This window comes from Heteronotia binoei, chromosome 18, assembly GCF_032191835.1.
Source record: "Heteronotia binoei isolate CCM8104 ecotype False Entrance Well chromosome 18, APGP_CSIRO_Hbin_v1, whole genome shotgun sequence".
Lineage (NCBI taxonomy): Eukaryota > Metazoa > Chordata > Lepidosauria > Squamata > Gekkonidae > Heteronotia > Heteronotia binoei.
This window is the reverse complement of record NC_083240.1, coordinates 35119192-35259925: the sequence shown is the minus strand read 5'-3', so window position 1 is coordinate 35259925 and position 140734 is coordinate 35119192. Positions and strand designations below refer to the sequence as shown.

At 48.7% G+C, this 140734-nt stretch overlaps 4 protein-coding genes and 1 non-coding gene across 7 annotated transcripts in view; all 5 read left to right on the top strand.

Annotated features, from left to right (window-relative positions):
- Positions 1-2638, top strand: part of SEZ6 (seizure related 6 homolog) — a 183266-nt gene extending 180628 nt beyond the window's left edge. Inside the window, exon 17 of the mRNA XM_060258965.1 lies at positions 2419-2638. Coding sequence (XP_060114948.1) covers positions 2419-2448 — 30 coding nt within the window. The 3' untranslated portion in view covers positions 2449-2638. The remainder of the gene's footprint in view (positions 1-2418) is intronic.
- Positions 2639-19847: 17209 nt separating this feature from the next.
- Positions 19848-57920, top strand: PHF12 (PHD finger protein 12). The gene is made up of 15 exons (XM_060258829.1): positions 19848-20312; positions 20415-20743; positions 34747-34819; positions 38070-38463; positions 38779-38899; positions 40274-40406; positions 40516-40680; positions 41541-41702; positions 42753-43542; positions 48528-48638; positions 50909-51052; positions 53115-53213; positions 53711-53793; positions 54007-54145; positions 56629-57920. Exons 1-15 carry the CDS (start codon positions 20247-20249, stop codon positions 56982-56984), a joined length of 3165 nt encoding a protein of 1054 aa, XP_060114812.1. The 5' UTR covers positions 19848-20246; the 3' UTR covers positions 56985-57920.
- A 9680-nt stretch (positions 57921-67600) lies between these two features.
- Positions 67601-86344, top strand: DHRS13 (dehydrogenase/reductase 13). The gene is made up of 5 exons (XM_060259374.1): positions 67601-67784; positions 77230-77348; positions 80146-80269; positions 82289-82603; positions 84678-86344. The coding sequence occupies exons 1-5, from the start codon at positions 67646-67648 to the stop codon at positions 84938-84940; spliced, it is 960 nt and encodes a 319-aa protein (XP_060115357.1). The 5' UTR covers positions 67601-67645; the 3' UTR covers positions 84941-86344.
- TRNAM-CAU (transfer RNA methionine (anticodon CAU)) lies at positions 84297-84363 on the top strand. The gene has a single exon. It is a non-coding gene; the product is annotated as a tRNA-Met (tRNA).
- Positions 86345-107534: 21190 nt separating the features above from the next.
- FLOT2 (flotillin 2) lies at positions 107535-140280 on the top strand. Of its 3 annotated transcripts, none has more exons than XM_060258836.1 (11): positions 107535-107704; positions 121300-121381; positions 124608-124698; positions 131133-131256; positions 131773-131891; positions 134067-134180; positions 134281-134400; positions 135239-135453; positions 136709-136892; positions 136996-137145; positions 138163-140280. In XM_060258836.1, exons 1-11 carry the CDS (start codon positions 107656-107658, stop codon positions 138199-138201), a joined length of 1287 nt encoding a protein of 428 aa, XP_060114819.1. In that variant the 5' UTR covers positions 107535-107655; the 3' UTR covers positions 138202-140280. The 3 variants fall into 3 exon arrangements, with proteins under 3 accessions (XP_060114819.1, XP_060114818.1, XP_060114820.1); XM_060258835.1 differs by lacking the exon at positions 124608-124698 and adding an exon at positions 127429-127519 and having other exon boundaries at positions 107536-107704; XM_060258837.1 differs by lacking the exon at positions 124608-124698 and having other exon boundaries at positions 107661-107704.
- The last annotated feature ends 454 nt before the right edge of the window (positions 140281-140734 follow it).

Below are 140734 nucleotides of genomic sequence, written 5' to 3'. Positions count from 1 at the left end.
TTTCTCAACTTGGAGTTGGCCACTAGGGTTGCCAACTCCAGGTTGGGAAACACCTGGAGATTTTGAGGGTGGAGCCTGTGTACAGTGGGGTTTGGGGACAGGCAGGACTTCGGATATAATGCCATAGGGTCCACCTTTGAAGGCAGCCATTTTCTCCAGGGGAACTGATCTCCGTCGCCCAGTGATCAACCGTAATCGCAGGAGATCTCCAGCTATCCCCTGGAGATGAGTAACAAAAAGAGAGAATCCACAGAATGAAGTCCTCAAATACAACCACAGACTGGGGCTGAATCTCTAATAAACTTAGGAAAATTTCTTAAAGAGATATTCATACAAATGTCATACAAAAGTCATGTAAAATGTTCATACAAAATTCACATGCAGCACAACAGTTTCAGTACAGCGAGCTCTTGTGCAAATACACTCTCTTCTGACGGTTGTTACGGAAACGTCTCATCGGCTAGCGAGTACGTCAGAGGCTTTTGAGGGGAGTCCTGCACAAGTTTCCATTTCTCCACAACCAACAGAAGATGATCTCTAAATTTTCTGATCAGTAATTCAGCCACGGTCTATTGTTGTATTTGAGGACCCCCTGGAGCTTGGTAACCCTGTCTTTGGCCCATAGCTCAGTCCCTGATTGGCAATGCCTTTATCATGAGGACCACATCTGGAATGGAACAAGGACTGGGGGGTGCCAGCTGCAGAGACTCAGGCTTATATAAGTGGATGTTCCACCAAAGTGCTCCAACAGGTGCCTTGGGGAACGTTTCCTCCCCTCCAACCAGCCCTGTCTTGGCTCACATGGAAAAACCATCCGTTAGGGAGCAAAACTCTCCCAAAGACTCTATTGCAAGGGTGGCCAACGGTAGCTCTCCAGATGTTTTTTTGCCTACAGCTCCCATCAGCCTCAGCAATTGGCCATGCTGGCTGGGGCTGATGGGAGTTGTAGGCAAAAAACATCTGGAGAGCTACCATTGGCCACCCCTACAATAGAGGCAGCTTCTGGAATGGCCTTGATTTAGCCATAGCTCTCGCAGAGCTGTCCTTCAAAGGGCAGCTGCTGTGAGAGCTCTCTCAGCCCCACCCACCTCACAGGGTGTCTATTGTGGGAGAGGAAGATATAGGAGATTGTAAGCCGCTCTGAGGTTCAGAGGGGAGGGCAGGATATAATTCCAATATCTTCTTCTATAATATAAAAGGGGTTAAAACTGACAGCTTTCCCTGGGCTCACTTGAGATGAGGTTGGAGAGTTGTAGGTTTGGGGATTTCACAGGCTTCTGCATCGAAGGATGAGAGAGGGGGCAAAAAGGCACTTGGGAAGGGGCAGGGCTAGGCAACGAGCGGCTGGAAAAATGCAATTAATAGAGCAACTTAAATCAGAACATCAGTCCATCTGCCTAATGTCTAACTGGCTCTCCAGGGACTCAAGCAGACCTTTCTCTGCTTGAATCCCAGACAGGCCTTTACCAACTGAGCCATTTTATGGGAAGGGCGGGATATAAGTCATAGAATAAATAAATAAAAATAAATAAAACTCTGGTGCCCAAGGCTTGCAAAGCAATAGGCTCGCTGTTTGGTTTTTGAACTTATATAAACATATGAAGCTGCCTTATACTGAATCAGACCCTCGGTCCATCAAACTTAGTATTGTCTACTCAGACTGGCAGCGCCTCTCCAGGGTCACAAGCTGAGGTTTTTCACGCCTACTCGCCTGGACCCTTTTTAGTTGGAGATGCCAGGGATTGAACCTGGGACCTTCTGCTTACCAAGCAGATGCTCAACCACTGAGCCACCATCCCTTCACCGGCTCACGGAAAGACACGGGGCAGCTTTACAAACCCATTTTGTGTCGCTGCCAAGGTGGTCGGGGAGCAACTGGGTTGCCCAGGGGTTGAAGACTGACAGGAGATTCAGCCAGGGGAGAAAGAAACAGGTACATAAATTCCTCTGTGGACCAAGGTGGGTCAAGACAAACGACAGGCGTATGCCTATTTTAATGCACAAATATGATACAAGGAATGTAACGTTACCTGTTCTGTCCGGTATGGGAGTGGAAAGTTCACTTCAGTGATGTGGGGCTCTAACAGGGGTGGAAGGGAGAGCCGTCCAGGGTTGGCTAGAGGAAGGTGGATGCAGGGCTATTTAGCAGGAACTCCTTTGCATGTTTGGCCACACCCTTCTTATTTAGCCAATCCTCCAAAAGCTTACAGGGCTCTTTGTACAGGGCCTACTGTAAGCGCCATGAGGATTGGCTACATCAAGGGGGCGTGGCCTAATATGCAAAAGAGTCCCTGCTGCAAAAAAAAAAAAGCCCATGGTGGATGACTGGAGGCAGACTGGGAGGGGCCATGGTGCTGGGTGGGAAGGGGTGGATTCTCTGCCCAGCAGCCAACCTCCTGCAGGCTTTTTTCTCTCCAGGAGATGCGGGAGTATGAAGTTTCCATCTAGGGTGGCACCACCTCCAAGGTGGGAGCCGGAGGGGCAGGCCCCGCTCCTGATTCCGTGCTGCCCTCCACCCTCTCCACACGCCAACAACTGACTCCGAGGTCGACTGGCCACCCGCAGTGGCGAAGACCGTTGAAGACCTCCCACCCACCCCTTGACGGACCTTCTGGGGAGAGAAATCAGGACTCTAGACCAGCAGAAATCAGGACTCTAGACCCCCCTCGCGAGGCTTCCCCCCTTTCAGGCTTAGCTCTGGAATGGGCTCAGATCTGTGTCCCGTGCGGCAGATAGCCCTAGCCTGCTTCGACGCCCACGCCGCCCGTCGTTTCCTTTGGAACCATCTCCAGCATCCTGACCGTGTGCCCCCTGGTTGCTGCTTCTTCTCTGCCGAAGCATCCTCCACGGCCTCTGCACCCCTCGCCCGTAGGCTTGCCCTGAGTGCGAGACTTTCCGAACTGGCACAGGGAAGGCGTGTCGGGATCAGGCTTCGTCCCCATTCCTCCATTTGCCAACAGCCTGCAGCTGAAGAGGGTGGCCGACTCCCTTGACCTCTTCGCCTGCATTGAATGCGACGGCCCACCAAGCAAGCAAGCAAACAACCCACGGTCCATGATGTATGGAAGTTAAGCAGAATGTGAATGACTTTTTTTTCATGAGTTGGGGAGTCACATGCATTTGTTCCCATTTGACTGCCAGGAATTTTCCTCCAGGGATCTGGGGTTGGACTAGATGGCCCTGGAGGTCCCTTCCAACTCTATGATTCTATGATCTTGGAGGTTTGTTGCCTTCCTCTGGGCATAAAGCAGGGGTCACTGGGGGAATGGGGGGGGGGGTTAGCTGTGAATGCACTGTGCAGAGGACTGACCCTTAGAGCCCCTTCCAGCTCCTTGTTTCTGTGTCCCCTTCTCCTAACAATTGTGGCAGGAGGAAGACCAGGTAGGGCAAGTCCCCCTCTTGGGAAAATCAATGGGGCCGGACAAAGCCTGCTTCTTCTTGCAGGCATGTGGGGGTCCAAGGATCTGGCATGGGGTGAGGCTCAAAGATGGAGTGGGCAGAGTTGGATTGTGCCAAGCCAAGCAAATGGCAAATTAGAGTGGTGGGCACCATTGTCATGTGACCTGGTCGACTTCAGAATGTCCCATCTGCCCAGCACTAGACTCTGGTTATTCATCAAAAAGCAGGAGTGAGCAAATGGCACAGAAATGCTGTTGCCGACCTCCAAGTGGGGGTCATGAGAACTCCCAGAATCACACCCGATCTACAGAAGACATACCCTACAAGTTTCAAAAGGATTGGACCAGGGGCTCCAATTCTATGAGCTCCCAAAGAAGGTGCCCCTATCCATTATTTCCAATGGAGGGAAGGCATTTAAAAGGCAGTCCCTTTAAATGTGATGGCCAGAACTCCCTTTGGAGTTCAATCATGCTTGTCACAACCTTGATCCTGGCTCCACCCCCAAAGTCTCCTGGCTCCGCCCCCAAAGTCCCCAGATATTTCCTGAGTCGGACCTGGCAACCTTGGAGGGTTACTCTGCTGAGGTCAGTCCCCTTCCCAAATCCTGCCCTCCTCAGACTCCACCTCCCCCTCCCCCCAAATCTCCAGATATTCCCCCACACAGAGCTAACCCTAAAGACGCACATCCGAAGTCTATACTGACCCTGCACACTGGCCATCTTCACCCTCAGCAGTGCCAGGTTAAACCCTGTGGAGGCCCCTAGGCAGTCAAAATATTGGGGGGGGGGGGGAGGCCTTGCAAATAATCACAGAGTCTGAGGGCCCACCCCACTGCCCATGGCCCTCGTCGCAACCTGCAGGTTAGTAAAAGCCCCTTTTACTAACCTGCGGGGGAGAGGCAGAGAGAGGCAGGCTTGGTGACGATGCCGGCAGCAGCTGCACCAGGCAAGTCGGGCAAAGAGCGGCTCAGTTGCTGACTGCATGTGCAGGCTGAGAGGGCTGCAAGCAGTGGGGAAACGGGAGGAGAGGGAAGCCCACCTGGGGCCCCTAAAGGCATGGGGGCCCATAGGCCAGTGCCCACTTGGCCTAATTGTTAATCCAGCTCTGACCCTTGGTATCCATCAGGAGTCTCCCTTGCGTGTTTCCAATAAATTAGTTGCACAGAAGTCAAGGAAATGCCTCCCCCAAACACAAGCATATTGCACTTATATTTTAGATGGGCGAGAGCCTTTTCTCCTTCTTCTCCCACCCAGGTTCAGAGACCAACTTGGCCCTGCGCCCTCCAGTCAAGAGCACCCGGGGCCAGGTTCAGTATCCCTCTCCCTTCACTTACCAGCTCCGGCCTGTACAATGCATGACCCATCCACCAGGAGATGACAACGTTGTCCAGGTGTGCTCCCTGTTCTGGCACAATCCTTCTCCCCTCTCTGTGGCTTTCCCAGCCAATCCAGTCAGCGCACAGGCTGTCCAAGACCTTCAGCCAGGATCCCTTAGAGCCAGTTTCTATGAAGGACCTTCCAAAACCGGACCCCGAGTTTCTGGCAGACGCTTTGTCCCTTAAGCTGAAAAACTCCAGATTTCCACATTGGTTAACATGGGGCCCGATCCATCGGGAGCATCTCTGGGAGAAGATTCACTGAAATAAGCATGAACTGGGAAACTCCCTGGAGGACTATAGTCACTACTAACCCCCTCCCCCCGATCCATCCAGTTCCTATTCTAATGATGTTCCAAATCCAGGTTGCCTCCCCCTGCCTCTGGGAGTCCCGCTTTTGGGCAAGACGTCCCCCTTTAGGTGAGACCTCTCAGTGTTGCCTCTCTGATCCCAGCCTCTTGCTGCATCCATTAAGAACTTTGAAATGTTTCCCTGTTACGTTAACCAAGGGAGCCATCTTTGATTTCTGATCCCGGCTGAGTTTCCTTGTAATCACCAGCAAACCTGTGGCTGAAAATAAAATCTGGCTGCCCCTATCCCCCTACCAGGGCCCCATCCTCCCCCCCACCCCAGCAAAAATGCTGTTTTGGAAGGAGGAGTCTGGCTACGAGTGCCCTTCTCTTGAGTCCTGGTGCCCAGCCCAGCATGCAGCAGCTCCTTCTGGAGGGGAGGGGGAATGGGAGGGGGACCAGCAGTGTCGGGGTGGAGGCTTCTTGGGGGTCCCCCCTCGCAAATTATCTCAGAGTCTGAGTGCCCAGCCCACAGCCCCGCTGCGGCCACCTTCTTAAAAGCCCCTTTTGCTAAGCCACAGGGGAGAGGCAGAGAGAGGCAAACTTGGCAACAACGCCAGCAGCAGCCTCACCAGGCAAGTCGGGCAAAGAGCAGCTCAGTTGCTGGCTGTGCAGGCAGGCTGGAAGGGCTGCAAGCAGGGGGGAAACTGGGGGGAAAAGCCAGCCCGGAGCCCCTAAATGCATGGGGGCCCATAGGCCAGTGCCCACTTGGCTTAATCATTAATACGGCTCTGGGAGGCAACTGTGATGTTGCATTGTTCTGGAGTCCAGGTCTTTCTCCTTCCGTGCGGAAAGTGAGCCAGGACTCCCGTGGAAATTTCACAGCCTGGTCAGCATCTTGTTTGGAGACGGGGATGCAAACTGAAAGGCCAAGTCACTCAGAGGGGAGGACTGTTCCTGCAATAGCTATTGGCAGCAATATCTGAAACAGAACCTCTGGATACCTCTGAATGCCATTTGCTGAAGAGGAGGTTAAAGAGGGGGAGGTTTGGGCCTCTGTGCTCCTGCCGGTAGAGTTTTCCAGGTATTCTGTTGGCCACTGGACCACGAGTCTGATCCTACAAGGCTCCATCTATAGCAATCGCTATTTCCAAAGGTGTCTGCCCTCCACTCTCTTCTTTTATCCTAGAAAAGGGAGGCCATTTCTTCAGGTCAGCCCAATTGTCCTTTCAATGTAGGGTTGCCAACCCCCAGGTGAGGGCAAGAGAGCTCCCAGTTTGGAGGCCTTCTCCCCGCTTCAGGGTCATCAGAAAGCGGGGGGGGGGAGGAAAAGTCTGCTGGGCACTCTATTATTCCCTATGGAGACTGATCCCCATAGGGTATAATGGGAAATTGATCTGTGGGTATGTGGGGCTCTCAGGAGGCTGTTGTTTGAGGTAGAGGCACCAAATTTGCAGCAGAGCATCTGATGCCTCTCCTCAAAACACCGTCCAAATTTCAAAAGGATTGGTCCAGGGGGTCCAATTCTATGAGCCTCCCAAAAAGGCACCCCTATCCTTCATTATTTCCAGTGGAGGGATGGCACTTAAAATGTGTGTGGTTCCTTTAAATGTGATGGCCAGAACTCCCTTTGGAGTTCAATTATGCTTGTCCCAACCTTGCTGGTGGCTCCACCCCCAAAGTCTCCTGGCTCCACCCCCAAAGTCCCCAGATCCTTGAATTGGACTTGGCAACCCTATTTCAACGTGAAACTGTTTCACACCATCCTTGAGCCTGCAACCGGTTCTGGAGTGCTGGAATTAGGGACCGCCTCTCCCTTCCCCTACCCTCATTCACTCCCGTGGCTTTTTGGTAACCCTCCATGTGGTCCTCTGAGGCCAGGGTCGGCGGCAGGCTTAACGGAAGCAGCAACCACCATTTTCGCCCCTCCCACAGACGCTCAGCCACCAATATGGCTGGTTCCCCTTCTCTATGAGAAGGGGCCACCCTGGCTGGGCTTTTGGAGGTTCTGTCAAGGAGGCTGACCAGAGGGGGGGGGGTCACACGGGAGGATTTTTATCTGTAAATTGTAACATAACGAGTCAGATACTGAGCTGCTCCAACTGTTCCGGTGGGGAGGAACCAACCTTTTGGATTGTTTCATGAATAAACTGGTGTTTTAGAAGAAACTGGCTACGCTGTGGTGAATTGTGTTGTACTGGGAAGGGGCTGGAAGAATCCCGCAGAGATTAGATGAGGGGGAAGAAGAGAAGTGACTGGATTTATACCCCACCCTTCACTCAGAGTCTGAGAGCAGCCTTCCCTTCCTCTCCCCACAACAGACACCCTGTGAGGGAGATGGGGCTGAGAGAGCTCTGAGATAACTGCTCTTGAGGGAACACCTCTGAGAAAACTGTGACTGGCCCAAGGTAGGGTTGCCAATCCATTGGTGGGGTCAGGGGATCCCCCGGTTTGGAGGCCCTCCCCCCGCTTCAGGGTCATCAGAAAGTGGGGGGATGTCTTCTGGGCATTCCATTATTTCCTATGGAGACTGATTCCCATAGGGTATAATGGAGAATTGATTGGTGGGTATCTGGGACTCTGGGGGGGGGCTGATTTTTGAGGTAGAGTCACCAAATTTGCAGCATAGCATCCAATGCTTATCCTCAAAGTTTCCAAAGGATTGGACTAGGTGGTCCAGTTCTATGAGCCCCAAAAGAAGGTGTCCCATCCATTATTTCCAGTGGAGGGCAGGCATTTAAAAAGTGTGCTGTCCCTTTAAATGTGAGGGCCAGAACTTCCTTTGGCGTTCAAGTATGCTTATCACAACCTTGCTTCTGGCTCTACCTCCAACGTCTACTGGCTCCACCCACAAAATCCCCAGATATTTCTTGAATTGGACTTGGCAACCCTAGCTTAAGGTCACCTAGCAGTTGCATGTAGAGGAGCGGGGAATCAAACCCGGTTCTCCCAGATTAGAGTCCATGCTCTTAACCACCACACCAAACTGGCTCTCTGAGTCCTGGAGCAACCTGGACACCAGCAAAAGTTTCAGGGTTTCGAGAGTCAAAGTTCTGCTGCAGGCCAGCAGAGCTGCCCTCTGCAACAGTTCTCAAATTGTTTTGGGGGGCAGCCTGTGTCACCCTAGCAGCTTCTGCGAGGGAGCATTTTGTAGGGGTAAGAGAACTGGATCTGGAAGACGGCAGCTTCAGCTCAAAGCCCCACTCTGCCATGGGCTCTTGCTCAGTGACCTTGGGCCAGCCACTCTCAGCCTAACCTACCGTCAAGATAAAATGGAGGAGGTGGGAATGATACTGTGCGACCTGCCTTGAGTCCCTATCGGAGACAAAAGTGGGGCATAAGCATCGAATCAATAAATACCACCACGGTTTGGAAAGCAGGCTGGCGTGGTGGCCAAGAGCATGTTCTATCAGCTGCGTTCCGCTTGCCAGCTCCCTCCTTGCCTAGACTCAGCAGGAAAAGATAATAATCCAAGGAAAAGTTTAAGATCGCAGGAAAAGAGGGAGACCCGATATGAGACAGATTGACTCAATAAAGGAAGGAAGCCTGGCTTCCGTTTTGCAGGACCCGAGCAAAGCTGTTGGAACTCGTTAGTTCGTAGAGTTGCCATAAACTAGAAGCGGCTTGGCGGCACGTAATATATGCACATACAGTTGACAGGCGTTTTTAAATATAGAACAACACGAGTACCCAGCTTCTGGGGGTAAAGTGTAGGTGGCTGGGGAAGGCAATGACAAACCACTCTGTCAAAAGTCTGCCAAGAAAACGTCATGATGTGCCGTCACCCCATAGGTTGGTAATGACTCGGTGTTTGCACCTTTACCTTTTTTAACATTCCAAAAGGTGATCCTTTACCTGCAGTGCTGATGGTGTCCAGGGGAAGACGAAAAAGACTCCCATTCTGCCACCTCATTCCCTCAGGTGCGTGAACCAGGCTTTCAAGTCTGAGCTGATCTCCAAATACTGAAATATCTAGGTCGAAAAGGGGGAAGCCACTGCATGGGCAAACAAGTATGAGAAAGGAAGAACTGGGCAAATACGTAGTGATTGCTCTTTGGGGCTCTGGCTAGATGTTCCAGATTCACAGAAATCCCAAGGAAACCATACGCAAGATCCAGGTTTGCTTATACAGAGATTTTAATAAGCGATGATCAAGCTTACAGAAATAGCAGGCTACGCTCCCATCTGCTGGGTCTCAAACACCCACATGCACAATGAAACTTAACTAGACCTCGAGATGAGAGGCATAGCTAAAACTAAGCCTCTTATACCCTAAATGCAGTTAACAAATCATTAACGGAGGGGCGCTTTTTTGTAGCAGGAACTCCTTTGCCTATTAGGCCACACCCCCTTGGTGTAGCCAGTCCTCCTGGAGTTTACAGTAAGCCCTGTAAGCTCTTGGAGGATTGGCTACATCAGGGGTGTGTGGCCTAATATGCAAAGGAGTTCCTGCTACAAAAAGAAGCCCTGAATGGAGCTATCTCAAACAGTGAGATATTGGAGATATTGGCTCAAACAGTGAGATACGAGCCAAGCTATCCCACACCTGGCATCTAGTAGCGAGAGGCAACAGGCTTTGAAGATAAGGGCTTCTAGCAAGCATGACAGAGCAAAATATTCCTTTGAGAGCAGCCTGACAACTGTCTCCTCACAACGCTCAAGGCAACTAAACGGTCATTAGCACTAGCCTGTAACAAAGATGGAGTTACTGAGGCTACACAACTGGGCAGGTTCTGCTCTTCAAATATGAAATGAAGCTGCCCTGACCTGGATAGCCCAGGCAAGTCTAATCTCGTCAGATCTGGGAAGCCATGCTGGGCTGACTCCAGGGCTGGCCCTGGACCGTCTGGCACCCTAGGCGAGGCTAACTTCTGGCAACCAGCCCCCCCCCCCCCGCCATACACACTGATAATTTCACTAAGTCGCATGCGGTGCCCAATTTGGCTCTCCTCAGAAGGCTGGCGCCCTAGGCAATCGCCTATTTTGCCTAGCGGCAGGGCTGGCCTTGGCTGACTCTGGCAAGTATTTGGATGGGAGACCTCCTTGGAACACCAGCAGCTGGGAGGCGGGGCAGGGTTTATTCAGCCATCTCTCTGAATATCTTCCAGCCCTCCAGTGACCAGATGTTATCATGACTTCCAGGCGCGCACACACACGCTCACAAACGCATGTGCGCGCACACACAAAATACATAAAAATTAAATGAAACCACTATCCAAAGGCCTTTCAAGAGGCCACCCTTCACTAGTGTTACCTGAAGACAAATCTTTCCTTGATCTTCTGCAAACAACCAAGTTGCATTTGCACAAATTGTTCTGGGAGGCGGATTCTGATAACGTACTGAACTGGGCTCTAGTCCTATGTTGCTACATGCCAAGATCCTGTACCTGCAGTAGCAGTAGCGCTTTTCTTTTTTAACAAAAATGCACAGGAACGCAGTTCTGGCTGGCTCGGCATCAGAGGATGTGGCCTAATATGAAATGAGTTCTGCTGGGCTTTTTCTACAGGAAAAAAAAAAGCCCTGTGTGAAACAATGATGTTAGGGGGGTGCGGCCTAATATGCAAATGAGTTCCGGCTGGGCTTTTTCTACCAAAAAAAGCCTGAATAGCAATGGAAGAGACTTAGCAGGGTCAACAGTGCCAGGAAGTTCATGACGTCTTTTTGACATTTTCTCAGGTAGTGATGACAGCCCTACCACAGCATCTCCTGTTTTAGTGGCTTGTTTCGGATCTGCAACACATAAAAGGCACAGTTATTAGCCATCATCTGTTACAACCTTAAGACCTTAAGGAAAATTATATCCCGGGCTCTAACGGGCATCCAGCTCCTTCTTCAGGAGAGCCAGTTTGGTGTAGTGGCTAAGTGTGTGGACTCTTATCTGGGAGAACCGGGTTTGATTCCCCACTCCTCCACTTGCACCTGCTGGAATGGCCTTGGGTTAGCCATAGCTATCGCAAGAGTTGTCCTTGAAAGGGCAGCTGCTGTGAGAGCACTCTCAGCCCCATCCACCTCACAGGGTGTCTGTTATGGGGGGAGAAGACATAGGAGATTGTAAGCCGCTCTGAGTCTCTGATTCAGGGAGAAGGGCGGGGTATAAATCTGCAATTCCTCTTCTTCTTCTTCAGACCCTCCCACCACTGTGAAGAGAAACCTTCCCTGGCGCAACCCGAATGTGCTCTGAAAGTTTAAATACCTGCTTTATTTCCATGCAATATAGTTATTTATCTTTGCGCATTCTGAACCTTGAATGACTCTCCTTAATAATGGCACTAAAGCAGCCTGGCTGGGCAGGCAGCATGATCTAATTTTCATCTTTCCCTGGACAGAGTTGCCTGTGATTTCTCAAAGGGGTACTCCTTCCATTTCTAAAGCCCCCCAATTTGAACTTTCGGAAAGAAACCTTCCTTAGCGTAAATTGAATTTCCCTGCAGAGTTAGTTTAGGATCAGAATAATAACCTCTCTTGGTGGATAAGCGTGCAAACATTAGTTCCACAGCACAGACTTGGACACCCTCACACTATTTGATAACCTACATTGAACGCTGGTTGCCAGAAGTGACGTTTCTTTGTCCCTATAGCCTGTTAGCAAGGAAAGCACCGATCGTCATGCGGCAACTGCAACAACACCATGACAACCTCAAAACCGTATAGAGGCTCCTGCACAGAGCACGCACACAGACTGCCGGCAAGGTCCACACAGCCCCTCCTCCGGGAGAGCTGATGCTACAGCTCTGTGGTTAGCCACAAGCAACAGGGCTGACCCCAGACATGGATTTCAACCCCCAGCTTCACAAACGCAGATAAGCTACCAGTGAGCAAGGCTCCTTTCGCTGGCGGGGGGGGGGGGGACACCAGGGCCACGCAGCAGCAGTCTGCACGCAACATGGTCTAACGAGGTGGATTGGAGGAGAAGGCATGGAAGGAAACGGCGAAAGGTTCGAGGCCTAGCCCCCTTGAACTTTTCTGGAGAGGGGGCACACGCATTTCCTGAACAGATCAATTGTATCGTGGGAACAACGCTGCTGGTGTGCACCTTCGCTGGAACAGTAAGCAGCCTGTGGTTGAATTGTTGTCTGTTTGAGAGAAACAAGGGGAAGAAATCACATGGAAGAGATTCGCAGGGCTTTTTTTGTAGCAGGAACCCCTTTGCGTATTAGGCCACACCTCCCTGATGCAGCCAATCCTCCAAGTGCTTACAGGGCTCTTCTTACAGGGCCTACTGTAAGCTCTTGAAGGATTGGCTACATCAGGGGTGTGTGGCCTAATATGCAAAGGAGTTCCCACTACAAAAAAAAGCCCTGAGAGGAAAGCTCACAGAGGAGGCAAGCCCTGGAACCAACAGTAATGAGTGGGGAGTAGGGAAGCACTGCAATGGGACACAGGAGGCATAGAGGGGTGAATACCATTTTAGGAGCTAGAAATGTAGACAGGTGAGCCTAGGTTGGGTGGGGGGCATCTGGTAAAGATGATTTCAGATGTGAAAAGAGAGAGGCTTTTCTCATCTGAAGGGCAGAACAAAGCTCACACCAGACTCCTACAGTCTTCCAGAGGTCTGAACGGCAACCCTTTCCTCCAATCCTCCACCAGCATTGTATACATAGGGTTGCCAATTCTGGGTTAGGAAATTCCTGGAGATTTGGAATGCGGTGTCTGGGGAAGGTAGAGTTTTGGTTGAGGAGGGATCTCAGCAGTCCACTCCCCAAAGAGTTCTCCAGGGGAACTGAAATCTGTTGCCTAGAGATCAGTTCTAACCAATACTCCCTCTAAGCTGTGGAGTCTTGTGAGCAAAAATTCTACTTTGTGAGCCACTGGCATTCAAGTTCTGAGCTACTGCACCAATCAGGGTGCTCCGGGGCCATCCTTCCTGAGCGAAGACAAAAAGGGGCGAGCCAGATTTTAAAAAAAACTGTGAACTAGCTCACACCAACTCAACGTAGAGGGAACGCTGGTTCTAACTCCTGAGGATCTCCTGGCACCACCTGGAGGCTTCTATTATTAAATTATACACAGTCAACAAAGATAAACATACTCATAGACAAATTCCACCATCATAAATTACAAAACAACCATAACTTTTAGTCCTAATGGACTAAAAGTTATGGTTGTTTTGTAATTTATGATGGTGGAATTTGCCTATGAGTGTTTATCTTTGTTGACTGTGTATAATTTAATAATAGAAGCTGGTTTTCACGGTGGGTTATGTACCTAGGGTTGCCAATCCCCAGGTGGGGGCAGGGGATCCCCCGGTTTGGAGGCTCTCCCCCCGCTTCAGGGTCGTCAAAAAGCGGGGGGAGGGGAGGGAAATGTCTGCTGGGAACTCTGTTATTCCCTATGGAGATTTATTCCCATAGAAAATCATGGAGAATTGATCCACAAGTATCTGGGGCTCTGGGGGGGGCTGTTTTGGGGGGTAGAGGCACCAAATTTTCAGCATAGCAGCTAGTGCCTCTCCCCAAAATACCTCCCAAGTTTCAAAAAGATTGGACCAGGAGGTCCAATTCTATGAGCCCCAAAAAAGGTGCCCCTATCCTTCATTATTTCCTATGGAAGGAAGGCATTTAAAAGGTGTGCCGTGCCTTTCAATGTGATGGCCAGAACTCCCTTTGGAGTTCAATGATGCTTGTCACAGCCTTGATCTTGGCTCCACCCCTAATGTCCCTTGGCTCCACCCCCAAAGTCCCCTGGCTCCACCCCCAAAGTGCCCAGATATTTCTTAAATTGGACTTGGCAATCCTATGTGTACCTTTGATTTTTTTTTTTTTGTCCTTTTGCCGTGTTACTCTCTGTGTGTTGTACCACCTGGAGGCTGGTAACCCTTGCAGGCTGACTTCAGTCACAGAGCCTGATGCACGGGGGGGGGGGGGGGCTGGTATTGGGGTTGTAACTCGGAGCAAGTATAGCAGAGCTGAGTCTTCAACCAAGGCTGCCTTGGAGAAAGAGCTGGGATGAGGCGGAAAGGCCAACCAGAAAGTGGCACAGGGTCCAGTGGCACGCGGCCCAGGTCTCAGCTGACTTTCATTTTGCCAGCCCCCTAAATGCCACTGTGCCTGGCTGTTGGTTATGGCCCCCAGCAAACTCTATATTGCAAAGGGAGTGAAGGGGCAGGGAAAGAAGAGAGAGCCAGGGATCCTCCACTACACACGTACACCGCTCAGAATCGCTGCGCCTGATCTATCCTGTTTCCTCTGGGATAGCAACAAGAGTGCAGGCAGTGGCGAGACTGCTCAGCTCCCATCAGCTATACTTGGGCTGCATTATCTGCTGGGAAGGCAGGGGGAAATCGAACAGCTTTTCGCCAGGAACAGCATCCGCCTTCTGAAAGTAAGGCTTGCGGGATGTGATCGCCAGCCTTTTTGATCCACTCCAGCCTTTGTGAAAGTTGGATACAGATTCCAAAGAGACCAGCGCAAACATCCCCTACCGCCACAACAAAATCCCCACGACGGCTATAGGCGGACCTGTGCCTCTGCTATCTGCTAAGCAGTTTTCGAAAGCACAGCGGTCCAGCTTCAGACAAAAGGTTGAAGCCTGGCAATAGTGTCGTGGTTGCCAAGCAACCTCCATAATGGCCACTGAGATCTCAAAGGACATTCATAATACAGGCATAGTTAGGGCCTGCATGAGGAAGGGGGATCCCTTGCCCCTGTGCAAGTGAAACAGACCCGATTGCTTGGAGACCAGCTGAAACGGAGTCAGCACTGTAAGAGGAAGAGCTGCTCAGCAAGGCGAAGTAGTTGACAGCAGAGCCCAAGGAACGTGCACTTGAAAGTAAGCTGCTCTGTACTCATCAGGGCTTCCTTTCAGCTATGTGTGCATGAATCATAGTGTGAGGGAGCGTCACTCCTCAAGTGCTTTTTCCAGTCTTCATGCCCCAGAGCTCCCACTTTTGGTGTTGCAGCCAGTTTGGTGTAGTGGTTAAGTGCGCGGACTCTTATCTGGGAGAACCGGGTTTGATTCCCCGACTGCACTTGCAGCTGCTGGAATGGCTTTGGGTCAGCCATAGCTCTCGCAGAGCTGTCCTTGAAAGGGCAGCTGCTGTCAGAGCTCTCTCAGCCCCACCCACCTCACGGGGTGTCTGTTGTGGAGGGGAGGAGATAAAGGAGATCGTAAGCCGCTCTGAGACACTGATTCAGAGAGAAGGGCGGGGTATAAATCTACGGTCTTCTTCTTCCCACTTCCCAGTGAGTGCAGCTCAGACTACTGGTTGTAACTTCCCCCTTCTGCCTATGCGGAGGGTATTGTGGATGGTCACAGCCAATGTTCCCTCTAAGCTGCAGAATGTTGTGAACAAAAATTCTACATTGTGAGCTACTGGCATTAACGTTGTGAGCTACTGCATAAATCAGTGTTCTCTGGGGTCATCCTTCCTGAGCTAAGACAAAAATATGTGAGCTGGAGGCTAAAGATCTGTGGGCAACTCATGCTAACTCAGCTTAGAGGGAACCCTGGTCACAGCGCATTGCCAAAGCTGAAAGAAGTTGTGGTATTAGATGGCTTCTTGAGATGTCAAGACACGTGAGCAGCTATCAACCTGTGTCCGGTCTCCCCTTTCTGAGCAAGGTGACTGAGCAGGCTGGGGCAAAGCGGCTGCAGGCACTTCTGGATGAAACATCTGCCCTGACCTTCAGACCAGGATTTGGGGCTGAAACGGCCTTAGTGGCCTTGGCTGCTGATCTTCCCTTACTTTGCTATCATACTTCTCAGCGGCATCTGATATGGGTGACTACAGTATTTAGGTGGATCGACTGCTGTCAATATCTGGGGTGAAAGGGACAGCCCTCCATTCACTGTTGTTTTCTTTCCCTTTCTTTTTGCTGGCAGGAAGCAAAGAGTTTCTGTAGGAGCCAGCATCTGCTAGTTGGGACTTGCCGTGCGAGATGCCCCAAGGGTTCATTTCATCTCCAGGGTTCTGTAACCTCTACATGAAACCGTTGGCTGAAGTCAGCAGCAGCTTTGGGGTGAGCTGCCACGAAAATGTGTTTGATACCCAGCTTTATCCTGACCTGGATAGCCCAAGCCACCCTGATTTTTACAGATCTCAGAAATTAATTAAGGCCAGCCTTCGTTAGTCCTTGGATGGGAGACTATCACCAAGGAAGTCCAGGGTTGTGATCCAGAGGCCGGCAAGGGCCAACCACCTTGGAATGTCTTGGAATGAGAGGTGACATGATAGAGGTTTACAAGATTATGCATGGGATAGAGAAGGTAGAGAAAGAAGTACTTTTCTCCATTTCTCACAGGACGAGAACTCATGGACGTTCAATGAAATTGCTAAGCAGTCGGGTCAGAATGGATAAGAGTGATTAACACACGGAATTCACTGCCACAGGAAGTGGTGGCGACTACAAGCATAGACAGCTTCAATAGCGAATTGGATAAACATATGGAGCAGAGGTCCATCAGTGACTATTAGCTACAAGGTATTGATGGAACTCTCTGTCTGAGGCATGTGATGCTCTTTATTCTTGGTGCTTGGGGAGGGGCAACAGTGGGAGGGCTTCGAGTGTCCTGACCCCACTGATGGACCTCCTGACAACAACTGGGTTTTTTGGCCACTGTGTGACACAGAGTGTTGGACTGGATGGGCCACTGACCTGATCCAACATGGCTTCTCTTATGTTCTTATGGGCCTCCTGATGGCACCTGGGTTTTTTGGCCACTGTGTGACACAGAGTGTTCGACTGGATGGGCCATTGGCCTGATCCAACATGGCTTCTCTTATGTCTCTTGGCTTGAAAATCAAACAGTGTCCCCATAAGTTGGCTGTGACTTGACAGAACTTCTTGCCACCATCAGCTCTGCATTTCATCCTCTAAGCATCTGGAAGCTGCCGGGAAGGTCCTGGACCAGTGTCCTGAGGCTGTGATCAAGTGGCTCAGGATAAATAAACCAAAACTTAGTCCAGACAAGACTGAGGTGATGCTGGTGGGAATGACAGAATGCTTAGAGGGCATCAAGCCACCAACCTTAAGCTTTCTTTAGCAGATGAAGTTAAGAGCCTAGGGGTGCTCTTAGACTGGACCTTGCCTATGGATAAACAAGTTGGTTCTATTGCCAGCATTGCCTTTTTCCGTTACACCTGGCTCACACATCTGGCCCCTTCCTCCAGACTGGCTACTGTAATGTGAACTACGTGGGGCTGCCTTTGAAGACATCTCAGAAGCTTCCATTGCTACAAAATGAGGCAGCAAGATTCCTGTCTGGGGTCAGGCAACTCCAGAAGTGTGCCAACTCCACTAGTTATCCATTTGTTTCTGGGCCCAATAAAAAGTATTGGTTATCATCTCTAAAGCCCTTCCCAACCCAAACCCCTGATACTTATTGAAGAAAATCTGCCAAGATACTCCTGTGTACCAGCTGGAACTCTCTGTCTGGGGCAGTGATGCTCTGTATTCTTACAGTTTGGGAGGGGCCAGTGGGAGACAAGGGAGACAGCCTTCCCTTGGCAGTACCCTCACCTTGGAGCATCCATCTGGTCAGGGGTCATTTTGTAGAAAAATAGGTGGTGGAGCTCATCCAGGGATTGTTATGCAGCTGCACGTACTATTCAATAGACAAGGAGGTAGAACTGTCAGAAGGCAGTGGAACTGTCAGAAGGCAGTGGAACTCTCAGAAAGGTTCAGGAGCTGTGCTCCTGTGAGCTCCCACAGAATCTGAGGCCTGCATCTGGTAGTCAGATCTGGTAGTCACTCTAGGTCCATCCAGAGTGGATGCTGAGGGTGTGTTTGATTGCTGCCTGCAGGAATGCATGACAGACATGTTATTTCAGAAAGGATATGCTGGAGAGTAAACCATTTGGACAGATTTGGCTGCATGTTTGGACATACGACGTTCCCTTATAGTGAATCACACCATTCACCCATCAAGGTCAGCTTGATCTAAGACTGGCAGCAGCTTTCAGGTCACCCACCACCTGATCCTTTTTCATTGGATATCCCTGAACCCAAGACCTACTGTGTGACAAGCCAATGGTCTACCGTTGAGCCCTCCCACTTAACTTTGCATTGTATTTTTATTTCATTGCTAGCTGACTGAGGCCAAGGAAACAAGGCAGGCTATCAAAATATCTAATCTCAATGTGGCCCAAAATTCAGAGACTGCAGCCATGAACAAACAAGAGAAATCCTTCTACAGACTTAGAACAGCCCCAAGTTTGTAGAAAAATCCAAAACCTTTTTTAAAAGTCTCCCCCCCCACACACACCTGTAATAGAAGGAGTGCCTATATCATTAAAAAAATGAATGCCCTCTGAGATCTCAGTGGCCATCATAGGGGTTGTTAGGAAACAACAGCAATAATATTGCCAGCCTTGAAAACTTGGCTTCTGTCAGTAAAAGGCATGGCAGGGAGGAGCTTTCCAGAACTATTTTGGCCTCCCAGTGCATCCCTGCTCCTGTTACTCCTGCCGGAGGGGGAGGTGTCTCATCAGGGCCAGGGCTAGCAACAGCTACCAGACAACTTGCTTCTATGAAACTGGGCAATTCACCCAGCTGGAGCAGCAGTTGTGACTTATTGCCACATATCTCACTTAGACCCAATGACAGCCTCCTTGGACTCAATTTACCTGAGTGACTCGCTGGCATGCGACTACTGCAACCTGGTTAGGGCTTTTCAGAGGGAGAGGCTGCTAGGGGGAAAGGGCAGGAGGGCGAACTGAAAGCCAGTGTGGTGCAGGGGCTTCTGTCCGACTAGGATCTGGGATATTCAGATTCAAATCTCCGCTCAGCCACAGAAGCTCACTGGGGGGCCTTGGCCTGATGACTCTCCCTCCAATGCAGCCACAAGGATAAAATGGAAGCAAGGGGGTTACCAGGGGGAAATTCCTGGAGATTTGGGGGTGGAGTCTGGGGATGACGGGGTTTGGGGAGGCAAGGCACCTCGGGCTATAATGCCATACAGTTCATCGTCCAATGCAGCTATTTTCTCCAGGGGAACTGATCTTTGTAATCTGGAGATCAGGCGTAATTCCGAGAGATCTCCAGGCCCCACTTGGAGGCTGGCAACCTCAGATGACAGGAAAACAATGTAAGATTCTTTAGGTACTAAATCAAGTAAATAAATAATAAATCATGCTGTTAGGAGGAGAGAAAGTGGAAATAGTGCCAAGAAGGTATACGCGGGAAATTAAGTGGTCCCTGCAAGCCCCTGCGGGTTCCCATCTTGTGAATATATATGTATCATATATATATTTATACGCATATGTTGCAGAGCTGTCGGATGCCATTCTTGGTAGACGCCCCTCCCCCAAAGTTGCCATGGCAGGAAAGCCTCCCCGTCGACAGTCCTTTTGCTTGCACCGTTTGTTTCCTGTCGTCTAGGGCAGGGCGCATTTAAGGGATTTCATCTGCCAGTGCGTTGGCAAGATCAAGAGCTTCACTTTTTCCTTTCCCTTTCCTTCTTTCTAAAGAAAGCCGTTATCAGATTAATTAATCGCGAATCGGCCAGCATATCTAAAGAAGAGCCTCCACTCTGCGGCTTCAAAAATAACCCGGAAATCTGGTCTGCAGACAAAAGAATTCCTCCTTCCCTCCCCCTCCTTTTTTTTTTTTTACACTTTCCTTCGGTAGCGGGCTCGGAACACGCGTGCGCAACTTGACGACCCTGGCGCCAGGGGCGGAAACGGACGACGACCGTTGCAAAGGAGGCCCCCTCGAAGCCCGTCAGAGCAACACGCACGCGCCGCGCGAGACGCGCCTGCGTCGAAGCGAGCTCGGAAAGGAGGAGAGCGGCGCTTGCGCGGAGGAAGGGAAAGAGGGGGGGGCTTAGAGCGGGCGGAGGGAAATAGCGATCGATCTCAGCCGTGTTGGTGCCGCGCCGTACGCCTGCGCGCCGGGGCTCGCCGCTCTGCGCATGCTCCCCGTGCGGAGGGGAGGGCGCTCTGCGCCTGCGCGGGGAGCGCTGTGGCGGCGGGGCCCTGTGTCTGAGGCGGCGGCGCCCGACCGAGCCCGACCGTTCCTCTAGCGGAGACAGCGCGGGCCCCGCCCCCTGTCATGGCAGCCGCGGCCTCCGACTACCCCGGCCCTTGCGGCCGCTTCCTACGCAGGCCGACACCGACCAGGCCTGTGGGATAGGCCGAGAGCGAACGAGAGAGCGAGCGAGCGACCAGAGGCAGTCGGCCCCCCTCCCTCCCCCTTCAAAGGCACCGAGCTCCGCGCAGCCCCTCCGCCGGGGCCGCTTGTGGATGTGGGACAGGATGGAGGCCAAGACGGTGGTCTACGACCTGGACACCTCGGGGGGCCTGATGGAGGTGAGCGGCGGCGGCTCTTCCCTTCCCCCTCCCCCCGCTCTTCCCTTCCCTTCCCATCCCTCCCCCCTCGGCTGGCTCACCCTCTCTTTCCTTCCCCTCCAGCAAATCCAGGCGCTGCTGGCGCCTCCGCGGAGCGACGAGAGCGGCGAGAAGCGGAGCCGGCGGCCGGACCGGGGCGAGCCGCACCAGCCGGGCCCTCACGCGCAGCACCACCACCCGCACCACCCCCACCACGCTCCGCCCGGCGCCGCCGCGCACCACCACCACCACCCGCAGCAGCACCACCCGCCCCATCACCACCCGGCCGCGGCGGCGGCGCAGCATCGGCGGAGCGGCCGCGCCACCAACCACGACAGCTGCGACAGCTGCAAGGAAGGCGGCGACCTGCTCTGCTGCGACCACTGCCCCGCCGCCTTCCACCTCCAGTGCTGGTGAGTGCCCGGGGGCCCCTCCTCGCCCGCTTCTCTCCCCCTTTCGTGACAGCTCGGAGTCGCGCCGGGATCCACCCCCTCCTCGCGGCTGGCTTTTACATATAAAGCTGCCTTTACTGAATCAGACCCCCCTCGGTCCATCCAAGTCAGTCTTGTCTACTCAGACTGGCAGCGGCTCTCCAGGGTCTCAAGGGGAGGTTTTTCACGCCTCCTTGCCTGGACCCTTTTTAGTTCGAGATGCTGGGGATTGAACCTGGGACCTTCTGCTCACCCCCCGAGCCACTGGCCCTCCCACATATGAAGCTGCCTTATACTGAATCAGACCCTCTGGACTGAATCAGATCCTCGGGTCCATCCAAATCAATCTTGTCTACTCAGACTGGCAGCTGCTTTTGCAGGGTCTCAAGCTGCTTTTCACGACTCTTTGCCTGGACCCTTTTTCAGTTGGAGATGCTGGGATTTGAACCTGGGACCTTCTGCTTGCCAAGCAGATGCTCTACCCCTGAGCCACCGTCCCGCCCCTTTTCCCGCGAAAGGCCCGTTAGGCTGTCGCAGGCCGCTTGGCGGCGGCTGGAACGGAAACAGCGGCGGCGCTCCTCCTCGCCCGGCTCCTCCGTCCGCTCGCCCGGCCTCTCGTCTGCCCTTTTTCCTCCCCTTCTCCCAGCCGGGCCCCGCTTGCGCTTTGACAACATGGCGACCTGCCTGAAATTGTGATATTTTATTCCCAGCGCCATTTTGCCCGTATCGCCTCCTCGGACTGCCCCCCCTCCTCCTCCCAAATCGCCTAGCTTGGCTCGCCGACGCCTCGGCCCCGCCGCCTCCGCGTCCCTTCCGGACGTGGCAGCAGGCGATGGCCGCTGCCTTTGCGGGAGACGCCCTGGGGGCACGCTGCGAAAGACGACCCGGCGGGGAGGGGGGGGGGGCTTCGTGGTAGGAAGACGGTCGCTCCTCTCGCTGGCTGCGCTCGCCTCCTCCCGAGTAAACGTACACGGGATCGGGCCCTTCTTCCTTCCGGGTGCTTGTGTTTTGCTTCCAGGGGTTATTTCGGGTCCTCTTCCAGCCAAATCGCTGCGGTGCCTCCGTGCGAAGGTTTTTTCTTTTAGGAGCCCATTGTTCCTGCTTGTGGGCATTCCTTCTTGCAGCTCCCGGAGCTAGCGAGGGTCTTCCTTCAGAGCAAGGTTGTTCAGAGGTGTAGGCAATGGGGGGTGGGGGGAATGTGCCATGATCTAGCAGCACAGTGTTGGCTTCAAAAAGGGAAGTGGGTGGCTGTAAAAGGGAGCTGCTCTAATTGGTGAAATGCTGCCATCGCACCTGGCTCTGAAATCGTGCTTGTGGGCAAAGCCTTGAAGATCCTGAGGAGTGGGGGGAGGGATCCGAAATGCCTCTTGCTGTGCGTAAACTGATTTCACAGAGCTACATTGCGCTTAGTTTGCGTGGGGAGACTGGTTGGAGGGAGGCAGCCGCATGCAAGCTTCAGGGTTCCAGTTTGTTTGAGAGTTGTGACTGTTACTAGTTGGGAGGTTTCCGGAGGGTGTGGTTTGGCTCTCCTTTCCTGGGTCTTTGTTGCTTGGTATCAAAGCAGGTGAGGTTGTGGAGAAGTGGCGGGAAGATACCTTTCTTTATAATCTGAGGGTATATCTTTCAGTTTAGTGGCTGAAGTGTGAAATTTTTTTCTCTTGAGTCCTTGTGGGAGAAGGCTTGCTTGTTTTCCTTCAGGAAATGCAAAGCCTGTGGTATCTTTCCCTGAGGTGCAACTTGAGACTTGGTTGTACCTTTCTTTCCAATGCCTGCAAATCGGCCATTTTGCCTCCCAGCACGTACAACGCTCTGGGGTCTGTGGGCCTTGTCGCTGCTACATTATGGTTAGCTTACTGCATGTGAACAGGGTCTCTGGTATAGATGGATGTCCTGTTGCAGATTTGAAAGTGACTGCTTCACAAGCAAACAAAATTTAGAGGGCAACATACGATATAAATGTACTGAGTTTAAACCATCAAGAATTTAAACACATCATTGTGTCTTACATAGGCCTGAGGCTTCCTTATTCTAACAGGAATCAACAGGATCAGCTTTTTAGACATTTTAACTGGTTTTTCTTAATCCGTTGTATCATAGCATGACCCTTCACTGATGTCAGTTAATTACCTTCTGCCGCAGACGACTTCTTCCTCATTTAGTTGTTTATCTTCCTTAATTACATTTAGTTTATCTGGACCTCACGAGAAAAAGGTTGGATGTTCTGATCTCTCTCATCGCCCAACCTAATCCATTCCAGTCCCTTATGCAGAGAATTACACCTGACAGATTTGTGGGAGGGTTCACAGGAAGCCTTTCTGTGTCCCCGGCTTCTTGCTCCCCCCTTCTGTGGTTTTCCTCACAAAAATGTGGGAAATTGTTGCCTCTTCATATCATCTGCAAAAGTGAGCTCTGACTCAAGCTCTTTAAGGTGCACTGGATTGCCCTTTTGTTCTGCAACAATATACTAAGACAGCTGCCACTCTGGAATTATCCAGTTAAGATGGCCATGAGTTATAATTGCTGAAGGTGTATGGTACCTTCATGGAAGCTGGTTTTTGCTTTTGTTCAGCCCTCTCTTCTGTTCAGACTTCCCTGACTTCTAGACACTCTTAATTTGGTTTCTTTGTTGTTTGATTAATTGTGGTCCTGCCTTGGGTGGGTTTTGTAATTATTACATCTCTCCTACCTCAGATGCAAATGAAATTTGTTCACTGTCTTTCCGTGCCACCTTTCCTCCTTGCTTAAAGTGGTATGCCATAAGCCAAGCAAATTAATACTGTCCAGAAACCTGACATAAGAGAATATTAGCACGATCAGACGCCATTAAAAACAAGTAAGCATAAAGTCTGCCTAAACAATACAGTCTTATACTGCTGCTTCAACTGGATGAGAGAAGAGGTAGCCCTGACTTCATCTGGTAGCCCCTTCCATAAGGATGGGGCTGCCGTAGAAAACCCCTTTGCCCTGGAATCGAGGCTCTCACCCCCCCTTTAAGGAGGGAGGAGAGGGCTATCCTTTGTGCGAGGATCTTAAGGTCTGCCCATGCTCCCATGGGGGAGAGGCAATCTTTCAAGTACATGGGAGCCAGCCCGTAAAGGGCTTTAAAGGTCAAAGCCAGCACTTTGCATTGGATCTGGAGGCAACCAGGGAGGTAGTGCATACTACCATCTTGTGGGTGGTCTAGCTAATGCCTTTTAATCAGGCTGCTGCATTCTGGATCAATTTGCAACTTCCAAGTCTTCTTCAGGGACAATTTCACATAGAGCAGCTTACAGTATTCTGCTTTTGTTGAGGTTATTGTAACATGAACCGGGATTGCCGGATAAGCTGTGTTCAAAAATGGGTGAATTGGCCTGTCTAGATGTGAAAGAAGGCACTTTTAGCAACAATGCTGGCCTGCTTGTCTGTTGATAAAAGTTGTGTCAAGGAGTACCCCTAAGCTCTTTACTGAATCCATCAGCTTCAGTGACACCCCATCTAATGCAGGCAACAGAAGTTCTTACAGGACATTAAACAATATAACTGGGGGTTTTGGGGGGGGGGGGCATTTATCTTCCTCTTGTTTTGCCACTTGATTATGGCCTTAGGACAGTGGCAAAGAACCAAGGCCATGGTTATCTAGAGGGTTACACTGAAATACATACCTTAGTGTTACCAGCCCATTTTCCATAGCTCTGGCATTGGGTGTCATCAATGTCTCTTAATGATCTTACATAAATATTAAACAGCTCAGGAGAGCGAACATATCCCTGGATCTCCCCACACGACAGTCCCCAGGTAATGGACTCGGTATCTCATTTCACCAACTTTGCATCCTATAATTTTGTTGCTTTCTTCATTTGTTTTGTTTCAAGCAAGACCTTTTACCTGACCAGTCTTTGGAGAAAGGTGGAGTAAAAGTGCCATAAAATAAATTACAGCACTAGGCATAATTTAATTGTAGTGGTTAAGGCCTGCTGTTTCTTTAGGCACTCACATGTGGGAGCTGGGTACAGAGTACAGCGGGATTTAAGATCCTAACCCATAGTTCTGGGGAGAGATTCAAGAGTGCAGGTGGGAAAGCAAACCTCCTTGAGGCCTAAGAGCCTTGAGGCTTCTAATGGTAAAACATGCATAAATTTGGGCTTCTCCTGAGCATGGAAGTGGAGAGCGTGGAATTGTCCCATAGCTGTGTTATGATTCCAGGGTGTTCCAAGCGTAGATGTAGCATCACTGTAGCCAGAGAAGGGAAGATTATCCACAATTTACCCCTGTGGAGGTGTGGGGAGATGTTCACAAGGAAATGGGTCATCTTTTTTCTTTTTTTGGCAGGGTGGGGGGGCTACAACATCTAACCTGCCATATCTGTTTGTGCTATCTTTGAAAATGAGTGTTGACTCTGAGCTCTAATTGGTTGGTATCAGCCTACCAAAGAGAGAGACTTTGTCATTTCTTTTTTCAGCCATCCCTTCCCTTGCAATTTATAGAGCTGGGATGGGCTGCCTGGTCCTTCTGGGGTGAGTCAGTTTGTACCAGAAAGGTAACAGTTGTGAGGGAACTCCACTGAAAGCTGTGTCTCTTGCTTTGTTTCCACTGCTGCTTGTTTAAGGTGTCATTACAACATATCAAATTGCAAAGAATTGTTTCTGTAATATAATTCCTAATATTTTAGCTTGTCTTTCATCTTGGGAACAAGCCTGTAATGTAGGTTAGGCTTAAAAAGTCCTATTTGTTTTGTGACTCTCAGGAATTTGAATCAGCTGAGGTTGCCTGATGCTCAAGTTCGTGTACTTTGAACACCTTGGCCCTGTTTAAATTTGGTATGCGCATCTATGCCAGAATGCTTACTGTAGCTGTGATTTCATAAAGAATGCAACATGAACAGATAAAAGGAATTTAGCTTGCAGCTGCATCTGGGAATGATAAATCATATTTTAAAAAAAAATAAACTTTTTTACAAACTAGAAGGTGTTTCGTACTTCGTTGCTTCCTTTTGCACCTCTACCTGCAGGAACTGGCTGGAGCAGCAGCTTTTATCCTCCTTTAAAAGCAACAATATGTGCATACGCGCACCCCACCCCCAAATAAAATCTCTCTCTTTTGTGTTCCCCAAACGCATTTATGATCCTGCCAGCGAACCCAGTCCACTAAAGGCCGAGTTGCTTTGCACATTGGGTTTCACAGAGGAATTAAAAGAATGTTGGGGGAAGACACCCACTGTGTAAAACAGGTATCTTAACAAGAAGAAAAGTCAGTTGCAGAATGCAGAGCAGGTGAACTGGCTTTTCTCCAGAGTTAAAAAAAAAAAAAATCCTCCTTTGAACTCAGAACTAAGGTATTCATCTGGTCAGATCCCATTTACAACTTCCTGTTTGGCTCTCAAGTTGAGGTCACTAGCAGCAAAACCACTTAACTTTCTGTGGAAGAAAATACAAGCCCTTGTAAGAGAGTTTGCCTTTTTGCACCCAGCGTCTACTTGTGTATGTGCCCACGTGAATGTACGCGCACACACGTCCCTGGAAGTCAAGGGGGCCTCTGGTGATTGACCCCTGCTGGGTGCGTGGAGAATGTTCAGAGAGGTGACTGAATAAAGCCTGCCTGTCCTCCTGACTTCTGGTGTTTCAAGGAGGTCTCCCATCCAACTACTTGCCAGAGTCGACCCTGCTTAGCTTCCGAGATCTGGTGAGATCAGGCTTGCCTGGGCTCTCCAGGTCATGGCTGCACCCAACCTCTGACGCATTGCTCAGTTGCCTAAAAAGTGCCCTTAAGTTATGTCTTGCCATTCCAGGTTGTTCCCACGTCTGTATCTTTTCTGTGGACTGCTTGGTTGCTTCTCAGGTTACTTGTCTGAGCCTCCTCTGTCTGGTGATTTGGCACACCCTTCTCCATACAGTTCTGTTGTTCAGAGTTGCAGCGAGTGCAGAAAGTGAACTGGCAAAAGCCTGTGGAGTGAAGTGGGTTTTTATTTTTCTATGAGTCCATCAGTTAACTTCTGCCTCTCGCACAAAGTGGAAATGTGTTTTTCCTGTTAAAGTTAGCACTGGACTTTATTACCTGTATTTTGCTGCTCTTCAGTCCATCTTTCCTCCCCTCCCATCTCCTGTCCATTCGTTTCTGAACCCAAAATTTGAAAGTTGTATACTTCCCTTACTCCTTTTGCATGTAAACTAGTCTAAAAAAAAGTTGATAGGCTTATTAATTACACTTGCCTGGGCTAACAGAGACTTTAGCAATTCTCCTGTGGTATACAAATTAATGCATGATTCCACTGTGAAGGGTTTTGGATGTTGCGAGTGCTAAACTAATGTAAAAATTGCCCTGGCGCTGGAGTACTATGTGGGCTGAACCTAGAACCTCTGTGGTCAAGCTCTGTGATTTTAACTTGTTTGAATATTTTATTGTTAATCGTTTATTGGTTGCAGATTGTGGGGAAGACCTTACATGCAGAGAGATTCCAGGTTCCGTCTCTTGTTAAAACATCTCGGGGTTTCTGGCTGAGGCCTTGGAGAGTCGCTGCTAGTCATAACAGCCTTGGGCTGGGTGAACTTATGCTCTGACCGGGAACAAGGTGGCTTAATTTCTTCAGTGTTGCATTTGCCACAACACTGACTTACTAGAATGAATGCATTCTAGGATTTCGTGGAGATTGGCTGAGCTACCAAATGCCCCCAGAGACCATGGCAGGCAGAGGAATCTCTGGATGCCTATCGGCTGAGATGGTTACATTCCAGTTCCCTGGCTGCCATTGACAGAGGAGCAGGAAGGAAGAAGCAGGGGTCTAGGAGAAGACAGGGCAGTAGGCCAAAGGAAACAGGAAGGCCTATGAAAGGAGACTTGTGATTGGCCTATTCCTCTTGTTACTCCGAACCAGTGGAGTGTTTCATGTCGTTGCCAGAAATCTCATATTGGTTGCAGTCAGAGTTCTGCTTGCAGCTTCTCTAGCTTATCTTTATCATTGCTAGGTTTGCATTCTACCCCCCTCCCCCCAGCAGCAGCTTAGCCTGAATTTGGAATGATTACCATGAAGAGCTGGTGTCAGTTAAATACTGTGTTGAAGAGTGTGTTCAGTTCTGAGTAGAGGATAACTGCTTCCCCACATAGAAATATTTGGTTCAAGATATCTTTTTTCAACTACGGCATCTTCTATATTACTTAAGGCTATTTCATACACGTGTATTTCTCATGACAATGGTCCTTGCGGAGACTTAAACATGGAGAAGTTAGTGCGTGGTGGTAACAGCATGAAACCTCTGAAGAGGTCAAAGGATCAGTCATCACACAGAAACTAGCATTGTCCTTTCCTGTGATGCTTTTCAGTGAAGCAAGTTCACACATTCAGTCATGTGTAAACTGTGCTTCATTGTAAGGGAGGTGTAGGATAAGCTTGGCCAGTTGGCATGGAATGATTTGGGAGAAGATGAGACGCTTAACGGAACCATGAGTGTGAATCTTTTGACAGTGAAAACACTAATGTTGCGGGAGAGAAGGAAAAGCATGTGTGATCTGGTATAGGTTTTATGCTTCCCCACAAAAAAAAAAAAACCATAGGGCTGGAACAGATGCTGTTTCCTTTCTTGTTAAAAGTCCTTGAAGATTTTGTCTGAAGCAAATACACAAATTTTATAGGGTTATAGTTATGCACTAAGGAGGGGTTTTCTCTCCAGGAAATTGGTTATCAGGAAACAAAAAAATCAGTCCTTAAGTTGCATCCTTTATATGTGACTAACAAAACCCAACTGGTAACTTCAGAAACCTTTTACAGAAGCTAACATTTTCACAAATAGCCCCGTCTCAAGCTGGGCAATCGGATAAGCACCCAGGTCGGTCTTGTGGCGCCAACGTGCACCTTGGGCCTCTGGAAGCGAATGGTTGTAATTAAGAATCTGGGTTTATTGTAATTCGAGCCTGACTTCTCCCAAGCTTGACTGCCTTTCTCATGGGAGGCCAGGATTCCACCGGGCCTGGTGTGCAGCCAGCACAATGTGCAGCTTAAAGAGCTGTGGCAGCTTTTAAGGCCCCTGTTTATTGTTGGGTTTCCTAAAAATGACTCTGAAGTGCCTGCAGGCATATATGAGTGAACAGCCTCTTGGGGAGGGGGGGGAGAAGAGCATGGCTTGGAGAAGAATGCATGTTTTGCTGGAAGAAAGTCCTACTTCAAAACCTTGGGCTCTCATTAAAGGCTCTTTAGTGGCAAGACTCCCACCTCCAATCAGGGTGGACCATTTATTTACATTTATAACTCACCTTTCTGCCCAGTCAGGGCCTCCAGGGTAGCTGCCGTTGAATTAACTTGGTGTTAAAGATTGTCATTTATATGTAGTCCTGCTTCCTGTGCCTGAGGTGGACTCATAAGCACTGCTGTGGTAGGTAACGATGCGTCAAGTGGAGTTGGATAGTGTTTTGAAATAAGGATCCGTTATTCCGCTTGTTCTTGGAATCCGTTTTTTTAGAGTTTACAGAGTGGCAGAAGCCTGTTTGGAGAGAACTTGGCAAGCGACTCTCTGGAAGATTTCGAGGGAAGCCAGAAGGAAGGCAAACCTGAACACCAGTCGTGGCAAAGTGGACCGATGGCCGGGCCAGGCTTAAAAAACCAGCTGACTGATTTAGAAGCGGTAGCAAAACATGTGTTCCCAGGCAGGGAATGCCAGTCCTGAATGGAGGCCTCTCTGAGCACAGGCCTCCTGCCACGTTGAGCTCTTGGCTGGGGCCATCTGCATGTCTCTGAAAAGGAGGCTTGGCATCTGCTTTGATTTGGTAATTTGGCACAGCCACCTCAGTACAACAACTTTGCTTCCTGCTACAGCTCCCTGTGTACCATTTGTGTGGCTTCCTCTATGGATTCTTGTGCAGCAAGCAGGGCTGTTGCAAATTAGGGAAACCCAAGAAAAACCCTGCTTGGAAACCATGGCTTCATGGAGCTTGGATCAAATGCAACTGGAGTTTCTCTCTTCCCCCCCCCTCCCTTTCGCTGTGCAAATAGTTCTGTTTATAAAGAGTTTGCCAAGGGTGGGGGAAGAGAAAACACTAAACTTCCTGAGAAGCATTCAGCATGCTGGGTCTTAAGCATGCAAAACACACACACACACCCTGGACAAGTCTTTCAGCAGTGGGCCAGGAGGAAATCACATATCCTGATCTGCCCAGAAGCTTTTCACACACACCAGGAGGAACCCGAGAGCTTGATTGCACACAACACCAGGAGACACATGGAGAGAGCCCCAACCCTTTTTTTTTTCAAATTTAATTTTCTGGTTGTGGGGCCTGGTTTAGATCAAGACCTCAGCACAAGGGTGGCATTCCTTTCTCAGCCTTTCCCCCTTATCTGAAATGGTTCCAGGAAGCTACTCCTTGCCTTGCAGGGCCATTTCATATCAGGAAAATGGCGTGAGCTGAAGCAGCTTAGCCTTCTCTTGTGCTGGTGACCCCAATTCAGACTGCTGCCCAATTCAGACTCCCAAAAATTGAATTTTAAAAATTCCCCGGTGCTCTGACTTCAGAACTCCCAGTCATGTTGGATGCAGAGGAGTTCCACGCTGGAAACTGCAGTTTGCGGGCTTTGAACTTAGCAGTGTCCTGAGGGCAGGGCTTTGCAACTCAAATTAAAAAAAATCCCTTAATTGTCCGGCAAGCAGTATCCAGTTTATGCTTTATTGCAAAATGCTACTCTTGATTGTAGAAGGGCTTAAGATGTGGAGAGCATGTCCTCCAGGAATTCTTCCCTCCAGGAAAGGGAGGGAAGAAAGACTTGTATGCAAAGAAGAATAAAAGGCCAAGCCCTCTTAGAGGAAACTGGCTTACATCATCATGGGGAATTCTGTGACTTATTGAAAAGGCTGGGAGGGTAGGTAAATATTGAAAGAGTATATTGCATTTTAGAAGCACATTTTTAAAAAAAAAAATTGCCAGGTTTAAATGGTGCGTGGTCCACACTGCCGAGAACATATTTGGTTTTAATTAGTGTTTTGTTATCTTGCAGTGGTGTATGAATTTCACAGCAAACATGAAGTTACCTAAGGAAATGGCCCTCTTGTTTCACGCTTCTGGGAGATGTGTAGTTTTCAGGAGGCAAAGACAGCAGTTGTGTATTGTGTTTCATGGAAATATCAGCTTTCATCCCTAAAGGATTTGGGATCAGTTTCCAAACTATATATAGAATTCAGAAGGCGGCCATATCAGGGATGAATGAAGCACAACCTCTACCAGCTCCCAGGTCCTCCCACCTCACCTAGTCAAGCTGCAGGAGCCAAGGAGACTAGAATGCCAGGTTAAGCTAAGCAGGTACTATCTGGGAGGCAAAACGGGAATGGGTCTTTTGGCAGGAAGACCACTCTAAAGAGGTAGAATGTTGCTTTTTGCTTGCAACAGAACCCTTTGTGCTAATGTCTGTGTGGCCATATTTGATTCTCACAGCCCTTGGTTTTGCTCCTTCCACCTGGAGAGAGGGATGAATCGCCATCACTGGTTTCTGAATGGCATAACTTGTTTTAAAGGCAGGTGGATTTTTAGCGATTGGAGCAACAGAAGCCCTTGTGACTGCTGTTTTCCCCCTTCCTCACTTCCCCCTGCTGGCAGGAACTTAACAAAGAGCTCTACTGTGCTTAGGGAAGGGAGCTGTTTCCTGATCACAAATCTGTCTCTCGGAAAAGATGAGCTCTTTCCATTTCTCCGGTTGTGGCCAACGGCAGGGAACTGTGGCTCGGGAAAATGTCTGCTGGAGGTGGACAGCAGGGGTCCGGCTGCTGTTTCTTTGCAGTAGGAACAGATCATGACCAAGACAGTTCGCATTCAGGTTCGCTGCAGAAAACATTTAAGGGACAATAGCAGAGAGGCTCGTATGCTGTGGATGCAACACAGGTCTTTTGCAGAACTGAGTTTACCGGTGCAGCGGGGGGGGGGGGTCCCCCAATCTCAGTGGGTCCCAGTTGAAAGTCATTACATTCCTTAGTTATGACAGCTGTGTATGCTGTCAAAGGCCTCCAGGCTGTGATCCAGCACATAAATAACAACCTAGAAAGCCTGTCTTTCTGTAAAACTGTAGCAGGTTTTGGAACTGGAGGTAGGGGATCCTTTCAGAATGTTGAAAAAGAACCATATAAATACCACAGACTTAAGAATTTAACCCAACCACAGGGCAGAGCAGGTGAACCTTGGAAGCCCAGCCCAGCCCACCCACCCCACACTCACCTGGGGGAGAATGGCAACACTTTGTACTATCAGAGTCCCAAATATGAAACCTGCTGCCTCTAAGGATGAAGAGGTCTGATTTCTGGGTGTCAGAAAGTAGGATTTGTTTCCCACCCACCCCAAACACACACACACACACATTGCCTAAGCCGGGGTGGTGGCAGTGCTTTGGGACTCCCAGAACTAACTGCTGAAGGGCAGCAAGCTTGTGGGAATGTGCAGGCCCTGCTCCACAAAGAAGCCTTTTGTCTCTTGTCTGTGGCACTCTCCGCGTGGATGGATCCTTGTGTGCCTTTTGCAGCTGAGGCTGGATGCGCTGGTGCATGTCGTCTTCCTCACTGTGCAGGCTGGATCCTGCTTTTCCTCACCCTGTGCTCCAGAATGCCATCATTATACCCCCCCCCCCCCCAGCATCTCCAGCACTTCTGACAGCCTCCTCCATCAGATCTGTCGATAAAAGAGATCTGTGATAAAACTGGCAATCTCCTCAAGGCAGCAGAGGGCAGCTGTTAATTGGGAGAGTGAACTGTTAAGTGTTAGTGCTTTTTTGTCTTTTTAACAGACAGGTCATCACCTTTAGCTATGCTCCCAAAACCTCCTGCCAGGTTGTTGTGAGTCACAGGTTTTGTTTGTGTTTTTCCCCGCTGTACTTGAGTATTTTGCAGGTCATGTTTTTCAGCTTTCGGACCTGTGCAGTGTTACAACAGTCAGCAAAGGGTGGGCTTTTTTAATTGTCCCCCGGAGAATGCCATTTTGAGGCACTAGCTGTTCTCAATTTCAGTCATTTCCACAGACTCTACAAGTTTGGGAACCCCTGCTGTAAAGCCATTTTCTACCTTTGCAGAGGTAATGGAAAGGAAAGGTCCCCTGGGCAAGCACTAGTCGTTTCTGACTCTGGGGTGACGTTGCTTTCACAACATTCTCATGGCAGACTTTTTACAGGGCGGTTTGCCGTGGGGCCACCACTAATAAATGGAGTAATGACGTTGATTCTAATTGTTCGAAGAGCCTTGTATATATTGTTGCCGTAGCCTTTACAACAGTAACCCTATGTCCTCAAAAGAGTATTATGCTCTGCTGAGAACAATCTGCTGGTGACCCCTGCCCCCCCCAATACATTTGTCCTCAGCCAGAGCCAGGGCTTTTTTGGCACTGGTGGAACTGTCTACCAAACAACAACAGGGCCCAGTGGGACTTAATGCAGTTCCACGGGGCCTGTAAGGCAGCGATGTTCTGCCAGGCTTTTGATTGAGGACAGTGGCAAGTTTTACCATGGCTTCTCCTTTCTTCCATCTTTCCTTTTCTCTTGGCCTCCTCCCTACCCTACCTACAAGGTGGCAGTTGCAGTCTAGAACTGGCTAAAAATCTGATTCATGGGCGTCATCTGGGAACTGTTTTTAAGGTTGTATTTTATGTGCTGTTGTACATCATCCAGAGCCCTGTGAAGGTAGGCCAGCACAAGAATTGCTGTATTGCAGGTTTAGAATTGGTCTGGATGTCGTTGGTGGAAATAATGGACAATTGTGAGGTCTAGCAGCTGGTCAGATATTTCAAAGTGCTTTCTTAGCATCATTTTTGCATGCCAGTATTTTTCCAGGCAGCATTTCTTACTATCTCCCTGACACCTCTCTAAGGTGCATTAGTTTTAGAGCTTTGCAGCTGAGTGAGGGTTGGAACTTGGGTCTCTCCTGTGCCCAAACTCTACACGTGGCACCACCAGAGTTCCCTACCTTACAAGAGGGTGGTAACTAAGATCTGGAAAATAAAGGGGCAGAATTCCTATACTGGCCCAGGAGCATAAAGGGAAGAGAAGCAGTTGCCCCTGTCTCCACCTTAGCAGTGTGGACAGGTTGTGTTCAGGCTCAAGGTGGTCTTCAGATCTCTCAGATCCAGAATCACCTCCTTGTTCCTTTTGCTCTTTCCTGCCCGGCTTTCCCTAGGTACCTTCCTTGTGCTGCTTGAATTGGGCTTCTGCACATTCTAGATTTTCCCCTGCCCTCCAACTCTGTGTGTGGCTCTTTCCTTTACATCCCTGCTTTTTCTCTAAACGGCAGCATAAACACAAGGGGGGAATAGGAGGCAGCACCAACTGGTACATGCAAAACCTGGTCATAGTTCTGCAGCAGTCCCCTATGTGAACGTCTCTTTGCTGGAAAAGCAGCTTTGACCCTCAGCAACAGCTGGCATTTGGGAAGGTCAGCTGGTTTCCGTCTTTCCCGGCAAGGTACAGCCATGTGTTCTTGCTCCAAGAAAATGCTCGATAATGTTGGACAGCCCTTCCCTTTCGCAAGGTTTGTGTGTGTTTGTATAGTAATGGCTGTCCCATGGCCAAATTTAAGGTGGCTGGATGTGACTCTAGATAGCTTCTTGAGTTCCATGAGAAAAAGAGTTTGAACAGGGTGTGGGAAGGTGGGGTAGATAGGGCCAGCACCCTGGTGCTTTGTGAAGTTTCTTTGTAAAAGCAGAGGGTGCCGGGCAATGTTCCTTCTAAGCTAGCTCACAAGTTTTTAGCCTCCAGCGCACACATTTTTGTCTCAGCTCAGGAAAAATGGCCTCAGAGCATGCTAATTTATTCAGTGGCTCACAACTTTTAATGCCAGTAGCTCACAAAGTAGAACTTTTGCTCCACAGCTTAGAGGGAACATTGATGCCAGGCAGCCTCCAGTTCATCTGTCCAAAAGGCTAAAAGGCATGGTCTAGAATGAGGCAGAGGAATGGCTTGCCGCGAGTCTCCTAACCTAATTCTGGCTTGCAGCGGATGTATATCCAGGTCACACATCAGAGCTGAAGAATAACGGTCTGCTTCTGGTCTTTTCTCATAGTAACCCTCCATTAAGTGAGGAGATGCTGCCTCCAGGGGAGTGGATGTGTCATCGCTGCACTGTGCGTAGAAAGGTAAAGACAAAAAACATTTCCCAAATTGAACCTCCTGGGCTTCGGATATAGATCTCCATGCCTCTGTTGCTGGAAACAGCTGAGGAGAGCTGGCAGCTATGAAAAAAATAAATCTATATGGGAGAAAAAAAATTCTTTTAAATCCCAGGGTGTTTGTTTCAAATGGCAGCCTTCTTCAGTCTATGAAAAAGTCAAAAGAATTAAGTTGCAAAGCACTTCTGATGAATAAACCACCTGTGTTTCCACGGCTCCTTAGCACATAAACTCACTCTAAAGTTGCACTCCTTAGCATGGTTGTGACCTGCTACTTTCTGGGCCTCCTCAAACAGCTGTATTGCGAGTGCGTTGCAGCTGTGAAAAGGGAGCGGTTGCTGCGCTGGCAACAGGCCTCCCTGCCTCTTTCAGGCTGGCAGCTGGGATTGCCAAGCAGCCCAGTTCCTTCCGGCTGGCTTTAAAAGAATGAAGCGGCCTCCCGTTGTTGCCATAGCAGCAAAAGGGGAAGTGAGTTATGCCTGCCTTGCGTGTGGGAAATGGGCGAGGGAGACGATTGGGCCGGGTTCTGGCTTGTCATCAGAGATGGCTGCCCTGTCTGCTGCAGCCAACTGAGCCAGCCCAGCTGAATACAAATATTGACTCCTGGGGCTGCCAGCTTGAAGGTGTACATGAAGAATAAAATGGCTGGAAAAAAATTTTCAGAGTCTGGCACCTCAGAGATGTCTAGGGTGCAGTTTGAGTGGAGGTTTTTGCTGTCTTACTTACATCATGAGAGGCATCTCGCATTTTTGTGTTGCTGTTTAAAAACTGCTTAACGCAAACATGAATTGCGTTTGCACCATCTTCAAGCGCACCGCGCTGGAAGTCATCGAATCCCTCAGACATAAACTGGTGGTATCAAATGATATGGCAGATTTGTTTGATGGAGGAACTTGCCTGTCAAATTAAACAGCCAGAAGGGTTAGTCCAATGAGACATTTGTCAAGAGCTGGTATTTATTTATTTATTTATTTAAGATTTATATCCCGCCCTTCCCACAAGTGGCTCAGGGCGGCTTCCAATAGTAGATCCAACAAAATTACAATAGTTAAACATATAAAGGGATCCGTATTTAAACCAGATAAAACAGATAAAACCTTAGTTATTAATACACATTAATAAATATTTCAACTATATATAAAAGAAATCCAGCAAGTTACATTAAAATTCTCAAGCTAGTTATAGGCTAGCCGGAAGAGGGTTGTCTTACAGGCCCTGCGGAACTGAACAAGGTCCCGCAGGGCCCTCACCTCTTCCGGCAGCTGATTCCACCATGTAGGGGCCATAACAGAGAAAGCCCTTTCTCTGGTGGACTTCAAACGGGCTTCCTTCGGCCCAGGGATAGTAAGGAGATTTTGTGTTCCCGACCTCAGTACTCTCTGGGGAACGTGCGGGGAAAGACGGTCCTTCAGGTAGACAGGTCCCAAGCCATATAGGGCTTTAAAGGTGATAACCAGCACCTTGTACCGGACTCGGTATATTACTGGAAGCCAGTGCAGGGTCCGAAGACCCGGCTGAATGTGTTCCCGCTTTGGGAGACCCAATAACAGCCGGGCCGCGGCATTCTGCACCAGCTGCAATTTCCGAGTTCGGGACAGGGGCAGCCCCATGTAGAGGGCATTACAGTAGTCTAACCTCGAGGTGACCGTGGCATGGATCACTGTTGCTAGGTCGTCGCGCTCCAAAAAGGGGGCCAACTGCCTTGCCCGCCTAAGATGAAAAAACGCGGACTTGGCAGCGGCTGCTATCTGAGCCTCCATCTTTAGGGAAGGCTCCAACAGCACCCCCAAGCTCCTGACCCTGTCCGCCGCTATCAGCGGCGCACCGTCAAAGGCTGGTAGGGGGATTCCCCCTTCCGGACCACGGCGACCCAAGCAAAGGACCTCTGTCTTCGCAGGATTAAGCTTCAGCCCGCTCAGTCTGAGCCATTCAGCCACGGCATATAATGCCCGGTCTAGATTTTCCGGGACGCAGGTCGGCTGGCCGTCCATCAATAGATAGAGCTGGGTGTCATCAGCATACTGATGACACCCTAGCCCGTACCTTCGGGCAATCTGGGCAAGAGGTCGCATATAGATGTTAAATAACATCGGGGAGAGAACCGCCCCTTGGGGCACACCACAGTCAAGTGTGCACCTCCGGGACAGCTCCCCCCCAACTGCGACCCTTTGTCCCCGACCTTCAAGGAAAGAGGAAAGCCACTGTAAAGCCAACCCCTGAATCCCTGCGTCGGCGAGGCGACCCTTCAGTAGCCGATGGTCGACTGTGTCGAACGCCGCCGACAGGTCCAGCAACATCAGCACCGCCGAGCCGCCCCGATCCAGATGCCGTTGAAGGTCATCCATTAGGGCGACCAGCACCGTCTCTGTCCCATGTCCCGGGCGAAAGCCGGACTGGAATGGATCAAGGATGGAAGCATCCTCCAGGAAGGTCTGCAGCTGCATCGCCACTGCCCTCTCAATAAGTTTGCCCAAAAAGGGCAAATTTGAGACCGGCCGATAGTGTGCCAATTGGGCCGGGTCTAAAGATGGTTTCTTTAAGAGGGGACGGACCACGGCCTCTTTGAGTGGCGTTGGAAAGTGCCCTTCCCTCAGGGATCTATTTATGATATCCCGTATAGGATATCTAAGGTCACCCTGGCAAGATTTAATAAGCCAGGAAGGGCATGGGTCCAATTTACAGGTAGTTGGGCGAGCAGCTAAGAGTATCCTGTCAACTTCCTCCAGGCTGAGGGGGTCGAAGTCATCCAGCGTATAATCCAAAGACAGGCTCGGAGCCTCGGGTTCACTAACTGTCTCAAAATTGGCAGAGGAGTCGGGGCGGAGTGTTCTTTGAACATAAAGAATTGCTCAGCAAAATGCAAAGTCATCGCCTTCTCAAGAATAATTTTTTGATGTTGCTGTTTAGAGCACTTTCATAAATGTGATCAAAATGTAAAGACTGATTGCTAGGAGTTAAACAGTCAGTACCTTTCAAATGTTCCTACTGGATACTACTACTGTACAGTTACCACATGAGAGCCTGATAGGATTTCTTCATAAATTTTCTTTTGTCTTCCAGTTTGTATTTCTCAGCTTCATGTTTATATATAATGAGAATATTCTTTAAAAAAAAAAAAAAGCTAGCCATTATACTTTTCCTGGTCCTGAGAGGGATGTCTTGCATTTTTCTCTTCCGCTTGCTGTGTTAAATGGGACTGTCTGGCTGTATCTTGCAGAAGCGAGAGCAGAAGAAGGAGCTGGGTCATGTGAATGGTTTGGTGGACAAGTCTGGGAAGAGGACCATATCCCCGACCAGTGACGCGGACTTCCTGGACCGGTCGAGCAGTGGCAGCCTCCGGGCCCTCTCTCACACTCGGCTCTTGGAGCGCAGAGCGAGCCGGCCTGGCACACCCACATCCAACGCCAGCACTGAAACGCCCAACTCGGAGCAGAACGATGTGGATGAGGACATCATTGATGTGGACGAGTACTCTGCCCCTACGACAGAAACAGACTGTGGGCAGCCCCATCTGAAGCGGCCTTTTGAGCTGCTCATTGCCGCTGCCATGGAACGGAACCCAACCCAGTTCCAGCTGCCCAACGAACTGACCTGCACCACAGCACTTCCAGGCAAGTGGAGCACTATGCTTTGGCTTCCTGAGGTGCCATCTGGTTTTCTCCCAGCTTCTGTAACCAGGTGCCAAAGGACATGCAGAGTACCAGCCATCAAGGGGGCTGAACTGCGCAAAATGAGGCAGGCCTTAACCCACCCTTGTTCTCTGGGGAGTGGAGGCGCCCACCACCGGCGGGCCTTTGGGGCAGGGGGCGCTTAGCTCTTCCTCTAATGTTGGCATGTTTTCTCCTCCCATTGTCCCTGCTTTCTGTATCTGCAAGTTCAGGCACTATATAGAAATAACAAGGAGCTGTTTCCATCTTCTCCTTCAGGTACTAGTAAGAGGAGAAGGAAGGAGGAGACCAGTGGAAAGAATGTCAAGAAAGCACAGCACGAACTGGACCACAATGGGTTGGTTCCCTTGCCAGTGAAAGTCTGCTTCACGTGCAGCAGGTATCCATGTGGGTGAGGGGGCAGAGCGGGGCATGCCATTGTAGTGTGTGGGCCTCAAGCACAGTGGAGTTCTGTGCCTGCTCTCTGGAGGTCGGGGGTGTGGTTTAGAACTCTCAGCAGATCTGCTATTGGGGCACCAGGGAGACCTGTTGATGTTGGCTGTGCACAAGTTCCCTCTTGTAAAATCCACAGCCAATAAAAGGAAGAATGTATGCTTATCTCTTCTCCGCCTTCCTCACCTTTTCTGAGGAGTGACTGATCACCTGCAAGAGCAGGAGATTTTGCTACTTCATTGTTCCCTGGTCCAGATCCAACCTCAACAATAGTCAGCTAATAACGTCCCTGCCTTGATTCCTCATCAGTAAAATAGGAGCAGTTACAGTCTTTTATAAGCGGGAGTGGTGCTTGTGGGGATGAACTGAGAAGTGACTGGGTAGCACTCTATAAACGAATTGCTGACTGATTTGTGCCTGGAGAAATGCCAGGTGCTGAAATTCTGTTGATAGCGCTCACGGATTTGTGCAGCACTGTTCTAGTCTGGGAAGTCACGAGCAGACCTTTTGGGCTGATTCCAGAGTGGCTTGGTGTGTCAGAGGTATCAGACATTCATTTCAGCTCATCAGCTGCTGGCTGTCGTCGGAGTCCTCCCCAGAAGCTGTTTGGGCCAGCCTGCCATTTTGTCAGCACTTCAGCAGCTCCTATCAAGGCTGGTCCCTCTCCCATCTGGAGTCTCTTTACTGGGAAGGACATGGATGGTGACAACTGGCATTTGCCATTTCTCCATGTCTAGTGCTAGGGAGTCCTGGTTTCTGTTCGGTGCAACACTGTTGTCTCCTCCAGTTTGGTGCAGTGGTTAAGTGCGTGGATTCTGATCTGGGAGAACTGGGTTGGAGTCCCCACTCCTCTTCCCATATGCACCTGCTGAGTGACCTTGGGCCAGCTGCAGTTCTTGAAAGAGCTGCTTTCTCAAGAGCTCTCAAAAGCTCTGCTTTGCCAAGAGTTCTCGGAAGAACTCGCTCAGTCCCACCTACCTCACAGGGCACCTGTTGTGGGAAGAAGGGAAAGGAGACTATAAGCCGTTCTGAGACGCTAAGTGAAGGGCAGGGTATAAATCCAATCTCCTCCTCCTCTTCTTCTTCCTCCTCTTCTTCCTTCTCTGCCCCAAGTAATATAGCTCTAGCCTGGGCATGCCAGAGGGCCTTGTCCCTGGGGTATGCCCACCTTACTGCCCTCAGAGCAAGTGTTGTTTTCTGTTGCTACAATTGAACTGTAGGACGTTGCAGTGACAGCTGCTACTATTCTCTCCCCCACCTGCTGCTGTTCTCTCCCCAACCCTCCACCCTACCCTGAGTAATGTTTCCTCCCTCTTTTCAGGAGCTGCCGAGTGGCCCCTCTCATCCAGTGCGATTACTGCCCGCTTCTGTTTCACATGGATTGCCTGGAGCCTCCGCTCACAGCCATGCCCTTAGGCAGGTGGATGTGTCCGAATCACATCGAGCATGTCGTGGTAAGCCAAGCCCCCTCTGGCAGTTATTTGGAAAAAAAATATCTCTGGATGCTCTTTTTGCTTGCTGTAAGTCACAGGGTTGTAATGCGGCCCTGCTTCTTCTTCCCAGCTGAACCAGAAGAACATGACCCTGAGTAACCGGTGCCGGGTATTTGACCGCTTCCAGGACACCATCTCCCAGCATGCGGTCAAGGTGGATTTCCTGAATCGGATCCACAAGAAGCATCCACCCAATCGGCGGGTGGTGCAGTCAGTGAAGAGAAGAGCCTTGAAGGTAGAGACAGTGTCACTGATGAGTGGCCAAAAAAAAAAATAGCGGATAGAGGAAGCTCGTGCACGAACCGCAGACAAGTGGACTCAAGAGGATCCAGCGTTTAATTGAAGCAGAATTACCCCAATTTGAATGTCCGACAAAGCTAACCAGTGAAACGACCGGCTCCAGCATGCCACCCCGTCATTGGAACGTGTGGGGGTCTTTTGCTACTTTCTTACCCACTTGCCACTTTTGAAATATGGACTGGATCCTGTTATCAATTCTGTGAGAGTTGCAGTGGGATTGGAGATACATACTGGAAATTCTTGAGTCCACTTGTCTGCGGTTCAGGCACGAGCCTTGCTGAGTCACGAGATTGTTATACGTGTGTATTGTTTACACTTTGTGAACGTTTCTGTTTTTGTATCTTTGTACACTTTCTAAAAAGCATTTAATTTTCCAGTAATTTAGAGCCGTGTGCCTTTTTCGTTTACTGCTGAGTGTCCAGCAAGGCACTGAGTGGGCTAAGCTGGGCTGTAGAGCTTGTGGCCTCCCTGTCTTGTGGCTTTGCCAGCAGTGACGCTGCATGGTTCTGGAAGGAGGGGTGGCACCCTCTCCCACTGATAAGGTCATTTCCCTTCTGGAAGTCACAGCCCTGGTTGCTCATCCTAAGCAGGAGCTTTCCTTCTTGCCAGTGTTTTTTTTTTTGGGGGGGGGGGGGGTGCTGTAAAATTAAAAACACTGTACTGTAAGGAGGTGGTTCAGAAAAAAGGTTTTGGTAAAGGGACAGGGGCTGTAGACTGTACTGCTGCTGAGCACGGTCTCTTGCTGTAAATATGCTACTGCTAGGTAATAAGCACTGACTTCTCTCCTCCGTACAGGTTCCTGATGCTATAAAATCCCAGTATCGGGTTCCACCTCCATTGCTACCACCGGCGGCCATCAGGGACGGGGAGCTCATCTGTAACGGGGTCCCCGAGGAGACCATGCTTAAGCACCTTTGGAATTCGGAGCACTTAGCCTCCCAGGCAGAGCAGCAAGAGGTAAATGCACAGAAGCTGCATCTGACGTGGGCTCCATAGGGCTGTTTTACCGCTGGTCTGGAGGGGGATTCTCCTTGTCAAGTCCTTCTGCATTGGGTTACAGTGACGGCTGGCTCTCAGGTATTGCCTTTCTCACAGCTCTCATAGCTGGTGTTGGGTGTGCTGTAACAGCATTCCCTCAGACAGCTCAGCTGGGAGTCCCCCATTGAAGAATTTGCATAAAATTCTTGCTAAGCTCTTGCTAAGCTTTGGTTCCTAATGAGCTACTTTGGGAGCTGCCTGAAAAGCAGGAAAAAAATCTAATTGTTTCACCAGTACCTCTTAGGAAGACCACCTTGTGACAGCCATGTGCTTTTCTCCCCAAGGATCTTAGATGTCTTTGGGCAGCCACTGTGTGGGAAAGGCAGAGGTTTCTGTTACAGGAGGGGCCTGATTTGAGGATACACTGTGAGATGGAAGATGCGTCTAGTCTCAGCAGTCTGCATGCTAGGATCCAGGACTAGGGGTCTCTCTCCTTCCTATGGGGCATTAAATGGCCAACTTGCCTTGCCTGGAAACGTCCAACTCCTTTGCTGTAGATAGTCTCTTTAGAGCACACGAGAAAGAGAGAAAGAGAAAAAAAATCTTTGTTATTGGGAGAGCAGCTAATAAAGTGGGTTCCTAACATGCAGCTGTTCTGAGCGCCCAAATGGTAGGGGGGAGCCATTCAAAGTTGGTAGGGGGCTATCGGGGGCCTGCTTGCAGCCCTTGGGGCATCAGCTCCCCTTTCCAGCTCTAGAAAGGGAATCCTGGCTAGACTTGGTGGGGCAAGGACAGCCCTTGAGGTTTGGTGAGGCAAGGACAGCTCTTCCTACCAAGGGCACTTCTGAGGCCATCAGTAACTTTCAGGCTGAACAGTTATTTTCCTCATTAACTTCCGCTTGTCCATCTTCACACCTGTCAGAGGGGCTTGGCAGGCCAGCCCTAAAGGTAGGGGGCTGTGGGGTGGATTGGTCACTGAACAGTGCGGGGCCTCTTCTTAGCGTGTGCCCTTTGTGTCTCTGCTTTCAGTGGCTGTGCAGCGTCATTGCCCTGCAGTGCAGCATCTTGAAACACTTGTCTGCTAAGCAGATGCCTTCACTTTGGGACTCTGAACAGGCAGAAACAGCCGACGTGAAACCAGCAATCGTGACCGACAGCTCCCTCGCCGGTCCGTATCAGGCAGCTGACAAGGCAAATGTCCCTTCCATCTACCCAGCATCCTGTGGCCCTGGGATAGCCACTCAGAACTCCTTGGGCATTCTGCAGGAGGACACCCTCTACCCCTCGTGTCCAGACAGGCCCAAGAAGGCATCGCCTTGCGGAACATCCAACGGCCCCAGCCCTGCCTCGGAGGTGAAAGTCAATGGCCCACATTTCTACAGTGACTCCACAGCACACTTGACTGACTCTCCAAGGCTAAGCGGGCAGGGCAGTGTGATATCTCCTGGCCTGTCTCATCGGCAGCCATGGCCCAGGCCCTCCACACCGCCCGCAGCTTGTGGACTCCTCAGTCACATGGCAGGAGCTGCTGTCAAGACTGAGAACGCGGTGGGGCCCATTTCTTGCGTGCATAGGAGTTCCGTGCCAGTTGCCGGCATGCCAGCTTCTCTCCTGAGCTCGTGCACCAGCCTGGAAGCAGCCAGCACTTTGCAGAGGAAGAACGCACAGACACAGATTGGGCCTTTGCTGGCCGCAGACTTGGGGGCAATGGATTCTCCCCTGACAGCCACCCGGGCACTCACTCCCCCCCAGGCAACCGTGGGTGACGGAATCTCTGTCGGAGCTGCTCAAGGATTTTGCTCCCCAGCGCCACCTCCAGGTGAGCAGGGGGGGCAGTGGAACACTGGAGTATGCAGGCGAATTTCTGAGCGTGGAGATGCTACCTTCCTGCTGAACTTGGGGTGACAAGGAGAGCACTCTAAGGGTCTTTCAGGGAGGAGCTGTGGGTCAGAGCACCTGCTCTGTACACAGAAGATTTTGGGTGCAGCTTGGTAGTATGTGCTGAGAAGGACCTTTCCCTTCCTCACTGGCAGTTGGAATCCAACTTCTATAAGGAATCTTCATCTGCTTTTTTTTTATACTTTCTCACCTGAAACTCCATTCCTTGCTTCCTTTGGCAGCTTGAAAGTGTTCAGGGGTGTTGTAAGGGCAGTCCTCATCTGTTCGTTGAGGATGCTTTGCTGAGTCCCACAGTTACGGTGGTTGCCCAGTTGATGGTTTCTGCTGTCTTCTGCTTTGGTTCTAGGGTGTTTGTGCATCCAGAATATGGTTGGGGCACCAGCCCTATGTGTACTCTTCTGCAAAGGCTCCCCACCTCCTTTGCAGTCTTGTTGCATCACGTCTACAAGCACAGGCAGCTTTAAGAAGGGACTGGATAAACATGGAGCAGAGGTCCATCAGTGGCTATTAGCCACAAGGTGTAGAAATACTGTGTCTGGGACAGTGATGCTCTATTCTTGGTGCTTGGGGGGGGCAACAATAGGAGGACTTCTGGAGTTCTTGCCCCACTGGTGGGCCTCCTGATGACACCTGGGTTTGGGCCCCTGTATTGGACTGGATGGGCCATTAGCCTGATCCAGCATGCCTTTTTTTACGTTCTGAAGTGGCCACTATGGAGGAAATTGTGTCACCCTCTGTATGTAAAGACATAATGGCAGCTAGAACCAGACAGCTTCACACCAGCACTGGACTTGTGCAGAATACTCCATTCCCACAAACTCATTAGCCTTATCAGCAGAACTCAAACCCAAGGATTTAGGTTGGCACTGTTGGCAGATCAAAGTCCTCCCTTCCTCCCGCACCCCAGTGCCCACTATGTGCCAGAGAGTTTCTCATCAAAATGCTGCATCTGCCCCGTAGAGGCTCCCATCCTTTTCCATTGTCAAAACAATACAGTGAGAACCACATCCGCTGTGCTTTATAAGCAGGTTTTAAATAGAATGTTTTGCATGATCCATGCAAGGTGACCCATAGCTTATTCTTTTGGGGTCACAACTCCAGGGACCGTGGCCCAAGTTCTGATCAGTCTCATCCCTTAACTGGAAGGTGCTTTGCACCAGAGGTTGCAGGAAAATTCTGGGAAGGGGCTTGGAAAAAATTCTGAGCTGCTTGCAGAAATGGGGGGAAACCCAGCATCACATGCAACTAGCCTAGTGGAAACAAGTGTTCCCTCTAAGCTGAATTGGTGTGAGCTAGCTCACAGCTTTTTAGCCTCTGGCTCACATGTTTTTGTCTTTGCTCAGGAAAAATGGCCCCAGAGCAAGCTGATTTATGCAGTAGCTCACAATTTTAATGCCTGTAGCTCACAAAGTAGAATTTTTGCTCACGAAACTCCACAGCTTAGAAGGGAATATTGGTGGAAACCCATTTGCTGTTATTTTCTATGGACACCAGGATCATCTGCCAGTCTTTGTGGCAAAATCCTTTGCATTGGAAAACCTGAAGCAACTAGAATGACCGCATCACGACTATACTGCCATGGTGCCACACAAGCAATTATAGAGTTCCAGCGTTTGGGCGATAAGATCCTAGCTGCCAATCAATGAATTTCTACTCCAAGATGATCTGGAAGCTCAGTGACTACAGGTGGTGATAGCTTCTTGAAACTGGAGGCTAGTTCCTCCCCTTCTGTCCCTGCTCCCATTTCTAGAAAGTGGGGGAAGTTCCACTTAAATGTTATCATATGAACATATGAAGCTGCCTTATACTGAATCAAACCCTCAGTCCATCAAAGCCAGTCTTGTCTTCTCAGACTGGCAGCGGCTCTCCAGGGTCTCAAGCTGAGGTTTTTCACGCCTACTTGCCTGGATCCTTTTTAGTTGGAGATGCCGGGGATTGAACCTGGGACCTTCTGCTTACCAAGCAGATGCTCTACCACTGAGCCGCCGTCCCTTCCCCGAACAAGCATGGGAAGAGATTGCACCCTGTCCTTATGAAGGACACATGGGCCTCAGTTTGAGAAAAACTGTGATTTTAATACTGCCTTCTAAGGAAACAGAAATATCAGGATACGAATGTACTTTCTTTACCAGGCCTGGGTTCACCTGCCCTCCACCTCTTTTCCACATAGCACAGACTCATTTTAAAAAAAAAAAGTATATGTGACATAAAAAGCAGGTAGATATATTTTTTCTTGTTTTTTGTTGTGATATTACAGCTTCAAAATGTTTTAAGGTTGGATCTGGAAGACTCAGGTTCAAATCCTGGCTCTGCCGCAGAAGCTTGCTGGATGACCTTGGCCCAGTTGCACATTTCCCGCCTAGCCTCCCAGGGTGGTTGTTTAACCCCCGTTGGCCATTAGGCATAAATAGGTAGTGGTAATGGCGAGGCTATAATGAAGGTGAGAACGTGTTGTTATAAGCTGCTTTGGTCCCTATTTGCCCAAAAAAGTAGGTTATAAATATTGAAATAAAATAAAGTCAATAAAGTGGATTCAGGGGAGGCAAGAGGAAGACACAATGAATAATTCACTTGTGGAATGTGCAAAGTTTATCCTATCAGCTTTTTCCGCTGGTGAAAGAGGTGCCCCTTTTGACTACTGAAAAGACTATGCTGGGGATCTTGGGACCAACGTGGGCACCTCGGACTGGAACTTTACTGAGTTGAAGAGCTAGTAGGCTACACCTTGAGGCTGCAGGAGATGGCAGTGACTCCCAGCCCAATTGGCTTTAAAAGGGGATTAGAACCACATGCCCTTACAGACAAAACGTTTTAATTGGCCACGCTGTTTAATGCTTACAGCTTCATATTTTGTCTTATATTTATGTTGACTGCTCAAGACCTTTGGTCAGAGGAGCATAATAATAAAGGAAAGGAAACAGGGACCAGACAGATCTATGCCAGAGAGGTTCCTTCAAAGGCATGCTGGCTAAGTGGACAGCCAGTTCCCGGAGGACTGCAGGAAGAAGCTTTGGTCTCAGTGAATAATTCACTTGTGGAATGTACAAAGTTTATCCTGTCGGGTTTTCCACTGGTTAAAGAGGTGTCCCTTTTGAATACTGAAAAGGCTGTGCTTGGGGTCTTCCAAAGGGAGGCATTCTAGGAGAGCCAGTTTGGTGTAGTGGTTAAGTGTGCGGACTCTTATCTGGGAGAACCAGGTTTGATTCCCCACTCCTCCACTTACAGCTGCTAGAATGGCCTTGGGTCAGCCGTAGCTCTGGCAGGAGTTGTCCTTGAAAGGGCAGCTGCTGGGAGAGCCCTCTCAGCCCCACCCACCTCACAGGGTGTCTGTTGTGGGAGGAGACGATATCAGAGCTTGTAAGCCGCTCTGAGTCTCTGATTCAGAGAGAAGGACGGGATATAAATCTGCAGTCGTCTTCTAAAATGGAATCACACAATGACAGCAGTCTGGCCTTTAACTGTAACGCTTTTGTGCAGTTCTTCGCTGATAATCTCACAGATCCAATCCAACCTGGATGCTGATTTACCAGTAGGTTCAGCGATAGCGGCGACTGTTGCCTTGGCTGCTCCCTTTCGTATGAGTCGTTTACATCTTAGCTCTCTGAGCGATGATGTCAAAGGGTTCTTTGAGAGCCACTACATGTAGTTTGACCCATCACGGCTTGTGGAATTTTGCAAGAAGTCGTTAGATGTTACTGAACTCAGCTCAGCACAGCAGTACTTGCTGGTTAATCCCAACCCTGTAAGGGTGCATTTCATTGGGCCCTATCATAGGCTTCTTAGTAGCTCCTCCAGCAGTACGGAATAGTATTGCAGAAGAATAAAAGAACTGCCTTTGCAGTTTTGTGGGGAAATGTAAGACTGGCTTTAAGAGCCGGATTTGAGTCCAGTAGTACTTTAAAGGCCAACTATATTCTCCGTGGTATAAGCTTCTGAGATCCAAAGCTTCCTTCATCGACTCTGACAAAGGGAGCATTGACTCTTGAAAGTTTATACCCTGGAAATAGCAATGTGCTAGTGACTCGAACCTTGCTATTCTACTGCAGACCAACACTGCTATCCATCTGACCTTTTAAAGGCCTTCGGTGTGTCTCCTAATGGTTTTGATACTCTGTTGGTTCTTAGGGGCAGGGATCTCTTATGGATGTCATTTATAAAGCTTTTGCTGGCAGTTTTAATTACTTTAGATTGATATGGTTATTAATCCTAGAAAGTTTGTTTTCCTCCTTGGAGAAAAAGGCAGGCTGAAAATGTATTCAGTAAAATGCAGCTGACTGTCGTGGGGGGCAAGGTGCTGGACTTGATGGACCATAGGTCTGCTTCAGCAGGGCTCTTCTGATCTTCATAGGCCAGATGTATGTACTTTCACCAGCATGGCAGTATCCAAGTGAAGGTTCAGAAAGCAGAAGGGTGTGCTTTAGCAAGGGGATTTGAGCATCATGGTGCCAGGTTTCCCTTCCCACTCCTATGGCTACCATTTCATGGACCTGCTAACATTAAACTTTAGCTCTTCTGTTTTACAAACCTCTCTCTCACCTTATTTCCCAGAACAGGCACCCAAGATTGGCTTTCAGCACTGTGCTAAGTTACTAAGAAGCGCCATTGCAGAGCCCCAGTAATACCTAACAGCAGGTGTATAGATGAATTAGTTCGCAGTACCCAAAAGGAATGGTTCCACATGAATGATTCCAGGAGCTCAGCTGAGGCTAGACCGAGTGGATCTCATGGTTGGTTTGTGCTAGAAAAGGCTTGGGTTTTAAACCTTGGTTGGTTTTGAGGGTCTCATTGGATGTTCTAGGCCCAATTTGCAAATCACCTATGGGTCAGCGTAGAAACGGCCCAGCCCTGGCTAGGGAAAGCAGCAATAAGGTGACCACTTTGGGTTTTCTCACCTTCCTTCTGCAGATGGCAAGATCAGCCCAAGCGTTTTAACGGCACCCTCAGCGCTGCCTCCGAGTTCTGCAGCCCCACTGGATCTCGCCTGTTCCCTGAAAGCATTAATGGATGGAAGCGGAGGTGAGTCCCATCTTCTTTCCGTTGTGTGCTTCAGAACAAGGGCAGCCTGCCAATCGTTTGTGTGTTGATCTTGCTTGCTGCTAAGACAGCAATGGCCATGTGACCCAAAATGATATCTCCCTAACTTTAACAATAAAGTCCATCATTTATAGCAGAGGTGGTCAAGCTTGCTTACAAGTAAGAGCCGCATACAATAAATGTCAGATGTTTGAGAGCCACAAGACATAAGGAAGGAAGAAAGGAAGGAAAAAAACATGGGGAAGAGGTAGAAAGAAAGCAACATTAACTTTAAATGCATTCTCCAAGCCAAGCCAGCTGTGAATTTAAAGAGACAAATGTCTTCTCCAAGCCAGCCAATGAGATGGTGAGGGCTTCAAGAGCCATACAATATATGTGAAAGAGCTACATGTGGCTCCCAAGCTGCAGTTTGGCCAAGCCTGATTTATAGCTTAGCATCTAATACTGTTTTCCATGTTTGTGGAAATTAAAATCGTAAATGTTTTAGTTTTCCATCAGGAATTGCAAACAAACCCAAGTAGCTGAGAGTTGGAAACTGCTGCACTCCATGTTACCTTAGTGCATATATGTTTAATTTTAGCTATCTGAAAGATTGGGCGGGGGGGGGGGGTCAAAATTGAAAGTAGAAACATTCTGAAGTAATAAAGAAGTATCATTAGGACAGAAATGGTTTTTCACAGTATGCAAGACTGCCACCATATTCGGATATCAGGTTATTGATAATGTTGAAAACACTGGACTCTTTGACCATCTATTTATTATTAAAAACAACAGCATATTAGCGGTTGGCAAACTGACTGTTTAAACCTCATCTTGAAAATATGTTGTGTGTGTCTTCAGTATACGCATCATTCTGGAGACATGCCGTTATCTAATGCTGTGTAGGGTTTTTTTGCATAAAATTTTTCATACTGCATATTTTGAGTAAAACCTTGTGTTTTGTTAAAAAAAAAAAAAACCTCACTCATTCCAAAAATATATGTGTACATATAGATATTTTAAAAAATTGAAAAGGAGTTTTTCAGTGGTCCTTGAAAACTTCCCAATTGTTCTACTGGACAAATTGAACAGAGTGAGAAAAACCCAGCTTTAGGAACCATTTCACGCATTCCAAAAGAGAATAGTTTAGAACAGGTTTGTTTTTGGGGTTTATTTCAGTGCTCCTCGGAAATGTCCTGGGGTTTTTTTCCATTGAAAAAGTCTCAGGGGAGGGGGGAGTGTTTTTCAGAATGTTTCCGGTTCCCCCCCCCCCCCCGGGTCTTTGCAATTCTGCTCCCAAGTCTGGTCAGCGAGCCTTCTCCAGGAATGCGTTGAAAACAACCTAAACGTTAGAGTGACAAAATTACTAAACTCTATATATTACAATGAACTATTTATAATGAAATTACGTTATTTGTATTACAAAAATACACAATTCACAAATACACAATCAGTAGAGTTCCAGTGAAAAATACACAATTCACAAATACAAATACACAATTGGAGCTGGTCCCAGAATGTAAGAATGATAAGACGTTATGTCTGCTATGAAGATTATATACAAAGGATGTTAAACGTTGAAGGAGGACGAGTGTGAGGTTACCTTCCAATGGAATGTTGTGAATCTTGTGGGAGTTGTATAACCCCATTGAGAAAATAATGTAGAGTTCACCTTTGCTGGAAGAAAACTTCGGAGCAGGATATTTAGTTGGCCTCCTGTACATTGGAACTCTACTGATTGTGTATTTGTGAATTGTGTATTTTTCATTGGAACTCTACTGATTGTGTATTTGTGAATTGTGTATTTTTGTAATACAAATAATGTAGTTTCATTATAAGCAGTTCACTGTGATATATAGAGTTTAGTAATTTTGTCACTATAACCTTTAGGTTGTTTTCAACACATTGTCCCAGTGACTTCTCTCTTTGTATTTGTTTCTCCAGGAATGCTGCAGCTCCTGTAGACTTTGAGGCAGGGCGACCCACTGCAGTCTCCCATCACTGGCCATTAGGCAAGGGCAATCTATGCAAGATGTGACACACGGAGGGAGAAATGGTTGTTCCTCATGTTTGTGCTGACTCTGGGTTGTCAGGAGAGCTGACAGCTGATCCTGTCCGATTATTTTTGCTGTTGACGTTTCCTGCTGTGGGAGTGGCATTTGCTCTAGGACTTGGATGCTTTGGTGCTGGTAGACACGAGAGAGGAGAGGTGTACTCGGCACTTGCAGCCCCCCCCCCCCCCCTCACTCAGCAACCTTCTTTTCTCTCCACAGAGATTGAGATTAGCATGCTGGATGAGAAGCTGATCAAGTTCTTGGCCTTGCAGAGAATCCATCAGCTCTTTGCTTCCAAAGTTCAGCCCCTCATGGGCAGTGTTGGTGCCACCCAGCCCAGCCCCATGGGCAATCAGGCTGAAGGTAGGTGGCAAGCAGAACTTTGGTATCTTCCCCTGCTCTTGGGCGTTGGGTCTGTGCACTGTCTGCTACCTTGCGTACTCCAGAGGCAGGGAGGAATACCAGCATATTCAGTTGAGCCGCGTTCTCAGCCGCTGCCCTGATCCTTCAGAGCAAATTATGGCGTTGAGAAACCAGTGGGATTTGAGAGCATCAGTCCCACTCCTAGACTTTCTCCAGGCATCAACCGCATGTTGGTTTTTCTCTTTGGCAGTTTCCCTTCTCTTGTCACAGCAAGGAACCAATCAAGCCAGTTTGGTGTAGTGGCTGAAGAACTGAGTTTAATTCCCCACTCCTCCACATGCACCTGCGGATGTGACCCCTTGAGTCAATCACCAGTTCTCACAGAGCTGTTCCTCTTGAGCAGTTTCTGTCAGAGCTCTCTCAGCCCCACCTGCCTCACAGGGTGTCTGTTGTGGGGAGGGGAAGGGAAAGGAGATTGCGAGTCACTCCGAGAGTCCTTCGGGCAGTGAAGGGCGGGATATAAATCCAATCTCTTCTTCAATTGTGGCTGGATTGGCAAGCTGAAGGGAGCCTGGCTTGGGACTGTTTCTTTCCCTCCCCTCTGAACTGCTGGTTTGGGTGCTGCACAGAAAGGGCAAAGAAAGGGTATAATGTCAGGTGCTTGCAGGCGGCTGGGGGGTGGGGCTAGGTGGAGACCTGGAGCTTATTGCCTCCTAAGGATGTTTGGTTTGAAGCACTTTTAACCATCACATACAAAAATTACATGCTTTAAATGTTTCCGGTCAGGTTAAGTCTCCCCCCACTTCCTGTTTTTCACTTGGTGCCAGGGTGATTAACATGTGGAATTGACTGCTGCATGAAGTGGTGGCGGCTACAAGCATAGACAGTTTCAAGAGGGAATTGGATAAATATATGGAGCAGAGGTCCATCAGTGGATATTAGCCACAGTATATTATTGGAACTGTCCGGGGCAGTGATGCTCGGTATTCTTGGTGCTTGGGGTAGGGGGCAAAGTGGAAGGGCTTGTAGACCCACTTGTAAACTTTCTGATGGCATTTGGGAGTTTTTTTGGGGGGGTTGGGCCACTGTGTGACACAGTGTTGGACTGGATGGGCCATTGGCCTGATCCAACATGGCTTCTCTTATGTTCTTATTAAGGGAAGGTCTAGGACCGGGGCGGGAGGGACAGTTTCAGACAGAGGGGACCAGTTGAAAAAGATGGGAGGAATTTTGCTTCTTAAACGATGGCCTGTGCCTTCCCTCCTCCCCTTTCAAAAACAAACCCTCCAGCAGGGGCCAAGGGCTGTTCGTGATTACTTTTCTCCTGCCTCAAGGAGTTGTTGGCAATCGGTCACGGCACAGGGCTCTTGTTTGCACAGTCGGATCTCCGCTGAAGAAAAGCATACTCCCTCTCCCCACCCACCCCCTGTGCCGCAAACTGAGCGGGGAGGAGGTTGTGCTCAGAGCTCACACAGATGAAAATGCATGTTCTCCACAGTAAAGGATCCCTTAAGTCCTTTACACTCACTTTGGACTTCCAAAAAGATCTTTTTTTAAAGTAGCGACACACTACTGAAATTTAACGGAACGAGAGGCAGGGGAAAGAAGATATCTGGGAGCCTGCATTTGCAGATGTGCCTTTTAATAGCCTCCTTTGGGGGGGGCAGGAAGATGCTTGTTGGACCTTGGAGCCAGCGGCATGCACATCTGAGCTCAGGAGCTGTCACATTGCATGTTGCATTCTGTCAAATGCAGCGTGAGTGAGGGGGGGTGTCCACAGGCACCATCTGCATTTAGAGGGACATCCAAGTGAGGCTTGTGGTTCATGATCCAGCAAGTGCTTCTTGAATTGAATTGAATCGTGTGCAGAAGTGAAGGGGGGGGTGGATTTCCTCCTCTTTGCCTTGCTCCTCCCCTTGCTCTTTGGGGGCTGTGGTGGGTGTTCAGCTGCTGCCATCTCATGAGCGTTTCTCTGCTGCCGTCGAGGTGGGTTTTCTCTCTCTCTCTCTCTCTCTCTCTCTTTGGGCATACTTGCTATTGAGGTCATCTTTCTGTCTTGCAGGGCAGAGGAAGGAGGTGCAGGCCCGGGCTGTCTTCTACCCTCTGCTGGGAATGGGCAGCGCTGTGAACATGTGCTACAGGACCCTCTACATTGGGACAGGCAAGGGCCCGCTCACTGCATGACTAGGAATCCCTGGCTAGACCATGGTTCACGTCACCCAGCCTGCACTGGGCCCTGCAGAAGCTCCACGCGACTGTGGTGCAAGTCTTTCTGCCGCCAAGTCAGTTGGGGGAAGGGTGATCTTGGCAGCTTCTCACTCGCAATGGATGTTCCCATATCACAAGCCTAGTTGGAAAGTACCTTTCAGCTGCCGTAACAACCAGGGAGCAACAAATTAGCTCTCCTTCTTGATTTTTGACTGGTTTCTATAACTGAAACTCTCTGTAAATTTGCAATGCTGTACTTTATTTCCATGCCAATAAAGGGATGTGGATTTGAAACCAGCCGTGGAAGGGGTGGGGCTTCCCCTTCATCAAAAGGGTAGGGTGGCTGCATTCTCTCCCAGCCTCTTTCCAGTTCCCAGTTGCAGTTGCCTTTTTACCTGCGTCCAAACTGCTCGTGACCTAGAGACTCATCCCTTCTCTTTACCTTGGCAGGAGCGGACATGGACGTGTGCCTTACAAACTATGGTCACTGCAACTACGTGTCTGGCAAGCACGCCTGCATTTTCTACGATGAGGTGAGTTGCGGGTCACAGGCCGCTGCACCAAGGAGCCTTGTGCTGCAGCCCAGGAAGGGAGCTAGGTTAAATGCATGCACCTGCTGGCAGAGGTTAGGTGAAATATCTCTCTTCTGTGGGGTCTTCTGGAAGGGTTGGGCCTCCTTGCCTGGCCTTCTGGTCCTCGTCACCCTGGTTATGTCCCTGAGTGGATATACTTTTCCTCTTTCCCAGAACACGAAGCATTACGAACTGCTCAACTACAGCGAGCACGGCACAACGGTCGACAACGTCTTGTACTCGTGTGACTTCTCCGAGAAGACGGCCCTCACCCCTCCCAGCAGTATGGTTGCCAAAGTGCAGAGTGTGATCAGTAAGTTCTAGACGCCATGGTTTCTTTGGTTGGAGAAATGCTGGGCTCATTCCTGCCACCAATGTGATATCTGCCTGCATCCAGAAACCCCTCACCAAAAAGCTTTATGCCCCTAATGCAGTGCCCAGCACCTGAGCAGCTTGCAAGGAGAACCTGGCAGCTCTGTTACTCTCCTAGAGTCCTGTTAGTTTACTCTCTTGCAATCTGGCACACACCCTTAAGGTCAGCTGCCTGTGATCTGCTTGCAGCAGCTTCATGTTCACCAGAATCTGGCCCTGCAGAGCACCATTCCTGTGAGTGTTTCTGATCTCATCATTCTATGTCTTGTCCAGTCTTCCTTGCGTCAGGCGTGGGTCCCACTGCAGTCTTTGTGCAGCCTTTAAAGGCTTTTGAAGTATCGGATAACCAGTCTGGCATCTTGTGCTGCATTTCCTTGGGAGCACAGAGAAAAGTGCTCAGCCAGACAAAATCCACAAGCCAGCGCCTTTTGTTACTTCAGCTTTGAGTGGCCTCCCAAGTACCACAGTTTCCTTTTCCACATTGCCCCCTGCAGGAAACCCACATCACTGGCTTAGTGTCCTTGCTCTTCCCATGACCAGCAGATCCAGAATGAAATATGCAGTCAATGCTCATTCTAGAGGAGGGGTGCCAAATATGTGGCCTGGGGTCCCAATCAGGCCTCTGGAGGGCTCCTATCAGGCCTACGAGCAACTGGCTGTCATCTGCTCCCTTCTTCCTCTTCCTTGCTTCCTTCTGCATCACAGCTTGCTTTGCCAGGCTCTTTCAATCACACCGGAACTACAGAGCAAAGCCTCTATTTTCTCAATTGGCTGAAGCTCCTCCCTTGGAGGGGAGGGACAGCTTGCTCTGCCAGGCTCTCTCAATCGCACAGTAGAGCTTCTGAGCCAAGCCTTTGTATTGGCAGAGGCTCCTCCCCCTCTGGTCCCCTGGGGAACGAAGGAACGGGCCAGAGCAAAGAAAGGGCAAAGGAAGCTGTGGCCCTTTCTTTGCTCAGTTCCCTGAATCCCATGGGAGAGATACCAAGAAAGCACCTTTAAGACCAACAAGCGCTAACGTTTTAAGTGTAAAAAAAAAATCTTTGTGTTTGTGTCCTTTATAAAATTTATATCTGTACTATATTTCATGACACACATGGCCCGACCCGACAGGGTCTCATTTTATATCAGATCCAGCCCTCATAACAAATGAAAGGCAAACAGTGGCGGCACAGTAAAAAGCAGAATACAGAACAACTGCGCCTGAAACATACACTTAACACTTCCTTGAAGTAGAAACACTCATTTGAGAATTTCTCTCTCTCTCTCTCTCTCTCTCTCGGCTTGGCTTCGCGAACGAAGATTTAAGAAGGGTGCAATAGCCCACGTTTGCTGCAGGCTCGCTGGTGGCTGACAAGACCAATGCGGGACAGGCAGGTCCGGCCACAGCGGCTGCAGGGAAAAGTCTGATTTGGGGTTGGTGCTGTAGCAGTGCGATTCTTCCTCAATCTCCTTTTGTCCTCAAGACCAGCTATGCGTGTGTTCTCAAAGGAAGAGACAGCCTGGTGGATGGTGTGCCTCCATGCTTTGCGATCTGAGGCTAGGTCAGACCACTGGTGATGGTTGATGCAACAGGTACCAAGGGATTTCTTCAAGGAGTCCTTGGACCTCTTCTTTGGTGCCCCTCTATTTCGATGGCCGGTGGAGAGTTAGCCATACAGGGCAATCATTTGAGAATTATACTGTGAGAAATGGGCATGTGCAAGATATAGTGTGAATGGTATTATAAGTTATATTTATTCCGTTTATGAAAAAGCTGTATTCAGCGAAACGTGATATTTCAAGCTGGCGTATCATGTGAAAGCAAACTTCCCTTTGGAGCCGAGTTTTGCAGATAGACTCCGTGTTGGAAATTTATTTGGGATTTTCTACAGCCCATCAAGGACTGCGAAGAAGGTGATGGTGATATTGGATTTATATCCTGCCCTCCGCTCTGAATTGCAGAGTCTCAGAGCGGCACACAATCTCCTTTATCTTCCCCACCACAGACACCCTGTGAGGTGGGTGGGGCTGAGAGGACTCTCACAGCCGCCGCCCTTTCAAGGACAACCTCTGCCAGAGCTCTGGCTGACCCAAGGCCATTCCAGCAGGTGCAAGTGGAGGAGTGGGGAATCAAACCCGGTTCTCCCAGATAAGAGTCCGCACGCTTAACCACTACACCGCCTCTTCCGGAGTCACGTGGTGAAATTGACTTGTTCTTTACAGGACTCTGTGCTTTTAAAGTTTTGTAATTGTATTGTTGATATACCAATGCTTGTGTACTTATAAAAAGATTCTGAGTGTTTCTACTTTAAGGAAGTGTTAAGTGTACGTTTCAGGCGCAGTTGTTTTGTATTCTGCTCATAACAAATGAGTTCGACGCTCCTGGTCTAGAGAGCGTGGGAGGTTCTCACCTGTCCAGTTCTCACCTGTGCCTTCTCTTTCCAGAGCGCCACAAGAACCGGAAACAGGAGGAGGAGCAGCAGCCGCCGCCGCCCCCGCCGAGCGAAGAGGCAGCCATGATGAGGTCCCAGGCGCAAGGCCCGCTGCGGAAGCCCTGCAGCTGCAAAGCCAGCAGCTCCAGCCTGATCGGGGGCAGTGGGGCCGGCTGGGAGGGGACGGCCCTCCTGCACCACGGCAGCTACATCAAGCTGGGCTGCCTGCAGTTCGTCTTCAGCATTACGGAGTTTGCGACCAAACAGCCCAAAGGGGACGCTGCCTTAGCACAAGACACGGACTTGGCAGAGAAGCTGTCCCTCAAGCCTCACCAGGTCCCCGTGCTGCGCTCCAATTCGGTGCCCTAGGGGTGGGGAGGGGAGAGGCCTCTTCCTCCAGATCCAGGCGAAACCCAACTGACTCGCAAACCATGTCTTCTGGATTTATTTTATTATTTTTTTTGCCTACGTGGGCCACAAAGACTGTTGCCGCCCTTTGCATGAAATGAAGAACTTTTACTTTTCTTTTTTTTTAATCGTTTGCTCAAGTTTTAGGGGCATTTGCACATATATTTGTACTATACATTTCATTTTAAAACTAAAAAGGAAACCGCAGCGCGTCAGGAGGGGGGGGCCGCGCTGGGCGGAGCCGGCGAGAGCAGCCAGCTCGCGGACGTTGGCCTAGCTGAGCGCTCCCGTGCCGTTGTAAAATAATCAAAAACTTGTTCTATTTTGTGCCAGTGACAATAGTTTTATATTAAAAGAAAAAGAGAAAATACAGTTTTCATACAGCAAAATCTCTATACAATTATCACTGTTTTATTTAATGTAAAGACATGCTATTCTCCTGCCAGTATCTCCCCGCCCCTCCCGCCTCTGGTGTCCCCCTCCCCTCCCTGCTACAGTTGCACTCGGTGGATTGTGGGCAGCGAGAACAGAGGTCTTATGTTTCTGACGTCCATCCTCTTTCTTTTTTTTTTTTTTTCTTCTTTCGGGATAATAAGGAGAAGTATTCGGGGTTCTGTGTAAATACATCCAGTGACGGCATTGTTCCGTGTTTTTTAAGCTGTGTACAGTGCTACATGTTGGTATGACGTTGCCTCCGGTTGTCTATTGTAGCAAAGCGTTTCTTTGTCGTAAGCCTGTTTTTTGTCCTTTTGTTCCGACACCTCCTCTCTCTCCCTTCCCCTCACCCGCCCGTCCGCCCAGTTCCTAAGTTCTGATGTACAGAAGTAATTGCAATGTTTTAGGCTTTACAGAAACTTTTTTTCCTGTATTCTGTATATAAAACAACAAAATCTGTCACTCGCTGGTTTCCGCCTGTCTGTCCAGACCTCGGGCCGGCCCTGCCTTGGCTGTGAGAAAAGCCCCGTCCTCGGGTGCATTCCTGGAGGCAAATCCCCACTCGTGCCTCTGCCCTCTGGAGCGCCTCTTCCTGCAGTGCTGCCGTGTGGACAGGCACCGATGGCTCTTTCGCCAGGTGATGATTTAAATTCTGGGGACTGAGAGAGGCCACCCCTTCCCCTTGCTTTGGCACCGCGGGGGAGGATTGGACGGCACAGGCCTCGTCCGTGGGGAAGCTCCGCCTGTCTTTTCGCTGCCACCACTCACTCAGCCCCGGAGGTGAGAGCTGCCGAGTTTTTAAATGGTCTTCATACTCACTTCTGATCTGGACGTTCTTAACTTCCTTTTTTTTTTTTTGTATGAAACCCTTTTAAGATCTTATGACTGTTCCAGTGGCATTAAGTCTGTATTAATAATAAACTCACATGCTACGATTCAAAAATCACACCGCCGGGCTAGGCCCGCACCCTTCTTTTCTTTTGCTCTCCTCGGCTGCCGCAGAGACCCAGGCTCCCTCCTTCCGGTGACCGTCCCAGAGACAGAGCATACGCTTTGTCGACGGATGGCCTTGGGGCATCTCACGTTCAGCAGGCACGCGCGACTGGGATGCAACTCCACCTTAAGCCGCTGCTGGCCAGTGTAAATGGGGCACACCAGTGGTACGAATCTGCGCAAAGCTGCTTCAGCAGATGGACCCTGCTGCTGGGAGAAAGCGCGGTTTTCTGCCCTCCTGGCAGTTGTTTCTGGGAGCCCAGCAAGTGAGACATATGAACATACGAAGCTGCCTTCTACTGAATCAAACCCTGGGTCCATCAAAGTCAGTACTGGCAGCGGCTCTCCAGGGTCTCAAGCTGAGGTTTTTCACGCCTCTTTGCCTGGACCCTTTTTAGTTGGAGATGCCAGGGATTGAACCTGGGACCAATGTTTCCTCTAAGCTGCAGAGACTTGTGAACAAAAATTCTAATTTTTGAACTCCTGGCATTAAAGTTATGAGCTACTGGCATTAAAGTTGTGAGCTACTGCATAAATGATTGTGCTCTGGAGCCATAGTTCCCAAGCTAAGACAAAAATGTGTGAGCTGGAGGCTAAAAATCTGTGAGCTAGCTCACACTAACTCAACTTAGAGGGAACACTGCCTGGGACCTTCTGCTTACCAAGCAGATGCTCTACCACTGAGCCGCCGCCCCTCCCCAAAGACAAGACTTCCTTCCATTTCATATGCTAGCCAATCGAGGCTATGGCATCCGCCTGCTTCCCTAGGGAGGATGTGGGGGCAGAGCACCAAAGGAAGGACAAATCGGTATTAGAAGAAGTTGCAGCCTGAATTTTCACCAACAGGGGGAAGCAGCAGCTTAATGTGAGCCAATGCAGCTGCCCTGATGCTCTAGACGAGACTAAAGGGGAGAATCCAAAATGGTGCTTCAGTGGAGTTCAGCTTCTTTGAGGGTTCCCACTTACAATGGGGGAGGAGGGGGGTTGTATGGAATCATGGTGTTCTGGTGGCTTCCCCAAAGCATTTGGAGCTTGCCAGCGGGGGGGGGGGGGTGGGATTGAGTCACTTGTGCCACTCCTAGGCTAATTTGCAGGGTAGGCACCAGTCTATGCCTCTGCCACACAGCCCCGTAGCTAGGGGCCATGAGGGAAGGGGGCTGGAGGGTGAGAGTAGGAAGTTGGAGTGGCAGGGGCTCCTCCTCTCCCTTTCCCCTGCTGCACAATTTAAATTGCATGGGGAAGGGCATGTAAGAGCAGCCACCGCCCCTCCAGCACGATCCAAAGGGCCCACCAATCAGCTGATTAAATCATGAAGAAGAAGACTGCAGATTTCTAGCCCGCCCTTCTCTCTGAATCAGTCTCAGAGCAGCTCACAATCTCCTTTACCATCCTCCCCCACAACAGACACCCTGAGAGCTGAGAGAGCTCTCACAGCAGCTACCTTTCAAGGACAACTCCTGCGATAGCTATGGCTGACCCAAGGCCATTCCAGCAGGTGCAAGTGGAGGAGTGGGGAATCAAACCCGGTTCTCCCAGATAAGAGTCCGCACACTTAACCCCTACACCAAACTGGTTCTTAAGCATATGCTACGCGTGGCCTTGGGTATCTTTAGCAGATCAGTGGTGTGAATCTGTGTAAAGCTGCTTCAGCAGACAGACTCTCCCTCTTCTGTGCTCTAGCTGCTGGAGAAAGTGCAGTTTTGTGCCCAATGAGTGAGACAGAAGACTTCCTTCCATTTCATATGATGGCTAATTGAGACAAGAACGTTCACTGGCTTCACTTGCAGCTGCTGGAATGGCCTTGGGTCAGCCATAGCTCTGGCAGAGGTTGTCCTTGAAAGTGCTGTGAGAGTTCTCTCAGCCCCACCCACCTCACAGGGTGTCTGTTGTGGGGGAGGAAGATAAAGGAGACTGTGAGCCGCTCTGACTCTGAAATTTGGAGTAGAGGGCAGGATATAAATCCAATATCATCATCGTATGAGCCCCTTCCCCACCCCCACCCCATCTCTGAGGTCAGCTGCACGACATCTTCTCATGATCCCTGGTCCTAAGGACACCCAACTGGCTTCAACGAGGGCCGGGGCCTTTTCAGTTCGGGCCCCTACCTGGTAGAATGAGCTCCCGTTGGAGATCCAGGCCCTGCAGGACTTATCCAAGCTTCGCAGGGCCTTTAAGACAGAGCTTTTCCGCCAGGCTTTTAATCCGGCGGGTGTTCCCTGAAGTCATCACTTTCCCCAGCACCTTTACCACCTAGGTGCTTAAGTTCTGCTGAAGACTACCAGCCTATATGTGGCTTTACAACTTGTTGCCAATGGCGCAGATGAGTGGTTGTGATCTCATTAGATAATTTAGTAATCGTGATATTGTTCAGCTTGGATGTGGTTCATTGAATCTAAGGCTTTTAATGTTGTTAGCTGCCCTGAGCCCGCTTGCGGGATAGGGTGGGGTATAAATTGGAAAAATTAAATTCTTATTTGGCTGCTAACCACTGGCTAGATATTCTCATATTAGAGTTTTGCATTTTGCTAATGGTTGTGATTCATGTTTGGCAGTTTCTTGTTTTACATTCCCAACTGTTGCATTTGCTTCCGTGCCAGGAGCAGCCCAAGTCAGGCAGGAAGAGGACAGTCCCCTTCAGCCTCTTGCTAGCGCCCCGCTGGATACAGCCCCGTAGCCAGGATTTGAAGAATTGGGGGACCCTGATTTTTTTCAGGGGGCACATAGTGGCCCCAATCTCCATGGCCTTCTCTCCTACCACCGCTGAGGAGGAAAGCTGTCAGCTCGCTGCCATACAGCCCTCCCCCCTTCCCACAACTGCCCCAAGGTGATCCCTTTCCACCCCTCTTCCAGCAGCTCTGGTGGGGAGCCACTCAGAGGTTGAGATACGTGCCGCACGGTCTCCTGCCCTTACCTGTAGCATGATCCAGCTAGGCAAGCCCGGTGGGACAAGGGGCGGGGAGGGGGGGTGGCGCCACCAAGTCACAACTGACTTTTGGGGCAACAAGACCTCCAATTTGGATTTCTTCCTGTCGGAGGGCGAGCCGGACTGCCCAAGCGCAGCTCCCACCCTCTATCAGGTGGCCAGCGAGACCAGGCCAGAAAACCCCTGCAGGCGAACGTCACCTCTCCACTAATCCCCAGCCCCAGACTGCAGCCGAGACCTCCACTTGTGTGCACCAGCCTACCCTACCCTGCCCAGTCAGCAATAGAGCCATCCGCCCTCTACCCCTGCCACCCCACTTGAGGGCCAAAACAGCCTCTTTTTGCAGGCACCCTCTAGCCCAACGTCAGCCCAACGTGAAGCTTAACTTTCAGTCCTGGGCGCTGAAAGTGCCCTGTTGTTTCTGCTTGCTGCAGGGTCAGAGATTTCTTCCAGCCCCTAAGCAAGCAGAAGCAACAGGGAGCTTAAGTTTCAGTTCTGGGCTCCGAAAGTGCCCTGTTGTTTCTGCTTGCTGAGGGGTCAGAGATTTCTTCTGGCCCCTAAGCAAGCAGAAGCAACTGTGTATGATCACATCCTCTAAGCAAGCAGAAGCAACGGTGTATGACGACGGCAGAATGGAGAAGGATGCAGCCGAGGCACTGGAGGCTGGTTAGGGGCCCCAAGTCAGGGGGCCCTGCCTAGCGGTCTGGGGGCTATGCCCCACAGGCCCCCTCATAGCTACAGGCCTGGCTGGATAGGATAAGCCCATGGGCAGGATACAAGCCATAAACCCTGATGGGGCAGTTGTGGTGAAAAAATTACTGGCCCCCTATTTTCAGGATGCATGGCTCTTTGGGGACAGTCTAGCCCAGGACGACTGCAGAGTTATACCCCGCCCTTCTCTCTGACAGCCAACAGACCCTCCCTCTTCTGTGCTCCAACTGCTGTTGAAAGTGCAGTTTCGTGCCCAATGAGTGAGACAGAAGACTTCCTTCCATTTCATATGATGGCTAATTGAGACAAGAACGTTCACTGGCTTCACTTGCAGCTGCTGGAATGGCCTTGGGTCAGCCATAGCTCTGGCAGAGGTTGTCCTTGAAAGTGCTGTGAGAGTTCTCTCAGCCCCACCCACCTCACAGGGTGTCTGTTGTGGGGGAGGAAGATAAAGGAGACTGTGAGCCGCTCTGACTCTGAAATTTGGAGTAGAGGGCAGGATATAAATCCAATATCATCATCGTATGAGCCCCTTCCCCACCCCCACCCCATCTCTGAGGTCAGCTGCACGACATCTTCTCATGATCCCTGGTCCTAAGGACACCCAACTGGCTTCAACGAGGGCCGGGGCCTTTTCAGTTCGGGCCCCTACCTGGTAGAATGAGCTCCCGTTGGAGATCCAGGCCCTGCAGGACTTATCCAAGCTTCGCAGGGCCTTTAAGACAGAGCTTTTCCGCCAGGCTTTTAATCCGGCGGGTGTTCCCTGAAGTCATCACTTTCCCCAGCACCTTTACCACCTAGGTGCTTAAGTTCTGCTGAAGACTACCAGCCTATATGTGGCTTTACAACTTGTTGCCAATGGCGCAGATGAGTGGTTGTGATCTCATTAGATAATTTAGTAATCGTGATATTGTTCAGCTTGGATGTGGTTCATTGAATCTAAGGCTTTTAATGTTGTTAGCTGCCCTGAGCCCGCTTGCGGGATAGGGTGGGGTATAAATTGGAAAAATTAAATTCTTATTTGGCTGCTAACCACTGGCTAGATATTCTCATATTAGAGTTTTGCATTTTGCTAATGGTTGTGATTCATGTTTGGCAGTTTCTTGTTTTACATTCCCAACTGTTGCATTTGCTTCCGTGCCAGGAGCAGCCCAAGTCAGGCAGGAAGAGGACAGTCCCCTTCAGCCTCTTGCTAGCGCCCCGCTGGATACAGCCCCGTAGCCAGGATTTGAAGAATTGGGGGACCCTGATTTTTTTCAGGGGGCACATAGTGGCCCCAATCTCCATGGCCTTCTCTCCTACCACCGCTGAGGAGGAAAGCTGTCAGCTCGCTGCCATACAGCCCTCCCCCCTTCCCACAACTGCCCCAAGGTGATCCCTTTCCACCCCTCTTCCAGCAGCTCTGGTGGGGAGCCACTCAGAGGTTGAGATACGTGCCGCACGGTCTCCTGCCCTTACCTGTAGCATGATCCAGCTAGGCAAGCCCGGTGGGACAAGGGGCGGGGAGGGGGGGTGGCGCCACCAAGTCACAACTGACTTTTGGGGCAACAAGACCTCCAATTTGGATTTCTTCCTGTCGGAGGGCGAGCCGGACTGCCCAAGCGCAGCTCCCACCCTCTATCAGGTGGCCAGCGAGACCAGGCCAGAAAACCCCTGCAGGCGAACGTCACCTCTCCACTAATCCCCAGCCCCAGACTGCAGCCGAGACCTCCACTTGTGTGCACCAGCCTACCCTACCCTGCCCAGTCAGCAATAGAGCCATCCGCCCTCTACCCCTGCCACCCCACTTGAGGGCCAAAACAGCCTCTTTTTGCAGGCACCCTCTAGCCCAACGTCAGCCCAACGTGAAGCTTAACTTTCAGTCCTGGGCGCTGAAAGTGCCCTGTTGTTTCTGCTTGCTGCAGGGTCAGAGATTTCTTCCAGCCCCTAAGCAAGCAGAAGCAACAGGGAGCTTAAGTTTCAGTTCTGGGCTCCGAAAGTGCCCTGTTGTTTCTGCTTGCTGAGGGGTCAGAGATTTCTTCTGGCCCCTAAGCAAGCAGAAGCAACTGTGTATGATCACATCCTCTAAGCAAGCAGAAGCAACGGTGTATGACGACGGCAGAATGGAGAAGGATGCAGCCGAGGCACTGGAGGCTGGTTAGGGGCCCCAAGTCAGGGGGCCCTGCCTAGCGGTCTGGGGGCTATGCCCCACAGGCCCCCTCATAGCTACAGGCCTGGCTGGATAGGATAAGCCCATGGGCAGGATACAAGCCATAAACCCTGATGGGGCAGTTGTGGTGAAAAAATTACTGGCCCCCTATTTTCAGGATGCATGGCTCTTTGGGGACAGTCTAGCCCAGGACGACTGCAGAGTTATACCCCGCCCTTCTCTCTGACAGCCAACAGACCCTCCCTCTTCTGTGCTCCAACTGCTGTTGAAAGTGCAGTTTCGTGCCCAATGAGTGAGACAGAAGACTTCCTTCCATTTCATACGATGGCTAATTGGGACAAGAGCATTCACTGACTTCCCTGGGGCCGATGATGTGGCTGAGTGCCAAAGAAAAGACTGATCTCTGTTGAAGAACTTGTGGCTCCAAAGCGAAAGAGGTATTCCCAGTAGTAATGTATGGCTGTGAGAGCTGGACCATAAGGAAGGCCAAATCAGTCAGTCCTAAGGGAAATCAACCGTGACTGTTCCTTGGAAGGTCAGATGCTAAAGCTGAAGCTCAAATACTTTGGCCGCCAAACGAGAAGGGAGCACTCCCTGGAGAAGATTCTGATGCTGGGAAAGACAGAAGGCAAAAGAAGAAGGGGATGGCAAAAGATGAGATGGCTGGACAGCGTTACTGATGTAACTAACACGAATTTGAGCAGACTTCGGAGGATGGTGGAAGATAGGAGGGCCTGGCGTGACTTGGTCCATGGGGTCGCAAAGAGTCGGAATCGACTGTGCGACTGAACAAAAACAAAAGCAGACCTGGCTGGCTTGGCGTCAGGGGGCGTGGCCTAATGTGCCAATGAGTTCCTGCTGGGCTTTTGCTATTTAAAAAAAAAAAAGCCTTGGGGAAGAGTGTACAGTAGACAACTGTAATAAGTACCAGGCCCCATGATTCACTTCGCCAGACACCTGCATGCTATAAAATAACAACATAAGTATTTTCCCAGCGCCTCGCAGCATGCTGTGTCTCAGCTTGGCACAGGATAGCAAGATGGCGCTTCCTCCCTTGTGCCGGCTGGCCTTCTTCTGGCACGCTGGCAGAGGGCTGCCCAGGCTCAGGGGAGGGGTTGTGTGTTCCTGCTTCCCACCAAAAGCCAAGCAGACTTCCCTCAAGCCTAAGTTTATGTCCCGCGCATAGCTTGGAATCAGGGTCGTAGCCAGGATTTTAAAAGTCGGGGGGGCTTTTAAAAACTCAGGGGGGCTCCTTTCCCATCCACTTGTCACTTCTCAGAAGCTTTCTGGGGTTAGGGGCAAAAGCTAGAGGCTCTGAAAATGGCCACGTCAAAGCAGCTAACCCGAAAACTTTGGAGTGAAGAAGGGGCTGCACCTTGCGAGCAAATAGGGGAGTTTCCTTCCACCTGCCTCTCCCCCACTTTGCGGCCAGCAGCTGCATCCATCCCCCCCTCTCCCCTGGCTTCTCCTGCACCTCCCACTCCTGCGCCCCCTTGCACTCCACCTATTGCTGTTGCAGTGCACTGTGCCCTGCTCAGCTCTCCTGGCTCTGGCTGCTGTTGATGATGATTTGCCAGCTCAGCCATGGCAAAAAGGAAATGAAAAAAGCAGACTGTACCCCAGAGCCGCCCTGGAAGTCAGGGGGCAGTGCCCCCACAGGCCCCCCTGTGGCTACAGACCTGCTTGGAATCCCCATACTTGTCCCTAAAAGCTGTATTGTGGGATCAGGTCAAAGAGCCAGTTTGGTGTAGTGGTTAAGTGTGCAGACTCTTATCTGGGAGAACCGGGTTTGATTCCCCACTCCTCCACTTGCACCTGCTGGAATGGCCTTGGGTCAGCCATAGCTCTCGCAGAGGTTGTCCTTGAAAGGGCAGCTGCTGTGAGAGCCCTCTTCAGCCCCACCCACCTCACAGGGTGTCTGTTGTGGGGGAGGAAGGTAAAGGAGATTGTGAGCTGCTCTGAGACTCTTCGGAGTGGAGGGCGGGATATAAATCCAATTTCTTCTTCTTCTTCTTCTTCTTCTTCTTCTTCTTCTTCTTCTTCTTCTTCTTCTTCTTCTTCTTCTTCTGTTTCAAGTACCTTGGGACTCTCTAAAAAGCAGGACACAATGAGGGCAGATCTATCCAAGGTGGCTCACAGCATTCATCGCTCTCACAGCCTTTCCTTCCTCCGCCCAGGAGGACTCAATTTTGCTCTCATAATTGCCAGCTCTCCATAAGAGATCTGTCATCCACGGATTTATCCGAGCGTTTAGCTCCATGGCGCAGAGTGGCAAAGCTGCAGTACTGCAGTCCAAGCTCTGCTCAGGATCTGAATTCGATCCCGATAGCCAGCTGAAGGTTGGTCAAATGAGTCCCCAGCTTGCTGGGGGAAAGCATAGATGACTGGGGAAGGCAATGGCAAACCACCCCCTAAAGAGATCTGCTGTGAAAATGTCGTGATGCAATGTCACCCCAGAGTCGGAAACGACTGGTGCTTGCACAGGGGACTACCTTGACCTTTTAAGGTTCAAAATAGGAGAAAATTGCAGGTAGATTTACTAACGCGTGGGGGGTAGGGAGGAGACAGCACACATAGTGGCAAGATGCCACAAGACAGCGGAGGGCAGACAAAACGGTGGGATTTGCTCTGCATCAAGGTCTCCTCCCCTTCCCTTGGGCTTCCACACTCCCATCATATGAACATATGAAGTTGCCTTCTACTCAATCAGACCATCAAATGTCAGTATTGCCTACTCACACCGGCAGCGGCTTTCCAGGGTTTCAAACTGAGATTTTGCACACCTATTGGCCTGGACTCTTTTAGTCGGAGATGCCAGGGATTGAACCTGGGACCTTCTAGCTTCCCAAGCGGATGTTCAACCACTGATAAAGCTGCTTTCTACTGAATCAGACCCCTCCCCCCCTGGTCCATCAAAGTCCGTATTGTCTACTGAGACTGGCAGCAGCTCTCCAGAGTCTCAAGCTGAGGTTTTTCACACCTATTTGCCTGGACCCTTTTAGTTGGAGATGCCGGGGATTGAACCTGGGACCTTCTGCTTCCCAAGCGGATGCGCTACCCCTGAGCCGCCGCCCTTCCCCAATCATCGTGCTTCTGTCCCCCCTTCTGGATTTCCGCTTGCTGCTCGGCTGCGGATCTCCCCGAAGGGGCCTCGGGGCGCCCTTCCCCGAAGGACAGGGCGGAGGGGGGTCGACTTAAGCGCGGAAGAGCGCCCAGCTGCCCGGAGCGAAGCCCAAAAGCAACGCGGGCGCCGCGGAGGCTGCCCGGATGTGACTGCGACCGCGACGCTGCGATTAGCCGCCTGCCAGGCAGGAGGGGCGGCGCAGCCTTGGGATTGCCTGCGCGGTGCGGGCGGGGCCTGCAGACGGCACTGAGAGGGAGCGAGCGAGGCACGCAGGCAGGCAGGCAGGCATGGCGGTACTGGTGCTGAGCGGGCTGGCCGGGCTGGCGCTGCTGGTCGGGCTCTACTTGTGGGTCTACCACAACTTCCTCCGAGGCCCCATGTGCCGCAACGGGACGTGCTTGCGCGGCAAGACGGTGCTGATCACCGGTGAGCGGAGAGGGGGTGGGGTGGGGTGGGAGTCGTAGCGGGGAGACGAATTGCGAAAAGTGCGAGGGGCCGCCGTGGACAAGGCCCCGTCTCCTCGTCCTGGTAATCTCTCCCCCTGCAGGGCGCCCGGCTGGCCCGAAGGAGAATCTTGCCGACAAGCAGTACCTTGGACCGGGTGCTGGCCGGAGGATAGCTTAGGGTTGCCAATAGCCAGATGGGGTCAGGGGATCCCTCGATTGGGAGGCCCTCCCCCCGTTTCAGGGACATCAGAAAGCTGGGGGAGGGAAGGGAATGGCTGCTGGACACTCAGTTATTCCCTATGGAGACCGATTTCAATGGAAAATTGATCCACGGGTATCTGGGGCTGTGGGGGGTCTGTTTTTTTGAGATAGAGACACCCAATTTTCAGCATAGCATCTGGTGCCTTCCCCCAAAACACCTTCCAAGTTTCAAAAAGGTTGGACTGGGGGGTCCAATTCTATGAGCCCCCAAAGACGGTGCCCCTATGTTTCATTATTTTCAGTGGAGGAAAGGCATTTAAAAGGTGTGTGGTCCCTTTAAATGTGACTCCCTCTGGAGTTTAATTATGCTTGTCACAACTTGTTCCTGGCTCCACCCCCAAAGTTCCCAGATATTTCTTGAATTGGACTTGGCAACCCTGCAGTAGCTCCACGCTTCGTTTCTTTGCTCAGGTGGCCTTGAAAGGTGCCTTGCGATCGCGAGCCAGCTTCGTGAATCTGGGCCCAAGGGTTGGGCTGCCTTGGTTCCCACAGCCTCCTGGAGGTGTAGCCCTGTTTGTTGGTATGTTGCAGGCTTGTGAAAGTAACCAGGACAAGGGGGGGCGGGCTTAAAAAAACTTTCTGCATTCAAATATATCCTGAACTTCTTTTAAAAGTTTCCCTGAGGTCGTGGAGACCTTTGATTGAAGCAGTAATACCGTAATAAGGAATGCTCTTGCCAGATTTGCAGAAAAATAACCAAGTGAGTAGAGCCAGAAAGGGGAAAACCTTTGTTCCCGTCACACACTACCCCGCCCCACTCTATTGCATCTTGTACCAGACTCATTGCAACACCACTGGGAAGAAGACTAGGAAAAGGCGAAGAGAGAACGTAGCAGTAGTTTCTCCAAAAAGTAATAGGCTCCAACCGACTTCTCCACTGGCATAGTATGGCGCTTCAGGTAACTGGAGCATTCAGGATTCAGCAGGCAGCAAGTAATTTCCATCACGGCTTGAAAGCCTCTTCTCTGGACCAGAGCAGCACTTTTCTTTCCCGCTGCTATGGTTCTTGCTGCTATTTCAGCATTTTGCAAGACCGGACCTATCCTACAGATACGGCATTCAAGTTCAGCTGGTTTGTTGGAATCCCTGGAGGGAGAGAAGTCCATCAGCCACTCTGTTTCTTTCTCTGCAAACAAAGTACAGCCCGGATGCTGTAGATCAGGGATGTGAAACATGCGGCCCAGGGGCCAAATCAGGCCCCTGCAGGGCTCCCATCAGGCCCCCAAGGAACTGACTGTCGTATGCTTTCTTCTCCCTCTCGAGGAAGCTCTGGCTCGTTCCTTCCTTTACTAGGGGACCAGGAGGGGGTGAGGGAGCCTCAGCCAATAGAAGGAAAGAGGCGCTTGGCTCAGTAGCTCTGCTATGCAGTCGAGAGAGCCTGGATTGCACAGGAGAGATACAAGGAAAGCACCTTTAAGACCAACAAGCGCTAATGTTTTAAGCATGTTTTAAGATTAACAAAAATCTTCGTGTTTGTGTCTTTCATAAAGTTTATCTCTCTGCTACCTGGCATTACATTTCATGACACGCATGGCCCGGCCTGGTCTCATTTATGTCACGTCTGGCCCTCATAACAAATGAGTTTGACACTCCTGCTGTAGATGATTTCTTTCTTGGATAACAACAGTATTGTAATTAAACACCCTTAGAGTCAGTCATGCTGTTCTCTCCGCTCGAGGAGTTTCAATGCCTTCTTCTCACTTCCAAGGGAGAAGGGGGAGAGCCAGGCCCGTAGTGCCCTATGGGACCCAGAGGGCCCAGCCTCCTTGTGGATGTTACGGGCCCCTTCCCAGCCCCGTAGCCAGAACTTTTGGGTGGGGGGGCCCAGGACATAAAATTGGGGGGGGGGCGTGGAGGCTTGGCTGCTTCTTCCAACAGCCAGCCGCCGGGCCCCTGCTCTCTTGAGAGCCAGTTTGGTGTAGTGGTTAAGTGTGTGGACTCTTATCTGGGAGAACCGGGTTTGATTCCCCACTCCTCCACTTGCACCTGCTGGAATGGCCTTGGGTTAGCCATAGCTCTGGCAGAGGTTGTCCTTGAAAGGGCAGCTGCTGTGAGAGCCCTCTCAGCCCCACCCACCTCACAGGGTGTCTGTTGTGGGGGGAGAAGTTATGGGAGATTGTAAGCCGCTCTGAGTCTCTAATTCAGGGAGAAGGGCGGGGTATAAATCTGCAGTTCTTCTCTTCTTCTTCTTCTCTCTCTCTCACGCTCTTAGGGGTGGAAGAAGAGCCTGGGGAGAGCAGCGGTGGCAAAAACGGGGCTGCGGGGAGACTGGGCGAGGCAGGAACGGAGTGGGAAGAGCCCAGGAAGAGCGGTGACGGCTGCAAAAACGGGGCTGCAGGGAGAGTGGCAGGACAAGGAAGGGCCACACGGGGGGTTGGGTGGAGGGACCGTGCTCCCCCTGGGCCCTCCATCGCTACAGGCCTGCCCCTTCTCCAAGCCTTGGGTCCCCCTCCCCCTTGGGTCCCCCACCCCCTTGGGGACCCTTCCTCCTGATCGCAAACTCTCCCTGAAGCACTCTGAACAGAGTTGGGTGGGTGGGCAGATTCCAAAAGTTGGGTGGGTAGGTGGGCAGCCCTGCTGCCCCTGGTTGGGGAAGGGCACAGGATAGCAGGGAAATGAGGAGGGAGCGCAGAGATACAAATCAGACTTCTTTTGAACTTTGGAATTGGAAGTTGATCATTGCAGGCTGAGCTCCAGGAAAGGGAGAAGGGGAATCAGAGCTTACATGTAATTTAAAGCAGCTTCTTGCTCTCACCCCCATGGTCCCCCCTCCTACGGCCCCCCATGGCCCCCTCCGCCTGTGACTCTTAGCTACGGGGCTGAGCAGAGCTAGATGGGGGTGTTTTTAGAGCCAGGGGCCCTCTGACCCTGTAGGGGAAGAGAATCAGACTGAAAAACCAGGTCCCCTCTGTAGAGCCTCTGCTCATATCCACCAATGTTTCTGGGGGCTCAGCTACATGTAGCCCTCTGGACAGATGTGGGTGGCTCACTTCAGTCTTCCAGGCTGACACATGGACTGACAGATGAAGAAAGTTCTCCCCAGGAGCGTAGCCAGGATTTTAAAACTCAGGGGCTTTTTAAAAGGGGGGGGCACTCTTTCCCATCCACTGCAGGGCTTCCCGCTTCTCAGATGCTTTCTTCTGGCAAAAAGGTAGGGGGGGGGAGCAAGCTGCCCAGCGCAGAAGTCAGGGGGCAGTGCCCACCACAGACACCCCCCCCCTTGCTATGGGCTTGGTTCTCCCTTATAAGAACATAAGAGAAGCCAGGGGCCTCAGCCAATAGAAGGCTTGGCTTCATAGCTCTGCTGTGTGATTGAGAGAGCCCAGCAAAGCAAGCTCACCCTTCCCCCCTTCCTCCCCAAGGGAGGAGCCTGAGCAAATGGAGAAAATACAGGTTTTGCTCTGTAGCTCTGCTGTGCAATTGAGCATGCCTGGCAGAGCAAGGTGTTATGCAGAAGGAAGCAAGAGAGAGGGAGAAGGAAGCAGATGACAGCCAGTTGCTCGGAGGGCCTGATAAGAGCCCTGGGGGGGCCTGATTTGGCCCTGGACTGCATGTTTGACACCCCTGATTTAGATGATTCTGCAAAACCTGTGGATTCTCCCAGGTTTGCAGAAATAGCCCACCTATCAAAACATGGCCTTATTTTGCAGATTTTTAAGATCTGCATTTTAGGGCCATTGTTTAGAATTAGATACATCATAAGCACCTCATTTTCCCTTGTATCCCCCTCCCCACTCTATTTCCTCTTTCTTCGCTCCTGCAGGCCCTATAATCTTATCCTCTCCCCTTTTCCTTCTTCTTTTTCTCCTTGCCAACCAACTTACATTTTAGCTGCCACCCAGTCTTCAGCTTTTATTACTTATTTTCATTTATACCAAACTTGTTTAATGCAAGAGCCACAAAAAAATAAATGTGTCAGATGTTTGAGAGCGGCAAGACATGAATGTCAGATGTTTGAGAAAAGGAAGGAAGGAAATAGATAGGGAGGGGGAGATGGAAAGAAAGCAACTTTAACTTTAAATGCATTTTCCATGGCTTGGAGAAGTCATTTAAAGAGCGAAATGCCTTCTCCAAGCTGGCTGATGGGGCGGTGGGGGCTTCGAGAGCCACACAATATGTGTGAAAGAACCGCATGTAGCTTCTGAGCCACAGTTTGGCCACTCCAGGACAAGCCCAATACTTAGAGAGTAAACGACCTTCATACTGCCCTATGCTATTTTAGCAGATGAACCTTAGCTTTTGCCAACAAAGAGGCAGGGGGTGAAATAAAAGTGGGAAAGCAAATGTTGTCTAGAGCAAAAAGTGTGTTTGGGCAGGAGTTGTCATGTCCCTCTAGCTCCTTACCGCCGAGGCCTTGCAGTTTTTCCTGGTGCACTCTGTGCTCCACGATTGCTTGCTGTGCTGCTTTTGGAACGGTCTTCTAATTTTTAACTTGAAGCTTTCATGGTTGGTGTCATCAAAATCTTTAATTAAAATTTTTGGGCTTGACAGCTGTGTTTGTTAATAAAATCTTACTTCTTCAGATGTTTCGCCAGTCGTCAGTGCCAGCACGATCGGTACATCTGTTCATAAAAGCGACTGAGTGTCTTAAGAAGGAGACTATTCTTTATTATTATATATTTAAGTTCAGGCTCAGAGTGCTGTACACTGCAGGTAAAACATACAATAAATTAAGTATTAGGGTTTGTAGAATCTTTCGGGCTCAAGTGCCGTGTTCTACTGGAGAAAGTTTTCCTTCCAGACGTTTCGTTCTCAGCTGCGGAGAACATCCTCAGTGGCGTTGCAGCCGGAGCAGGCGCTCAGACCTTCTTGGCTGCTGTGCATTGAGTGCCCCACTCAATGCACAGCAGCCAAGAAGGTCAGAGCGCCTGCTCCGGCTGCAACACCACTGAGGATGTTCTCCGCAGCTGAGAACGAAAACATCTGGAAGGAAAACTTTCTCCAGTAGAACACGGCACTTGAGCCCGAAAGATTCTACAAACCCTAATGATGTTACCAGCCGTGAAAACCTGAAATCTTTAATAAATTAAGTCACACGTAATAATAGTCAAACCATTAATAGAAGAAAACCATTACAATACGAGCTAAATTGTCAATGGCATTCATCTCTCCCTCCATGGGGGAGCGGATCATGGGCCGCATATATGGAGACCATTGTTGTCCTCAGATGTAAGCCTGGCGAAACATCTCTGCCTTGCATGCCATGCAGAACTGTCCTAGCTCCCATAGGGTGTGGATGTCACCAGGTAGGCGCCAGGACTGAAAAGGCCCTGGGTCTTGTTGAGGACAGCCGGATATTTTTTATAGCTGTGCTATGTAATTGGAACCTTAGCGTGTTATTACGCTGGCATCGCTGGCATTTCCTGTACTCTGTGAAGTAATAGAAGGAAGATGTAATTGTATTTGTTTATTATATAGAAGAAGAAGAAGACTGCAGATTTATACCCTGCCCTTCTCTCTGAATCAGAGCCTCAGAGCGGCTTACAATCTCCTGTATCTTCTCCCCCCACAACAGACACCCTGTGAGGTGGGTGGGGCTGTGGGAGCTCTCACAGCAGCTGCCCTTTCAAGGACAACTCCTGCAATAGCTATGGCTGACTCAAGGCCATTCCAGCAGCTGCAGTTGGAGGAGTGGGGAATCAAACCCAGTTCTCCCAGATAAGAGTCTGCACACTTAACCACTACACCAAACTGGTTTCCACATTTTACTGATAAAATATCCTTTCTCTCAGTTGATGTTACTAAGGTGCTGTTCTATCTCAAAAGCTTCTCTTCTAGATAAATTAGAATAGCCATTAATCTTTGCAGTTACTTCCACTTTATCAAACGAAATGTTGTGATTTTTTTCTCTGGCGTGCTGGACAATTGCTGATTTTTCTGGGTGTTTAATTTAATAAATTTTTCATATATACTTTTTGGATTTCTATCTTGCCCTATCCCGCAAGCGGGTTCAGAGCAGCTCACAACAACAATTTCAATACACCATACAGATTACAAATGTACGGCATAAAACAGGTAACATAAAATTGAAGGTGAATACAATATCTCAACACAGTAAAACCATACGGTAGTGTATAGGTTGGTGACTATCGAACAACTCAGTCACCATGAAGGTGAAATAGTGGGGGACCAGTAGGTATCTAAGGGATGACCTCCGGGTTAGTTGTATGTCTATAACATTCAATTGTATAATGTTTCATTTGCATATAACGTTTGTGTTCAGTCTTCCTAATACTTACCAATCAGTCATCCCAGTGTAGATCTTCCCACACTCACAGGAATCTTATATGCTCCAGATGTTTGCAAAGGGTGAAGCTGACCTTTAACAGCTGTTGACATATTTTTGTGTGTAAAGGTCATCTTAATACCTTTCCTCTGCAGAATCCTGGAAATTCTGTCTCTTTTGTTCCTAATATATGGAAGAAATGCTTGCAGCTGATTTTTAGTACTTTCACATGCTTGATTGTATGTTTGAAAAGATTTGGTTCTAGGTCTAATAGCTCTTTCGATATCTTTCTTTTTGTATTCATTTATTTCAAGTACAGTCAACAGGTGTACTAATTCCTGTTGTAGATGTTCTGGTTCAGAAATTTTTTTTCCTCCTGTTTTCAAGAGATTTCATTATGAATCTCTTCGGAGAGGGATCCTGGTTTGAACTGGCACTTAAATATTTATCTGTGTGAGTACGCTTACAATAAACTGTGTGTCCAAACTGTCCTGACAGCTTTACTTCCTTCTCCGTAGTAAAGCAAATGCTTTTGTGTAGGCTGTTCTCTACTCTACGTGGACAGGCTAAAGCAATACATAGATTTTAAGCTTGCCCTCTTCCATGCTTCACGTTCAAAAAATTCCATGAAGAAGTTCACTATTAAAGAGGGCTAAGTGCAGAGGAAATTGCTGAACGAGAGCATCCACAACAAGAACATAAGAGAAGCCATGCTGAATCAGGCCAATGGCCCATCCAGTCCAACACTCTGTGTATATATATATATACACATACACACACACACACACACACTGTGGCTAATAGCCACTGATGGACCTCTGCTCCATATTTTTATCCAATCCCCTCTTGAAGCTGGCTATGCTTGCAGCCGCCGCCACCTCCCGTGGCAGTGAATTCCTTCTGTTAATTACCCTTTGGGTGAAGAAGTACTTCCTTTTATCCGTTCTAACCCGACTGCTCAGCAATTTCATTGAATGCCCACGAGTTCTTGTATTGTGAGAAAGGGAGAAAAGTACTTCTTTCTCTACTTTCTCCATCCCATGCATAATCTTGTAAACCTCTATCATGCCACCCGCAGTCGAATTAGACCACCTATCACCTGTACTTCAAACAAATGGATACAAAAGGAAAGCTATCCAAAGAGCTTTTCAATTGAATCTGCAATCGGCATGTGAAGGTACTAAAAATCAGTGGTGAGTGTTTCTTCCATATAACTAGCTGAAGTCGTACCAGCTGCTGAACTGTGTTATTGTTAGAGTTACAACCCTCTATTGATGTATTATGTTTATGAGATACGTTAAATGTGTTGTGTTTCATTGGACTTATTTTAATTATTGCTGTTGTGATGTTTTAATGTTGTAAGCCGCCCTGAGCCTGCCTTGCGGGAGAGGGTGGGGTATAAATCGCAAATTAAATGAAATGAAAACTATTAAGAACAGTTTCGGTTTGGAAAAGAAATTGAATGAAAGGTGTCAATTAAAAACGAGAAAATCTGGACTGACTTGGGTAGCCCAGGCAAGCCCGATTTTGTCAGATCTCAGCAGGGCCAACTCTGACAAGTACTTGGATGGGAAACCTCCTTGGAATATTGGAGCCCAAAGGTAGGTAGGATGTATCAAGCAACTTCTTTGAACGTGCTCCATGCCTGAGTAGAAGTTGCCTGAAGTCACCATGACTTCCAGGCACGCACGCGCACACACACCAAAATACAGAAAATACGCCTCCCAATGAGGAAATCTGGAGGATGGGGCTCTAAACATTTCTGCTTGGGAGGGCATATCTATAAAAGCCATTCATGAAACATAGTTTGGGGTGGGGGGCTATGACAGTACATACTAGGAAGTAACAGTTCCCTTGTGTCGGTGACCCCCATGAATGGCTTCCAGATAATTGGGGAGGGGAAATTTCCATACAAATAACTCAGGCACAAATAACTTGGGATCCAAGATCACTGCAGATGGCGACTGTAGCCATGAAATTAAAAGACGTTTGCTCCTTGGGAGGACAGCTATGGCGAACCTGGGCAGTATAATAAAAAGTAGAGACATCACCCTGCCAACAAAAGTCCGTATAGTCAAAGCAATGGTATTCCCAGTAGTTTTATATGACTGAGAGTTGGACCATAAGGAAGGCTGAGCGCAGAAGAATAGATGCTTTCGAGCTGTGGTACTGGAGAAGAATCTTGAGAGTCCCCTTGGACTGCAAGAAGATCCAATCAGTCCTAAGGGAAATGAAATCAACCCTGACTGTTCCCTGGAAGGTCAGATGCTGAAGCTGAAGCTCAAATACTCTGGCCACCAAATGAGAAGGGTGCAGTCACTGGAGAAGCCTCTGATGCTGGGAAAGACAAGGCAAAAGAAGAAGGGGACGGCAAAAGACGAGATGGCTGGACAGCGTTACTAATGTAACAAACACAAATTTGAGCAGACTTCGGAGGATGGTGGAAGACAGGAGGGCCTGGCATGACTTGGTCCATGGGGTTGCAAAGAGTCGGACTTGACTGTGCAACTAAACAACAACAAGAAACTTGGGCATGGGCACTGCTTGCATTTCTAGGCCTTTCTGAAAAAGTGTATAGGTGGGAGTGCCATAATGACTTTCATGGTTGCCTTTGCTCTTTTACACATCAGCCTTGCAAATATGTTTTCGGTGTGCGTTCCAGGTTTTGGTTCCTTATCAGATTGTGGCCATTTCTTATGAACTGTGTTGTAAGCTTGCATTATTAGGAAAGGAAGATGGTTCTTCATGGCCCTGGGAGACCCCCTTCCTGCTTCCGTTGGTTGAAAATCAATGCTGTGATGTGCAAAGAGGTTTGCACACCCAGCCTAGGCAGAGAATTGTGTTGGGAACCGATGCAAATTTGTGCTTGCTCACACTGCAGGGGCTGGGCTGCTCTAAGTCCTTTTTCTTGACTTACCTCTCTGCTGGGCTTTTCCAGGTGGCAACACAGGAATTGGGAAAGAGACTGCGCTGGACCTAGCCCGGAGAGGAGCTCGTGTCATCGTGGCCTGCCGCAACAAAGCACGATCAGAAGCAGCCGTCTATGACATCCGGAGGGTGAGCACTCCCCACCTTCTTCGAAAGGGTGTTGTGTCACACACTGACTCTCCAGTACCCGTCTGTGGCCCATCAGCAACCGGGCTGCGCAGTCTCTGCCCTGCCCCCCCCCCTAGCACCGCACAGCCTCGCCACCCCCCCCCTTCCCCGCGGCGGCTCCTCCTCCCCGTGGCGGCTCCGTTTTTACCACGTTAAGGCCGGGGAAAGTGCCTTCCAGGCTCTTTAAAAGCTCACCGCCACCCCCTGCCAATCAGAGGCTCCAGTTTAGAGTTTAGTGCTGTTTTGAAATCTTACTGGAGACTTTCTGTCCCATTTGTCCATTGAGAATTCCGTGTGCAGTCTTTGGACGCACTGAAAAAGAATCTTGTGGGCTGTGCAACTTTTTGCAACTTATTGATGCATCAGAAACACTTTGATATTTTTTTCTGAGCTTTTGATTGAGATATGTGGTTGGAGCACCCTATGCTAGAAGAGGATTTGAAGCAGGAATAATCAAGTTGACCTCCTCTTCATTGGGACTCCTTTGATGGAACTGTGAAACCTTTTGGAGACTTGTTATTGCTATTTAGTCTTCTATTGAGCGGGTTTGTATGATTTTGTTTCAATACATTCTTAGTTATTTGGTCACTATGACTTCGGTTGTGCTCTGTCTTTGGAGGGGCAGAAGCCTACTTGCAGCCAGATCCCTCTGGAAGGTTGACTGAGTTAGACAAATGAGATGGGGGGGCTGCTGCTTTACTGACAGGTGGAGGGACGGTGGCACAGGGATAGAGCATCTGCTTGGTAAGCATAAGGTCCCAGGTTCAATCCCCGGCATCTCCAACTAAAAAAGGGTCCAGGCAAATAGGTGTGAAATACCTCAGCTTGAAACCCTGGAGAGCCGCTGCCAGTCTGAGTAGACAAGACTGACTTTGATGGACCCAGGGTCTGATTCAGTATAAGGCAGCTTCATAGCTTCATATGACAGACAGACAGACAGACAACCTTTATTGGCATATCAAAGATGTTAAGAGCCAAAATTTTTAAAATGCAGTGCAAGAACAAAGCAAGGCATCAACAAAACACATCAGTTAATAGCTTCCCTGGTTCAAATTGCGAGCTGAAGGAAACAGGCAACGTTAGAGGTTATAAGAGGGTTGTAACCAGAAAGTAACCGCTGGACCTTAACTCTGTCAGGAAGGCCACACCATGTACAAAGAAGGGGATTCAAAAATTCCCCCCAGGACTTAATATAAAGTGGACAAGCTAATAAAATGTGAGAAACAGATTCAATATCTCCCAAACTACAGGGCCAATCATCTAAGTTCGTAGGGAATTTTTTTTTTACATCTTCCAGAGAAGGTGGCCAATAGCAGTACACGAAATCTGGCCAGCATGAATGCCCTTCTTTGCTGAGGGTCAGAGAGCAAAAATAGGTAGCTATCTGGCCAGGGGTTGGAGAAAGTGAGAAGCATGGAAAGCGTTTAGAGCCAAACCAGGTGGCCCCCCGCCCCCCCCCCCCCAAACAAAAATGCTGCTGCAGGACCCACCAAACATGAAATCCTGGCCACAACCCCGGCTGTTGGGAACACAGGTGACAAAGTCCTCACAAGCAAGCAGTGGAAGGAAGCAGGCCTCAGATTCAACAGGAGCTCACAGGAGCACAGCTCCTGAACCTTTCTGAGGATCCCCCCTCTTCCTCCCCACCTACTTGTCCATTGAATAGTAGGTGCAGCTGCATAACAATCCCTGGATTGGCAGAGCGGGCAGCCAGCCAGCCAGCCAGCCACCAGGGACTTTGCCGCCACCACCACCCCCAGCAGCCCTCATTAACCCCTGGAGAAGCCCACACCACCCTTTCTCCACTTCTTATGTGATTCTGGGTGGCAGGTGCCTTGCTAGCCTTTTGGCTGGGTCGGGGGGGCAGCCAAAGAGAGCCTCAGGCAAGCGAGGCCTGCTTGGGCTGGCTGGATCTCTAGCCAGCCCAAGCAGGCCTCGCTTGCCTGAGGCTCTCCTTTTTTGCACCGGGTTGCTTTTGGCTGGGGGGAGTGGCATATGCTAATTAGTTATGCTAATGAGCTCCGCCACCTATTTTTCTACAAAACGACCCCTGGAAAGGAGTGAGTGAGAGCGTCACAGGAGGGAATCAGCAGCAGTGGACCCTGCCAGTAGCTACGCGCCTTGGCAGCTGCCCCACTTCAGAGTATGCTGATGGCAACCCTGCCGTTAATTTCCAGGAGATCTGCCATGTTTTTTCAGTCTAGATTTCTGCCAAGACTGACATTTATTGGCACGAAGAAGAAGACGACTGCAGATTTATACCCTGCCCTTCTCTCTGAATCACACACACAGAGCAGCTTACAATCTCCTATATCTTCTCCCCCCACAACAGACACCCTGTGAGCTGGGTGGGGCTGAGAGAACTCTCATAGAAACTGCCCTTTCAAGGACAACGCTATAAGAGCTACAGCTGGCCCAAGGCCATTCCAGCAGCTGCAAGTGGAGGAGTGGGGAATCAAACCTGGTTCTCCCAGATAAGAGTCCGTGCACTTAACCATGACACCAAACTGGCTCTCTCCGTACAGTAGCCTGGCTTAAGGCTGCTAAAGGTTGCCAGATCCTGCAAACGGCAACAGCTATTAACTCCTACTGTCCAGGAGAAGCTTTTGCACATGCCTTTGCCTGGTCTCTTTGATGCTTCCGTTCAGTCTCATTCCAGTTCTGGCTGCTGCTCCGAGTGGAGGGAAACCTGCCTGATTTGCTTCCCGAGTCCTCGAACCTAATATAAGCGCCTGCCTTCACTTTTTTCTGCCCTCAGGATAGCGGGAACAACGAGGTTCTTTTCATGAGCCTGGATCTGGCAGACTTGAAGTCAGTGCGAGGCTTCGTAGACGCCTTCCTGAAATCTGAGCCTCGCCTCGACATTCTTATCCACAATGCAGGTGAGGACGGAGCCTCGGGGCGGAGAGGTGTGTTGTGGGAGCCTCGGGCAGAGAGGTGTGTTGTGGGAGCCTCGGGGCGGAGAGGTGTGTTGTGGGAGCCTCGGGGCGGAGAGGTGTGTTGTGTATGCGGACTCAAGTGACTGAATAGTGTGTTCCTTCTTGGCTCATTGGAGCCATAAGAATGGAGCTTGGGGACAATGGGCAGCAGGATCCAAATCCCTGCTGCCCTGCACCAATCACAGGCCCCCTGCTGGTTTGAATGATCCAATCGCGTGCTTGCACGGGAACCCAGGGTTGTATATAGTTGGCCCAGTGCCTCAGTCTTGAAGTGCAGCCTACCTAATGCTGTATCTAATAAAAGAGCTGATGTTCACTGTTCACTACCACCTCGCCTCTTCCATGCATTGAACCCACTATATTATAAGGTGCAATCAGGTGCCGTTTCCTGCTCGGTGCAGAATGCAGGTGAGTAATGATGGAGTGAGGTTCACCGGGTTGAATGAAATGGGACGACTGTCCCCAGGGGATTCCTTTAGCACTCCCCACTTGTGGTTTGGGAAGTTTCTTCAGACAAGAAAGACTTTGGTGTACAGTATCAATTGTTTATGTACCGTCAAGTCACTGCCAAAATATGGCGACCCTATGAATTAATGTCCTCTGAAACATCCAGAGCCAGTTTGGTGTAGTGGTTAAGTGTGCGGGCTCTTATCTGGGAGAACCGGGTTTGATTCCCCACTCCTCCACTTGCAGCTGCTGGAATGGCCTTGGGTCAGCCATAGCTCTGGCAGAGTTGTCCTTGAAAGGGCAGCTGCTGGGAGAGCCTCTCCAGCCCCACCCACCTCACAGGGTGTCTGTTGTGGGGGGAGAAGATATAGGAGATTGTGAGCCGCTCTGAGTCTCTGATTCAGAGAGAAGGGCGGGGTGTAAATCTGCACTCTTCTTCTTCCTCTTCCTAATGTTAACAGCCTTGTTCAGGTCTTGCAGACTGAGCAGTGTGACATCTCTGAATGAGTCAATCCATCTCATTTTGGGTCTTTTCTCTTTTCTTGCTGCCTTCCACTTTTCCTAGCATTATTGTCTTTTCCATGGGTCTTTTCCTGATAGTCTCAATGTAGTCAGTTTAGCTTTTAAGAAGAGCTCAGCTTGATTTGATCTAGAACAGGAGTGTCAAACATGTGGCCCGGGGCCAAATCAGGCCCCCAGGAGGCTCCTGTCAGGCCCCTGAGCAACTGACTGTCACCTGCTTCCTTCTCCCTCTCTCTTGCTTCCTTCTGCATTATAGCTTGCTTTTCAAGGCTTGCTCAATCGCACAGAAGCTACAGAGCAAAACATCTATTTTCTCCATTGGCTGAGGCTCCTCCCTTGGGGAGGAAAGGAAGAGGAATAACTTGCTTTGTTAGGCTCTCTCAATCGCACAGCAGAGCTACTGAGCCAAGCCTCTCTTCTACTGGCTGAGGCTCCTCCTCCTCCTGGTCCCCTGGGGAAGGAAGGAAAGAGCCAAAGCCTCCTTTGCCGTGTTCCCTAGATCTCATGGGAGAAACACCAAGAAAGCACCTTTAATTCCGACTGCTGATGTTTTAAGGATGTTTTAAGGTTGTTGGGGTTTTTTTTAACAATAATTGCCTTTGTCTGTATCCTTTACAAAGTTTATCTGTGCTACCTAATCTTAAATGGCTAAACACCTTTACCAATCTGTTTGCTGTAACTGCCATGTTCTGTTATATTTGTAGTTTTTCAGCAGTATTTTGTGTCTTTTTAGGTATGATTTTATGGTCATTCAATTTTGTATGATTTTACTTTTTTAAATGCTAGAACCTAATCTTAAATAGGTACACATCTGGCCCGGCCTGACATGGCCCAGCCCAAGCTGACATGGCCCAGCCCGACAAGGTCTCATTTATGTCAGTTTCGGCCCTCATAACAAATGAGTTTGACACTTGTGATCTAGAACCGACTTATTTGTCTTCTGGGTGGTCCATGGTATCCACAGTTGTTTAATGCTACTGAATTTCCTAACAGGTGTTCAGTCTCCAGGCAAAAGTGCCGATGGCTTCGATCTGACTTTCCAGGTTAACCACCTGGGCCACTTCCTGTTGACCCATCTCCTCTTGGACCGGCTGAAGCACTGTACCCCTAGTCGCGTGGTGGTGGTGGCCTCAGGAGCACATCGGATAGGAAAGATCGACTTTCAGAACATCCACAAGCCTTGTATGGATGGGCTGGTGAAATATTTCCTGGCCTACTGCAACAGCAAATTGGCCAACATCCTATATACGCGAGAGCTGGCTAACAGACTACAAGGGACCAGTGTGACCTGCTATGCGGTTCATCCAGGTGGGTAAACTTGGCTCTTGCCAAATGAAAGAGGTATGGAATCTGGGATCCTTGAGATCCTTTGGTTCAGGAACCTCTAGATCAGGGGTGGCCAAACTGTGGCTCGGAAGCCACACGTGGCTCTTTCACACATATTGTGTGGCCTTTGAAAGCCTCCACCGCCATGTTGGTCAGCTTGGAGAAGGCATTTGTCTCTTTCAATCACTTCTCTGAGCCAAGCCAGCTGGCAGCTTGGAGAACGCTTTCAAAGTTACTTTCTTTCCACCTCTCCCTCCATCCCGTCTGTTTGCTTTCATTTCTCCCTAGCGTCTCTCAAACATTGGATGTTCATGCCTTGTAGCTCTCAAACACCTTACATTTATTCTATGTGGCTCTTACATTAAGCAAGTTTGGCCACCCCTGGACTAGAGGGTTGGACTAGCATCTGGGAGATGCTGGTTTGAATCCCAGTTCTGCCATGGAAGCTTGCTGGGTGACTTTGGGCTGAGTATCGTGCTCTCAGTGTAACCTACCATCATTGGGGGGGGGGGAGGGCTGTGAGAATAAATAGGGAGAACATCATAAGCCACATTGGGGAGAAAAGTAAGATAGAAATGAAGTAAAGTAATATAAAAGCTAGGATGATTATGATAATGCCATCTGCTGGCAGCTGTACCTTTTGGGCATTCAGAAGTTCCACTGGGACCAGCTACTACTTTTTTTGGAGCCAATTAAGAAGTTATAGGGAAATAAGCAAGCTTTTGAAATTCGTGCCTTGAGTCCCCCAGTGCTAAGGGCCTTGATGGATGCTTCTCAGAGAAACCTCCTGAAATGGCCATCTGTGCACTCGCCAGGGGTTGTTTTGTAGAAAAATAGGTGGTGGAGCTCATTAGCATAACTCATTAGCATATGCTGCTACCCCCCAACCATCCAAGAGCAAGAAAGAACAGAGAGTATTGTTCCCCAGAGAGTCGGGAACCCAAAACCTTCTCGCTATCCCTGGGCCAAAAGAAGCCCGCCTTAAATCGACTAGGGACAGGGCCTTCTCTGTCATGGCCCCTACATGGTGGAACCAGCTACCGGAGGAGGTAAGGGCCCTGCGGGACCTTACTCAGTTCCGCAGGGCCTGTAAGACAACCCTCTTCCGGCTAGCTTACATCTAACTGATATGGGAACTAATGTAGCTTTACCAGATTCTTGCTACTCATACTGTTATAAGGTTTTATGTTTTAAGGTTTTTAAATGTTTTGATTGTTTTAACTGCTTATATATTTAAATGTTAATTTAATTTTTGTCTTATTATTTGTTGTGAGCCGCCCTGAGCCATCTTTGTGGGAAGGGCGGGATCTAAATCATAAATAAATAAATAAATAAATTAAAGGAGAGCCCCAGGCGAGTGAAGCCTGCTTGGGCTGGCTAGAGATCCAGCCAGCCGAAGCAGGCCTCGCTCACCTGGGGCCCTCCTTGTCCACCCTCCCCCCCATCAAAAGGCAAGCAAGCCACCTGCCACCCAAAATCACATAAGAAGTGGAGAAAGGGTGGTGCGGGCTTCTCCAAGGGTTAATAAAGGCTGCTGGGGGCATGATAAAGCCCCTGGTGGCTGTCTGGCTGCCCACTCTCCTAATCCAGGGATTGTTATACAGCTGCACCTACTATTTAATGGACAAGATAGGTGGGGGGGGAGGGGGAACCCTCAGAAAGGTTGGGGAGGGACGGTGGCTCAGTGATAGAGCATCTGCTTCATAAGCAGAAGGTCCCAGGTTCAATCCCCGGCATCTCCAACTGAAAAGGGTCCAGGCAAGTAGGCATGAAAAACCTCAGCTTGAGATCCTGGAGAGCTGCTGCCAGTCTGAGTAGACAATACTGACTTTGATGGACCTAGGGTCTGATTCAGTATAAGGCAGCTTCATATGTTCATATGTTCAGGAGCTGCGCTCCTGTGAGCTCCTGCTGAATCCGAGGCCTGGCTCTCGCATTTGGCTTTCTGACCAGTTGCAGCACTTAGGTGTCATTCCACCCCCCAGGTTCAGATCCCCTCTCCTCCTCCCCTGGCTCACTGGAGCTAACAAGAACTGTGGTTTCCTTTGCCTTTCAGGGCCTGTCAACACAGAGCTCTTTCGCCATGCTAGCATCTGGCTGAAGCCGATCCTTGTCACTTTGTCCTGGCTCTTCTTTCGCGATGCAGTGAATGGAGCTCAGACAACTATCTATTGTGCCACTCAGGAGGGGATCGAGAAGTTCAGCGGCCACTATTTTGCTGACTGCAAGCTGCAGGAACCCTATCCCCAGGCCTGTGATGATGCCGTTGCCAAGAAGCTGTGGGAATTCAGTGAGAAACTGTTGGGACTTACCAAGTAAATGCCTCTTTTGTTGCTCTGAGGGCAGCGTATCTGGGATAGAGTTGGGGTGACTGGGGAGGGGGACTTTGTCTTATTTGTGGCATAGCAGTAAGGGATTGCTAAAGAACAAATGGCATTGAATCAACAGAGGCACAAAACTCAGGCTCTTTGGGAGTTGGGCCTGAACCCCTGAGGGTTCCCACATGCTGGTCTCTCTGGGGTCCCACCATTCCTTTCCCTGCTTTACTGGTTGCAAGACAGGCAATGAAAGAAACAAATACTGTGATGTTTTGGCTAACAATGTTTAATAAAACCATTTAAAAACCTTTTGAATATCTTTTCGTACTTCACTAGAAATAACGATTTCATATAACAATATTATCACAGAGGTCCATTCTCACATTCCAAAGTTACAAGAAAGGTCCTATGAGCACCCGGATAGAGGCTTATTTCATCAATGGACTTCCTCGGGAGTAATCCTTCCTATATTTCTTGCAGGGTTACCAGCCTCTTGTAACAACCCAATATTAATGCTCTTCAGCAACAACTGCTATCTTAAGTTTTCTCATCCACTCGATGACACTTAAGTGCATGTATTGATATTAGGAGCCAAACTTATTCATTTAACCAGCTGTACAAGCCTTCTGGAGTTTGCTGGCCAATAGCTCTCTGCAATATTGTTATTAGAAGCAAGCTGTTCTTATAAATGGCCAATTGCTCTTTTACTCTATAATAATTATTTATTCATTCATTCATTCTTAAGTTTGAGGAAGTCCATTGACGAAATGAACCTATATCCTCACCTTTCTTGTGAGAATGGACCTGTGATAATATTGTTACGTGAAATTGTTATTTCTAGTGAAGTACAAAAAGATATTTAGTAGGTTTTTAATGGTTTTATTAGACATTGTTAGCCAATACATCACAGTATTTGTTTCTTTCATTGCCTGTCTTATCAACTGTAATCCCTTTTTGTTGTTTTTACTGGTTGCAAGCCCTGGCAATAACGGTAATGAAATACGGTTTGTCATAAAACCTACTTGGGCGGGGTGGCACGTCTTTCCCCTCTGCCTTTTTTTCTTGGCTTTCAAACACGCTCAGGTATTCTACAAACTTCAGTTTATCCCCAGCGGAGCTACTTGTGTGTTCTGCTCCTGTGTTAGGATGAGGGTGTGACCTGTGATTGGTGGAGGGGGCTACCATATCGGTTGGCTAAGAGCTTGAAGGGCTCTGAACATTTCTTGGCCAAGCGAGAGGATTTGAGGCGGATCCCTTTGCTCTCCTTCGCTCAGGAGGGCTTGGAGGCTTGAGGTAATGGGGCCCAGATTAGGTGCCTGGCTCCACTCTTGGGGATATCGGACCAAATACAGGACAGTACCAAAGTAAGATGTCCCCTCTGGAATAAACTGTGCAAGATTGGTTATTGCTGTTCGTCTTTAATTGCATCTGCTCAGTCCTAGGTTTACTACCACAGAAGAAGAAACACATTATAACAAGCCTTGCCTACACAAAGTTTCTTGCATGGCGAGGTTCAGTATACAACAGAGAACAGTAGTTGGTAAAGACTGGCGCATTTGCTGAGCTCTGCCCAGCAACTGATTGGCTTGTCTTGCATTTCATTTAGAAACAAGATGTGGTAAAACTGCCTGTTTTTGTTTTCTGTGGCAAAGATACCAAAAACAGCCAATCAGAGAAACAATCCGTCGGTTTCTGTCGGAGAGGCTGCTGAGAGATTACAGGGCTAGTGATAAGAGCAAAGGAAGAGGTTTCAGAGATGTCCGTGGTTGTCAAGGAGCCCAAGCCTGGACCAGGTCTAGCTGTACTCAATAAATCAGACTTGGCTAAAAATATATATGAGGTTTATTACATATTTAAATAATAAATCTGTTACTTGGCAACACGAAGTCTTAAAGCCGTACAGCTGAGAACAAAGAAGCTAACTTTTCTATGTAATACATTGATACCTGGTATTAGGTGGCACGGTCTTAAAAGTCTCAGTGTCCAAGAGGCTTCATCATTCTCTATGTAGCTGTTCATTGCAAAGCGAGCTTGACATAATCCAGGCCTCAGTCCGCTGAAATCACGGCTAGCATGGCCCCTCTCTGGCTTCTAACCCAAATACAGTCTCAAGCATCTGGTGTCAGGTGATGGTCCTAATCCAAACAGAGTCCTATCTCGCCAGAACCTTCTGGAATAGGGAGGGCCAAACTGTGGCTCGGGAGCCACATGTGGCTCTTTCACACATATTGTGTGACTCTTGAAGCCCCCACCAACCCATCAGCCATCTTGGAGAGGGGCATTTCTCTCTCTAAATCACTTTTCCTAGCCAAGCCAGCCAGTGGCTTGGAAAATACATTTAAAGTTAAAGTTGCTTTTTTCTTACCTCTCTCTCATGTATTTTCCTTCCTTCCTTCCTTCCTTCCTTCCTTCCTTCCTTCCTTCCTTCCTTCCTTCCTTCCTTCCTTCCTTCCTTCCTTCCTTCCTTCCTTCCTTCCTTCCTTCCTTCCTTCCTTCCCTCCCTCCCTCCCTCCCTCCCTCCCTCCCTTCCTTCCTTCCTTCCTTCCTTCCTTCCTTCCTTCCTTCCTTCCTTCCTTCCTTCCTTCCTTCCTTCCTTCCTTCCTTCCTTCCTTCCTTCCTTCCTGTCTTGTGGCTCTCAAACATTTGATATTTGTTCCATGTGGCTCTTACATTAAGGATGTTTGACCACCCCTGTTCTAGATTATGACATCATTCCTGCTCCTTCCCCCTCCCCCTCCCATCCAGTGAACCACAGGTTCTCAAGAAGAGCTAATTATCACATTTTTTATTCTGGCCTTGAAAGTGATAAGAACAGTGTAGGCAGAAAGGCCCAATTACTGACACCTGCAAGCTGGCACACAGTAGCCTCGCCCATTATCCTTTTCCGGGACACTTTCATTTTGCCTCAGTCTCAACCGTATCAACAATAATATCTGTTATCAATGTAAGAGAACCAAAAGAAGAAAAAACACTAATAAACCGATACAAAATATTATTCACAACTTTGAACCAATAAACCGATACAAAATATTATTCACAACTTTGTTCTGTGTCTTCGTACAACAGAGAATAGTACAACTGTACCTCAAAGAGTCTCTGGTTCAATTTTATACAAAGGCAAATAGTACATACGAATACAAAAATCACCATACAAATCATGGAAGCAGCTTTCTGTCCACAATTTATATATCAGCAATCTAGGCTCTCACCAACCTTCTAGACATGCAGTTGCTAGCAAAGTCCCTAGATCACAAATAAAGGGTGCAAAGAAAACTTCCACAGTCCAAAAATGTCAGTATTGCCAACTGGTGTGCAGAGCAACTCAACAACATGCATGGAGTAGGTGGACACACCATCTAAGCAAAGTAGGTTAGGGAGTCACATAACTAGTTAGCATGCCAGAGTCTCGTTCGTTATTGGAATTAACCAGACAAATTGCAGTTTTCTGCCCTCCTGGCAGTTATCTCAATGAGCCCAAGGAGCGAGACAAAAGACTTCCTTCCATATGATTAATAAATGGGGCAAGAGTGTTCATTGGCTTCCCTGGAGACGACAATGTGGCCAAGTACCAAAGAGAGGACAGAACTGTGTTAAAGAACTCGTGGCTCAAAAGCAAAAAATTAATGTGAGCAAAGCCATTCACCATGCTCTTTGCTAGAGAAGTGACTAAAGGGGATGCGTCAATTGAATTCAACTTCTTGAGGGTTCCTGATTTGAGGGGGAGGGGGTTGTACAGAATCATGGTCTTGAACCCAGGAGCTACAGTAGGCAACTGTTAATAAGTACCAGGCCTCATGATTCACTTTACCAGACACTTGTGTGCTATAAAATAACAAAGTAAGAATTATCACAGTGCCTCACAGCATGCAGTGCCTCAGGTTGGAATGGGATGGGACGGGGTCCCCTACATTTTGGCACGCGGGGGCCACGTTAGAGTGCCCAATGCCTAAAGAGGGCTGCATCTTAAAACGTAACAAAAATATTAACCTACCTATTTAGATCAAAAGGAAACAATCAGATGTCAATGAAGAAAGGTTAACTTGAATATAATCCATTTTGGAACAATAGTGTCAGATCCTAGCTGCACATGCTTACCTAGTCAGTGTGATTTTTGTGACTGTTTCCTGTAAGCCAAAGCATTAATGTTCAAGTCAAGGTTTGTGACAGACATCCTTAAAATGGCATGTAAATGTTCACCTGTAAGTCTTGTAAATCCCTAAACACTGGGATTTCACAAATTTCATCTTGGAAAAAGTTTGTTCACAGAAGAAGAAGAAGATATTGGATTTATATCCCGCCCTACACTTCGAAGAGTCTCAGAGCGGCTCACAATCTCCTTTACCTTCCTCCCCCACAACAGACACCCTGTGAGGTAGATGAAGATATTGGATTTGTATCCCGCCCTCCACTCCGAAGAGTCTCAGAGCGGCTCACAATCTCCTTTACCTTCCTTCCCCACCACAATAGACACCCTGTGAGGTGGGTGGGGCTGAGAGGGCTCTCACAGCAGCTGCCCTGTCAAGGACAATCTCTGCCAGAGCTATGGCTGACCCAAGGCCATGCTAGCAGGTGCAAGTGGAGGAGTGGGGAATCAAACCCGGTTCTCCCAGATAAGAGTCTGCACACTTAACCACTACCCCATACTGGCTCTCCAGATGTATGTGGTGCTAAAGAATGTGAACATGCCTGCAGCAAATTTCTTTAGGTTGATAAATATACCAGATAACCCACACTTGAAATCTAACTATCTTCTTTGTAAATGACCCTGAGATGATCATTGGCTTGCAAATCAATTAGTTCCATCTGAAAAGTTTCTTGCATCTCCTGATGCTACTTCAAATGGGTTCTGAAACGTTCTTATTTCCTTTCTGTGCTTATGGCAACCTAGTGAATCTGTTCTGGAATTCTACCTGCAACAGGTTCAGTGCTTTGATGTGTCTTTCAATATTGGATTGTAAATTCCCATCCTCCTCAGATTTTAGTTCACTGCAACATGAGAAGTTTGAAAAATTTCTTCCACCAAATTGCTTCACAAAAACATTTCGTTTTGCTTCAAAAGTTTTCAATTCAGAATACATGTCACACACAAGCTTTCCTTCTCCTTGCAACCTTAGATTATATGAGTTCCGAAGCTCGGTGATCAGTTAAGAAAGCCAAATCAAAAATCCATCCAGGGTCAGAAAGTACTTCTTGACCTTTTTCTGATGAAAAAAGACATCGATGCATGATGAAGACTGAAAAAAACATTTGGAGCCTGAAAAAATGTTTGAGGACTTTGTCCCTGCTAAGCCACCTGACTTCCATATGGTGCAATACATCTCCATATTCTGCATTTATTGCTGAAAGAAAGTTTTGAAACTGATGATGAGTAGGCTGTGATTCCTGTTGTAATTAATACTGGATACAATATGCATCGCACTTTCCCACTGAAGAATCTTACTACACAAGCCTTGTTGACAGATTATGCAGTGAAATTGCACGGGAAGTCTATCGATTAATTTTATTTTTTGTGTAAAAACAATTTATTGTATTGTAATATACGGTATCCACATATCATCATTTATCATTAAATGTTAATACACATATATAACTTTTTCTCCCCACCCCTCCCATTTTATGACCCCCCAGCAGTGCATGCCTCTTAACAAATGTCCCCATATTGTTATTTAATCTTACTTGTTAAAAGGTAATAAACTCTATCAAAGAATTTTTTTTCGAAAAAACCCCACAAAACCCAGAAGTTCTAATAATAATCCATCACCATATCAGTTCTTCTTCATTATTAGAAATAGAAAAACAAAAACAAATATTATCCATTAATCCAGTAGTCCATTAACTATAATCCATATATTGTTTCTTTGAAAGTTAACCATTATCAAAAATCACCAGATGTTCTTTAACATTCTATTGTTTTTCTATATATTTTTTAAAATTTTCTCCAGTCATTTTTGAAGTTCTCTAAATCTTTCTCTTTTAAGATTCTTGTAAGTTTGTCCATTTCACTCCAATACATAACTTTCAAAGTCCATTCCCATACTTCTGGTATTTTATCTTGTTTCCACATTTGCGCATATAAAATCCGTGCAGATTATCGTTCTATCTTTCTTTTGGAATTTTTCCATATGTAATCCCAACAAGAAAATATCAGGTGCCTTCTTAACGTTATAGCCTGTATTGATTAATTTTAGTCAGGGCTTTTTTTGTAGCAGGAACTCCTTTGCATATTAGGCCACGCCCCCCCAATGCAACCAGTCCTCCTGGAGCTTATAATAGGCCCTGTACTAAGAGCCCTGTAAGCTCTTGGAAGATTGGCCACATCAGAGGTGTGTGGCCTAATATGCAAAGGAGCTCCTGCTACAGAAAAAGCCCTGATTTTAGTATCTCTTCATGGATTCTTGCAACTACACCAGCTTTACTTCCCACCATATTTCTTGCACCGTCAGCTGTGATGCTTTTCAATTTATCCCAACTCAGACCGAGATTTGCTACTCATTTACATGCCTTCAAGAATGTTTTCTGCAGTTGTAGTGCCTTTCAAATTCTGCAGTGCACACAACTCTTCTGTCATTCTGAAGCTGAAATCTCTCCTCCTGATAAATAGTAGTAGTTAGCAGCAATGTTCCCTCTAAGCTTCAGAGTCTTGTGAGCAAAAATTCTACTTTGTGGGCTGCTGGTATTAAAGTTGTGAGCTGCTACAGAAATTATTGTGCTCTGGGGCCATTTTTCCTGAGTTAAGACAAAAATGTGTGAGCTGGAGGTTAAGCTGTGAGCTAGCTCATGCTAACTCAGCTTAGAGGGAACACTGGTTGGCAGTATCTATAATATTATTGCTCTCATCTAGTGCCAAAGCGGGGAGGGGGGGGGGGTGTCAACCATTTTTGCCTTGACAATCAGTGACATGGGCAGCTCTTCTTTTTTTTTTTCAACACATCTGTAGATGCAGATAAACTGAAAAAACTAACACAAGATACCTTATCAGGGCACATTTCCTCCATTACTTTAGCCACACACTTTTAGCCAAATTCACCATCAGTGAATAGCTCTCAGCAATTCATTTAGTAACATGTTATTTGGCCCTCACAGTAGACAGATTCTCACCATGCTTCCTCAAACAATATTGCTTCAAAAATTATTTTTTAAAAAATTAATTTTTAAAGATAATTGTTCACTCGCTCCTCTCCTTGATATATTGAGTAGCTCTTGTGACAGGATTCAAAGTGCCTTTTAATGATGTACTCCTTTAATACCGAGACAATTTCAAGACATCAGGCAAACTGCTTTATCCTTGTTGAAAACAAAGTATTCAATAGTCCATTTGTCATCAAAGACACAGTGCCCATCTGCAATTTTTTGTTTCTTCAAAACAGCACTTTCTTTTGCAGACTTTCAGAATTTTTAGAGAAGCAGTTCCAGACTTTCAATATTATCCTTGAATAAATAAAAATATGGGAAGTAAAGTTTCAGGAGCCTAACAGGGTTGCCAAGTCCAATTCAAGAAATATCTAGGGACTTTGGGGGTAGACCCAGGAGACATTGGGGGTGGAGCTAGGAGCAAGGATGTGACAAGCATAATTGAACTCCAAAGGGAGTTCTGGTCATCACATTGAAAGGGACCACACATCTTTCAAATGCCTTCCTTCCATAGGAAATAATGGATAGGGGCACCTTCTTTTGGGGTTCATAGAATTGGACCCCCTGGTCCAATCTTTTTGAAACTTGGGAGGCATTTTGGGGAGATGCACTGGATGCTATGCTGAAAATTTGGGGCCTCTACCTCAGAAAACAGCCCCCCCCCAAGCCCCCAGATAACCATGGATCAATTTGCCATTATTTTCTATGGGGATGTCTCCATAGGGAATAATGGAGTTCCCAGCAGACATTTCCCTCCCCTCCCCCCCGCTTTCTGATGACCCTGAAGCAGGGGGAGGGCCTCCAAAGTGGGGGATCCCCTGCCCCCACCTGGGGATTGGCAACCCTAGCCTAACTCTCCCCTTTCCCATCAAATCCACCCCACCCCAGGTGCTATTAGAAGGCATTTCATTTTGACCATGGCAAAGAGACCCGTGCTTTCCTATTCACTACATGACTGGGCCATATGCACAGAATTTTTTTAATGGATTATGGCTCTGACCTACCAGTAAGCAGCACCGGATTAAACTCTGTGGAGACTCCTAGGCAATTGAAATCTTGGGAAGGCCCTTGCAAATTATCTCAGAGTCTGAGCGCCCACCCCGCTGCCCATGGACCCTGCTGCAGCCACCTTCTTAAAAGCCCCTTTGACAAAGCTGTGGGGGAGAGGCAGAGAGAGGCAAACTTGGCAACACCACCAGCAGCAGCCACACCAGGCATGTTGGGCAAAGAGCGGTTCAGTTGCTGGCTGTGTGTGCAGGCTGGGAGAGCTGCAAGCAGGGGGGAAACCGTGGAGAGAAGCCAGCCCGGGGCCCCTAAAGGCCTGAGGGCCCATAGGCTAGTGTCTACTTGGCCTAATTATTAATCCAGCTCTGACCAGTAGGGTTGCCAGGTCTGACGCAGGAAATATCTGGGGGGTTTGGAGGTGGAGCCAGGAGACTGGGGGTGGAGCCAGGAGCAAGATTGTGAGAAGCATGATTGAACTTTGAAGGGAGTTCTGGCCATCACATTTAAAGGGACTGCACAGCTTTTAAATGCCTTCCCTCCTTTGGAAATAATAGAGGATGGGGACATCTTCTTTTGGGGCACATAGAATTGGACATCTCCAGTACCCGTTCACAGAGCTGCTTTATCTGCCTTACACGTATATATAGCCTTCAACACGGTAACGAATGGAGCAAAGGAGTGAAAAACTGGAGTGGTATGGGTATCTGTGCTTTGCTGGCTAGTAAAGCTCCCAGGGCAGCCAAAATGCTAGTATGGAGGATAAGATCAAGAGGGGGTTGACAGAAAGAACCATGGAGACCAGAAGAAACGATGTTGCAGTTGTGTTTTTTGCAAGAAAACAACAGGAAGAAAAACAATAGGTGGTGCCTCCTGAGGCAGGAAGAACAGTGCAAGTCTGAGGGAAAACACCTTAAGGGTGATAGCAGCAAAGAAAAAAAAAAAAGCAGGTTGGAGGGCTGCACAGAAAGAGCTCAAGAGGGTGCCCATGGGGCCTGTAGGCCACAGGTTGGGGACTCTTGGGATAGTGAGACGGTGCTTCCTTCCTCGTGCCAGAAAGGTAAAGGTATTCCCCTGTGCAAGCACCAGTCATTTCCGACTCTGGGGTGACATCGCATCATGACATTTTCACGGCAGACGTTTTATGGGGTGGTTTGCCGTCACCTTCCCCAGTCATCTACGCTTTCCCCCCAGCAAGCTGGATCCTCACTTTACCGACCTAGGAAGGATGGAAGGCTGAGTCAACCTTGATCCGGCTACCTGAACCCAGCTTTCTCTGGGATCGAACTCAGGTCATGAGCAGAGAGTTTGGACTGCAGTACTGCAGCTTTACCTCTCTGTGCCATGGGAGTGGTGCTAGCTGGCCCTCTAATGGCATACTGGCAGAGGGCTACCTAGGCTTGGGGGAGGAGGATTGTTCATGCTGGAGAGCCAGTTTGGTGTAGTGGTTAAGTGTGCGGACTCTTATCTGGGAGAACCAGGTTTGATTCCCCACTCCTCCACTTGCACCTGCTAGCATGGCCTTGGGTCAGCCATAGCTCTGGCAGAGGTTGTCCTGGAAAGGGCAGCTGCTGTGAGAGCCCTCTCCAGCCCCACCCACCTCACAGGGTGTCTGTTGTGGGGGAGGAAGGGAAAGGAGATTGTGAGTCGCTCTGAGACTCTTCAGAGTGGAGGGCGGGATATAAATCCAATATCATCTTCTTCTTCCCACCACAAGCCATACGAACTTACATCTGAGACTAAATTACGTACCATGCATGGCTTGGATTCCCCATGCTTGTGGGATCAGATCAAGGACCCTTTGGTTTCCAACAGCCTTGGGAATCTCTAAAAAGCAGGGCGTGAAGAGGGTGGATCTATGTGAGGTGGCTTGCAGCATTTAATGCTCACAGCCTTCCTTCCTCTGCCAGTAGGGCTCCATCTTACTCTCATAGTTGGCAACTCTCAGTCGGTCAGTGTTCCATGGATTTATCTGAGCATTCGGCTTTGGTGATCCAAAGTGGCAGAGGTAAGTTTACTAACTCATGGGGGGGGGGAGGCAGCAAGCACAGCGGCAAGACATCACGAAGCAGCAGAGGGCAGACAAAGCATGGTATTTAGACGTAATGGAAAGCCCCAGCCTGCTGAGTGCCACGGTCTTGCTTCTGCATGCAGCCCTTGCTCTGCAGCTCCCCCACCCCTCCAGGAGCTGTTATGGACCAGCCAAGCCCAGCAGAGCAAAGGGATGCTGAAGACTTCTCTGAGGACAAGTCCACTAGTGCAGGGGTCCCAACCAGGACCAGTACATAGCCTGTTTGCAACCAGGTCATGAGTTGTATAATTATTTCATTATATATTGCAATGTAATTATAAGATGATGATGTAAACATTGTTTTTTTTAAATGGCTTAAATCATTTAAGCACAGGCTTTTATAAATGGCTGTCTTCATAAGAGAACCAACCAAATTTTTTCTACAACAATATCCTGCCCTCCACTCTGTATCTCAGAGTCGCTTACAATCACCTTTATCTTCCTCCCCCACAACAGACACCCTGTGAGGTGGGTGGGGCTGGAGAGGGCTCTCACAGCAGCTGCCCTTTCAAGGACAACTCCTGTGAGAGCTATGGCTGACCCAAGGCCATTCCAGCAGCTACAAGTGGAGGAGCGGGGAATCAAACTTGGTTCTCCCAGATAAGAGTCTGCACACTTAACCCCTACACCAAACTAATAGCAATAAAGTGCACAATCATATCCCGAAACCATCACCTCTCCCCCCCCCACACACACACACCCACACCGGTCCATGGAAAAATTCCCTTTCACAAAACCAATCCCTGGTGCCAAAAAGGTTGGGGACCGCTGCACTAGTGGACCTGACCCCAACCCACAGCCAGCAGCAGAGGTGTAGCAGGAAGAGGTTGTTTTATGCAAGAGGGCGACATACCATAGTTCCTCAACAAGGAACCATCGCACAGCCCCTCAGACCCTAGTCCTGAGCTAGCAACAGTGAGCCAGTTGCCAATCAGTTCACCCCCATACACATACACCCGTCAGCAGAGCCTCAGGAACACTGCAGGAGGAGGGACTTGCAAGATAGACGGGTTGAGCTCCCTGCCCTCCTCAAAAGGGCATTGTGTCACACGTTGAATCTCCAGTCCCTGTAGCAGAGAGGTTAAGCGCATCGGGGAACCAGGAGGATACTTTCCCACAACTGCAGAAGCAATTTGTGAATGTTAACACAGCGCACTGCAGATCACTGCAGATGGTGATGGCTGATGGTGACCGTAGCCATGAAATTAAAAGATGTCTGTTCCTTGGGAGCACAGGGACAGAAAACCTAGGCAGTATAATAAAAAGTAGACATCATCCAGCCAACAAAAGTCCGTATAGTCAAAGTGATGGTATTCCCAGTAGTAATATATGACTGTGAGACTTGGCTGAGCGCAGAAGAACAGATGCTTTTGAATTGTGGTGTTGGAGAAGACTCTTGAGAGCCCCTTGGACTGCAAGAAGATCCAATCAGTCAGTCCCAAGGGAAATCAACCCAGACTGTTCCCTGGAAGGTCAGATGCTGAAGCTCAAATAAGAAGGAAGCACTCCCTGGAGAAGACCCTGATGCTGGGAAAGACAGAAGGCAAAAGAAGAAAGGGACGGCAAAAGATGAGATGGCTGGACAGCGTTACTGATGTAACAAACACGAATTTGAGCAGACTTCGGAGGATGGTGGAAGACAGGAGGGCCTGGCGTGACTCGGTCCATGGGGTCGCAAAGAGCTGGACTCAACTGTGCGACTGAACAACAACAACACAGCACACAAATCAGCGTCAGCTCCACATTTTGGAGGCCCTCGGTGGAGAATGCTACCAGGCATTTTTCTTGCCCATGCACCCACTTGCTTGTGCACCATTCTCTTACCCGCTTGCATGCTCTCCCACCACCTGCAGTAATTGTTGCCTACATTGCCTGCATGCTTCCATTTATTTATTTATTAGGTTTCTAACCTGCGCTTCCTTGCATAGCAAGGCTCAGAGCTGGGTAAAACAAATTTATTCTCATTCCAGTTCTGGCTACTACTCTGAGTGTAAGGAAACTTATCTGCCTTGGTTCCAGAGTCCTTGGATCCAATACAAGCACTTCTCTTCACCTTTCTCTGCCCTCAGTAAAGTGGGGATAATGAGGTTCTCTTCCTGACCCTGGGCCTGGCAGACCTGTTATCGGACGAGCTTTTGTGGATTTCTTCCTAAGACTGAGCCTCACCTTGAGGGTTCTTATCAACAATGCAGGTGAAAACAGAGCCTCAGGGCAGAGATGTGCAGGCAGATGTGGTTTCCTGCTCAATGCAGAACACGGATGAGCAACGATGGAGTGAAATCCATCAGGTTGAAAGAAGTGGGACGACTGTCCCCAAGGAATTTCTTTATTGCTCCCTGCTTGTGATTGGGGAAGTTCCTTGAGACAAGAGATGCCCTGGCACACAGTTGCAATTGTTTGTGTGCATTGAGCAAAATGGTGACGTTAATAAATGTTCTTTCAGTTTGTGAATGTCACTGTTTTGCCGCTGGATTCTAAGTTTGTACCACTTTGCATTCCTAACCACTGCTCGCCAGCTATATGCAGCTCTGCTCACTGTACCCCATTCCATTGCCTGATCCTGATGAAGTCTGCATGCATACAAAAGCTGACATTCTGAATAAAACTCGGTTGGTCTTAAAGGTGCGACTGGACTCCAACTTGGTTCTGTTGCTTCAGGCCAACACGGCTGCCCACCTGGATCCATCACATACAGCTCACAACTCAAAACAGTTCAATGCATCATCAACTCGCATCTCTGCTGAATAATGGGCAGTTCTCTTTCACAAGCACGGGGGGTGGGCAGACCTTTTCTTGCGCACAGACAGCTCCCCAATCTTAAGCAACTCCTCACCCACAATAATACATCTAACTTGAACATGAACATTGGTACTAAAGCTTGCAATAAACCCAGATGCCAACTTTGTTGCCACATACATCCAGACAACATGATCACAGGCCCTAACAACATCAACTATGCCATCTCAGGATCATTCACTTGCTCATCTTCTAACACTGTATATGCCATTAAATGCCAACAATGTCCTTTGGTTTTCTACATAGGGCAAAGCAGGTCAGACCCTATAATGGACAAAGGATAAATAGACACAAATCTGAGATCAAGAATCGTAAGACTGAGAAACCTGTAGCAGAACACTTCAGCCTTCCAGGACATTCAATGGGTGTCCTAAAAGTAGGTTTTTTATTACGAAAGAACTTCAGGAACAGACTAGAAAGGGAAATTGCAGAGTTCTAAGTAATTACAACACTCAGAACAATGGAACCTCCAGGGCTTAACACAGATATTTGTTTTTTTGCTAACCTCATTCACAACTTACATCTGTATTCCCATCAATCCCCCAGAACAGCTATACATCTTCTTTATTTGATTTCTTATTTGGAATAGTAGATTTGTAATGTAATGAATAGTAGAATGCAATGTAATTTGGAATGGTAGATTGGAATGTATTTCTCTGGTCTGGGGACAGAGAAGATATCTTGCACAGTTAATCATCTCACCTCACAGTAGCAGATGCTGTAGGGTTACCTCTGCGCTTGAGAGAAGACAGACGGAGCATCATAGCAGGGTCTTAGTTAATTACTCTCAGCATTCTGCAATTAAGAGTTTGAGATATTTATTTCCTTGACTATGTCACCCCCCTCCAAATTAAACCCAAACTATTGGCAACTATGTAAACTAAGCTTGTTACTCCAGTTCAGTCCTTGCACCTGTCAAACAACTTTAATATGCTTTATGCTAATTTACTGCTCATCCTCTACCTATATGTATAGATGGGTAACTTCCATTTCAATGTATCTGAAGAAGTGTGTGTGCCCATAAAAGCTTATATCTTGAATAAAATTTTGTTGGTTTTAAAGATGCCCCTGGACTCAGACTTTGTTCTGCTGCTTCAGACCAACACAGCTATCCAGCTGAATCAATGCAAAAAAAAGATATTATACCTACAATAAAGAATGCATTGAAAACGGTAACTTTTGTTATTAAAAGGCACCCATGTTTCTTGCATAAACAATTAACTTTCCTGAATGTCTTCTAAAACCTGGATTCCTTAACAGTGTGATTCTTATTTGGGATTGATGCCCATGATTTGAGGTGCAATCTCACCCCTTTGCAGGGGCCATGGCATGCCTTTACTCTTGCTTGGCACGGGGCACCTTTTGAATGCTTGCACAATGCATTGTGTCAATTGGACTGGTTGTAACAAAAAGTGTCACAGATTTTGTTCTTGTTTTTGGATTCTGTGTAGACCAGGATTCTGTAGCCACATGTGGCTCTTTCACACTTACCGTGTGGCTCTTGAAGCTCCCACCACCCATTGGCTGTCTTGGAAAAGGCATTTATCTCTTTAAATCACTTCTCTGAGCCAAGCCAGCTGGCGGCTTGGAGTATGCATTTAAAGTTAAAGTTGTTTTATTTCCACCTCTCTCTCCCTCCTCCCAGCTATTTGCCTGCCTGCCTTCCTGTCTTGTGCCTCTCAAACATCTGATGTTCACGTCTTGTGGCTCCCAAACATCTGACATTTATTCTGTGTGGCTCTTATGTTAGGCAAGTTTGGCCACCCCTGGTGTAGACCAACGGGGGCTGTGCAAGTTTTTCTACTTTAAGGATGCCTAATTTTAACTCCAAATGAGAGGGAATTGTCAACAGAATGAAAGCAGATGGGGCAGGGGAGGGGGGATATGTCCTTGAACACAAAGTAATACCACCCAATTTGGCGTTAATTTACTCTATTAAAATTTATCTCGGATTCTGCAAATACGGAGACTTCTACATGCTTCCCATTGCTCTCAGCCTGCAAGAGAACTGTGTGTCTCATCTGGCATTTGAGATGATTTGGGGTGAACTTTGCCTGGTTTCTGCATTTCAGTGAATGAACAAAGCCTTGAAGTCATGGAATGAGTGCTGCTTTCCAGAGAATGTGCTGTAACCTAACACCAGCAATAAAGTTAAGCTGTTTGCCTGTGGGCATCTGACAGAGGATGTCCTAACATTGTGGCATGATAAATATGCTTCCCCCGCAGTTTTGTCTTTTCAAGTTTGTAACATCCAGCCTGAGGAAGAATTCTGGTGAGCTCAAAAGCACACACAGTGTTTTGTGTTGATTTGGTTGGCCCTAACGAAACGTGTTAAATGTATTTCATTGTATTTTAAAATTTTGTGCAGACCAACATTTGCAAGTACTGGGGAAAGAGGTTACCTCCTGCAGTCCCACACCAGCTCCTCTTGCTCATGAACCCACCATAGTTAGGGTTGCAAACTCTGCCTTGGAAAATTCCTGGACACTTGTGGCGGGGGGAGTACTGGGGGGGGCGGTTCTTTGTTGTTTGGAGATTTAGGCAGGACTGAATCCACATGTTTTTTGAGCAAGGGGTAAAATTAAGAAATGACGCCCCCTTTCAGGCCCATTCTATCTTATGGGCCCACAGAAAAGAATGGACTCCTTACCCAATTTGGCGCCTCCCTGCTCTGGCAGCACTAGGCTTCCCAACCCTCCCGCCCTGGCGGGGGACCCCAGGATTTCCACCCTCTTCCCCCGCTCCCCAAAAAAACGGAAGCGGGGGGAGGGGGGAAATGGCGCTGGGGAGCATGGTGAGCCGCCCCATCCCGGAGCGGGCGAGGCCGCCACGCCGCTGCCGCCCCCTCCCCGCCCACCGCAGCTGCTCCTCCGAGATGGGCCCAGGCTGAGCCCATCTCGGAGGAGCAGCCAAGAGGTGGCAGCAGTGCAGGGGAGGGCGAGGCAGGCCAGGAGCATGGCGAGCCGCGAATCTGGGCCCTTCTAGGACCCGGACTCGCGGCTCGCCACGCCCACGGCCCGCCTCCACCCACCCCCCTCCGATTCCACCCCAGAGGCGGAGCGGGCGAGGCCACTGCGCCGCTGCCGCCTCTTCTCCGCTCGCTGTGGCTGCTCCTCCGAGATGGGCTCAGCCTGAGCCCATCTCGGAGGAGCAGCCATGGCGAGCGGAGAAGAGGCGGCAGCAGCACAGCGGCGTCGCCCGCTCCGAGACGGGGCGGTTCGCCACGCTCCCTGGTGTTGTTTCCCCCCCTCCCCCCTAGCTCCACCCCAGTGTCTCCTGGCTCCACCCCCAAAGTCCCCAGATATTTCTGGGGTTGGACTTGGCAACCCTAGGCAGCATCCAGGGCAAGTGCTCCCTCCGCTTCTCCCTAGATCCAGCCCTGGATTTATGGTTGTCAACAACTGGTTGGAACTTGGAAGATTCCTGAAGATCTGGAAGTGGAATTAGGATGGGTGGGAGACTGGAAGTATAACCTCAGTGGCCTATAATGGCATTAGGGTTGCCAAGTCCAATTCAAGAAATATCTGGCGACCTTGGGGGTGGATCCAGGAGACATTGGGGATGGGGCCAGGAGCAAGGGTGTGACAAGCATAATTGAACTCCAAAGGGAATTCTGGCCATCACATTTAAAGGGACCACAAACCTTTTTAAATGCCTTCCTTCCATAGGAAACAGAGAGCCCCGTGGCACAGAGTGGTAAAGCTGCAGTACTGCAGTGCTAAGCTCTGCTCACGACCTGAGTTCGATCCCAGCGAAAGCTGGTTCAGGTAGCCGGCTCGAGGTTGACTCAGCCTTCCATCCTTCTGAGGTCGGTAAAATGAGTACCCAGCTTGCTGGGGGGAAAGTGTAAAAGACTGGGGAAGGCAATGGCAAACCACCCTGTAAAAAGTCTGCCGTGAAAACATTGTCACCCCAGAGTCGGAAACAACTGGTGCTTACACAGGGGACCTTTCCTTTCCATAGGAAATGAAGGATAGGGGCAACTTCTTTTGGGGCTCATAGAATTGGATCCCATGGTCCGATCTTTTTGAAACTTGGGGGGTATTTTGGAGAGAGGCACTGGATGCTATACTGAAAATTTGGTGACTCTACCTCAAAATTCAGCCCCCCCCCCAGAGCCCCAGATACCCATGGATAAATTTTCCATTATACACTATGGGAATAAGTCTCCATATGGAATAATAGAGTTCCCAGCAGACATTTCCCTCTCCCCCACTTTCTGATGACCCTGAGGCGGGGGGAGGGCCTCCAAACCAGGGAATCCCCTGCCCCCAACTGGGGATTGGCAACCCTAAATGGCATAGAGCCCTCCCTCCACATTAGCCATTTTCCCAACCAGGAGAACTGATCTTTATAAGCTGGAGATGAGTTTTAATTGTAGGAGATCACCAGACCTCATCTGGAGGTTACAATAAAGAGATGGGGGGGAGGAAGGGTTGCCAAGTCCAATTCAAGGAACATCTGGGGACTTTGGGGGTGGAGCCAGGAGCAAGCTTGTGACAAGCATAACGGAACTTTAAAGGGAGTTCTGGCCATCACATTGAAAGGGAACGCACACCTTTTAAATGCCTTCCCTCTATTGGGAATAATGAAGGATGGGGCACCTTCTTTTGGGGCTCATAGAATTAGATCCCCTGGCCCAATCTTTTTTGAAACTTGGAGGGTATTTTGAAGAGAGGCACCGGATGCTATGCTGAAAATTTGGTGCCCCTATCTCAAAAAACAGCCCCCCCCCCAAGCTCCAGATACCCGCAGATCAATTCTCTACTATACTCTATGAGAATTGGTCTCCACAGGGAATAATGGAGCGCCCAGCAGACATTTCCCTCCCCCTCCCCCTGATTTCTGATGACCCTGAAGCGGGGGAAGGGCCTCCAAACCGGGGGGGGGGGGATCCCCTGCCCCCACCTGGGGATTAAATGAAACAAATGCTGTGATGTACTGGCTAACGATGTTTAATAAAAGCATTTTAAAACCTTTTTAATAATTTAAAAAGGGTTTAAAATGCTTTTAGTAAACACTGTTAGGCAGTACGTCTTATCAACTGTGATTCCTTTTTGTTGATTATACCCACCTGGGGATTGGCAACCCCAGGGGGTGGGGGGTGGGGAGATCCATGAGATAGAATGCAAACTACAACAATATCCGTGAATAAATAATGGAAACTACAATCATACACAATCTGAAACTTGGAACACTGAATAAATACATTGAAAATTGTCCCTGAGTATAGAATGTATGAATTGCGAGTGTTTTTTTACTTAGTGTCCTACATGTGAAGATTCTTGTTACTGTAAATTTATGAAACATACTCAGGGACAATTTTCAATGTATTTATTCACTGTTACTGCTGTAGTTTGCTCACCTGGAGGTTGGCAACTCAAGCCAAGCTCCAGCCTTCTCTCACCTCGTCAGCAACTGCACTATGGAAAGGGGGGTGACAACATCGTCTGCGCCTCCCTGCCGATGGGTACCCCCAGCTTTACTTTACTTGTGATTTTTATTTAACAGACTGCCTATCAGGAGTGGGAAAGTGTTCTGTTTACTTATTTATTTGGGAAAAGGTAAAAATCAAATTGCTACTTATGCTCTCGTGCACACAAATCCCCGCAGTTCCTTTGTGAAGGGGTGCCAGCCTCCAGGTGGGACCTGGGGATCCCCCAGAATTACAGCTTCTTTCCAGACTACAGAGATCTGTTCCCCTAGAGAAAATCGATGCTTTGGAGGGTGGACTCGAGGGCAGGGGTGGCCAAACCGCAGCTCAGGAGCCACATGTTGCTCTTTCACAAATATTGCGTGGCTCCCAAAGCCCCCACTATCCCATTGGCCAGCTTGAAGAAAGCGTTTCTCTCTTTAAGTCACTTCTCCAAGTCAAACCAGCTGGTGGCCTGGAAAATGCATTTAAAGTTGCTTTCTTTCCACCTCTCCTTCCATTTTCCTGCCTGCCTGTCTTGCGGCTCTCAAACATCTCATGTTTATTCTATGTGGCTCTTACATTAAGCAAGATTGTTCACCTCTAGGGCATTGTGCCCCACTGAGGACCTGGTCCTCCCAAGGCATCCTCGAATCTCTAGGACAGGGGTGGCCAAACTGTGGCTCAGGAGCCTCATGTGCCTCTTTCACACATATTGTGTGTCTCCGGAAGCCCCCACCGCCCCATCGGTTGGCTTGGCTAAGGCTTTTGTCTCTTTAAATCACTTCTCCAAGCCAAACCAGCCAGTGGCTTGGAGAATGCACTCAAAGTTAAAAGTTGCTTTCTTTCCACCTCTCCCTCCCTCCTCCAATCTATTTGCCTGCCTTCTTTTCTTCCTGTCTTGCGGCTCTCAAATATCTGACATTCATGTCTTGCAGCTCTCAAACATCTGACATTTGTTCTATGTGGCTCTTACATTAAGCAAGTCTGGCTACCTCTGCTCTAGGAGATTCCCAATCGGAATCTGGCAATGCTACCCTACTCCCCCCATCCCCAGCTGGTGGTTGGGGGGGGGAGGGGTCCTGGTAACCCTAGCATGCAGCACTTATATACAGTGTTCCCTCTAAGCTGAGTTAGCATGAGCTAGATCAGATTTTTAGCCTCCAGCTCACACGTTTTTGTCAGCTCCGGAAGGATGACCTCAGAGCATACTAATTCATGCAGTAGCTCACAGCTTTAATGCCAGTAGCTCACAAAGTAGAATTTTTGTGCACAGGACTCTGTAGTTTAAGGGGAATATTGCTTATCTACCATTATATATGGGTTGGGTTGTCACCAGTATGCTGATGACACCCAGCTCTATCTACTCATGGATGGACGGCCTGACTGTGTCCCAGAAAATCTGGACCTGGCGTTACAAGCCGTGGCTAGATGGCTCAGGCTGAGTAGATTGAAACTAAACCCAGCAAAGACAGAGGTCCTTTGCTTGGGTCGACATTCCCGGGAAGGGAAATTCCCCTACCAGCCTTTGACGGTGTGCCACTGACAATGGCACACAGGGTCAAGAGCTTGGGGGTACTGTTGGAGCCTGCCCCGACAATGGAGGCCTAAATAGCAGCCACTGCTAAGTCCGCATTCTTTCATCTCAGGCAGGCAAGGCAGTTGGCCCCTTTCCTGGAACATGACGATCTGGTAACAGTGATCCATGCAACGGTCACCTCAAGGTTGGACTACTGTAATGCCCTCTACATGGGGCTGCCCCTGTGCCGAACCCGAAAGTTGCAGCTAGTGCAGAATGCTGCCATCTGGTTGTTATTAGGGCTCCCCAGATGGGAGCACATTCAGCCAGGGCTCCGGGGACTGCACTGGCTGCCAATAATATACTGGGTTCGGTACAAGGTGCTGGTTATCACCTTTAAAGCCCTATATGGCCTAGGACCTGCCTACCTTAGGGACTGTCTCTCCCCACATGTTCCCCAGAGAGTGCTTAGATCTGGTTCTCAAAATCTTCTAGTAATCCCTGAGCCAAAGGAGGCCAGTCTGAAGTCAACCAGGGATAGGGCCTTTTCGATTACAGCCCCCTGCTGATGGAACCAGCTACCGGAAGAGGTGAGAGGCCTACGGAACCTTGGGCAGTTCCGCAGGTCCTTTAAGACAGTCTTCTTCCGGTTGGCATATAACTAACTGGTACCTAAAAACTGCAAAGGAAGGTTGTAGAACAGCACACTGTAAGATCGTTTTCTTGTTTTAACTGCTGTAAATTATTTAATGTATTTTAATATTTATTAACCTTATTGTTAGAATTTCATGTTGTAAGCCGCCCTCAGTGGGGAGGGCGGGATATAAATCAAATCAAATAAAAATAAATATATATTCTGTTGCCTCGACCTGGATAGCCCCAACTCATCATATCTTGGAAGCTCAAGCAGGGTTGGATGGGAGACCTCCAAGGAATACGGAGGCTGTGATGTGGAGGCAGGCAATGGCAATCCACCTCTGAAACGTCTCTTGCCCTGAAAAGCCCATGAGAAGCTGCCATAAATCGAATGCGACTTGACAGTTCTTTCCACCATATTATATTAGGGCCACATAGGGTTGCCAAGTCCAGTTTAAGAAATATCTGGGGACTTTGGGGGTGAAGCCAGGAGACATTGGGGTGGAGCCAGGAGCAAGAGTGTAACTGAACTCCAGAGGGAGTTTTGTCCATCACATTTATAGGGACTGCACTCCTTTTAAATGTCTTACCTCCATTGGAAATAATGGATAGGGACACCTACTTTGGAGGCTCATAGAATTAGATCCCCTAATCCAATATTTTTGAACCTTGCAAGGTATTCTGGGGGGAGGCACCAGATGCTATGCTGAAAATTTTGTGCCTCTACTTTAAAAAACAGCCCCACCTCCATGCCCCAGATACCCTCAGAGCAATTCTTCATTATACGGGAATTGGTCTCCATAGGGAATAGTGAAGTGCCCAGCAGACACCCTGCCCACCCCCCCACTTTCTGATGACCCTGAAGCGGGGGGAGGGCCTCCAAACCAGGGGATTCCCTGCCCCCACCTGGGGATTGGCAACCCTAGGCCGCACATATTCTTATACACGCGGGCGTGCGATTGTGCCCATGTATTTATTTCATAGAATCATAGAGTTGGAAGGGACCCCCCAGGGTCATCTAGTCCAACCCCCTGCACAATGCAGGAAACTCACAAATACCTCCCCCTAAATTCACAGGATCTTCCTTGCTGTCAGGTAGCCATCTAGCCTCTGTTTAAAGAGCTCCAAGGAAGGAGAGCCCACCACCTCCCGAGGAAGCCTGTTTCACTGAGGAACTGCTCTAACGGTCAGGAAGTTCTTCCTAATGTTGAGCCGGAAACTCTTTTGATTTAATTTCAACCAGTTGGTTCTGGTCGGACTTTCTGGGACTGCAGAAAACAATTCCACACCATCCTCTCTAGGACAGCCCTTCAAGTCCTTGAAGATGGTGATCATATCACCTCTCAGCTGTCCCCTTTCCAGGCTAAACATGCCCAGCTCCTTCAACCTTTCTTCATAGGACTTGGTCTCCAGACCCCTCACCATCTTCGTTGCCCTCCTCTGGACCCGTTCCAGCTTGTCTATATCCTCTCTCTCTCTTTTTGGTTTATAAACTTAGTTTATTTAAAAATAGATGAGTACCTTTCAAAAACAAAATAGAATAGACTGCAGGGGGAGGGGCAACAGTAGCTCTCCAGATGTTTTTTTTGCCTACAACTCCCATCATCCCCAGCCAGCAGGGCCAATGGCTGGGGCTGATGGGAGTTGTAGGCAAAAAAACATCTGGAGAGCCACTGTTGGCCACCCCTGGAATAGAGCATCAATACACCCCAGCACACTGGGAACTGCCTATAAACCACAATTACATTTCTTTACGCAGCATGCTCTTGTGTAGATACTAAAAAAAAATAAATCGACATAAATAAGCAGCTAAATATAATACGATTGGATTTTGGCGGCTATATCCTTCTTATAGGATCCTTCTTAAAATGTGGTGCCCAAAACTGAACACAATACTTCGTTTTATTTGCCCGCTTTAGCCCCTCAGGACGACCCCCGCCCGCGAGCATCCCCCCACCGCCCCTTCGCGCCAAGATGGCGGCCAGCTGAGGCGACCTTTTTTCCCGCCCTTTCGCCCCCCTCCCTCCGACGCGCTCCTCGTAGGCGGGCCCAGGGAGGGGCCGGGAGGAGGGGCTGCCGCCGCCGCGCCCGAAGCGTAATCCGGAGCCAGAGCGCAGCGAAGCGGCGCAGCGCCGGGGGGCCTTCACCATGGGCAACTGCCACACGGTGGGGCCGAATGAGGCGCTGGTCGTGTCAGGTAAGCGGGGGTGGGGGGCGCAGGCCAGGCCAGGCTCTCGTCTTGCCCCTTCCCTTCCCCTCCCCCCCAACCGAGGGGCGGCAGGGACAGCAGGCCGCCTCTCCTCTGGCCTGGCTTCGCCCTGCGGGGATTTCCTCAAGGAGGAAGGAGGGAGCTGTTGTGCAATAGCTGGGAGAAATGGAAGTAGGTTATTCTCTCTGGGGGCCTCGTGAGCCCCTGAAGGTAATAACGGATCGGAAAACTGTTGGCTGAGCCTGCGAAATACCACCCCCCCCCATATGTCGTCCCTTGGAGAGAGAGAATCACACAGAGAAGGTAGGTAGGTATGTGGGGAGCATTGCTCCTTCTAAGCCGTGTGTGCAAAAATTCTACTTTGTGAGCTACTGGCATTAAAGTGGTGAGCAGTTGCATAAATTAGTGTGCTCTGGGGCCATGTTTCCTGAGCTAAGACAAAAAGGTGTGAGCTGGAGGCTAAAAAACTGCGAGCTAGCTCATGTTAGCTCATTTTAGAGGGAACACTGGTGGAGAGTTACGTAAATTATTATATCCATCAATTGCCCCCTTACAGATGTGGTTTGGTCAGGGCCAGTGTTTTCCTGAACTCTAATTTTTCAGTAGCAAGATTCACTGGAAAACCCCAATAATAAAGCACCGGTTCTCTGAGCATGTGCAGGGTGCTGGTACCACTGACAAGCAAGCACTGCCTCTCTAGCTTGGCTTTGGGTGGAAGTATTCCCCAAAGGTGGAAGCCCAAGCTTCTCTCGTAAAAAAAAAAAAGAAATTCCAAACACAGGCGGCCTGCACTGCAGTTGCAGAAAGCTGATTCTTAAAAGCCTGGTAATTTTGCCACCCTTTTTGCTTGTAGCTAAAGCTAACTGTAAAAGCCGGAAGGTGATGCTGGGGAAATGGTAGTGCTGTGCGAAGGCCACACCCTCCAAGAGCCTTGCTTTCTGTCTGATAATGATCTGGCCTGTAAGATGTAGTTTTGCTAGAAAACAGAACATGCCGTTACAGGGCTGATGCTCTAATGCTGCCTTGTGCAGTATGGGAGAGGGATTTCCAGTAGGAGGCAAGATGTCTGGCTTTGGGCTTCTCCTATAGATTTTAACTTCCAGTATCTCTACTTTTACTTTAGAAGGTAACCTGATTGTGGATGTGTAACACTGCAGTATATTGGATCAGATCATTTGGCTCACAGCCAGGGTGCCTGGGTCTCTTTTTCATGGTTTTTCATGGGCCTGTTGTCTGTTATCTTTTTAACTGGGACATGCCACGGATTGGATCTGAAATTTTAGTGCATGTAACCCTTTCATGTCCAGGTTCTGATAAAGGTGGTGGGTCATCTCTCCTTTATTTTTCTGTGGCGTTCCTTGAGGACCCAAGAGAATTTATACACTCTCCTAAGTGTTCCTAACAGTACTTGTTCAGTCACACAGTCGAGTCCGACTCTTTGCGACCCCATGGACAAAGTCATGCCAGGCCCTCCTGTCTTCTACCATCTTCCGAAGTCTGCTCAAATTCATGTTAGTTACATCAGTAACGCTCTCCAGCCATCTCATCTTTTGCTGTCCCCTTCTTTTGCCTTCTGTCTTTCCCAGCATCAGGGCTTTCTCCAGTGAGTGCTCCCTTCTCATTTGATGGCCAAAGTATTTGAGCTTCAGCTTCAGCATCTGACCTTCCAGGGAATAGTCAGGGTTGATTTCCCTTAGGACTGGCTGATTTGATCTTCTTGCAGTCCAAGGGACTCTTATAACAGTACAGCAAGAGTGTAAATCAGTGCAGTAGGCCAGAATGATTATCCTCATATCATAGACCTATTTTATAGCCTGCCTTTCTCACTGAGGCTCAAGATGGATTACAAAATCTTTTTAAAAATTGAGTCGAGCAGCGTGAGACATCTAGTAAATTATGCAACAGGACTTAAATTAGGTAAAGTGCAAAGAACAGTATATGACATACTATAATGCAGAAAATGAATTGTAAAACTTGAAGACAGTGCAGTAACAGCAGGATGACACATACACGAAGTCATGGACTACAATCCTATTCCCTCATAAAAGTGCCTTCTTGAATTATTTCCTTATACAGCCCTATTCCCTTTATAAAAAGTGCCATCCTGAATATTTCTGTGTTGGCTAAGAACTGACTCAAGCCAGTTTGGTGTAGTGGTTAAGTGCACGGACTCTTATCTTGTAGAACTGGGTTTGATTCCCCACTCCTCCGCTGGCACCTGCTGGAATGGCCTTGGGTCAGCCATAGCTTTCACAGGAGTTGTCCTTGAAAGGGCAGCTGCTGTAAAAAGCTCTCTCAGCCCCAGCTACCTCACAGGGTGTCTGTTGTGTGTGTGGGGGAGGGGGGAGGTAGAGGAGATTGTGACTGCTCTGAGATTCAGAGTATAGGGTGGGATATAAATCCAATTTCTTCTTCATCTTCCTCCTCCCTCTCAGGTGAGCTTGTGCTTGCCTACTTCTCAGCCACTACGCTACTCCAGTCTTGAATAACTGCTTCCCTAAACATGTAAATTGAGCCAAGGCCTGGGTAATACTAGTTAAGCAGCTTTTCTTTGACTTCCTTATTTTTAGGAGGTGGGTTGCAGGTTGCATGTATGTTGAGAGCCAGTTTGGTGTAGTGGTTAAGTGTGCGGACTCTTTTCTGGGAGAACCGGGTTTGATTCCGTACTCCTCCACTTGCACCTGCCAGCATGGCCTTGGGTCAGCCATAGCTCTGGCAGAGGTTGTCCTTGAAAGGGCAGCTGCTGTGAGAGCCCTCTCCAGCCCCATTCACCTCACAGGGTGTCTGTTGTGGGGGAGGAAGGTAAAGGAGATTGTGAGCCACTCTGAGACTCTTCGGAGTGGAGGGCGGGATATAAATCCAATATCATCATCTTCTTCTTCTTCTTTAACTTAAAGAAGCAAGACCAAGCAACAAGCTAGATGTTTTTGCTTCAGCCAGGCCTGATAAAAAATTATTTAAAGACATTTGTACGCCCCTAATGTTATCCAGGGGCGTACAAGTGTCTTTAAATAAATTTTTATCAGGCCTGGCTTGATAAAAATGTATTTAAAGACATTTGTACGCCCCTGGATCCATCCTTCTGAGGTTGGTAAAATGAGTACCCAGCTTGCTGGGGGGGAAGTGTAGATGACTGGGGAAGGCAATGGCAAACCATCCTGTAAAAAGTCTTCCGTGAAAACGTTGTGAAAGCAGCGTCACCCCAGAGTCAGAAACGACTGGTGCTTGCACAGGGGACTACCTTTACCTTTTTAATGTTATCCAGATACAGTCAGGACCCAAGCTTGGTAACGACAAGAAGTACATTGATGAAATAATAATCGTTGATTAAAATTATGAAAACACATAATCAAACAAGTGATTAAGACCCTGCTGTGAGGATTGCCATTGGTTCACACGTTCATATAGGGAGTGACTGTACTTCAAGTGATCCTTTCAAAAAAATGGGAGAACCCGACCATAGGAATGCCTTTATGAAAGTCTTTGGCAACTGCGATATAGAAGAATGGGTGGGCAGGCCTGTGAGTTCTGTTAGGACTGAAAATAAAAAATAAATTCATACTGTTCTTGGGCAAGCTTTTATCCTATGGTAACTTCTGCAAGCAACCGTATTTCTGTGTAGCCTACATGCTTATTCTATTCCTTGCAGAAGTAATTAAAACTGTTTTTTGAGAACATAAGTGCCCTGCTGACCCACCCCCCCCTTGATCCCTCTAGTCCAGCATCCTTCACACAGTGAACAGGCAGTTACCCTGGGGGTCCAACCAACAGGGCTTAAAAGTGTAGCCCTTGCCCTGATGTTACCTCCTATCCAACAGGTATTGAGAGGTTTACTGCGTCTAAATATGAAGGTTCCTTTGAGTCATTATGGCTAGTAACCACTGATGGGTCTATCATCCAACACTCTTTTCCAGCTTTTAAAGCCATCCATGCTTATGGCTGTTACTACAGTGCTGGCAATGAATTCCATGATTTAATCACTCATTGAGAGATTAAATACTTTCTTTTGTCTGCACTGAACCTGTTTGCCCATCTGTTGGGAACCCCTGGGTTCTAGCATTATGGGAGAAACGTTTTTTCTGTCCACTTTCTCCATCCTATGCGCTATTTTATAAAGCTCCATCTCGTCATCTTTTCCTCACCCACACAGCAAAGTCTGTAGGAATCCATCTCATGTCCATTAGAGCAAAGGACCTGGGCAGTTTGTGATCACAGATGCTTGATCACTCCTCCCCTTCATACACACGCACTGCCTTCATTCCTATAATGTCATAAGCGAGGGGGGGGGGGGTTAATTAAGTCCCTAACAGGCAGCTGTACATGACTCTGTTCAGGTGAGTGGATTACAAGTGGTGCTGTAAGCTTTCCCAAGAAAAAAATAGGGAAGAAAATGGTAGCAAAGGGACAATAAGGTGCTTTCCGGTCTGCTTATAGAACGTAGCTGGGAACTTGGAAGGCTTCTGGTCCTTCACAGTTGCCCAAGCAGACTGCTTTCCGGAGTGCTGGGAGGCCCAGGTCTAGTGAGTACAGGGCTAATTGATTTCAGATGAACCCCATGGCTTGTGTGTTGGAGACTATGGCTTGCAGCCAGGCCTCAGCCCCGGCACCGTACCGGGAATTGGTGCATTTACTCCAGACAGAAATTCATATCTGGAACATCCATTTTATACACACATACGCCCTTCTCTGTTTTCCACAGATCCTCTTGACAAGTTTTCTTTGGCTGTAGGAGCCAACCCTCATATTTAGGCACCAGATTAATGTTTCAGCCTTAAGCGTTTTGTGCTTTAATGACCAGATTTTTAAATTATTGTTACCACAAAACCTAATCTGTTCCTAGTTTCTTGTAATAATATTCAAGCGATGACTAAAATGTTGTAGTAAATACAGGAGTAGCTCTGCATGTCATCACAACAAAAATGTAACCTGTAATCAGAGCCCAGCTTCTCCCCATTGATTTTGTTATTGCTCTCAAAAGCCCTGTTTAATGGAATACTGAAGCCAGTAGGGAAAGCCACTGGTTAATACATGAACTCATCTACCACCTGTGAATGGTATAAAGCTAAGGTTACGTATAAACAAGCAACAACAAGAACATGCATAGTGCATTTTTATGTCATACAGCGAAACATTCTGATGTGAAATGATAAATAGGGTTTGTATGGTCCCCTCAGCGCAGTTGAAGAGACACTATTAGAAAAAATGTCAAAAACACCATATGCCACAGTAAAATTTCTAGGCCCAATAGATTCGTCAGACCTTGCTAATAGGAATGACTGAGAAGTCCAATGCACACGTTAAAAAGCCTGTAGGTAGCATATTATTGCTATTGTTTGATTATACATAAACACGGCACCCTTGGAAAGGTGCCTAGCTTTGTTCTGGAGGAACAAATCCCAGTCCTGATAATCACTTCTCTTCCTTTGGCAATTTTGTTCTAGCTCATTTCCCAGCAGCGCTTGAGGGTAATTTTATTGCCCAGTATGGATTCTTTGTAAATCAAAGTGCCTTAAGCCATTGGTTTAAATCAAGGGTGGCCAAACTCACTTAACATAAGAGCTGCATAGAATAAATGTCAGATGTTGGAGAGCAGGCAGGCAAATAGATCAGGGAGGGAAGGAGAGGTGGAAAGAAAGCAACTTTAAATGCATTCTCCAAGCCACCAGTCAGCTTGGCTTGGTGAAGTGCTTTAAAGAGACAAATGCCTTCTCCAAGCTGGCTCGAGAGCTACGTAATATGTGTGAAAGAGTCGTATGTGGCTCCTGAGCCACAGTTTGGCCACCCCTGGTTTAAATCATCAAGTTAAAGGGAAAGTTTAAAAATCATGAACTTAAAACAAGTTTCCCATTGTCAAATTCCAGTCATTCCTGGAGAAGCATGCATACTAATTTGGTTACTACTCCAATTAAAATGTATCTGTTTGCAACTAAGTGGGGCTTCTCTAATAATGAGGAAGGCCTTGGCATATGTGGCCTGTTTGTTTGCCCTCTGGAGTAACTGGCTGGCCTCTGTTTGGATGCTAATCCAGCAGGGCTCTTTTTATGTTCTTGATCCCCATCATTCTGGATTTCGCCCAAACCATGGGACGGAGACAGTGCTGGTTGCCCTGGTGGATGATCTTCAGCGGCATCTGGATCAAGGTGGCTCGGCGGTACTGATGTTGTTAGACCTGTTGGCAGCGCTCAATACGGTCGACCATGGGTTGCTGACTTGCCGTCTCGCCGACGTGGGGATCCAGGGGCTGGCCTTACAATGGCTTTCCTCTTTCCTTGAAGGTCGGGGACAAAGGGTGGCGATTGGGGGTGAACTGTCCCAGAGACACACGCTTGATTGTGGGGTGCCTTAGGGGGCGGTGCTCACCCCGATGTTGTTCAACATTTATATGCGCCCCCTTGCCCAGATTGCCCGAAGGTATGGGTTGGGTTGCCATCAGAATGCTGATGACACCCAGCTCTGTCTACTTATGGATGGCCAGCCTGCCTGTGTCCCAGAAAACTTGGACCTGGCGTTGCAATCCGTGGCTAAATGGCTCAGACTGAGTGGATTGAAGCTAAACCCAGCCAAGACAGAGGTCCTTTGCTTGGGTTGTCGTGGCCCAGGAAGGGAATTCCTCTTACCAGCCTTTGACGGTGCGCCACTGACAACGGCGCACTAAGTCAGGATTGGGGGTACTATTGGAGCCTTCCTTGACAAAGGAGGCTCAAATAGCAGCCACTGCCAAGTCCGCATTCTTTCATCTTAGACGGGCGAGGCAGTTGGCCCCTTTCCTGGAGCATGACGATCTGGCAACGGTGATCCACGCAACGGTCACCTCGAGGTTGGACTACTGTAATGCTTTCTACATGGGGCTGCCCCTGTGCCGAACCCAGAAGTTGCAGCTAGTGCAGAATGCCGCTGCCCGGCTGCTATTAGGGCTTCCTAGATGAGAGCACATCCAGCCAGGGCTCCGGGGACTGCACTGGCTGCCAATAATATACTGAGTTCGGTACAAGGTGCTGGTTATTACCTCTAAAGCCCTATATGGCCTAGGACCTGCCTACCTCAGGGACCGTCTCTCCCCATATGTTTCCCAGAGAGTGCTGAGATCGAGTTCTCAAAACCTGCTTGCAATCCCCGGGCCAAAGGAGGCCCGACTTAAGTCGACCAGAGACAGGGCCTTTTCAATCACAGCCCCTTGCTGGTGGAACCAGCTACCGGAAGAGGTGAGGGCCCTGCGGGACCTTGGGCAGTTCTGCAGGGCCTGTAAGGTACTTGAAAATTTCGAATAGAAGACTGTAGTATGGTACTTTGGTAAATGGCTTTGTTTTACTGTTTTTACTGGTTTATTGTTTAAATGTAAATTGATGTATTTTAAAACTTAATCCTATGTTAGAACTTTTGTGTTGTGAGCCGCCCTGAGCCACTTTGGTGGGAAGGGCAAGATATAAACTAAATAAAATGAAATGAAATGTTGTTAATCCAAAGAATAAAGAATGCAGTACTTAGCATATTGAGCCCTATTTGCAATGTGTGTCCTCAAAAGGTCCATGGTCCCCAAAATAAGCAGACGTCAGTTTAAAGTACTTAATGGAAGACAATGGGTTTGAAGTCTTCATTTATGTTACAAGAAAATAGTCATAGCTCTGATCTTTTGATTTTTCTTAATAATTGAATTTAATGACCCAGGCATCTAACAAAAATCTAGCAAAAATTCTCAGGCGTGTAGTTGACATCTGCAGCTGGCCCCATAGTCCACATGATTAATTTTGTTTGATTAAGGTCCAGTGATGAATCTCCTCTAAGTCCGCCCATTGTGATGTCAGAATCTTGCTGTAGCTGATTGGTGTGTGGGGCTTTTAGGTATTTAGAAGAGCCGTTCCTACAGAACCTGCATAGCCTGGACTCATCACTGCAGCCCCCTGTAGCAGCCTAGCAGGGGCTGGATAATGTAGCTGGCCGGCAACAGTAAACAGTAATGTGGCTGGCGGGCAACATCTTCTGTGCCGATGCCAAAACAAGCAATCTGCTGTTTATTCTGCTGCTCTGTTTCTGTGTGTCTCTTTGCCTGGGTCCTCAGATTGCAGTTTTGCCAACATTGGCTAGCCCTGAACACAGGAAGCGAGCTGCTACCTCCCATAAAACACTGTGAGTGTTGGTGTGTTTATCTGCTGCCGTAGGGCCTCTACCCTAATCCTAACTTGTCATGTGAAAGAGTTGGGTTGCTAGAATGCGGCAGCCTGTTGCAGTGGAGAGTTGTGTAACAGCCCTTCAGAGACAGTGTTTTTCTCAAACAGTTGCTGTCATCCTTTCAATAATTGGAGGAGTCCTTTGCCAAGGGGGAGGTTCACAAGCAAGGAAGAGCAGCCTTTTTCTGCATGTTTCCACCAACTTAGGTTTTGCTTGTATAGTTTTGAGTTAGGGTGGAATATCCTTCAGGGCAAATCATGCTGTGTTTCCTCAGATTACAAACATCAGATAACTGTAGAAAGAGGGTGTGTGTGGGTGGGTGTTTTTTTAACCCAGGTGAGAACAGAGTTAGGATTAGAAGTGCATTGCTGACCAGAGATCTGTGCAGTCCATTTCCAACTCTGGTACTTGCAAGCAGGGCTTCCTACCCTTGACTGTCTTTGGAGTTCTCCCACATGCGGTTACTATGATTTTGACTAATAAACACTGGTGTAAGCATTTTCTGTTCAGTTTGGGAGGTATTTTAACATAACCGACATGCTCAGTTTTACTTCTCAAATTACACAAACGTGGAGGTACCATTATGATGAGCTTAATGATTTGTCCTTAATAGTGTTCACCCAGTTCACCTCCAGCACACAGCCTCCTTGAGTTACCAGTCTCTAGGAGGGGCCTAGAGAGTTCCCAGAATAATATCTGATCTCCAGACCACAGAGATCAGTTCCCCCGGAGAAAATGGCTGCTTTGGAGGGGGAACCCCATGGCATTGTATCCTGCTTTGAGGTCCCACCCCTCCCCAAGCGCTGCCTTGCCCAGGCTCTACCCCCAATCTCCAGGAATTTCCGAGCCTACAACTGGCAACCCTATGAGCTCTAGTGGAGTGTGTGTGTGTGTGTGTGTCTGTCTGCTGGAATACTTCTCTTCAGCTATATAGGAGCCTCTCTGTGGGAACATGCAGAAAACAGCAGAGAGATGGCATTAGCAGGCCTTGTCTCTGTCTGTACCATTCTTTCTTCTCAAGCCTGAATTTTCTATTCCAGGGGTGTCGAACTCATTTGTTCTGAGGGCCGGATCTGACATAAATGAGACCTTCAGGGGCTGGGCCATGTTGGGTTGGGCCAAGCCATGTCAGGCCGTGCCATGTGTGTACCTATTTAAGATTAGGTAGCAGAGATATAGATTTTATAAAGAACACAGACAAACACATACTTTAAAAAAAAAAACTTAAAACGTTAGCACTCATTGGTCTTAAAGGTGCTTTCTTTGTATTTCTCCCATGGGATCCAGGGAACTGGGCAAAGGAAGCTCTGGTTCTTTCCTTCCTTTCCCAGGGGCTTGTGGGGGGGGGGAGCCTCCATCAATAGAAGGAAGAGAGGTTTGGCTCAGTAGCTCTGCTGTGTGATTGAGAGATCCTGGCAAAGCAAGCTCTCCCTCCCCCTTTCCTCTCCAAGGGAGAAGCCTCAGCCAATGGAGAAAATAAAGGTTTTGCTCTGTAGCTCCTGTGCTGTTGAGCAAGCCTGGCAAAGCAAGCTGTGATGCAGAAGGAAGCAGATGACAGCCAGTTGCTCAGGGGTCTGATAGGAGCTCTCCGGGGGCCTGATTCGGCCCCCAAACAGCGTGTTTGACACCCCTGTTCTCTTAATCGTCTCCCCACCATGTTTGTTTGTGTCACTTTCACTGTTTAAGCTATACCATCTTTGTGGACAAAATTCTGGATGGCAGGCTTGCATTTGGCAATGGAGTTTGCATTTCTAGGAAGAGACTGCAGCTGTTTAGCAAATTAGCAGTCCTGGGAGTTGTAAAGGGTGGGTGGTTAAAGGATCAGTAGAACTGAGTTTACAGCCATGCTGTGCAGTTTGTGGCTGATTCCTAAAGCAGATGTCTTTCTGGCTGAGTTCTTGATCCTTCAGGCACTTGAAGCTGCTGCAGTTTAGCAGTTGGCACATTTGGATCATTACCATGGCAGAGTGCAACAGTTTCAGGTGCATGATTCCCACGTGCCAGCTCCACAAGTAGTAGTTAGACTGGATCTTTTCAAAAGTAAATATGTCTCCCATCTTCTCTGCTGTGCCACCTGTTGACAGAAGCTATTCCAAACAACTCTCTGCAGGTTTGGCACCTCCAATAAGAATACACCAGTTAACAAGTGCTACTTGCTTATTTTGCTTTGAAAAGCTCTAGTAATACTCTTGGAGGAACAGAAAATAAAATGGATAATATAATGCCTCTGTATGGCTCTATGCTATACGCTGGCCTCATTTGTAATGCAGCAACCAGAACTGTACACAGTATCTCAAAAAAAGATATCGCAGAGCTGGAAAAGGTACAGAAGAGGACAACCAAGTTGATTAATAGGTTGGAACACTTTTCCTTTGAGGAAAGGCTGAAGTGTGTGGAATGACTAAGGAGGGGTATGGTAGAGGTTTATAAAATTATTCATTGAGTAGAGAAGTTCTCCTCCCTCTTCCAGAATACTAGAACTCAGGCGTATCAAACAAAATTGATGAGTGATAGATTTAAGACAGACCAAAGGAACCCTGTGCAAGCACCAGTTGTTTCCGACTCTGAGGTGATGTTGCTTTCACAGTGTTTTCACGGCAGACTTTTTACGGGGTGGTTTGCCACTGCCTTCCTCAGTCATCTACGCTTTCCCCCCAGCAAACTAGGTACTCATTTTACCGACCTCGGAAGGATGGAAGGCTGAGTCAACCTCGAGCCGGCTACCTGAAAACCCAGCTTCCGCCGGAGATCGAACTCAGGTCATGAGCAGAGCTTAGGACTGCAGTACTGCAGCTTTAACACTCTGCGCCACGGGGCTCTTATGAAGACAGACTAAAGGAAGTGCTTTATTCAGTTTGTAAATTGTGGAGGTCACTGCCAGTGGATTTAGTGATGGCCATGAGCATAGATGGCTTTCCAAGGGGATTATCCAGATTCATGTGGGAGAGGTCAATTAGTGGCTACCAGCCATGGTGATTAAAGGGAAACCTCCATATTCAGAGACAGCAAGCCTCTCAATACTTGTGGTAGGAGGCAACATTAAGGGAACATCTTGGCCACTGTGTGAAATGGGACGTTGGTCTAGATGGACCATTGGTCTGATTCAGCAGGGCATCTCATGTTCACCCAAGTAGTCTGGTTAGGATCGTATGCCATAAATGTTGCTCATTTCCATTGGGAGGGGTTTTTTTTTCCATTTTTTTAATTTAATATTTATTTAATATTTTAAAAAAATTATTAAAAATGAATAATGAATAACAAAAGAATTTCCATTGGGAGTTAATGGACATTTAACTGCAAACACAGGTGTGCACAGCTGGCCCTGCTGCCCGAATCTCAAAAGTACCTCTGAATGGTCATCAGTGATCTCTTGCTCCCTTGTAGCTGAAGGGAGAGCCTCATCTATACAAAAACAACAGGAAGCTGCCTTGGAGCTAGAAGTTGAGTGTGATGGTTACCATACAGTTTCAGGCCTACCCTTTTTCATGTCTGAAAAAACTGAGATAACCGAACCAGGCTAAGCAGTTTGTAAACAAGTGAATGTGAACCATTTCCGCCCTCAGATGTGGCAGTCTCCATTTGAATCTTGGCAAGGAGTTTTTGAATGAGTGGGGGTGGGTGGAGAAAAGGGAAGCTTCATATTTTTTTTCCTGTTAGCTTTGACTTGTGAAGTGCTGAGCTCATCCTGTGTGTATCACAGCTATGATACACCATCTTGGCTGGAGACTTTCTGATGCTTCTGGCCTTGGCAGCTTCTCCCCTTTGCCATGCCAAAGACCAAACCCTCTCCTTCTTTGAGAAACTGAAATAAAACAGCTTCTTTTTCACCTGAGCAGAGAGAGATTCCACCTCTTTCTCCCCCCCCCCCCTCCATGGATGCCAACTTGTGCCCCTTCTCAAAATTCCAAACGTGCCCACAGGCTTAACAAAGTTGAGACTCCTTCTTTAGTGTTTTGTGTCAATGTGCCTTGAGTCCGACAGTATCAAAGTTGTGGGATTATGATTTACCTGAGCATGCCATCACTCTTAACAGGGAATCTGATAATAGCTAAGCCCAATTTGATGTGTATTCCATGCTTCTTGAATCGCTTTGTATAGGCACAGATTTTTTAGATCCTTCCATGTTGAGAATAAATTTCTAGTCCTTATGACTCAAAAGGTGATGGGGGGCCCTGACTTGGATAGCCCAGGAAAGCCTCATCTTGTCAGATCTCTGAAGCTAAGCAGGGTTGACTCTGGCAAGTACTTGGATGGGAGACCTCTTTGGAATACCAGCAGTTGGAAGGATGGGGCAGGCTTTATTCAGCCACCTCCCTGAATATCCTCCAGGCCCCCAGTAGGGGTCAGTCACCAGAGGTTGCATGGCTTCCAGTTGCGCACACATGCCCATAAAACTACAAAAATATACATAAAAAGGTGATAAGGGAGTGTTTGTGCACTGGTGAGGCATCTTTTTATCTTTTAAATGTCCTATTTCTTCTTGTGACCAGGAAAAGCTGACCAAACTCTGTAAAAAAAGCTTATAACATACTTAATTTACATAATTTTGGTTTGGATTAGGTTGGGACAGAACTCTTCGATATTTTTTAAGGCACAGTCAGCTGTGCTGTCTTTGGTCCTTTCCAGTATCCTTACATAGGGATTTCCTGACATCTTGACACCTGAGGCCTAGAAAGACTTCAGTTTCTAAGTGTTGCCTTCTGCTAATCTCCTAGTCTGATTTTGGAGAGGTATTTTTTGAACTCACCATAGATGGCTGTTAGATCAAAGTCATCTGTATTCTAGCCATTGCAGTATTTCTTCTTGCTAAGTATTATAAAGGTAGGAGCTAGGTCCCAGGTTGATCTTCTCATTCCTGTGAGAACAGGTGTAGCTTCTCAGGAGTTACCTCCCTTCTGCACCCACTATCTATCACAGGGGTGGCCAGACTTGCTTAATGTAAGAGCCACATAGAATAAACATCATACATTTGAGAGCTGCAAGACATGAATATCAGATATTTGAGAGCCACAAGACAGGAAGAAAAGAAGGCAGGCAAATAGATTGGGGGAGGGAGGAGGGAAGAAGAGGCAGAAAGAAAGCAACTTTATATGCATTCTCCAATCCACTGGCTGGTTTGGCTTGGAGAAGTGATTTAAAGAGACAAAAGCCTTATCCAAGCCAGCCAGTGGGGCAGTGGGGGCTTCCAGGGCCACACAATATATGTGAAAGAGCCACATGTGGCTCTTGAGCCACAGTTTGGCCACCTAACCATCTTTGAAAGAGTCAGCACAAACCCAGAGTGTTAATGAGTAAGAAAGAGTTGTCTTTATGCAGTGTTGAGCTAGTGTAACATGTGGCAATGTGCACTCTTACTTGAGAGTAAGTCCAGTGGGATTTCCTGGTCCGTTAAAAAACTGCTTCTGTTTGTTCTGCAGGTGGATGCTGTGGGTCTGATGAGAAGCAGTATGTCTTTGGAGGCTGGGCTTGGGCCTGGTGGTGTATTTCTGACACACAGAGGTAAGAAATGGAGACTTCTGGTGTGCAAGTGATACACTCTTGGGGTGCCTGAGATGCAAGTCTTATGCTGGTACGGTTCCGAGAAACTCTACTGATGCTGCAGAGACAAGGATGTCAAAGTCAGTGCCCTGCCTCAGTCAGCAGGGGAATGGGATAGGAAAGGACACCCCCTCTCCGTTTCTCCACCAACCCATGTGGATGCAGTAGCATTTCTTCTTATGTTTTCAAATAGGAGGTTTACATACTGCAGTGTGAACTGGTTTGAGAGCCACCTTAACTCTCTCTTCCTTTCCTCCCCAGAAAGAGAATCCAGGGAACTCTAATTTCATATGCTAGTTCAGAAGATTTTTCATAGAACACCAGTTCACAAGATCTCTTTCCTTTGGGGCCCTGGTCATTAAGCAGTTTTTGAAACCAGTTTAATTTTGTGCCTTATCTATTCCGAAAGGGTGGAGGGCAGGGGGAACGATTGGGACAGCTATTCCTCAGATGTGTCCTGCAGGAAATGAAGAGAAGAGCTCTGTAGGCCCACAGCAACACGCTATGGGCCTACACGATATGCTGTATCTCTCCATATGTCACTTGAACTAGTTTTTCCTCCTTTGGATCAACCTCTGCTGGAATGGGGAATAATGTCACCTCCCTGCAGGAGGTATGATTAGATTGTTCAGTCTTTTCCAATTCAGCTAATTCCTGTCTTCAGAAGAGGCTGATTGTTGCATGTCTCTGCATGAGTCATTGTTCAGGGCTGGCCTTTCAAACTGGAGGAATGTTTAGACCAGTGACTCACACAGAAACATAGATAATGGAATGGGGGCTCCTTTTTCAAATTCAGAATGAAGTCCTTTTGAAATAAAGGGGGGGTGTCTCCCATTTTAATTATAAAATCACGTGTTCTTCGTTTATAAGAGGTACGGGAGTCAGTGGACTAGGAAATAACGTGAGTTTTCCTTGTAATTTTTCCCACAGTACAATAGGAGAGCTGTCTTGCTCTCTGATTAGTTGTTATGGGGGCAGCATGTTCTTTGGCCAACAAATGCTGCTGAGAGTGAATAATTGGGGCAACACTGATTTTAGGAAGGGTAGCCTTCCGCATCTGGATTGCTCAGATTTTGGGACGTGGGGTTGTGTTAGATTCCTCTGTCAACTCTTCAGTCTCCACCTCTTTCTCCTTCTGCCCTAACTGAGACTGTTGCTTGCTGTATGTCTTCTCTCATGCATCCTTTGACTAACTCATTTGTGTGAAAGTGCTGCTGCTGTTGCTGTCGTGAAGCCCTGTGTGTATTCTTCAGGGTCCCTGTGGGATCCACAGCGTGTCACGACCACCGCTCTGTGGGATGTGCCTCTGCCTCCTGATGCACTAACAAGGAAAAGGAGAATGACGAGACTCTCTGGGTTTGCAGCCATAGAGGTGGAGAACAGAGGCCTGGCCTCCTTGTAGAGGAGTGGGCTGATGGGTTTTCACCCAAATGCCACGCTGCTGCCTGTGATGTATGCCACTTGCTCTGCCAACTCTGGAACAGGAGGAGGGAGATGAAGGGGGAGGTAGCAGAAGGGGCACTTAGCTAGCTGGAGCTGTTCGGGTACTTGTCAGGTCTTTGGTTGTGGAACTGGCACCAGAATTTCTGTAGTATAGAAATTACAGTTAAGTGTGCATGTCCCATATTCCAGGGCTATGCTATGAGCCCTTCACTTTTACAGCAATCTTTCTTGCACCCCAAGCTCTGACCAAACATGACTGACCCTACAATCCTTTTGTGGCAGTTGAAGGGGGACAGAAGAAATAGGTGTCAGTTGCTGACTTCTCCCCCCCCCCCCAGTTTTCTTACCCATCTTACAGATGAGGAGCTCAGGGTAAGACTTTCTAGGTGGGCACACCTTCCTGTCTGCATGCATGTATAGAGACAGAGTGTATCAACACCATTGCATAGGCCCCCCCTCCCTCCCCAGTTCTGATTAGTTATCTGGTTGTTCCAGAAACAACTTCAGTTCCCTGCTCCTCCGTATTACAGAACTAGGATTGAAGTTTCTTTAGGATCACTTAGTGAGTCTGTGACAAAGGCAAGGTTTAAACAGGGGATTTCGTACACTCGGTTGCTGCCTTATACCGGCTGCCAGCTATAGAAGTTCTTAACCTATTAAATCCACAAACACCCCTGTGAAGTGGCCGTCCTTTCCAATTTACGGATGAGGAGCTCAGGGTAAGGCTTTCTAGGTGGGCACACCTTCCTGTCTGCATGCATTTGCCCTCTGGCTGCATGAGAAAGGGGTTTGCTGGGGGTGGGGTGGGGTCTCTACTAATAGCAAATGCTCGGCAAAGGCTTTAGCATTTATCTCAGCAGGGAGCTCACCAAAGGAATTCCACTTCTGCCCCTCTTTTAAAATCAGGGAGATGCTTGTGCACATCTGAGACAGCCTCTGTACTCCTTACAGTCAGAGACTTCTAATGATGTTTAGACATACTCTTAAACAGAAGTGGTCAGTCCAGAGGATGGTGCAAAGGTAAGGGCCAGTGACAGGTCAGGGTGGGGCTAGTGTTGAGTGAATGCCATTACCACACCCCACCATCAGCATCCCCCCCCTCCCCAAGCATCCTTGTCAAATGTTTGAAAAATCCCTCTACAATGATGCTTGGAAAATCCCCTCCCACTTCTCCCTCCCCTCCCCCCCCCCCACTGCAAACAAGGCATCACATAGGTACAGGTTGCTTACTCAGCAGCCTCTTTTCAGTGCAGTTACCCATCACATCTTCTCCAGCCTTTTCCTACCAAGGGTGGTGGGATTACTAGTTAGCCCTGCTTCACAATGCAGGTCAGAAGGCAGAGAACACTACAAATCCCATCATCCTTGATAGATACTGAGGCTGAGGGAAGTGAGGCGCCATACAAGTTTTGTTTGGGAGAGAATGAAACTGACACGGTGGGCCAAATAACGACCGGGGGGAGGGGCTTAAGTGCAAGTTGGGGGTCCAGATTCAAAGCATTGTTGAGTGGGTACCAGGAGAATGTGTTTGGGCAGGGCGTGCCATAAGCAGTGCCTTGACCCAGAGCAGAGCAGGTTCATATGTGACAGGGTAGTCCTGGCTAGAACCCATCATGAATCACCTTGACCGTGGAGTGGCTTGGAAACCCCCAAAGTCCCGTCTTTCCCTTGGCAACTGAGTTCTGCTACTCTCTGGTAACCACCTTGTGTGTTTGCTGTCCTACCCTTGTTTATTGCTGCTCAGACTGTCTTTGGAGGTTATGACCATCCTTTGTCGCTGTGAGAATATTGAGACGTCGGAGGGGGTCCCACTGTACGTAACGGGGGTCGCACAGGTAAATGATTCACCCACTTCTAATGTGTTGTCTCTAACCTTCTTCTCTCCCTTCTGTCCCACGCAGCAGCAACAGTGGCAGCAAGAGGACTTAAGCACTCTCCTTTTACTCTAGCGGGCCAGCCTTGGTACCTGCACTTTTCTCTCTTTTGCCCCCTTGTTTGGCTCTTGCTACCTGCTGTTGCACTCCACGGTAATGTAGACAGACGCATGCTGAGCTATTCCAAATTCAAGATCCCCACCCTTCTGGACCCTGTGGGAATGTTGCTGGCACCCGCTCCTTCCCAATTGCCACTTCAGCCTGCTTCACAAGTGTCACACAGAAACAGGAAGGCTACGACGCACATATGCTCTGGGGGGAGAAGAAAGGCCACATAAAGATCATGTTTCGGGGTAGCTCTTGATGGGGTGCAGCTGAATTGTAGGGCAGATCCTGAAAACTGTGTGCTACTTTTGAAAAAGCGCAAAGTCCTGCGGCTCTTTAAGTTTATTGTGGCACGGTCTTTCATAGGTCAGAATCTGCTCCATCAGGTGGTTGCCTGTTTGTGAAAGGAGAATCCTTCAGGTATACCTTCTTCTGCTAGGCTTATCCCTGTTTATGTACATGGCTAGCCTTGGGTACAATCAAGATTCATTTAGTCCACACCTTCCCCTTTGTTCTTTGAACAGAGAAGCCCCACTTGGACACTGCAGGTTTCTCTCCAGTCATTCATGGAACTCTTCCCCCATGCTCCATCAGAGGGGTTAGGACATTTCAGTAAATGTCCATTCCAAATAAAACATATATTTAAAGCCTCTTCCTCTCTGCCACTTTGATCCCTAGTGGTGAAAGCCAGGCAAGATAGAAAAAGATGCTCATTATATATATATCTAAATTTCACATTTGAACAGTTTTGGAGGCCAGTCCCCTAAGAAGGAGGTGCCAGTGGAGATAGGTAGGACAGGTATTCTTGAGCTGCAGTCCTATTGAACGTCTTCGCTGGCCTGAATCAGCTCATCAGGTTCATCACTAGCATTCTGGTCTCATCTAGAGAGTTAAACATGTATCTTAGCAACCTCACTCTATTTTTTATTGTTTTGTGGATTTATAGTCCACCCTTTCCCATAATGGGCTCAGATACTTTAAGCTTCAGCAGTATTGAAAGCGAATTTGTAAAATGAGGGATCATAGTGATCTAACTCATGGGGCGGATGTGAAAACAAAGACTTTGGTGAAATGACAGTAAATGATATAAATAAGCGGTACTGTCGTCCACTACAACCTGCTCTGTCTGGAGGCACAAACACGTGTTGGCTAACACATTTAGTAAAATTTCTTTAAAAGTCATATAAATTTAACTAAATGTGTTAGCCAGTGTGTGTGTGTGTGTGTTTGTACTTCCTGTAATATGAACCGTGATCCCAGGTTGTTGTTTTTTCTGTCTGGAGGCAACGGCAACTTGTGAACAATTTCCAGGAGCACTACCCACATAGCACACTGCAGTAGTCTAGCCTCAGTAATCACCTTTGGCAATAAATGTCTTCTCCTTTTCCCTTAAGGTTCAGTGTCACTAGAAAGCCACAAGGTCAGAGTGCTTTTAAAGAGGACTTCTTTCATCTTTGACAAAGACCTTTTCCGATGCCACGCTTGTGTAGAGATGTAAAGGGTCTAGACATTTTAAAGCCAGGGAAAAAATCGCCCCCCCCTCTTTTTTTTTGTTCAGAAAAAAAATGGGGAGTGTGTAAGAGATGCAGTACTTTCTTATCCAGCTTAAAACTAATTTCCCTGTGTTAACAACAAAAATGTAGCAAGTTAGCTTAAGGAATTTTAAAGCATAAATGTTTTAGATTTGTACAAACAAAATTACGAATATGCCTAATGTTAGAGAGAGGGGGACATAAACTGCTATACCCTCTGCTACTGTAGCATATGTATCTTAGTTCTTGTCTGAGATACTGAAAATAGGAAACACTTATTTTGCTTGTTACAAAATCCGTATTATTGAGACACAATCTTGTTTAGCTACAGGACTAGCAGCATCTTTGGTTATCAGAAACTTTTACATGGAAAATAATGATCTCTATTAGTGTTTACATGGTAGCATACTAAATGTGGACAAAACTAGTCACATTTAAACAAATGTATTCTTAAAATATTGCACATATCTATAGTATATGCAGGAATACTCGTGTTCTAATGTTGTAGTTCATTTTACATAAAAGAGTGATACAGGACATTTCAAGTGAGTAAAACCTTGTCTAGTAAAGCTTTTCACATTCCAAAAGAGAAAATACCTCATTGGAGGGGTTTTTTAAAAGCACTTTTCAACATTTCTGATGTTTCCGTTGTCATTTTTTTTTAAGTTGGGGAGGGATTTTTCCCTGGCTCCCCCCCCCCCCAAAAAAAACACCTTTACATCTCTAAGCTTGTGGTGTGTAAACTCTGATTAACTTTCAGACAGTGGTACGTTTCTAAGGCCCACAAACCAGGCAAGACCTCATGATGACCCTTCCAGGTCTGAGATCCTGAACTCAGTTGGTGGCACTCTGTGATCTTGATCCATGTGGCTTCAAAAGTGTTCCCTTCCTTGGATTCTAAAACAGCCTCACACTGACTTCGGTGTGTTTGGTTGACTGGCAGAAGCATTGCATCTGCATTACCTCAGAGCCAATGCAGCAGGTGGTCCTGGGCCCAGGGGAAGAGCTGAGCCTGTTACCTGGAAACGTGCCAATGTTTTACGTTTTTTGGCAGGATTTCCCTAGAGATAATGACGTTACAACCCAGGTGCGAGGACGTAGAGACGGCGGAGGGGGTAGCTTTAACTGTCACAGGTGTGGCCCAGGTACAGTAACTCCAAATGCCTCCTTTCAGGAATGCATGCCTCTAACTCTTCTTCCTGGCCTCTCCTCCCTCCTAGGAGGCTGCTTAGCCCAGGGGAGAGGCATTGGCTGCTCTGGAAACACTGTCCTTATTCAAAAGCTGCTTTTTGAAAAAAAAAAAATATCCATCCCACCTTACATTCACCTTGCACCCAACGCCTATGTTGGGAGGGAAGCGCCTTCCCTTTTTCATTGCTAGGTTGTTGCTTCTTTCCTGCCTGTGCAGCAGGTGGTGCTGTTGCTACTTTGGCTTCCATAATAGCCAGACCCAGCACTATTCCAGCACAATGATCTGCTTCTCTGCCTCAGTTTGCACATAGTCGGTTTTTGACCCCATTTCACATTGATAGCCGAATGAGTATAGTACTGTGGCTTTTCATATTCATACATGACTCCTATGAGAGCCACTTTGTTCTCAGATAATGATGAGCGAGTTATTTTACTGAGAAGGCCTCTCTGGAGCTGTGGGCCAGGCATTTTGCCACTGCTGCTGTTCGGAGTAAGTTGTTGGCCAGTCCTACAGTTGTATCCTGCTGTACCCACCATGAAACAGCTCTTAACTTCTGAGCTGGTAACGGGGTTGGCCGAGAGGTCCAGATTCGGCAGATCTCTAGTCTGGACAAACTCTTCTTTTGCTTCAACAGGATGTATTCCAGTAATCAACAGCTGTTCCAGGGCACCTGTTTTTCATGGTTTGGGTGATTTCTCTGTCATAATAACTTCCTGTCCTCCCACTCCTATGGTGTAATGAGGGTTTTTTTTAGTAAAAAGGTTGGTCTCGGAGAAGAGCTTCTTGAAGAGAAAAGAAAGACGTTAACACAGTCTTGCCAATAAGCGCACAACTTTTCTTAGCCTCTTGCGCATTCTCTGTTAGCCACTTGTGGCACTTTGACAGAGTGGGTTGATTTGTAGATCCAGTATGGAGCGGCGGTCAGAGTACTGAACTAAGTTTTGGGACACCCAAGCTCAAATCCCTGCTCTTTATGAAGCTTGCTGGGTGACCTAGGGCATCATCAGTGTGCCAAGATCCAACAAGAAATAAACAGCGAACTCATAGTTGCCCAAGTTTAATAATCAACAGTTGACCAAAAATAATAATCAGTCATCAGTTGTCCAGAATTAATAATCAACATAATTATTAATTTTGGACAACTTTTATGAGTTCAATGTTTATTTCTTGCTGGGTATCCTAGGGCAAGCCACTGTCTTTAAACTTAGCCTACCTTATAGTGTTGCAAGGATAAATGGGAGGCAGGGAGAATGATATACCCTGTCCTGAGCTCCTCAGAAGAAAGCAGGATAAAAGTATACTTAAGAAATTCTGGCCTCCTTAGACTTCCCTGGAGGTAATATTTGCTGGAGCCAGCCAGGCAAGCCTGCATTTTAATAGTTTTGTTGCAAGTTCTGGTAAGTGGGTTAATAAATTGCTATCTGGCCTCTCGTTTGTTTGATAATTAGAGGGAAATCCAGACGCAAGAGATTTTCTTTCTTTTTTTAATTATAAAATTTTTATTAAAGTTATAACAACAGTAACAACAGGAAGAAAGAGTGAAAAAAGGAACGACTATATAATTGTATAAAAAGATAAAAGGAGGGTTCCAGTTTTCTGGCAACAAATATGATTACAAAAATCCTCTTTTCTATTGATTACAAAAATCCTCTTTTCTAATGATTACAAAAAACCCTCTTTTCTATTGTCTAATTTCCTTATTTATCAAAGCCACAAATCACCGAGTCATTATTATCTGTTTCATGCAAAAAGTCTGTAAAGGGTTTCCAATCAGCGATAAATGAACTTATTTGCCTTTTCTCTAATCAGTGAGAAAACACAGGAGTTTTTCCAATGACAGCAGGAGGGGTGGGACTCATAATTACGTACCCCAATCATGGACCTGCTGGGCATGAGGTGGCACCATTTTTCATTTAGGGGGTTCTGCAAACACTTCTTCCCAGCTTTTAAACAAATTATCTCATTGTTTAACTGTGTGCTGTTTGGAGCTGTTTCTGCAGACAAGTGTATGCAAAGGCTGGAAACACAGCCAATGAATTTCATCAGGGCATGTTCAGGAAAACATTCCTAGTGGATTGTGTTCCAAGGGTTAGCAAAGATGAGTGTTCCAACCAGCCGTCTTTTTCTTTTTGTTGCTTCAGGGTCATTCAGAAGGTTAACTGAAAGCACAGTTTTCTGCATGGCTACACTGAAGTTAATATCCCTTCTAGCTTGGTCAGTTATGTCCCAGGGATCCTGGCTCTTAACTAGACACTAGTCCTGGTTGTGGACATGAGCTTGCAAGAGTGCACCTTGCCACGGAACACTTGGTTTTGGGGACTGCATTACTACTTGGATGTAGTGCTTAAATTTATCTGTGCTTTCTCGATTAAACTTTGTGATGATCTTGTGTTCCTCTACCACATACACACACACATGTTTTGTTGTATCAGCAGGGAAAGTGCTTTTTTTTGTATAGGGATGTGGAGCGTGAGACATCTTGGAGCTTCCAACTTGCTTGAAACCACTTTCTTGGTTGTTTTTTTTAACAAGCTTTTTGGTTTTGTCAGCCTCATATTGTTTGTTTAAAGGGAGGGGGAAGCAAAGCAGTGTGTACTTTTCTATATTTAACATTTCCCCTAGGCTTTCTTAGAATGCCTTTTTGAGCGACGAGTTTACTGTCAAGCCTGGACTTTGGCAGCTCCAGGGTTAGAGCACAGAGCCCAAGAGGAGTGAGAGCAAGCTGTCCCCTTCCCTCCTGCCCATTGACAACCCACCAAGTCCCTCCCATCCTTCCTCTGTTCCGTGGGACCTGGACCAGCCTAGGTGCCAGCGCCTGGAGGAAGCAGCTCTCCTCTTCTGCTGACGCTAAGCAGCGTTTTGCATCCCCAGCTGAGTAATGAGTGATAATGGGTCTGGGTGCAGCGGAGGCTCTTTTCTCCATGCCAGCAGCTTCATCTTCTAATTGCTTTGGCAGAGAGGAAGACAGGAAAGCACAAGGCGGTGTGGGGCCATCAGTCTGTGTTCCAAGAGAGATGCGAACAGTCAGTTACAAGAGAATTGACTTGCATGCTTGTATGGATCTGAAATGCCGCTGGCCGGGGGAAGAGCCCAACGAACCTGCTTTATGAGTCTGTAGAAAATATCCTGACTCCTTTTTTGCATTGTCCAAGCCCAGAAATTGCCTCCCAGCAAAACTATCTTTTCTACAAATAATTTGCTCAATTCATGGGGTTGGCCTGGACAGGGTCCTGTCCTGAAACCCCCACATTGTGTGACTTGGGCTGCTGGAACTGCCTTTTCTGGTGCGACTCTTTGTTCCTTTGCTCCCCCCCTGCATTTGTATGTGTGCCAGAAACAGGTCTTTCGCGAAGCCTGTCTCTGAAACATCCAAATGTTCCTCCAGTGACTTCCGTTGTCATGGCAGGAGAACAGACAGTGTAAACAGGCTGGAACTGTTCCTGAGAGCCAGGCTTGCAAACCAGGTGCCCAGAGGTGGCCACGCGCTCCGCTTCTCTCATGAATAATAGCGTCTCCTGTTGTATTCTCCCTTTTCTCACTGAAAATTCTATGGTTTTTGTCCACAGGTGAAAATAATGACTGAAAAGGAGCTTCTTGCAGTGGCTTGTGAGCAGTTCCTGGGGAAGAACGTCCATGACATTAAGAACGTGGTCCTCCAGACGCTGGAGGGGCATCTGCGCTCCATCTTAGGTGTGAGGAGTGGCGGGGCATCCCCTGATGGGAATGCATCTCTTTGGGCCCTGTATATAGACCTTCCCCCTTGCCTGCTTTTGCAGGTTCGTGCAGCCCTTGGCCAAAGTAAAGAAAACAAGTTTCTGCCCCTGGACGTAGTAAGACATGCTTTTGGCCCTCACCACTCACAACACCCTTTGCAGTATCAAAGATACATAAACCTGCTTGGGCTATGCCTGGACTCAACAGGGCTTCCATCAAGCAGTGTTCTGCATACTTCCTTGGCTCACAGAAGCAGAATAAACCTCTGCAAATATAGCCAAGCGCCCCAAACTTGCAGCACTTACTCTGGATACAGAAACATCTGGAGAGCAGTGCTTTGGCATTGCTGGGCTAAGTAATGTTCCAATCCAGAAGAAGCCCCGTCGCTCTACTGTCCAGCATTCCATCTCTTCCCCAGAGGGTTCAGGATTTACTAATCTCCAGTTCCTCTTGGACATGCCAACCACCCTTGCCTTTGTTTCCCTTCTGCAGGGACCCTGACAGTTGAGCAGATCTACCAGGACAGAGATCAGTTTGCCAAGTTGGTGCGGGAGGTGGCAGCCCCAGACGTGGGCCGGATGGGCATTGAAATCCTGAGCTTTACCATCAAGGTACAGGCAGGGCCAAGCTGGGAATAGCATCTGGCCAAGCTAGGCAGAAACTGCCTGTTCGTGTTGAAGCCACTGTTATGTTATTTAGGCAGCAGAAAAGCAGAGCAGTTTGAAAGAAAGATTATAAAATAAACAGGTGTGCAGTACTTTTTCTGCTAGGACCCACTAAAGCAGGGGTGGCCAAACTTGCTTAACGTAAGAGCCACACAGAATAAACATCAAGTGTTTGAGAGCTGCAAGACATGAGTGTTACATGTCTGAGAGCTGGCAGGCAGGCACATAGGCAAATAGATGGGGGAAGGGGGAGGGAGGTGGGGGGAAAAAACAACTTTAAATGCATTCTTCAAGCCACCAGCTAGCTTGGCTTGGAGGATTGAATTAAAGAGAGGAAGCCTTACCCTTGTCCAAACTGGCTGACGGGGCAGTGGGGGCTTTGAGAGCTAGTACATATGCGTGAAAGAGCCACATGTGGCTCCTGAGCCTCAGTTTGGCCACCTCTGCATAAAGTCTCATAAGCAGGCCAGATTTCAAAGTATCCAGCTTGTCAATCAGAACAAGAAAACTAGTGTTTGGATAGGAGGGGTAGTGCGTTGATGATAAAGAAGTTACAGCTTGCTGCATCTCAAAGGTACAACACAACTTGTGTTTAGGATTTTATATTTATTTATTTGTGGGGGAAAGCAGCTAACTTTTTTTTTAACCTGCGCCAGTGCGGTTTCCTACATTATTTTGCCATAAGGAGCACTATAGACTGCTCAGGTGACATCAAAATGGCAACAGTTTTCTTTTCCACCGTGAGTGCTGTAGCATTTGCAGCAGCAACAGCACACAGGCCATGATGCAGTAGTCACCTCGAGGTTGGACTACTGCAATGCCCTCTACATGGGGCTGCCCTTGTGCCGAACCCGGAAGTACAGTTAGTGCAGAATGCCGCGGCCCGGCTGTTATTGGGGCTCCCAAGATGGGAGCACATTCGGCCAGGGCTCCGGGTTCTGCACTGGCTGCCAATAACATACCGAGTCCGGTACAAGGTGCTGGTTATCACCTTTAAAGCCCTATATGGCCTAGGACCTGCCTACCTGAAGGACCGTCTCTCCCCACATGTTCCTAGAGAGTGCTGAGATCGGGAACCCCAAATCTTCTCGTTATCCCCGGGCCAAAGGAAGCCCGCCTGCAATCTACCAGGGATAGGGCTTTCTCTGTAATGGCCCCTTCCTGGTGGAACCAGCTGCCGGAAGAGGTGAGGGCCCTGCGGGACCTTGCTCAGTTCCGCAGGGCCTGTAAGACAACCCTCTTCCGGCTGGCCTATAACTAACCGGCATAGGAAACTAAGTGTAGCTCTATTAGACTTCTGCTTTGTTTTAATGTTTTTATATTTTAAATGTTTTTAATTGTGTAAATGCCTAAACTTAATATTGTTATGTTGGATTCCATGTGTTGTGAGCCGCCCTGAGCCACCTTGGTGGGAAGGGCGGGATATAAATCATAAATAAACTAAACTAAACTAACATTTCCAGCATTTTCCTTGACCCCACAGGCTTCTGTGGCATGTGGTGGTGGGGAACAGCAGCTGTGGGTGCTCTTGCGAGTGGGGCCTACAAAAATATACACCTTCCTTTCCATGCTGCAAAATAAGTCACGTTTGAGAAATGCAGGGGAAAACATGGAAGGTGAGCGATAAGGGGATGACGTGGTGTGAGGACTCCAAAACAAGCTGCTTCAGCTTAGGCACAGAGCCAGAATAAAACCTCCCCTGTGGAAGCAGCTTTAGTGTGGACTATTCCAGATGTGAGAGGCAGCCAAGAAGGTGGAGGGAGGGCAGATGCCACCAAGGCAAGGGGATTGAAAAGAACCCTGCACTGCTTCCCTACATGCCCTGGCCCTGCATGCTCTCATTTGCCCCCACCTTTCCACCCACGTGGCTCTTGACAGCGCTGAAACATTTTTGAGTGAGGGTAATAAGAAGCAGAGCAAGAGGCCTGCCAAAGAACAGTTTCACAATTTTTTTTTTACAAAGCCTGCAGGCGGGGGGAGGGGGTGTTCTGAGGCATGTGTGCTGCCACCCGAACGATCCTGTTTCTAGAGGGACCTGATTTGTGATGATGAAACTGTGCATGCGAGGGGAGTGCACTCCTTGGATCAGCTGACGGCTTCCTGCCCTCTCATCCCTTGCAGGACGTCTATGACAAAGTCAGCTACCTGAGTTCCCTGGGGAAGACCCAGACGGCAGTCGTCCAGCGAGATGCAGATATCGGGGTGGCCGAAGCCGAGCGTGATGCTGGCATCCGGGTAGGTGTGCTGGAGGTCCCCCCGGTGCTCTTGCCGCTCCTCGTCTTGCACTGGTCGGAGAGAGCTAAGCTGAGCCACGCCTCCCCGTTTGCTCTTGCAGGAAGCAGAGTGCAAAAAGGAAATGCTGGATGTCAAGTTCATGGCAGACACAAAGGTGGCCGACTCCAAGCGCGCCTTCGAAATGCAGAAAGCGGCTTTCAGCCAGGAGATCAATGTGAAGGTACGTGGCCGAATTCAGTGGGGACTGAGTGTCAGCGCAGGGCTCACAGGGGAGCGCTCTTGCATCACAGAGTTGTGAGTCCTTTTCTCCGGCACGCCTGGGGCTTAGTCACGATCCTTTGAATGTTCTGGCTGCTCCGGGGGCAGGGTTGTTGGCAAATAAGCAGTCCTGAGATGTGTTTGGGTGGGGGTGTTTTGATTAGGGAGGATCAGTGCTGGTGCTCGGGAACTGGCGCAAGGCTGGTGCCTCAGGCCACATGCCACCACCCCCCTCCCGCTGTCCCTTGTTTCCTTGGCGAGGGTGAGCTCAGGGCTTTTGGCATCAGCAGGTACCAACATGTGCACGCTGTTGCTCCGCCCTTCACATCTGTGTTTGGAAGCACAGCCACAAGGGACAGGACGGAGCAACAGGGAGTGAGCGGCGTGCACGCGCCCTGAGGCTGGAACCCGTGCGGCAGCCGCTGAGCTCGCTTTTTCCCTTGCTGAGAAAGCAAGGGCAGGCAGGAGTGCCGAAATCGGCGCCCTCCCCCCAGAGCCGCACTCCAGGCAGCTGCCTCATGCTGCCTAATGGAACACCGGCTCTGGGGAGGATTTTGGATATCTTCAAAGAAGGCTGCTGCATTGTGACAAGGGGAAGGAGAGTGTAAGTGAGGGGGAGGTGGGAGAGGGGGAGGGAAGACTTGACGCAGGGTTCTGGGGTAGGAAGAGGCTATGTGTGGTTGGCAGGCAGTTGTGGGAAACTGTTTGTTCTTATGTAACCCGACTATAAGTTCCCGGTGAACTAGTAAGGGGGATGAGGATGAGTCCTTTCAGACCCTTGCTCACCCTCTCCCCTGCAGACAGCACAGGCTCAACTAGCGTATGAACTGCAAGGCGCAAAAGAGCAGCAGAAGATCCGCCAAGAGGAGATTGAGATTGAAGTTGTGCAGCGCCGGAAGCAGATCGACGTAGAGGAAAAAGAGATCGTTCGCATGGACAAGGAGCTCATTGCCACCGTCAGAAGGCCAGCAGAGGCTGAGGCACACCGCATGCAGGAGATCGCTGAAGGAGAGAAGTGGGTGTTGTCTAGGGAGGGAGGCAGTTCTTGTTCCCTCTGGGGCAACAGAAGCTGTTGCAGTGGGTGGGGGGAGTAGAAAGGAACAGTGGGTTTTATTTACTTCACTATGTGACTTGGCTTACTAGCTTGAGCCCTTTATTTGGAAAGTTCTACTGGCTCTCAAGGATTCGTTGTGACTCTTTGGTTCTGGATCCTTCTGACTTCTTCTCGTATGGCTCAGGCTCCAGTTGTCTTTGCGGTTGACCCAGCTTCATTCCCACCTTCTTTAGACTCACAAAATAATAATCACACATTTAGTTGCATCTGAAAGGCTGTGTCCCATGAAAACTTTTGCCTCAATGGATATGCCAGTCTTCTAGGTGCTGCAGCTCCTCCTCCCCCCCTTCCCCCCCCTTCAACTCATGTACCCCACTGGGGAGGGGGAGAAAACACTCTGCCACCTTTCCATTGTCGGTAAAGGGAGAGAGGTCGCTTGTAGGATAAAGACAGAGCACAACCAAAGCTGTGCCATTGGGAACAGAATTCCCAGTGGACAAATGGGACAGAAAGTCTCCAGTGAGATTTCAAAATGGCACTAAACTCCAAAAGGCTCAGCCTTTGAATTCTGTGTGCAGTCTTTGGACGCACTGAAAAAGAATCTTGTGGGTTGCGCAGCTTTTTGCAACTTAAGGATGCATCAGAAACACTGATATTTTTTTCTGAGCTTTTGCCTTTGGTTGAGAGATGTGGTTGGAGCCCCCTATGCTAGAAGAGGATTCGAAGCAGCAATAATCAAGTCGACCTCCTGTTCATTGGGACTCCTTTGATGGAACTGTGAAACCTTTTGGGAATTGTTGTTGCTATTTAGTCTTCTATTGAACATATTGGTATGATTTTGTTTCAATACATTCTTAGTTATTCGGCCACTATAACTCTGGTTGTGCTCTGTCTTTAACCTTTGCATTGTTGCCAATGCCTCAAAAACAATCACAAACCCATCAATAACAATCAGTAAATCTAAATTATCCTTAAGTCCTATGAATATAAGAGCGGCTCGAAAGAGAACTCTGCGATCACCGGCCACAGTTTGAAATACTCCGTGCGCTAGCCTGCTCTCTGACTTGCGCTCTGCAAGCACGCGGTGACGCAAAACAGTCGAGCTCACTCAGGAATTCCTCCACTGGAGGCAGCGTTAAACGTGGCGCTGTTGGCTTGAGTATTTCACTGCTGGAATGTGTCTGAAGAGGCCACTTCTTCCCCTTCCCTTTCCAAGGGTTAAACAGGTGCTGATCGCTCAGGCCGAAGCAGAGAAGATCCGCAAGATTGGAGAGGCCGAGGCTTCTGTCATCGAGGCCATCGGCAAAGCAGAGGCTGAGAAGATGAAGCTCAAGGCAGAGGCCTACCAGCAGTATGGGGAGGCAGCCAAGATGGCCTTGGTTCTTGATGCACTGCCGCAGGTGAGAGTTTGAACAAGTTGGGGAAGGGGGAAGAGCAGGGACCGCTCTCCCAGGTGTTCCTCTCTGGGGCCAGTGCCTCAGTAAATTACTGTCTTGCCCTCAGATTGCTGCCAAGGTGGCTGCCCCTCTGGCCAGGGTCGATGAAATCGTGATTCTCAGCGGGGACAACAACAAACTGACGTCGGATGTGACCCGATTGCTGGCTGAGATTCCCGCATCTGTGCATGCCCTCACTGGGGTCGACCTCTCCAAGGTAAGGGGTGGGGGTTCAGGAGGCCTGCTGTGATCGCACCTTGTCTTCTGGAGGGTGGGGAGCAGCAGTGGTGGCTGTAGAATACTTGTCGGCCGTGGTCCTTCCCCTAGGATCTTACCCAGCTGCAGTACCTAATACTGTGGCCGGGGTGTCTTGTCGGGGTGCATGGCCAGCTAGGGATTGGCACTTTGATCAACACTGTCTACAGCATCACTCCTTGTGTCTCAAGGACATTGTAACCCTTTGTGGAACAGATACATCTGATTAGGTGGGTCCAGAGCCTTTTTTTCTAACCACCGCCCCCCCCCCTCCGAGCACCTGTAACCCTGAGGGGTGAAAATTAATGAGACTGTTAACGGGTCAGAGAAATGGGTCCAGAGGAGGGCAACGAAGATGGTGAGGGGTCTGGAGACCAAGTCCTATGAGGAAAGGTTTGAAGGAGCTGGGGATGTTTGGCCTGGAGAGGAGGCGGCTGAGAGGCGATAGGATCACCATCTTCAAGTATTTGAAGGGCTGTCCTAGAGAGGATGGTGTGGAATTGTTTTCTGTGGCCCCAGAAGGTAGGACCAGAACCAGCGGGTTGAAATTAAATCAAAAGAGTTTCTGGCTCAACATTAGGAAGAACTTCCTGACCGTTAGAGCGATTCCTCAGTGGAACAGGCTTCCTCGGGAGGTGGTGGGCTCTCCTTCCTTGGAGGCTTTTAAACAGAGGCTAGATGGCCATCTGACAGCGATGAAGATCCTGTGAATTTGGGGTAGGTATTTGTGGGTTTCCTGCATTGTGCAGGGGGTAACTAGATGACCCTGGAGGTCCCTTCCAACTTTATGATTCTATGTCATTGGGGCTGCCTTGTGGACTTTGGGTGGGAAAGAGGTATGTAAATATTTCAAACAAATAAATACCCAGCCCTGCTATCTTCCTGTTTTAGGAGTGTGCCAAAATAGCCTCTTGATTGCAAGGTTTGTCCAGGCTTCATTTACTAACAACCTCTCTGCTGCTTTTTTTCCCCTCCACAGATCCCCCTAATCCAGAAAGCAACCGGAGCCCAGGCTTGAGACGAGTCGAGCCAGTGAAGAGCACCCCCACCCGTTTATGCATTCCCCACCAACTGCCTTGAACATTGGGGGCTCCTCTTCCATCAGTGGAGATAGTGGGGGGGTTTGCTCGGGTGCCTTATATCTCTTTTGGACCAGAGCGGAGCACAGGCCCGCTGGTCTTTCATTTCCAAGAGAGGCTTCTCTTCTGTAATCCCTGCTCCGTGTCATGCTAGCCAAACCCTTCTCTCGTCTGCTGTCTCACAAAGTCTGTGCCTTGACCAACCACTGCCCCCTCTGGCCGCTCCCGCTGGGGCAGGGATGGACCCAAAACGGAAGGGATTGGAACCGATCCCCTGGCAGAGAGAAATGGGGTCTGCTATTTGGGGTTCTTCCCTTCCACATTTGACGGTGAGGGACACCTTTGAGATAATTTTGCCTCAGCTGCTGTCGCCCCTCGGGGAGGCAGTGCCTCCAGTGCGCAGGATCTTTTTGAGCCATATCAGCCAAAACGTCCTGTGCAGTCCAAAGGGTGGTGACTCTGAAGGGGAAGGTTACAGGGTAGGCCCTACCAGTTGATCCCGGAAGACTGCTGTAATGGGAAGACATCGCCTCAGTAGCATGTTCCGTAGGCCAAGACCTTTGCGCCACCTCCTGCCAAACGACTTGTGGGGATCAAAGAGCTCAGAAGAATCAAGGCCACGTTCTGTACTCACGCTCGCACCCCCCTTCCCCCGTGCGCACACACTTGGTATCACTTCCCCGTTGTGCGGTGTTTAAGCAGTGTGCAGATCCTGCCTCCTTTTTGACGCTGTGCTAAGTTCACGTTGTCTAATCTGCAACGTCACCACGGCAGAACCGGAAAGCTCCTCGGAGCCTCTGCGTTCTGCTGCCTCGTGCCACGTGTAGCTGAAGACGCAGCTCCTCTCTCCCCCACTCCTGGCTCTATTCAGTCCTATGTGCTGGAGGCTTCTCCTTTCTGTCCCCCCCCCTCCTTTGGTCTAAACAGGGACATAACTCCAGCTAAGTGTCTCTGAGCCAGCAGGAGAGGCAGCCAGGAGTGCTCTTATTGTCTTGGTGCTGTCTAAACCGGGAGTTTCCCCATCTTGCCCCCGAATAGCTGTTTCTCATACCCCTGGTCCGAGGGCATGCGAGCGCATGAGAGCATTTGAAAGGGGTGGCAGGGTGGGAGAAGGTAGCAGCCAAGCCAAGCAACCTGAGCCAGCCGAGGCTGAGAGCAGCTGTGGTTTCCTCTCCCTTCCCCCCACTGTGCTTGGTCCTAGTTGCTGCAGGCAACGGTCTTTTCCTCCCTGCTGCTCTGTGCCAAGGGGTGAAGACCCCTCCCCTTTATTCTGTGCTTGGCACCTCCAGTGTCTGCCTCAGATATAAAGGTGGTTCCATGGATTCATGTAGGGTTTTCCCTGTATATGCAGGGGGCGGTGCTTATTCCCCCCCCCCCCCCCCCCAGGTTCCAAGCAGCTCCCTCAGTGCCTCCTGTCTTATTGAACATGACCGTGCAAATGCGTTTCATGTCCCAAGTTGCTTGCAACCCCTTTTTCTGATGCAAGGGATCCTAGGGATGCTGTCTTGCATGGTATATTGGATTCTCTCACCTGCTCAGGTTGCATTTGAAGTATCCCCGGCTCTGTCCCCTCCCCCCCATGTGGATAATGTGAAGGCAAAAGCGGGGGGAGAGAACAAGTAGCAGTCAAAAGTTCCATACCACTAGTGCAGAAGAGCCCTGCGGTTTGGTGGGATGGAGGGAAGTGACTTGCTGTGACTTTCCTCCGATGGCTTGGGGGAGGGTGGGGGGACACTGGAAGGCTTGGCTGAAGCCCCTCCCCTTTCCATTTCCCCCATGCTCAAGGAGGTAGCATTAAACTTTGGTGCCTGAGAGGGAGGCATCTGCTCTCCCTCCTCTAGTGCTGAGTCCTTTTGCAAATCTTCCTCTCCCCCCCACCTCCCACTTGTCCTCCTGCCATGGCTGCCATACATATCTCTGCATGTACATGGTGCATGACAGCCCGTGCCATGGGTCACCAGGGACCTCTTGTTTATCCGAGTGTGAAATAATGTACAATAAAATGGTGGTGACCTCGCTGTGCTGCCTCTGGTCTTTGCCGCTGATCCTGGAAGGGGAGACAGGGTGGGTGGTATTCCCCGCTGCAGGGGCTGGGATAACTTAACGGTTCTGCCTCAGGGTCTGATCTGCATTCTTGCTGTTGCAGCCTCTTTCCTGGGCAAAGGACTGTAATATGAGGGAAGAGCTGATTGTTCCTTTTCCAGGAGAGGGACTCTGCAGGAAATCTGGCAGCCTCCAGGCTTCCGCGCTCCCCGTGTGACCAAAGCTTGCCCCAGTTGCTTGCCAGACTTCCTTTCCTTTAACTCTTCCTCAAAAGGGAATCCATGGTAATCCTTTTTTGAAAGGCTTGGGATATGTAAAGCAGTATTTCTCCCTGCACCCCATATTGCTGGTATGGTGCGAGGGGGTGAGGATTGATTTTTTTTTAGGGGGGGGGTAAAGTTGGACCTTTAGCATGCCGTTGGGTATGCA

Bases quoted from the DNA above. Each gene is read 5' to 3' on its own strand.
- PHF12 (XM_060258829.1), top strand. From the start codon at position 20,247: ATGTGGGACAGGATGGAGGCCAAGACGGTGGTCTACGACCTGGACACC. The intron at 40,681-41,540 runs GTAGAGACAGTG...TCCTCCGTACAG, and splicing joins TGAAGAGAAGAGCCTTGAAG to GTTCCTGATGCTATAAAATC. The intron at 41,703-42,752 runs GTAAATGCACAG...CTCTGCTTTCAG, and splicing joins CCCAGGCAGAGCAGCAAGAG to TGGCTGTGCAGCGTCATTGC.
- DHRS13 (XM_060259374.1), top strand. From the start codon at position 67,646: ATGGCGGTACTGGTGCTGAGCGGGCTGGCCGGGCTGGCGCTGCTGGTC. The intron at 80,270-82,288 runs GTGAGGACGGAG...ATTTCCTAACAG, and splicing joins CATTCTTATCCACAATGCAG to GTGTTCAGTCTCCAGGCAAA. The intron at 82,604-84,677 runs GTGGGTAAACTT...TTTGCCTTTCAG, and splicing joins CTGCTATGCGGTTCATCCAG to GGCCTGTCAACACAGAGCTC.
- FLOT2 (XM_060258836.1), top strand. From the start codon at position 107,656: ATGGGCAACTGCCACACGGTGGGGCCGAATGAGGCGCTGGTCGTGTCA. The intron at 131,257-131,772 runs GTGTGAGGAGTG...TCCCTTCTGCAG, and splicing joins GCATCTGCGCTCCATCTTAG to GGACCCTGACAGTTGAGCAG. The intron at 134,181-134,280 runs GTAGGTGTGCTG...TTGCTCTTGCAG, and splicing joins AGCGTGATGCTGGCATCCGG to GAAGCAGAGTGCAAAAAGGA.